General features: G+C 49.2%; 4 protein-coding genes across 6 annotated transcripts; 2 read left to right on the forward strand and 2 right to left on the reverse strand.

Moving 5' to 3' along the window:
• Positions 1-11,490: 11,490 nt before the first annotated feature.
• On the forward strand, positions 11,491-16,086 carry LOC311160673 (myosin-7B-like; the record flags this gene model as incomplete). The annotated part of the gene is given in 7 exon segments (XM_084217683.1): positions 11,491-11,589; positions 12,315-12,356; positions 12,358-12,469; positions 13,512-13,615; positions 15,269-15,412; positions 15,507-15,663; positions 15,753-16,086. Coding segments are annotated over 7 exon segments (690 nt in total). The 3' UTR covers positions 15,785-16,086.
• A 129-nt stretch (positions 16,087-16,215) lies between these two features.
• LOC311160669 (myosin heavy chain, skeletal muscle, adult-like) lies at positions 16,216-44,278 on the forward strand. 2 transcript variants are annotated; one of them, XM_084217679.1, is made up of 37 exons: positions 16,216-16,622; positions 17,690-17,713; positions 19,397-19,489; positions 20,187-20,250; positions 20,351-20,449; positions 21,417-21,520; positions 22,339-22,477; positions 24,107-24,225; positions 24,989-25,138; positions 25,748-25,918; positions 26,570-26,749; positions 26,835-26,967; positions 27,470-27,546; positions 29,111-29,198; positions 29,643-29,760; positions 30,617-30,740; positions 31,079-31,215; positions 31,619-31,874; positions 32,367-32,609; positions 32,984-33,160; positions 33,507-33,652; positions 34,194-34,284; positions 36,357-36,746; positions 37,759-37,885; positions 38,527-38,645; positions 38,830-39,026; positions 39,875-40,224; positions 40,663-40,787; positions 41,049-41,164; positions 41,274-41,466; positions 41,544-41,747; positions 41,854-41,979; positions 42,087-42,257; positions 42,537-42,641; positions 43,032-43,127; positions 43,278-43,415; positions 44,106-44,278. In XM_084217679.1, the coding sequence occupies exons 1-37, from the start codon at positions 16,368-16,370 to the stop codon at positions 44,121-44,123; spliced, it is 5,463 nt and encodes a 1,820-aa protein (XP_084073805.1). In that variant the 5' UTR covers positions 16,216-16,367; the 3' UTR covers positions 44,124-44,278. The 2 variants fall into 2 exon arrangements, with proteins under 2 accessions (XP_084073805.1, XP_084073806.1); XM_084217680.1 differs by lacking the exon at positions 44,106-44,278 and adding an exon at positions 43,610-44,046.
• Positions 44,279-46,410: 2,132 nt separating this feature from the next.
• On the reverse strand, positions 46,411-80,313 carry TRPC4AP (transient receptor potential cation channel subfamily C member 4 associated protein). Its single transcript, XM_084217681.1, has 19 exons — positions 80,144-80,313; positions 69,385-69,513; positions 69,011-69,127; positions 66,411-66,468; positions 65,390-65,445; positions 63,729-63,857; positions 62,438-62,639; positions 60,753-60,941; positions 59,584-59,726; positions 55,238-55,369; positions 54,504-54,562; positions 52,406-52,507; positions 51,011-51,094; positions 50,595-50,685; positions 49,927-50,067; positions 48,679-48,787; positions 47,951-48,063; positions 47,510-47,716; positions 46,411-46,559 (listed from the first exon to the last, which is right to left on the reverse strand). Exons 1-19 carry the CDS (start codon positions 80,279-80,281, stop codon positions 46,422-46,424), a joined length of 2,337 nt encoding a protein of 778 aa, XP_084073807.1. The 5' UTR covers positions 80,282-80,313; the 3' UTR covers positions 46,411-46,421.
• Positions 80,314-81,392: 1,079 nt separating this feature from the next.
• On the reverse strand, positions 81,393-90,971 carry LOC311160950 (ER degradation-enhancing alpha-mannosidase-like protein 2). 2 transcript variants are annotated; one of them, XM_084218144.1, is made up of 11 exons: positions 90,801-90,971; positions 90,623-90,733; positions 90,506-90,545; positions 90,061-90,166; positions 88,890-89,015; positions 87,579-87,790; positions 86,268-86,409; positions 85,870-85,994; positions 85,073-85,217; positions 84,058-84,179; positions 81,393-83,162 (listed from the first exon to the last, which is right to left on the reverse strand). In XM_084218144.1, exons 1-11 carry the CDS (start codon positions 90,896-90,898, stop codon positions 82,674-82,676), a joined length of 1,716 nt encoding a protein of 571 aa, XP_084074270.1. In that variant the 5' UTR covers positions 90,899-90,971; the 3' UTR covers positions 81,393-82,673. The 2 variants fall into 2 exon arrangements, with proteins under 2 accessions (XP_084074270.1, XP_084074271.1); XM_084218145.1 differs by lacking the exon at positions 90,623-90,733.
• Positions 90,972-140,673: the final 49,702 nt, after the last annotated feature.

A 140,673-nucleotide genomic window follows, 5' to 3' on the forward strand; every position in this document is an offset into this window, starting at 1 on the left:
TCCCAGAGTGTGAAGGGGCTCAGGGAAGCGGGAAGGAACTCCTCCTCAGGAGCTGTGGTGACAGGACAAGGGGGAATGGGATCAAACTGAAAGATTTAGATTTGATGATGGAAGGAAATTGTTTGCTGTGAGAGTTGGGCTCTGGCACCGGCTATGCAGAGGCTGTGGATGCCCCATCCCTGGGAACATTCAAGGCCAGGTTCCATGGGCCCTGAGCAACCTGGGCTGGTAGGAGGTTGCTCAGGTTGGAATGAGATGACCTTTAGGGTCCTTCTAAGTGTAATCATTCAAGGATTTGATCATTTTACAATCCCTATCCACCAGTGTGGAGCAGCCCTGGAATTCTGGTGATACCACACCTCCCAGAGTGTTCCAGCTGGCACTGCCAGCCAGGAGCTGGAAATGAGCACAGCACACCCTTCACCTGCTACCAGTGCTCACTTGTCACCTGCTTCCCGACATGCCCATCAGTTCTGAGCTGTTCCTGCTCTCTGGATTTTCCCTGCTGTCTGGACTGAAGCACCAATCCCAGCAGGATGTGCAGGGCACTCCCTGACTGCCCAGGCAGGCTGGAGCAAAGTGGTGCTGGTGTGGAACAGAGGACCCCACTGTGAGGTTTGGCTTCCTGCTGCAGCCTGACAGATGAAGGAGATGGAAGTAGATATGGTGGTAGATAATGAAGAAATGATAGGTGGATGTTGAAGAGTTTGTTGAGGAGCTGCAGGTTGATATGGAGGAAGAAATGGAGGACATGGAAGTTGATGAGGAAGATGAGGAAGGGCCCGTGGTCCTGGGTTGAATAGGGAGCCCCAGCAGCAGCACAGGCAGGTGCTGGCCATGCCCTGCCCACAGGCAGGGTGGGTCCCCTGCTGCCAGGCTGGGGCTCAGGGACACGGTGCCCAGGGGGCTCTGGCTTGTGGTGGCACAAGCACCACCCGGCCTGCCCTGTGCTTGCTTTGGGCCACACAGCCCCGGCCCAGCGCCTGGGGCCCGGCTCCCACCCAGCTGGGCTCGGGGCTGGCAGCAGAGTCCCACTGTGCCAGCGTGTGCCAGCCTGGGGGCACAGGGAACTGCCCTCAGGGCCGGGCTGGAATGGCCCCGTGCTGCTTCCCTCTCTTCCAGAACTGACAGAGATGCTGGCTGTGGAAATCTTTGTTTTGTACATATGTTTTATAGACTCTTCTTTGATAGTTTCCTGTAAATATGTTATGAATATTATTATTTCATAGAGCCTTCTGTAAATATGTTTCGAAGGTTGTTATTTCATTGGGCCTTATGTAAATACATTTTGAAGATTGTTATTTCTTAGACCCGTCTGTAGATACATTATATAGATTGTTGTTATAATGATTCTTATAATGTAAATAAGTTTATTGTTTTTACTGTCTTCTGTAAATACATTGTCCTTATTTGTCACAGCTCTCTTTGCATTTGCTTTGGGCACAAGCAGTGTTTGCAGAGTTGTGATATCCACTTTCTCTGGGTTCCTGGGGCTGGAGGTCCCTGGGCGTGCTGGCACGGACACCCAGGGGCTGGGGGTCCCACTGATGCTGCTGCTGGAACTGGGCACTGCTCGTGTTCCTGGACTGCAGCAGAGCAGTGTCCCCAAGAGCAGAGCTGTCACCAGCAGAGAGGGGCCTCTGACAGCAGCAGCCCCTGCAGCGATGCCACCAAAGCAGGCAGGAGACATTTGGCCACCCTTCCTGCTGGAACCACAGGGACTTCTGGGCCGACCCAGCATCAGGCCACAGAGATACAAAATCCACATTCACGCTCTAAAGGTGATGACAGCCTTGAGAATTGCTGGAGCCAGGATCTGGGGAGCAGCTTTTGCAGCTGCAGGGGCCGATGTTAAAGGTTTGGAGCCCCCAAAAGCTCCGGCCTTTGCTTCCCCACCGGCTTTGTGCCCGGATTGTTCAAGAGAAAAAAGCCAAGCAAGGGCCCCTGTGCCCCACTTGGGTGAGGCCTGGAGGGGCCAGCGCTGGCCGTGCTGGGCAGGGCCGGGGGCTCTGGGCCCTACGGGTGCCGGTGCCCGCGGTGGCTGCAGGGTCGCTGTGGGAGCGCTGGGTGCTGGCACCGAGCCCCGGCGGGTTCGCTGTGGCAGGGCAGGGCTGGGGCTCCCGCAGCAGCCGAGAGCGCTCCGCACCGAGCCGGTGGCCCAGCAGTGCCCGAACTCGGCCCCTTCCCGGGCAGCTTTCCCCAGGAGCTCCCCCGGGGCAGGCAGGAGCTCCCCGGCAGCCTCTGCCCGGAGCCGCACCGGGGACAGCCCCGGGGGCTCGGCTCGGCTCGGCCCCGCTGGAGGCTCCGGGGGATCCCCGGGGACTCGGTTCTGTCCCGCTGGAGGCTCCGGGGGATCCCCGGGGGCTCGGCCGGCCTCGCTGGAGGCTCCGGGGCAGCTCCGGGGACTCGGCCCCGCTGGAGGTTCCGGGGGATCCCCGGGGACTCGGCCCCGCTGGAGGCTCCGGAGGATCCCCGGGGGCTCGGCCGGCCCCGCTGGAGGCTCCGGGGGATCCCCGGGGGCTCGGCCCCGCTGGAGGCTCCGCGGCTGCCGCAGCCCTGCCAGCCCTGCCCGCCCGCTGCGCTGCCGCTGCCCTCCCTGCAGCCCCGCTCAGCCCTCGCTGCAGGGAGCAGAGCCCGGGCCGCGCACCCGGCGCCCTCCTGCCTCGGCTGCTCCGCTCCACGGCCCCTGCCCCGGCCCGTCCTGCCCGCTCCGCCTGCGGATCCGCAGCCGGGCCGGCCCCGCACCTCCGGCTGCTCCAGCACCAAACCCCTGCTGCTGCCGCTGCTCCGCTCCCACCCCGCCGGGGCACTCGGCCCGCAGCTTCCACAGGGTTTGCAGTTTCGTTAGTAAGACTTTACAAATACCCTGTGCCCCACCGTGAGAGAGAGAGTAAAGCAGGACCCTCATTGACTCAGCTCAGTTCCTGACAGCCTTTGGAATTGTGTTACAAGTGGTTGAAACCATTGATGGCTGGTGAGGAGATGTGTGTGTGATGCTTGAGTGTAACCAACAGAACCAGCCTGACATCTGCATCTTTGGACTTCAGCTTTTACTAGTGCAGCTTTGGGAGTGGGATGAGTAAATTCATGTATGATGCTTAGATCCTGCAGTTACAAAACTGAGAGATTTTAGATTATTTAATTGACTCTAGAGTGCTGCCATTGGATACTTTTTTTTTCCTGTCTTCTCTACCAGCAGGGATTAGCTCAGACATTTCCTGCTGTGAGGGAGGTGTCTGGTCTCTAATCCAATCTCCTGCTCCAGTAGGATCATCCGTAGAACAAGAACTGGGCAGCCATGGCTTTATTAACCACACCTTGAGAATCTCCCAGGATGGAGACATCCCCATCCCCTGGGTGACCCTGTCCCAGAACTATAGGATGTGTCACTTGCCTGCCTATGAGTCCTTTCCTCACTTGACCCCTGACTTGCTGGTGACCTTGGGCCAGGGACTTTAACCTTTGCATCAGTGTACCAAGATGGCTGTGAGGCAGCAGCAAAAGCAGCACCAAGTCTGTCACTGCACTAGTGCCAAACCCCACAGCACCATTGCTAAGCCCCACCAAAAGCCCTTTGCCCCAAACTTGTCTATACAGGAGGGTTCCTGACCCACCTAACCTGCAGAGAGGCTGTGGATGGGTTAAGGACAGCACCCTGGGGCAGCAAGGGAAAATCTCAGGAGGGCACTTTGAAGTGGGATGCACTAAGAGGAGGATGAGAAGGCGGCCCTGACCCTGGGATGTGCCTCCAGCAAACTGGACAGCGGCTGTTGTTACATTTGCCTTTGGTCACCCTCCACAGAGAGTTCATTACTGTTGGACAGGCTGGGACATTACTGGCTCTTTATCCTGCTACCTGTGCCAGGAGCTGTCCAGGTCATTTTGAGCCTTTTAGCTCTGTTCTTTGGGATCTGTCACCAAAATGAAGCTCTGTAGTTACAGCTCTCCTGGGAGGTTGGAGCAGAGCCATGAAGATGCTCCAAGGGCAGGAGCCCCTTTGCTCTGGAGCCGGCTGGGAGAGCTGGGGGTAGAAGAGGAGAGGAGAAGGCTCTGGGGAGACCTCAGAGTCCCTTCCTGTGCCTAAAGGCGCTCCAAGAGTGCTGGAGAGGGACTTTGGGCAAGGGATGGAGTGACAAAACCAGAGGAAAGGGCTTCCTGCTGCTAGAGGGCAGAGTTGGATGGGATATTGAGAAGAAATTCTACTCTGTGAGGGTGGACAGGCCCTGGCACAGGGTGCTCCATCCCTGGAAGTGTTCCAGGCCAGATGGGACAGGGCTTGGAGCAACCTGGTCTAGTGGAAGGGACATAGGCATGGATATGGAAGTGACAGGGATATGGAATGAGGTGAACTTTAAGGTCCCTCCCAGTCCAAACCATTGTGTGATTCTATAAACACCCACCCTGTTTGTTTTCTGGGCACAGAGTCCTACTCTTTCTTTTTCCTCTTTGCTGCCCCATCCATCTGTAACTGTGGATTCACACCTTAATTAACACAGATCCAGGCTGTGAAATTGGCAGCTGGAAATCCAGTCTGATCTCACTGGAAAACTGTCCTGGGCCAGGATCCAGCTCAGACCCCACCAGACATGAGGAACAAATTTTAATAAGGGTGCAGAAATACAAAGTTTTCTCAAACAGAAGCATTTCCCTTCTCAGTCCTCACTTTAGGGTCCTGCATCTCCCCTACCTGATGTTTGCTCTGAGAAAGGGCATAAAAAGCTTCAGTTTCTAAGCAAAACATTGCAAAAATAGTCCCAATTCATTGCAAAAAGCTGGGGAAAAAAGCTCTGCCCTTTCCTTGTGAGTTCCTGGAATGAATGTACCCTCATCAGAATAGAAGAAGTATTTTATAGAGATCTGTGACTTGCATTTTCTGTCTCGTTTTCCCAATTGACTCTGGAGAATGAGATTTTTTCAGAGTAATCCAGTAGCCCGGGGAGGATTTGTACATGCAGATTGCTCATAATCTCTGCTACAGGGTCAGAGAGCTGCGATGCAGCTCAGAGGAGGTTGAATCATAAAAAAATATGGCAGACATGGTAAGTATTTGGCATGTTCCATGCAACAAAAGATGAACAACAGCAACTGGGCCATTATCTTTATTTGCTAAAAATAGAGTCCCGCAAAGTTTAAAGAAAAGCATTTTATATTTGTAAACCTCTCCTCTCCCTGTTAAAGAGCCTTCAAAGATGGGCTTTGTGGCTTTGGGCTGTCGCATCCCCTTTCAAAGGCTGCGCTGCGCTCAGACAATTGAAACTCGAGACAACCTCGGCCACAGCGGGGTGGGGGCAATGCATAGCTGTGCCATGACCCTGCTGTCCTCCCTCAGCCGAGCCTGACACGACAGAGGCAGCTCTGCAGCAGGTACATCCCCGGGCAGCCGCATCCCGCCCCGCGATGCCCATGGCACATCCCAGCTCCCCCGGCCGTGCCCGAGGGCACCGGCAGAGCCATCAGAGAGGCAGCAGCTCGCTTGCGCACAGCAGTGCCGAGCTTTGCACGGGCATTTGATACCCTGCAGCTGCCGGTGGGTGCAGAGCTGGGCGCTGGCTGCCCCTCCATGCCTCCAAGGAGCTGCTCATCCCTCGCACACTCACTTCCCTGGTACCCTGTAATGAGGAAAAAAAATCCAAAGCCCCTTTGGGTTCCCCTTTGCATTACCAGCAGCAAAGAAACCAATTTAGCCCAGTCTGAGGTTTTGGGCAGCTCTGAGTTACCTCAGGATATTTGGGCATCAGTGCAGAAACCAGTGCTTGCAATAGGGCAGCCCCAAAGGCACGGCAGGAGGAGATGATGTGATGCCCAGCACCAGACCCTAAAGACAGAACAATAGGGCTATTTTCATGGAAGAGAGTTCAAAAGTCTCCTTGGGGAGCCAAACCTCTTGTTGGCCCATCATCCACAAGAAAAACAAGACACTCTTGAACCCTGGCTTCCCTGCGGTATAAGCACCAGCTTCAGCCAGGGCGTGACAGAAATCTGGTGTCTCTAAGGCTGTATTTCCATGCAAAACGCTGTGGTAAAGCCAGCAATCCTCCTCTCCCCCACGTGGGGCTATTGTTTGAAGTGCAGAACAATTGAAGGGTGCTCTCATGGGCTAAAGATAGAACGGCAGCTGGTGCTGTCCCTTTCCCTGTAACTGAGAATAAAACAATGCCCAAGTATTGTCTGCATTGCTGGAGCGGTGACATTGGATTCTCTGCCAAGGGAGCATCTAAAAGATCAATGAAACCCGGGTTTATTTATAAATGGGTAGTGTCATTTCTTCCCCAAAGTAATTTCACTTCCTTGGCTTTTCCACCAGACCCTTCTGTGCCGTGAAGTGGTTGTGGGTGAGGTATAAATAGCCCGAGCCTGGCTGCCAGAGGGGCAGCAGAACCAGGGGTGGCAAACAGACCTGCTGTGCCAGGCTGCACCTTTGCTCCCCTGAGCTGTGCCCAAGCCTCCACAGCACCAGGGTGGAGACCAGCCACGGTGAGAATCCCCTTCTGCCAGCAGGGAGCAGCCCCAGTGCAGGGACCCAGCAGCTGGTCCTGGGCCCAGGTCCCCACCACCAGCAGCCCTTACTGCCTCGGGGAGCTTCTGTAATATCCAGAGTTGGAAGGGACACACTGGGTTCATCAAAGCCCTGCCCAGACCCCCCAACAGCCCCACCCTGGGCACCCCTGGCAGCGCTGTCCCAACGCTCCTGGAGCTCCGGCAGCCTCGGGGCCGGGACCATTCCCTGGGGAGCCTGGGCAGTGCCAGCACCCTCTGGGGAAGAACCTTCCCTGATCTCCAGCCTGAGCCTCCCTGGCACAGCTCCAGCCATTCCCTGGGTCCTGTTCCTGGTCAGAGAGCAGAGATCAGAGCCTGTCCCCTCACTGCCCCTCAGGAGGGACTTAGAGACTTCTAGGGAGGGTTATTTCACTTATCAGCCACCAAGAAGGTGGGAGCACAGACTCTGTGTGTTTATGTCCAGCTCAGCTGCTGTGCTGGGGTGCTCAGGAAAACCCAGAGCCCAAAAGCCATAGGACAGAGCCTTGTTTAGTGACAGGGGATAGTTCATAGGGGAAAGCTGCTGTCTGCAGTCCAGACTAGAGACTGGATACCTGCAACCAGACATTTGCTGCAGTTTTGACACAGAAAAGCCCATCTTGACTGATGTGCCATAGTGAGGTGAGTTCTCCTGTCATGATGTGAGGACATGCAGGAATATTGCTCCCTCCTGGGTCTTGAGAAAGGTCCGAGCTGAGCAGATCCCATAAGGAGCTCCCATGCCTGTTGCCACTCCACTTTGAACAATTGTCCCCTGCCATGAGATGGACTGAGCTCAATCTTGTGTGAGGGTTGATGACCCAGAGTACTGGGGAGGCTTCCCATGGAGAGAGGGAGAAGGTGCAAGAGGGATGGAGATAGCAGGGGGCTGGGATGGGATTGCCCCAGGAACTGGTTGTGTGGGCTTGGTCTGTATGTGCAGGACAACACCCACCCAACCTCCTCCAAAAATCTCCCAAACCTGCTCCAGATTTCACAGCAGGTGAAAACTGGTGCAAAACCAGAGCAGCTGGGGCACTGCAGGGCCAGACCATGCCCACAGTGTCAGAACTGCAGCCCAGCTCTGGTTCTGATCAGTCTCTGCCCCTCCCTTGCAGCCTCCAAGGCAGCTGCTGGTCATGATTTCCAAAGGCTGCCGTGTTCCAGGGTCTGTCCTGGCAGGCCAGCTGCAATTAAAGTGCTATTAAGTATTCAGATGAACAGGGCAAGGTTCTCTTTACTCTTTTGAAGTGCATTGCCAAAACCTCTCTGGAGGGTCACACATTACTGTAATTTTGCAGTGTTCAGTACAACCTTCATTCCTACAAGATACCTTATCATGGCAATCCCCAGAAGAAAACCCCCAGAACCTCAAAGCTGGAAAATTCAAGGCCGACAAACAAAACCCCTCCAATTTTCCCAGTCTCCAGACCTCACTCTCTCCATGCCTGTGTGTTACCTTGCTTGCTAACTCGATGCAATAATTTCTCATGCCATGTCTCTTCCAGGTATTTTCTCATTCCTGATATTCATTTTGGAGGCTCCCTGTGTGGAGGCAGCCACCAACATGCCTGTGCTGCCCAGGGCAAGGTGGGAGCCACTGCAGGAGGGTGCTCATGGCAGCAGCAGCTTTGTGTGTGTGTTCATGGAGGGCTAGAGAGGCAGCACTGCCTGCCAAAGGATGGCTCCAGCACTGTCCCCAGGGAGGGACATCCAGGCAGCACCATGGTGGGAAGAGCTGTGAGATGAGGGGATCCAGTGCTAACCCCATCCTAAACCCCACAGGAGCACCTAACCTTTGGTGCTGCCCCCATCTCCTGCTCACTTTGAGGGGGCTGTGCTGGGCTGGTGGCTGCTGTCTCTGTCACCCTGGTGGGACAGGGCTGGGGGGGGGGGCTCAGGGCTTTGCCTTGCAGGGGGCCTTGCATGGGTAGGCTGAGCTGGAGGGATGTGACCAGTCTGGCAGCACTGTCCTGTCACCTCCTGCCTCAGTGCAAGCAGACATTCCCACTCCATGGAAATATGCCTGAAATAGCCCCTCTGCAGATTGTCTTTATCTAATCAGCTGCCTTTGCACCCCCCTCCAGTGCATTTCAGGGAGCTGATAGTGGGGATATGTTAAGTGTGGAAACCTCTAGTGAGCTGCCTGACAGGGAGAGTAATTCTCCTTCCTGCCACTTATCAGAGCCTGCTAATGGGAAACATTCCTCCTGAGGGTCAGGGAGCAGCCAGAGGATTTCTCTGGAGAGGGTGGCTGAGCCCCTGGCACCCTCCTGGCTCTCCAGGGCTGGGCAGGAGTTGGTCTGACCACAAAACGTTCACTGAAGGGGCAGCTCTGCTGTCTGGTGCTGGTGGTGCCCTGTCCCATGGGGAGAGGCTTGACCAGCCCTCAGGGGCTTGGCTGAGGAGCCCCTTCCTTTTCCATCTTATCGTGGGGAACCAACACCAAGCACAGAGCCCAGGGGAAGAGCAGAGGTGTCTCAGTGGTCAGAGGAGATGATCTCACTGCTGAGGGTGGCTGTGCAGGGCTGGGGAGTCATTTGGGCACACTGTTCACTCTAGAGCCACCTAGAGAAAGCTGCCCTCTGCTCAGGCTGAAGCCATGAGCTCCTTGTTGTGCCCATGGGATTTTGTGGGAGGTCCATAGGATCCTACTGCCCTGTCTCACCTGCCTGAGCAGGGCACAGCTCAGGCCTTGCCAGCCATACAAGGATGAGCTTCCCACCGTCCAGAAAAACCACATCACAAACACCAGCGCCAAAACCACCCAAACCTGGCAGAAGAACCCTTCAGCAGCTGCTGGAGTGACCAATTCACATTTCCCCTTCTACAGATCTGCTTGGCCTTTGATGGACCCTGCTGGAACCTCTTCAAAGAGGGAGAGGAACCAGGGCGAACAGAAGGAACTGCAGGAGGAATCTCCGAAAATAAAATCGCTTTAAAGATAAGGCAGGGGAGGGGGTGAGCAGAGTGTGGGGCGAGTACATGCCCTGAGAAGAATGTGTGAGGCTGGGCCAGCTGGTGGGGCTGGGCCAAGGGCTCATCCCACTGCCGGGGTGCTTGTGGCAAAGGTACTTGGCACAGGACCCACCAAAGCCTCAGGTCCCTCCAGGGAGTGGGTGGAAACCTGACTCTGAGCCCAGGACAGAGAGGCAGATGACCACCAGGGTAACCTCAGAGGGCTCTGTGGTCCCCCAGAGCCTGTGGCTCTTCAGGTTGCTGGAACTCTGCCATCTTGGCAAGATTGAGCATGCCATGATCAAGAGGGACCTCAGGACTCGTGTCCCCATGGTCTCACCTGGGGGGTTGCAGCAGATGCGTTGGTGGAGTCCAGCTCTGCACCAGCTGCTCATAAATCCAGATGAGGACCTGCACTCCTGAACACTAACCTGCTGAGGAGTGCCCACATGGGACATGGGGATGGGGCCCTGCACCCCATTTCATCCTGATGTACCCAAAGGCCCTGTTCATGCTACAGATTCCCCTCCATGGGAGCATTATTCCCCTCCATGGGATCATTTCAGTTCTTGGGGGAGTCTGGCACCATGCAAAGCACTGACATTACTGCCAGTGAAGGCAACATCAACCATCCCTGAGCCCAGCCATCCTCCCTCTGGGGCTCAGTCCACAGGGGATGGCTCTGCAGTCCTCCTCTGGGTTTGGAGGTTTCCTCAAGCTGTTGTTTCATGTCCTTACTTGCTATACTATTGTAACTTTTTCTACCTGCAGATTGTACAGCTGTAGCTGATTCTCTGTTCTTTCTGTTTCTAAAGCCTGCTTTTCCAGTTTTCTGAAAATCTTACCTTTACTATTTCCCACATTCCTTCACCCCCTGAATCTCTCAGACATCTCTCCAAAGCAGGGTGGGAGGGCAGGGATCTTTCTGTTGGGGGTGCAGAGAGGATGGCACTGGGAACCCAGACTGGGGGGTGCAGCAGCAAACCTGTGTGCTGGATGGAAAGACTGACTGTGGCTGGGGCTTGCATTCAGGGCAGGTGCTGGGGCTGCAAAAATCTCTCTGCAGCCTCAGCTGTGTGCCCAGGCTGAAGCCACATGCCCAAAGCAGCCTCTGGTGCTGCTATTCTGGCAGTGACCGAGCCTGTGCCACATCCAGCCTGGGCACAGCACTGCACAGCTGATCCTTAACCACTCCCTGCCTCAGTTTCCCCCACTGTCAGGAGGCTGTAGCAGCCCCAAGTTACTCTGGGGTGTGAGAGGTGCTGAATGGGGAATATCAAACCCTGCAGCCACGGGCCCTGGTTCTCCAGGGTAGAAACCTCAGTGCACTTTGGATGCCAGCAGCTAAGTGGCTTTTCCTTGAGCTGGCACAGCCCCAGGGTGTCCTGTTCCCATCTTGGGCAGCCCATGGTTGTGCTGCCAGGATGGAGGTGTGCTCCAGGCTGTGATCACCGTGCTGTACACAGCACCTTTGGGTTCTGTCTGGGTAAAATGGTGTGCAGGAAACCCAGCAACCTCTCTGTTGAAAGATTATGAACTTGGTCTAGCCACAAAACCAGCTCCCATGGCAAGGTGGGGAGTTCAGAGAGCAGAACCTGGAGGATCAAGCCTCAGAGTCCTTCCTCCTCCAGACAATCTGTCTGGGAGAAGCTAGACAAGAGCTGAGGGAGAAGTTGGGATGTTCCAGCTGGAAAAGGCAGCAGCCACACACATCCCACCAAGCAGCAGCTCTCCTGGCATGGTGGGAGGCAGGAGCAACAGGACCCAGTGCTCAGGTGCAGGAGGAACTGGCAGAGCTCTCATTCCTCAGCTCCCCCCTGGAGCAGGCAGAGCAGGCTGGGAGAGCTGTGCTGCCTTCCCAAGCTGCAGTGTCTCACTCTGCCTTTGTACTCGCCTGACAATACAGGAATAAAAATAACCAGGCTGCATTTGCAGAGAGATAAAAGTGAAGTTTGCCTTTTGTGTCTGTCCGGGCAGTGGGACAGCAGCACCAATGGAGCTGTGTGGACATGACACATGGGAATTTCTGACATATCTTTTCCCACTCTGACCTTGACAGACACAATAAAAAGGGGCTTTGCAGCATGCACAGAGCCACTCAGTCCTAGCACCAAGGTCAGTAATACAGAGCATGTCTGTGTGCACGCGTGTCCCCTGTACTAACCCGCTTCACCCCTGCAGGGTGGCTGATCCCAGAGGACAGAGGCTGGCTCTGCTGGCACGGGGGAGGGTGGGACAGACCTGGATCATGAGCATTTTTGCAGAGAACCGTACGTTTTGCCAAGTTGTGGCTCCATCCGTGATGGCTGCGCCGTTCCAGAGCTCTGCAGGGTGGCACTGCATTAGATGGATATTAAGAAGCACAGTCATAAAGTGCTTTTCCAAGCAGCTGCCACAGCAGCCTTCTAGAAGGGTCTTCCCAGGGATAATACATCCAGCCTTGCTTTTATCTTGCTGCAGTATTGCTCAGCAGAACAGCCCTGGGTCTCTGTGCGGGGCACCAGGGCTCTAGCGGCTCTGTAGAGCTGGGATGGGTTTTAGCTGAGCTTATCAAGGAAAGGGCTGTTATTGACAATCTCACCTAAAGTGGGAATGTGGATTTTGACACCAAAGTGATTCCGGCTCACACAGCTGGGGTTTCCAGTGGGGGGATGACAGCAGAAGGGAAAGTATCAGTAATTGTCTCATTAATATAATTTTTATCAGCTAGCATTGTTGTTGCTGTCTTCTCTCACTCCCTAAAATCAAAAGCTTATTTGGTGACCGTGTCATTCGTGGTTCTCAGCCCAGCAGTGGGCACTGTCCCCATGCACTGACCCCTTGTCTTTCCCTCCTTTCAGCGCTCAGGTGTCTTTGACTCTTCCTTTGCTGCTGCCAAGTCTCCCTCAGATGGACAAGATGTCTCTGCTGGACATGAGCGAGTTTGGGGAGGCTGCTCCGTACCTCCGGAAAAGCTACACGGAGCAGCTGAAGCTTCAGACCATCCCGTTCGACGGTAAGAGAGAGCCCAGGGCTGCCGAGCCCAGCCCGGGTGTGTCCCTCAGCCCAGCCCAGCCCGGGTGTGTCCCCGAGCCAGCCCGGGTGTGTCCCCGAGCCCAGCCCAGCCCGGGTGTGTCCCCGAGCCCAGCCCGGGTGTGTCCCCGAGCCCACCCCAGCCCGGGTGTGTCCCCGAGCCCACCCCAGCCCGGGTGTGTCCCTGAGCCCAGCCCAGCCCGGGTGTGTCCCCAAGCCCACCCCAGCCCGGGTGTGTCCCCGAGCCCAGCCCGGGTGTGTCCCTGAGCCCAGCCCAGCCCGGGTGTGTCCCCAAGCCCACCCCAGCCCGGGTGTGTCCCTGAGCCCAGCCCAGGTGTATCCCTGAGCCCAGCCCAGGTGTGTCCCCAAGCCTGTCCCTCTGCTGTGGTTCTCTCAGGAGTCCTCCCTGCCCATCTCCCTGTGCTGCTCCTCCAGGCATCACAGGCTCTGCAGAATTCCTTCCCCCAGCACCCTGGAGGGCTGGAAGATCTTACAAGTGAGAAAAGCAGGTTTTTGACTTTCCCCTGGTTTGCTGAGGTGTGGGTGGAGGTGATCTTTCATCTCCCCTGGCCTTGAGGGGCAGGAGGACTGGGGAACTGTTGTCAAAGGCTTCTGCAGCTCTTTCATTTTAAAGGTGTCCTCTCTGTCCCAGCCACCCTGCTCTTCCATGGCTTGCCATGCTCAGGATCCAGGGCCCACCTTGCTCCTTGCAGTTTGGCAGAAGAGAAGAGTTTTGCTTCCTCACACTGTCCCCTTCTCATGACAGTGTGAGTTCAGGCACACATGAAACAGCAGATTTCTGTCAGGGTAGAAGCTGACCCCATCAAAATAAAAAGCTGCCAAACATGAAGAGGGCAAAGAAATCCCATCTGCTATGACCAAGAACACAGGAAGGAATAATCACTGTCCTTCCACATTATCAAAATGCATTTATGTGACTTTCAGTTGACAATTTCACGTAGTCTCCTACATTTCAACCTGTATTATGTCTTCCCTTCCCTTCCCTTTCCCCATGTCCCCTCCAGGAAAGAAGCGAGCTTGGATCCCAGATGAGAAAGAAGCCTATATCGAAGTGGAAATAAAAGAAAGCTCTGGTGGCAAAGTCACTGTGGAAACCAAAGATAAGGAAGTAAGCAAATACCTTTCCTTTTCCAAGGGAGAGCAAGTGTGTGTGGAGGGGGATACGTGTGACAGGATCACGTCTGAAGCCATGAGCTCTTGCTGATAACCCTGATCAGTCGTGCCCTGGGGGGACACACACGGCAGTGTCAGCACACGTAGGCCAGTTCCTTGCCAAGAGTGGCACCAGTTCAGCATCTCCCACCGAGGGGTTGCTGTCACAGCCCTGTGGGTGTCCTGAGGGACACATCGAGGGCATGGTGGGGCTGGCCCAGCACAGCTCCTGGATGGGGGAGCACCCCCAGCCCAGCCCTTTGAGATGCTGAACCAGTGCCCGGCTCATCCCGGAGCCTGAAACAACAGGTAAGGGGCCAGCTGGCCAATTCCTGCTCCTTTTAGCCCAGATTTGCAGTGGGGTGAGCTGTTGGGAGGACAGGCTGTGACGGGCAGAGAGGCTCCAGTTTTCCACGGCAAAGCAAGCAAGGACCAGCTGGTATTTGTCAAGATAATATCCAGTGCAATTAGCTGCAAATGAGCTCAATTAATATTCCTTTCTTTACTATGGAAGTCTCATGACCCTGCAACTTCACTGGTGTGAAACTGGGAAAAAGAACAAGGACCTCACCAGGCAGTAGATGATAGACTTTATTACTTCTATTTCTTCTCTAGTCAGAATAGTACTAAGAATGGTTTGTTCCTGCTAAATGTGAAAAAGGAGATATGTAATTGTCTTTGAAAAGTGTCAAAGCTTTGAAAATATTTTTGTCTGAATTTTGGAAAGCAAGTAAAGAGGTTTTCCCTCTCCAAAGTAAAATTTTTCATAGAGGAGTTATAAATTTTAGAAGTTTCTTCTGATATTTAGAACACCTTCCAATTCTGAGAACAGAGCAGTTTCCAAACCCTCTTTTGCTGTTGCCTCTTGAAACTGTCTTTTTAATGATTTGTCATGGATTTACAAAATCAGAAACTGTATCAGCTTTCCCTGGATAAGCATTTCCAGCAGAAAGTTTTGAGACATAAAGCCCTCCCTTATCCTTCTGTGTACCCTCCTGCTTTTAACACCTGGCGCCTTTTAACACCACCCGCTTCATCTACACCCATAAAAAAGATAAACCTCCGAAAGATTTCATTTAGTCTTTATTAACAAGACCATTTGCTAAATCCAGCTTCTCCATCCAGGCCAGATATGTAACGTGATATTTTCCCCGTGCTTGGTCTCATGGGATTAAATAAATCCAGTTTTAAGTGATGGAGTACAGGCTTCAGCTGTTTGCCCAAATAACCAGGGATGCCTTTGGAGCAAAAGACAGTGCTGGCATGGGTTTTTAGGCTGGGAAGGAGAACATAGGATGGGGGTGTCAAGCATATTTTGGGGGAATTTCTTGGACCTCTCTGTCAGGCTCAGCTAGAGCCCCTCTCTCTGAGGAGGGAACAAGCTGGGTGTGCTTGTCCCAGCTGGGCTTTGTGGCTGGATGCTGCTGGGGCTGCCCTGGGCCTGTCACCCCAGAACATTGGGCAGCCCTGCCAGGATGACAGCAGGCACAGGGACCAAGGCTGTGCCCAGCACGGCACTGGCAGGGTGTCCTCCCAGCTGGCAGGTTTTGGGGCAGAGGGTGCTCGGTGAGAGCTGGGGTCCCTCTGACCTGTCCCCCTCCTCTGACAGACGCGGGTGGTGAAGGAGGACGAGGTGCAGCCCATGAACCCCCCCAAGTTTGACATGATTGAGGACATGGCCATGCTGACACACCTCAACGAGGCCTCTGTGCTTTACAACCTGAAGCGCCGCTACTCCCACTGGATGATCTATGTAAGCCCATGGCACCCGTGGGGCGGGGTGAGGTGGGGAGGTGAGGGGGCATTGGGACACCCCCATCCCTCATCTACCAGTTTTCCCTCTGCAGACCTACTCGGGGCTCTTCTGTGTCACCATCAACCCCTACAAGTGGCTGCCGGTGTACACGGCGCCCGTGGTGGCAGCCTACAAGGGCAAGCGGCGCTCGGAGGCACCGCCGCACATCTACTCCATCGCCGACAACGCCTACAACGACATGCTCCGCAGTAAGCCCTGCTTTGGGGACCCCATCCCGGGGAGCCCGGGCTCCTGGGACGCGGCAGCGCTGCCCTAACGCCGGCTCCTTCTCTTGCAGACCGTGAAAACCAGTCCATGCTCATCACGTAAGTGCCCCTGCATCTCCTCGCCCTGCCCAGCCCCGCAGTGAGCAGAGACCCCCCGTGCTGTGCTCCCTGCACGGGCACCCTGTGCCCAGAGCAGCCCCCCCGGCAGTGTCCCCTCCCCTGCCGGCAGCTGTCACCCTTCCCGCCCAGGCTGCCGCCGCCACCGTGCCAGGTGACAAAGCCCCGCGCGGGCCGGGCTCCCCCGCACCCCGACAGCTGCGGGAGCTGCCGCGGGGCGCCCCGAGCACCGGCACCCTCCGGGGAGCCGGGGGAAAGCAGAGATGGAGGCCAAGGCCGGAGCGAGATGGTGGCCGGAGGGGCGGCGGCGGGGGAGAAGGGTGATGTGGGAGGGTGGAGGCCAGGTTGATTTCAAGTGACATCTAGATAAGGGCTATATAAAGGACTCTAAAGGACCCTTCGCCGCTGCCAGGAGCCACGGACATTTTTAGCCTCGGCCATGGCCTAATTAGGAAAGGCAGGGGCTGCGGAGAGATGCTTGGCGAGTGTCCGGTGGCGGCCCCGCTGCCCGCTCCCCCCGGCTCTTTGTGCTCTGGGATTACAATGGCACAGCAGCACTAACTATAGGGATGAGCTCAGCCCCCCGCAGCCCGCAGCGGGCACCCTGCACCCCGGCACCGTGCCGCTGCCATCCCCGCCGTGCCCCAGCAAAGCCGGGCGTGCTGAGAGCTCCCGGCCGGAGCGGGGCTGATCCCGGACAGCTGCAGCCCCCGGGCAGGGCTGGGCCCGCAGCTGAGCCCGGCTGGGGCACACGGACAGCCCGGAGCTGGTGGCGCTCCGAGGGCAAGCCCCGAATGCAAGCACGTACCCTCGCGGGCTGGGGGGTGAGGGAGAGCTGCAGCCTCGCCATCCTCCGAGGCTTTGATGGTTGTGCCTGTTCTTTGCCTCATGCCCTTATCTGTGTATTTCTGTTGCTCTAAGCGGAGAATCTGGTGCTGGTAAGACTGTAAACACCAAGCGGGTCATTCAGTACTTTGCCATTGTCGCAGCCTTGGGCGACACACCGGGCAAGAAATTAGTAAGATCTTCTTTTCAAACAAGTTCTTGTTGTTTTCTTCCTTTCTTTCTTTCTTTTTTTTTTTTGTTTTTTAATTTTTTTTTTTTTCCCGCCTTCCCCTTTCTTCTTACTTTTTCTTCCCCAACTTTTTGCGTTTGGAAACGTGTTTTGGTCTGACCCACCCAGGGCTTGGCTTTTCCCTGACTTTTGAACAAGCAAGGCTTGAAATTATTCTGCTCAAGGGGAAATGGAATTTTTTCTTTTTTTTTTTTAATGTGGCTGCTCAAACCGTGCAGCCTGGAAGAGGTGCTTTAGTTGTTCTCTTTCTCTTTCAACACCCCAGTGATCCTCTTAAGGAACATTAAAGGGATGAAGTAAACCTTCCATTTCCCACCTTGCCTCTTTTAAGCCTTGCTTTTCAGCATTTTCTCCTTTTTTTTCCCTCCTTTTGTTGATTTTGACCCTTTTCTACCTTGTGCTTTTCTTGCTCTTGTTTTGAATCTTGCTTTTCTTTGGTGCTGGTTATTTTTGAGCTGCCCTTGCAATTGCTTATTTCTTCTGGATACTTTGAGGCTCCAGCCTGCTTTCCCCTCAAGGAAGCAAACTGGCTGCTTTAGGTATCAGACAAGCAATACTTCAGCATTATTTTCTTTCCTCTTCTTCAAGTTTGAATTTAACTGTTCTTGCTTTTTGATGCATTTCTTTATTTTCTTGAGCTAATCTATTTAACAACTTTTTGGCCTCTCCTATAAAGTTTAATCCTCCAAGTTATTTTTTTCTCTTGGACTTTTTTTTGGCACTAAATGGTCATGCCCTGCTTTTCTGACCATGCTTCTTGTGGTTCTTGCCTGGCTTTCCTGGATTTCTAAAGATAATTTTCTCTCCTTTCTCTAGGCAGCTCTTGCCACTAAAACTGGGGTAAGTGTTGTGGGCTCTTTAATGCTGAGGACAGAGTTCTGCTGCACCACAGATCTGTGATGGGGTGATGTGTGGGGCCTCCTCCTTAAGCCTGGGAGCAGCACCTGGGCACTGCTTAGTTCTCCTCTTGGCTTTGTGTCTGCCTCCTTCCCACAGCTGGAAGCTTTGCTGTTTCATCTCTTTCTGCCTTTCTGACTCCAGCCTCTCCTTCAAGGGATAATTACTCTGGATAGAAACATTCATTTCTGTCCAGTGTTTGTCTAGGAGTAGTGTGGGCTCCTCCAAAGGTGAGGTGAAGCCTTCACACCCTGAAGATCCTCCTCAGCCTCAAAGCCCAGCTGGGGGTCTTGGTGCTGAGGGGCAGGAGCTGCCCCTCTGCCACAGGCAGCCCAGTGCTCTGGCTGCACACCAATGCCCTGCTGGTGCCCAGACTTGCCACCCTCTGCCAAGCCCTGGCACTGCCCAGCACTGCAGGCAGCTGATGTCCTTGCCTGGGGGACATTTCTGAGGTGTTTGCTCCAAGAAACCCAGCAAAGGTTCAGCCCCTGGGGCTCCCAACCCCCCAAGGGCTCAGTCACACATCCTTGGTTACTCTGAGCCTTTAGCTGGTGCACACCCTTGCCTGGGGATGTTTGTCACCACACAAGTGACCACTGGGACAAACAGGGTGAGACAGCTCGGGGCTGAACCTCTGGGTCTTGGGGCTGCCCAGGCCAGGCTGCATTTCGAGATAAGAGCTCAAGGGGTACTCAGGTGTGTTGGTAACTGTGTGATGCACAGCTGCTCCCTGTCTCCTTTGCCCTTCACACACCTGGAGCTGCAGAGGTGGGGAGCAGTTGTGGTTCCAGCATTGGAAAGAGAGAGTGGCTCTGGGTGGGCAGCCCAGAGCTGGTGCTCCCCACCTGAGGAAAGCCCTGTGGATTGGAATGTGTCAGAGTATGGGCAAAGCTCTCATAAAAAGTCCTGCAGGTGTTTGTGCCACCAAACTCTGTAGCAGGTGTCAAACCCCACCATGTTCCATATGGTGCAGCAGTCTCTTGCAGACTGGAGCAGTTTCTTTCTCCTTTCCTCAAATCCTTCTCCTGCTTTACCTGCATTATGCAGAGGCTGTGTCTTAATCTTTGAGCAGAGAAACACACGTGGAATAACAAGGTTAAGAGAGGATTCATCTTAGGGCTTGCTCAGGAGAGCCCCAGTAGATCATGCCAGTAGATCATTCCCAGCAGATCATGCCAGCTGGCACTTGTGGTGTATTCCCATCACACTGGGACCCTGCAATGCATGTTGTTGGTGGAGGGACCTTGTTTCACAATGTGCTGTTGGTGTGAGCTGTCCTAGACTTTGGTTTGTGGAAGAGGAAATGCTTGACATCAGAGAGCCTGAAATGATTCAGCTTGTTGTGACAACATGAGCTTGTCCTTGGTTTGCATAGTGTAGCTCCTAAGAAAGGGGGCAAGGACTGCTGTGTGCAGAGGGGACAGCAGCCTGGGGCTCCAGTTAGGGTGAGGAGAAGGCCACAGAGGGCCCTGCTGCAAACCCAGCTGTGCTCATAAACGGAGATGCCTCGGGAGCAGCAGGTCCCACGGACAGCTGAGTGCAGCAAGCAGCCCCTGGCCCTGCTCCCTGCTCTTGGTGACAGATCCCCTCTGGCTGTGTGACACACCCTTTGGTTTTGTTCTCCAGGGTACCCTCGAGGATCAAATCATCGAGGCTAACCCAGCCATGGAGGCTTTTGGCAATGCCAAAACCATAAGGAACGACAACTCCTCGCGTTTTGTGAGTGCCTCAGCGGGGCAGGGAGCTGTGGCTGCTGGGGTGGGCTGCATGCACAGTGGGTGCCCTGGGAGCCACAGGCACATGGCAGGCAGCTGGATCTGCTTCCCAGTGGCACTGGATTGCCAGAGCCACGTGTTTCTGGTTTTTCAGTGCAGCAAATGGTGGCCAGCATGAATGACCCTGGTGTCACAGCCTGTGGCTGGAGAGACATCCCTGGCAGGACCAAAGCTGAGAGGGACAGTGAGCACAGCCTGGAGTGCTCTGGGACAGAGAAGTGTGTCCCTTCCAGAAAGCAGCACTGTTTTTGCTAAGCCCAGCCTGGCTCTGCTGTGGCTGCAGAGCTGCTGTGCCTGGAGGGGAGGGAGGCACTGCTGGGAGGACCCTGAGCCCAGCACGGAGCAGGGGCTGCAGGCAGGCTCTGTGTCACAGAATGGTCCGTGGTAAGAATAGACCTGAGGACAGGGGTTTATCTGCTGTCAGTGAAATTTCTGCCTGCCTGGTATTTAAACCCTTGGGCAATGCTCTTTGAGCTTCTTCACATTACAAAGCAGAGAACTTCACCCCTTTACAGAGTTCAGTAAGTTGCCTGGCATCAGCAGAAGCTCAAGAAGTGGGAAATTAATTCAGTTTCTAGGGGTTGTTCAGAGCTGTAGCTCTGTAGGCAAGCCCAGCACTTACCTCCTGTGGGTGTTTTCAGGGCAAGTTCATCCGGATCCACTTTGGTCCCTCAGGGAAATTGGCCTCTGCAGACATTGACATCTGTGAGTAGCTGCCCTGGGGAGGGAATTCATCCCACCATTTGTGCTCAGTTCTGGGAAGGGACAAGCCCTGTTCTGATCCCTCTGCCCTACTTCATTCTAGATCTTCTGGAAAAATCCAGAGTGATTTTCCAGCAACCCAAAGAACGGAGCTACCACATCTTCTACCAGATCCTGTCTGGGAAGAAACCAGAGCTGCAAGGTAAGGCAGCCAAAGCTGCAGGACAGCCCTTAGAGCAGGGTGGCCTGAAAACAGCCCCAGAGAGCTCTGTTGTCAGCTTTGGGGTCCACAGGAATGAGCAGACCCAGCTCACCGTGCAGGTTCTGCCCTTCAATACTTTGCTAGCTGTGTAGGATCACGGGATTGATGGGATTCAGGGTGGGAGGGATTTCAAGAGGTCATCTAGCCCAGCCTCCATTGTCCTCACAGCCTGAGAAGCCAGACTAAAGCCCTTTCTGCCACTGTGTAGGAGCAGAGGTCACCCAGGGTCTATCTGCAAGGTGGGAATGTGCTTTGCAAAGCTGCCTTGCACAGTCCTCGTGGGGTGGTGGGTACAGCACTGACCTCAGTGTGTGTGCAGGCTGCACATTTACTCATTTTGGGATAGAGGGAAGTGTTTTGCAGCCTCCTCAGCAGGTGAGATGATCTGTTCCAGGTGAGCTTGGACACAGCTGCCCAGCTCTGTCTGGGCACTGCTGTAGATGTGATCCCCAGGACAGCTCCACCTGATCTGAGTTTGTGCTGGGGCAGCTCTGAGCAGCCTCCTGGTGCCACATCCCGCTCAGGAAGCCTTTCCCCATGCAGAAGGATGGCTGGCACAGCCCCTGGGGTGGTCAGCCCTTGGCAGAGGGCTCCTGAGCTTGGTGCTGAACAGCACCTTATTAGGCAGGTCTGAGGGAGCAGTAATCTTATCTGGAGTCACAAGGGCATGGTGGCCACTTCTAAATCAGTCTGCAGCCAGGCCATATCCCAAGATAGCAAGCAGGAGACAAGCACAGAAGAGGTGGACCCATGTGTGAACCTGCCTGTGCTGGAAGAGGCTGTTGTTCCTCCGCCAGCTGGTGAGGCTGGGGAAGCCTTCCTGCTCCATCTGTGTGCAGGGCTGTCCCTCTGCCCAGGGATGTCCCTGCCAGGCTGGCCTCACCCTCTGCATGTCACCCCCCTGCAGATATGCTGCTGCTGTCCCTCAACCCCTACGACTACCACTTCTGCTCCCAGGGGGTGACAACGGTGGACAACCTGGATGACGGCGAGGAGCTCATGGCCACAGATGTATGTGCACAGCCCTGGCCATGGGGAGGGCACAGCCTTCCTCTGGGCAGCTCTGGGGCTGTGCCCTGGCTTCCTGTGTGTTCCTCTTTAAATCAGTTGGGAATTCCCTCTGGTTCATTGGTGATTGTTGTGAGCCTAAAGGAAGGGCAGAGTGACTCTGATCTGCACCAACAGCCTCATCCAGGCAGGGAAGGGAGAGTCATTCCCTGCATCAGGAAGGGCCTGTGGCACATGAGCACTTCCCATAGTGCCCATGAGAAGGAAGATCCCAGAATCATTAAATTTGGAAAAGACCCCCAAGACCATAGAGTCCAACCTGTGATTTATCCCCACCCTGATACCCAGCCCAGAGCACTGAGTGCCATGTCCAGCCCTTCCTTGGACACCTCCAGGGATGGGGACTCCAGCACTGCCCTGGGCAGCCCCTGCCAGTGCCTGACAACTCTTTCTGTGAGGAAATTCCTCCTGATGTCCAACCAGAACCTCCCCTGGCACAGCTTGAGGTTGTTCCCTCCCATCCTGTCGCTGTTCCCTGGAGCAGAGCCCAACCCTCACCTGGCTGCCCCCTCCTGTCAGGGAGCTGTAGAGATCAGTCAGGTCTCCTCGTGCTAGGCCAGTCCTTTGGCTTTCAAATGGGTCTTGTGGGAGCTGGAGCCACATTCAAACCCCATGGGCAGGATTCCTTCCTTGCCCACCAGAGAGGGCACCCTGCCTAGTCCCAGGACAGGGAGAGTACCTTAGGAGACAGTGGGAGAAGAACCAACCCTCCCCTCAGCGTGGTGAATTTGTTCTATCTCGACTGCTTTGTGTCTCCTCAGCACGCCATGGACATCCTGGGCTTCAGCAGCGATGAGAAATACGGCTCCTATAAAATAGTGGGGGCCATCATGCACTTTGGGAACATGAAATTCAAGCAAAAGCAGCGGGAAGAGCAGGCAGAGGCTGATGGCACTGAAAGTGAGTGGGGCTCTGTGCTGCAGTGGAGGAGCAGCAGGGGTAGGACGGTCAGGACAGACGGACACGAGAGCTCTCTAAAGCCAGGTCAGGAACTTGGGGTTTATTGCAAAGGGCCTGGGTGCAGGGACCTGCTGGGAGCTGCCAGGCACAGCTGAGAGCAGCCCCAAAGAGGGAGAGAGAGGTAAAGAGAGTGGGAAAGAGGATGAGAGAGCAAGGAAGAGTGAAGAGAGCGAGGTTCCCGTTGCAATGCCATAAATCTTCTTCTGTGCTGAATATTCTAATTCTCACCAACCAGTCTAGTACAAGATACAAATCCTACAGCATTTACATACAGCCTATAAGAATCATCACATCACCATACTGTGTTACATTTTAAACCCTAAAAACTCCTCTCTGGGCCCCTTCTGCCAAGCCAGTGGGGTCTGCTCTGCCCCTTGGAGCTGTCTGCAAGCAGAGGGGGTTGTCTGATCAAAAGGGGATTGCCTTCAGCTGGCCACACCATTGTTTTCCAGTTGTTCAGTAACTGAGGGATCTCAGAGCTTGCTTTCATTTCAATCTCACTTAGAGTTTCCATATTCTCAAAATCTTTTGCCAGGCAATCATATTTATAGGGCTTTCCTGTTTCATCTTCCCCAACACTCCGGAGCTGCCCAGGCTGGGATAACTCCCCCTGCCTGGCCTGTGGAGGTCCCCTGATCCCTCACTGACTTAGGCCCTGCTGGGGTGCACCAAGGGCTTGGCCTTGAGCAGGAATATTTGGGACAGTCTCTCTGCAAGGTGGTCTCATCTGCATCCGACTTGTCTCAGCAGCATCACAGGGTGTCACAGCCCTGCTGGGCTTCATCTTGTGCAGTCTCCTCCTGCTCTTCACCTCCTGCACTTCGCTGGACAGCATTCCAGCCAGGCTGGGAGCAGAACTTGCTCAGCTTACAGCTTCCTGAAGAGCTGTTAGAGTAGGACACAATCACTGTCTAAAACTTTTCCTGGTTTGTTGCTCAGCAAAATCCAATGCAATGCACAGATCTAAGAACAGTCAGGCTGCAGAGCAAACCTGAAGGGAGAGGGGGAGCTCTAGCACGTACTTGGAAGGTTTCAGCAGGGATCCAGCAGAAATGATTACCTGGATCAGTCTTTGTCACGTTAACGTTCATGAAGGAACAGTTTTCTGTGCCTCAGGAGTGGCAGCACAGGCTTAGCTGCTACCTGGTAATTAATGAAGGTTTTGATATGGCAGTGATTTCCCTGCAGAGGTGATTTGCTAGCTACAATCTGCTATTAGGAGTTTATGAAAGACAATCACCTCTCTTCTAGTCAATTCAAATTTGCTGCGTGGAAATTCAAACCTCCACTGGCAATGCATAGAGAATCCCAGATCAGTAAGGCTAAAACCTTATAAGCACTGATAAGGTGCAGCAGGCCTCCAAACAGTAACTTCTCAGTCAGGAGGTTCAAAGTTTAAAGCATCATAGACTATTCAAGATGGAAAATCACAACAGGCACTGGAGGAAGTAGAAAAAACAGTGTGGTTAGCACTGATCATCATAGGAGCAGGTCGTTTTTTATTTTGGTCCCTTTTTCCCTTCCCAGACCCTCCTTGAGGGCTCTTCATGTCTTTGTGCTGCTTTCCAGGTGCTGACAAAGCTGCCTATCTCATGGGAATCAGCTCAGCTGACCTCATCAAGGGGCTGCTCCATCCTCGTGTGAAAGTGGGCAATGAGTACGTGACCAAAGGTCAGAACGTGGAGCAGGTGAGTGACAGGACAGCAGGACATGTGTCCCCTCGTCACACTGGGCTGCCACTGGTGCTTCAGTTCACTGTCTTGCGTGTAGGAGGAGAGTCCAGAGCAGCAGGAGAAGGTGAATCCACAGTTTTTAGCTTTTAAGAGCAGGGGAAATGGGTGGCAGAGCTGGCTGGTAGCTTTGCACATGAGCCAAGGCTGGAGTTCCAGTCTGGTGTCTTTGAAATGTGGGTTGGATCCTGGCCAGAGCAGGTCCAGGTTCTGTGGATCTGCTTCAGAGACAGTCACACTCCTGTGAAGAGTTCAGCCCTGAAAACCAGAAAACTCTGGATATCTAAACACCCATCTGATTTGATCTTGTAGAGGACTCAAATGGACCAAACATGTGTCTTGTCAGATTCCAGCCACACCCCAGCTGGGAGCTCAGACCTGGCCTGAATAGTGCAAGCCAGTCCTTGAGCACAGTTCAGGAGGACCTCAGCTGCTGGTGTCCTATCCAAAGTGGGCTGTAGGCTCTGGCCAGGCACAAGGCTTCTGAAAATGTCACTTTAAACTGAATTTATATCCTAAAACCCTGGAGGCAAGATAGGCCAGGTAGGCAGGAACACACTTGTGAGGAATACAAAACTAATTTTGGAGCTTGTGCTGTAACCACGAACCCCTTGGATGTGTCTGTCCATCCTTTGTGTGCCAGGAGGAGCTCTCTGTCAGCCTGTGGCTCCTGCAGGAGCAGGGAGAAGCTCACTGTGTGCTCTGGGCTTTGCCTTGGCAGGTGCTGTACGCTGTGGGGGCCCTGGCTAAAGCCACCTACGACCGCATGTTCAAGTGGCTGGTGACCCGCATCAACAGGACCCTGGACACCAAGCTGGCCAGGCAGTTCTTCATCGGGGTGCTGGACATTGCAGGCTTTGAGATCTTTGATGTGAGTTCTGCAGGCTCCTGCAGTGGGTTCAGGGAGTGTTGTAGGGGCAGCTCAGTCCCCTGGGGTTTGAGCTCTAGCTCCTCTAAGAAGGTGCTGGCCTTGATGAGAAAAGGGGCTCTTGTCTGGATTGATGTATCTGGAGCAAGCAGGCAGCTCTCAAGGAATGATTTAACCTTGCTGGCTACCTGCTGTGGTAGCCACACAGCTGGGCCTGGCAGGGATCACCCTTCACAGCCAGGCAAAACACAAGAGTGAATCCCTTCCTGTCACTACAGGACATGAATTAACACGACGTGCACACACAGCTCTCCCAAGGTAAAAAGAGCACTTTTAATTTCTGACTGCAACATTTATAGATTTCCAAAAGTGATAGTGGATTGGAAGGTGAAAGTGCCACCTCTCCAATGACACTGGACAAACCAACAGTCCATCAAATTTCTCCTCCTCCATAAAAGAAAGCAAAACATTAAGTTATTTACAGAAAGCATGTGAGAAAGTTCGTTACAAGAATGTAAACATCAGAAGGCTTAGAAAATCTTAAAAAAATCAGAGCACCACCTTCCCTTCTGGAGCTCCTTCTTCTGACTCAGATCTGTTTTGTTCTTGCAGTTCAACAGCTTCGAGCAGCTGTGCATCAACTTCACCAACGAGAAACTGCAACAGTTCTTCAACCACCACATGTTTGTCCTGGAGCAGGAGGAATACAAGAAGGAAGGCATTGAGTGGGTCTTCATTGACTTTGGCCTGGACCTGCAGGCCTGCATTGACCTGATTGAGAAGGTAGAGTGTGAGATGGTTTGTTGCAAAGGCTGCAACAGAGGGTGCTCTGCTACCAAAATTTAATTATTCCCTCCCTGGTCAGTGGCTAGTGTCCAACATTTTTTTTCCCCACACTTACAGCTCTGAGCCTCCAGCCCCTTTGAGACCTTTTCCACACAAATTTTGACTTTATGATAACATGGAAATTCTATTTCTACCCACTGGCGAGCCACAAAACCTGGTGCAGCCTTTTCTTCCAGAGAGCAATCATCTCTTCCCCTTTTTTCCTACTTACTTGCAGCCCATCAGTGCCTCTTGAGCATTCACTGATTCAGAGCAGCTTGTAGAAAATATTTCCACCATTGCATGAAGGATACTCTTTTTTTATATATTTTTTGGAAAAGAGCAATCCTGGAGAGGATCCCTCCTTCTTAGCCATCTGTTGGACCAGGGCAAACTCCCATGTCTTGCAGGCCTGGCCAGTCCCACATGGAGTCAGGTGCAGCCTGGAATATGCCAGTGACAGCTTGGCCCTCTGGCCAGTGTCTTGCACCTGGACCAGGATGGGATCTCCCAGGTCAAGCCCCTGCTCAGCGGCACAGATCATCCCTGTTTTGGGATGGGACGTGGCAACACTGAGCTCAGTCCTCTTTATCCCCCCTCTTCCTGCAGCCCATGGGAATCCTGTCCATCCTGGAAGAGGAGTGCATGTTCCCCAAAGCCTCTGACATGACCTTCAAGTCCAAGCTCTACGACAACCACATCGGGAAGTCGCCCAACTTCCAGAAGCCGCGGCCGGACAAGAAGCGCAAGTACGAGGCGCACTTTGAGGTGGTGCACTACGCTGGTGTGGTACGTCCCTGGCAGCTCCTCCCAGCCCCCACACCTTCCCCTGGGCAGGGACAGGGCTGGCCTGACCTTCCCTGTCCTGGGACAGGTGCCATACAACATCGTGGGGTGGCTGGACAAGAACAAGGACCCCCTGAACGAGACGGTGGTGTCCGTCTTCCAGAAATCCCAGAACAAGCTCCTGGCCTCCCTCTATGAGAACTATGTGGGCTCTGCTTCAGGTGAGGAACCCCCTCACCCTGTTTTTTACCTCAGCCCCTCTCCCTCTCCCTCTCCCTCTCCCTCTCCCTCTCCCTCTCCCTCTCCCTCTCCCTCTCCCTCTTCTCTCCTCCATGCCCAGCTTTTGGTGCAGCATCCCTGTCCCTGGCAGCCCAGGCAAAGGGAAATCCACACTGATCCCTAAAATCCTTCCTGGCCTGAGTAGGTGGGGGCTGGTTTAAGAGCTGTTGTAGGGTTGTTGTGGTGGCCCTGTGATTTTGGGAGTGTGAAGGGGTGTCTTGCTACCAAGGAGCTGAGGAACAACACCCAGAGCTGGGTGCTGTGGGAGATGGCTGCTGGGTGTTTTTGGTGGTCAGGGCCTTTGTTTTGCAGCAGGTCACAACCACCTCTGCTTTAGAGACAGCAAGGGCTATGGGAATTTTAGGGGTGTTTGGGGTGCCCCTGAGTCCTTCAAGGCAGGCAGATGTTTTGCTAATGTAACTAATCAATATTTCCACCCAACAGAGGAACCTCACAAGCCAGGGACCAAGGAGAAACGTAAGAAGGCAGCTTCTTTCCAAACAGTGTCACAGCTGCACAAGGTGAGAGCCAGCTCCTCATCCAGGGCCATGAGGGAAACGCGCTGAGGGTCCCACCAGCAGTCCCACTTCCCTGCCAAGACTCTTGGTTGCTTGCATTTCCTGGGGCCTGAAGGACCATGAGAGTTCCTGAAGGACCATGAGAGTTCCTGAAGGACCACCAGAGCTCCTGAAGGACCACCACTAGAGCAAAGCCCCCAACTCCCTCTGCTCCCTGGCCAAGGGGGCTGTGCCTGGCAGAGTCCCAGCCCTGTCCCCGTGCTCCCAGGGCGGGACACGAGGCTCCAGGCTGGCAGAGCTCCCTTCCCCTGGAGCTGGGCTCGTGCTGCTCCTGCCCTCGTGATGCTTGCAGCAGCTCCTCCACCTCTGAGAGAGCGGCAGTTAAGACTTGTAGTGATGTTTAGATAATTAATTCCATGAACATCACTTTAAGTCTGTGCTACTTCTCTCCTCGTTCCTGTCAGCTGGAAGGACAGAAGACAATGGAGGAGGATCTTGCAGGTCTCTGAGCAGGCAGCTCCATGTGCTGGGAGGTGACCTGGCCCATTTGACAGCTCAGGATGTCACACAGCTCTGGGCTTGTCCAGCCCAGAGCTCAACCAGAGCAGCACAGAGGGCTGTGTCCTGCCATGACAGCCTTGTGGTGACAGAACAAAGGTCACAGCCCTGAGGCTGCCAGAGCTCCAGGAGAGTTTGGACAACACTCCCAGGCATAGGGTGACGTGTCTGTGCAGGGCCAGGAGCTGGACTGGATGATCCCTGTGTGTTCCTTCCAACTGAGGATATTTTGTGATTCTTTGCCAAGGTGCTTACAGAAGGCAGCTCTGTGGCAGAGCCCCTGTTGAGGGAAAAATGTGACTTTCTTCCTTCTGAACAAGTCACAGGCCTTGGGGAAAGGTGTCTGTGGTGAGGAGTTGCCCCATGGTGATGTGGAGCTGTGGGAAGGTGTTCTCTTCCGTGAGCCAGTCCTAGACAGGCTGAGCCTGTACAAGCAGGGGAAGGCAGCTGGAAAGATCAAGGGTAGAGTTGCCTTGGAGAGAAAAGGAGGTGCAGTCTGGCTCAGCAGGCCCTCTGCCATGGCCAAAAAAAGGGGTGAAGCACTGTGGAGGTGCAGGGAAATCCTGCATATCCTAACATTCTCTGTCTGCAGCCAGTGTGTACACAGCACTGGGCCTGCAGGGTGCTGAGCACAGAGCTCTGTAGCAGGAATATGCTCAGCCCTGTGTCCCTGGCTCTCCCCTGCAGCACAACTTTCCCTACAAATACTTGGGAAGCATCTGGCACAGCAAACTTCTGTAGCACAGCAAAACCTGCCAGTGCCATTTGGCCTGTCTGCCAGCCCAGCCCCCTCTGCCATGGGGACAGTCCCCCACCCTGGCAGGAGGCACTGACCCTGCCCCAGGCGGGGATGTCCCCTACCAGGATAGCAGGAGGAAATTCCCTTTCTCCTGCCATAAGGGTCTCTCAGGGTCTGCTCCCTCCCTACCTGTGGGGGAAAGGAGCTGGAGAGACAGAGAAGCATTGCAGGGAAGCAGAGCTGTCCCCTCACCCTGTGTCTGCCCTGCAGGAGAATCTCAACAAGCTGATGACCAACCTGCGCTCCACCCAGCCCCACTTCGTGCGCTGCATCATCCCCAACGAGACAAAGACCCCAGGTATGGGACAGCTCAGGCAGTGCCCTGGGGGACAGCCACATCTGGGAACTGGCAGGCATTCTTGCACCCACCCTCTCCCCAACCCTTTTCATGCTGCCACTGAGCCCTGACCCCATCTCAGTGCTGAAACTCTTGTAACCAGATCAGTCTCCTCTGCTGGGGAGAATGAGCTGTGCCTGGCTCCCATTTTGAGCGTGCAGCCTGGCACTTGGCATGGATGTACACCCAAAATGGGATGCATAGCAGGCATTGATGAGTCTTCCAGGCTGAGTTCCACTATCCAAGGCCCAGTCTGCAGCACTGGTGCCCAGCACACACCTGCAGGACAGGCTAACACCTGCGTTCAAACCATGGGATGTTCCCAGCGTTCAGACCCAGCCTGCAGCTCTATTTTCTCTGTCTTCTTGGGCTGAGCATGTGCTCTGTGTGTGTCCTGCCCCACAGGAGCCATGGATTCCTTCCTGGTGCTGCACCAGCTGCGCTGTAATGGAGTCCTGGAAGGGATCCGCATCTGCCGCAAGGGCTTCCCCAACAGGATCCTCTACGCAGACTTCAAGCAGCGGTAACGCCCTCTTCTTCCTCACCCAGCACGTGTTTCGAAGGCAGACAGACTTGTCCTGGCTCTGACCTGCTCCCCAGCTTGTGCAGAGCTGCTCTGAACCCCCACATGCCCCCAGTGCCTATCCAGTTTGGGATAGCTCTGCTGCTGGCTCTGGGGTGCGAGGCATGGAGGGGTTGGGATGGGGTCTGAGTGTTTGAGGTGCTGGTGCAGGGGGAAGGTGGCAAGGCTCATGTCACTCTTGTGCTGAAAACGACACAGGAACAGGCAGGAGGCAGTATTGTAGAAAGAGCAAAGAAGGTTTTATTCAAGAGAATGGCTTTTTTTTTGTAGAGTGATGCAATAGATTTTATTTGATTGGGTAACTAATAAAAACATCTTCACACACTGTTTTTGAGAAGAACAGACAAAGTAGAAAAACGCCACCTGCAGATTGTTTGTACTGAACAAGTTATCACATCTTTACAACGTCCTAAAAATTCTCACAAGCCACTGTGACAAACGCTTGCTATTTCTCTCTCTCTGTCCCATGGCATCCACAGGCTCAGGCTTCTCTGATCCTGGCTCAGATTTCTCTCTGCCCTAGGGATGGATCCTCAGGGTTCTCACCTTAGGGTCCCATCCATGCTGCCTAGTGAGGGCAGTGTCCTCCTGGCACAATCTCCTTGATGTTCAGGGACTAAATTCTGCCAGGCTTCCCTAGTGCCTGCAATCCTGTGCCCTGGAGCAGCTGGTTCACACCCAGCTCCAGACTGTGGTGCAGCCCCATGGCTCCAGTGGGCACTGGCATGCCTGGGGCTCTGGGGTGCTGCTGGTGCTGCAGTCCTCTTGCATGGCCTCCCTCTGCTTTGCCCCCCAGCTACCGTATCCTCAATCCAGCAGCCATTCCAGAAGACAAGTTTGTGGACAGCAGGAAGGCCACAGAGAAGCTGCTGAGCTCCCTGGAACTGGACCGTGCACAGTACAAGTTTGGTCACACCAAGGTGGGAGATCCTTGGGAGGGAGAAATTTCCCCTGCTGTTACTCTCCATGCCCGTCTGTGCCTGGCCACAGCCCTGCTGTAGCCCTGCACCCTGCAGGGTCTGTGTGGCCCTTGATGGGATTCAGGAGGGCAGAGGAAGGTGCAGGCTGGGAAGAGAAAGAACAGCTCTGAGCAGGTCACTGCTGCCTGACCTCGTCCCACCCAAACATCATCTTGTCCCTGCTGGGGAGCACGGTGTGCTCAGGGCGGGTCTGGTTCCCTGTGCCATGTGTGGGGCCACCTCCATGTTTCCCTGAGCCCTCTGTCCTTCTGCTGATGACTCCACTCTCTTGCCCACAGGTGTTTTTCAAGGCTGGTTTGCTGGGCTTGCTGGAGGAGATGCGAGATGAACGCCTGGCCAAGGTCCTGACAATGCTCCAGGCCAGGATCCGTGGGTACCTCATGCGTGTGGAGTATCAGAAGATCATCAGCAGGAGGTAGATGGGGGGAAAAAGGCAGAACTTTGTGTCTCCTTGTCTCTTCTGCATGGGTCCATGGGTTTGACCCATGGGGTTTGCCCGTGTCTGGCAGTGATTGGTCCTGAGGGATGGAGACAAACCTGGAAAAGGTTTGGCATGGCCCTGGTAGGGAGGATCTAGGTGTGGGGAGCCTCTGGTTTGTACTGAAAGATTCAGAGGGAGGCAGAGTGAGGAGAGCTGAGATCCAGGCCACCCCACCCATCCCAGCAGGGCCAGTACAGTGTGCAGACAGTGTCCCATTCATTCACCATTCTGCCATTTGTCCAGCTGGTGGAGAATGGAGCTGTATCCAGGCCTGCAGAAGCCAGGATGGGACATGGGAAATGTCCACCCCTGAGGATGCTGTGCTTGTATTCCCCAGGGAAGCCCTCTACACCATCCAGTGGAATATCCGTGCCTTCAATGCTGTCAAGAACTGGTCCTGGATGAAGCTGTTCTTCAAGATCAAGCCTTTACTCAAGTCTGCTCAGACTGAGAAGGAGATGTCCAACCTGAAGGAGGAATTCCAGAAGCTGAAGGAGGCTCTGGAGAAGTCTGAGGCTAAGAGGAAGGAGCTGGAAGAGAAGCAAGTCTCCATGATCCAGGAGAAGAACGACCTGGCTCTCCAGCTGCAGGCAGTGAGTGCATCACCCTCTCTCTGTGGGTGTTAAGACAGTGCAGGATCCATGGGTAGAAGAAGGAGCAGAATATCCTAGAACCCTCCTTCAGCCTCTTGCAGTTCTGAAGCTCCCTCATTGCCACAATCTGTCTGAAACACAAGCTAAGACTGCAGACCTGAAGTACCATCACATCCTGGGGCTGTCCCAGGGATTTGTGATCCCCTGGCTCTAGGAAGGGTGCTCTCCTCACAGGGGAGTGGGAGGGGATGGCAATGTTTGCTTGCCAAATTTTGTGCTGTTTTTTTTGTCCTTCCTCTGGAAAGATTGAGCTGCTCTTTGGCCCTGGTTAGTGTGAGTGGTTGAACCCTGATGACGGGCAGTGACTGGAGCTGTATTTTTTGTACACTTGAGCTTGCTCTGCCCCTTCCACAAGGAGAAGGCCAGGACAGCAGGGCTGAGAGCAAAGTCCTGGGGCAGAGACTGAACACTGCTCTCCTGTGCCTCTCCCAGGAGCAAGACAACCTGGCAGATGCAGAGGAGCGCTGTGACCTGCTCATCAAGTCCAAGATCCAGCTGGAGGCCAAGGTGAAGGAGCTGCTGGAGCGTGTGGAGGATGAGGAGGAGATGAGCTCGGAGCTCACTGCCAAGAAACGCAAGCTGGAGGATGAGTGTGCAGAGCTGAAGAAGGACATTGATGACCTGGAGATCACACTGGCCAAGGTGGAGAAGGAGAAACACGCCACGGAGAACAAGGTAACCAAGCTCCCTGCAGGGTCCAGCCTCAGTGCCTGAGGGGACACCAGGAAACTTCTGGGATAAGGCTGCTGGTGTGGGGAAACTGGGGCAGGGCAGAGGAAAAGTGGAATGTGAGAGGGAAAAACCCTCTGTGTCCTGCCTCATTACTCAGAGGGCTGTGGGCAAATGGTTCTGTGCTGTGGCAAGTGATCTGAGGCATGGAAAACCCACCTGGTGGGGCCAGCCTGGCCAAGGGGACAGGGGCTGGCTGCTGGTGGGGAGCAGAGCTGGTGTTGTCCATGGATAGACTCCTGCCTTGCAAGGGTCAGGCTGCTGGAGTAGCTTTGCACCTCCCTCTGAGGTGCTCTCTACTTTTGTCTTCACTGATGCAGGTTAAAAACCTGATTGAGGAGATGGGTGGTCTGGATGAGATCATTGCCAAGCTGACAAAGGAGAAGAAAGCCCTGCAGGAGGCCCATCAGCAGGCCCTGGATGACCTGCAGGCTGAGGAAGACAAGGTCAACACACTGACCAAAGCCAAGGTCAAACTGGAGCAGCAAGTGGATGATGTGAGTCACAGGCCACTGAGAATAAAGCAAGAGAGGTTTGAGTCACATCTCCAGGAGAGCCCAAAGGCTGTCCCTGAGTGGGATCTGGAGTGTGGGATGTTACCAGATCCCCCTTTAATATGGCCAGTTGATGAATAATCCCATTGACAACTACCCCTGAAACAAGAGGTGGTGTAGAGCATCTCATGGAGAGCAGTCCTGGGCTGAGGGAGTGGGACTGGAGACCAGCAGGGAAACACCTCTGGCCCCCAGGGGATTGCTGAAGTTCCCACAGCAGTGGACATGGGTGAGGATGGGGTTACAGAAGGTCCTTTCCCTCCCTACCCCACCTCTCTTCGTTCTCCAGCTGGAAAGCTCTCTTGAGCAAGAAAAGAAGGTTCGCATGGACCTGGAGAGAGCAAAGAGGAAGCTTGAAGGAGACCTGAAGCTGTCACAAGAGTCTGTAATGGATCTGGAGAATGACAAACAGCAGCTGGATGAGAAGCTCAAGAAGTGAGTGTGTGACACGTGCCTGGGCTCTGGGCTTGCTCTGCTCCCCTAAATCCAGCAGATGTGTGGTCTCTGCAGGGGCAGCTGGGCTGTGGCTCTGGGCACTGCTGTGTGACCAGTCCAGGCACAGTGAGGGCTTGGTTTTCCTGGGCACTTTGCAGAGAGGCTGAGGAGCTTGTGACAGGCTCATAGAGCAGGGGTCATAGACCTTCCTTTGTCCATGGGGCTGGAGAGGAGGGACCTGCCTGGCAGGATCCAACGCACTGCTGGGGCCTCAGCTGCAAGTGCAGACTTCAGTCATGTCCCATTTTCACTGGGGAACTGGAGAACACCTTGGGACCTCAGAGGGAAACCCTCAGAGCCAGCTGTCTGCCAATTTGGCTACTTGAACCCTTCCATGAGCTGCTGCTTATCCCTGCAATCCCTTTCCATTGTGGGCTTGTTCATCCTCTGGCCTTGGGTGTAAGAGTGCAGGGAAATTTAGGAGCCAGAAGGACCTGTCAGGACAGTGTCTGATCAGAGGCTCTGTCTTTTGTCTGTACAGGAAAGACTTTGAGATGAGTCAGCTGAACTCAAGGATTGAAGATGGGCAAGTGATGGAGGCCCAGCTGCAGAAGAAGATCAAGGAGGTCCAGGTATGGTGAGAAGAACTGTTCTTACATCCTGGGAGTCCAAAATTTCCATCAGATGTGATGTGTAGGGGAATCTGCATGAGCCAGTTCCTCTCTGAGCACAGGGGCATCTCCCTGGGAAAAGCTGGGATGGGTAGCAGGAGCCAAGTCCTCTGCCAAAACGTGGTGGGTTGAAAATTAAAGAACAAGCTATTGAGGTGAACACTATCACCAGCCTGAGGAACAGCTTCCAGGATGTAGTTCTCTGTCCAAAATAAAACCTTTAATCTGGTAATGAAACTCTGAAAATCCATATCTGGGCTTCTTCCTATCAGAGACAGGTCCCCACAATCATGGAAGTTCCTGTGAAAAGAAGCTAATGCCAGCTGGATCCTGATGGCAGGGACAGAGGAGAGCTGGAGCTCCAAACATGCTACCAAGGAGCACCTGCCTCCCAAAACAGCCCAAGACTGGTGGTTTTTTTGCCTCCCATCATGCTGCTCCACTGTGGAGAGCAGAGATGCTGTATAGGAACGTGGAGTGACAAAACTATCCTTTGTCTCCTAAAAAAGGAAAAAAGCCCAAAGGTTTCTCTCCTCATTTAGGTAAAAAGACACCTCATAGTCCCACCTCATAGGACTTCACCTCAAATTTAAGGATAGCCAATTGGAGAGAAGCCAAAAAGTCTTGCCTAAGCAATTTACTAGAAAAAGAAGAGAACAAAGAAACTAATTGGTTTTGTGAGGTGTTTTACCAGGAACAAGAACCCCTTGCACCTGGCTCAGTTTTTCTCTGTAAAGAGCTTTGTTATTTTGCCTTTTATTAAACCTTTTTGTTTCCAACACTGCCACAGAAGCCATCCTGCTGATTTTATGCCTTCCAAGGTAGCTGAGCTATCTTGGGTGTGATATAAATCTCCAAGAGCTTACAAGACCTGGCTCAAGGAGACCATATATCAATGCTGGAGCTTCACCCAGTGTGGTATTCACATGCCCTGTGAACAGAGAGAAGCTGTGAGACAAGCAGAGAAGAAGGAAAACAATTCTTATCTCACTTGCTGTACCTGTGTTGTGCTAAAGTAGAATGCAATATGGAGATTGTTTACCCAAAGTGAGGATGTTTTGTTCCCTTGGCCTGCCAGGGCCAATGAGTGTGTGTGTGTGTCAGGATGGTCACAGGATGTCTTGGCTTGGAAAGGCAGGTGCCTGCTAAGGAAGGCAGGAGCCTCCCCTGAAATGGAGAATGCAAACCTTCCCCACCCCTCCGAATTAGTATGAATTTTAAATTAAGGGGCTCTCAGGCAGAAATATGGGAGCAGGAAATAACAGTTCTTTAATAGGGAAGGGAAAAAAATAAAAAGATAAAATAAAACAATGCAATACACTAGAACAACACTGACAGAGTCAGAACACAACCTGACACCCTGTGGGTCAGGGTGCTGGCAGCAGTCCAGTTGGAAAAGGGGCTGCAGCCCTCCTGGAGTGTCAGGGGTGGTTCTGTTGGAGCAGAGGGGGTCCTGTAGAAAAGGGGTGTATTCTTCCTCTGCAATCTGTGGAAGAAGAGGCAGCTGCTGTTCCTCTGGGAATCCAGTGGAGAAGAGCTGTGCTGGTGTTCCAGAATCTCGAGATTATATCTGGGTAGGAATGCTTGACTCCTCCCTCTGGGCTCACATCTCCCAGTGGGATGCTGTAGTTCTTATCAGCCATGCAGGAACATTCAATGGCCTGTTATCAGCAGATGTCCCCTCCTGAGGGAGGGGTGATTGTGATCACTCAGAGAGAGATAAGGAGCATTGCCCACTTGACACCAGACAACTGCCATACAGATGGCAATAGAATACATCTTGCCTTGCAATCTGGAACACCGGACAGTCAGGAGAGAATCAGAGCTGGGTGCAGTTCTGTGCAGTTGTGAGCAAGAGTGAGTGCATGGCAGATTCAGTTCAGAAGAAATGTTCATAGTATAGTATAATAAAGTAATTGATTAGCCTTCTGATGATGGAGTCAGATGCATCATTCTCCCTCCCCTCCATCAGAGTCACCATTGATTTACAATAACCCAGAGCTTGGAGCACCTGCCCTTTTCTGTGTGTGCAGGCACGTGTGGAGGAGCTGGAGGAGGAGCTGGAGGCCGAGCGAGCCGCCAGGGCCAAGGTGGAGAAGCAGCGGGCGGAGGTGTCGCGGGAGCTGGAGGAGCTGAGCGAGCGGCTGGAGGAGGCGGGTGGCAGCACGGCCACGCAGCTGGAGCTCAGCAAGAAGAGGGAGGCCGAGTTCCTGAAGCTGCGGCGCGACCTGGAGGAGGCGACCCTGCAGCACGAGGCCACGGCGGCGGCGCTGCGCAAGAAGCACGCGGACAGCGCGGCCGAGCTGGGCGAGCGCATCGACGGCCTGCAGCGCGTCAAGCAGAAACTGGAGAAGGAGAAGAGCGAGATGAAGATGGAGATCGATGACCTCTCCTCCAACATCGAGTACATCACCAAGAGCAAGGTGGGTGTCCGTGTGAAAAACGCCAATCAGTCGGTTTTAAAATTTTTAAAGTTTAATAGTAATAAAATGGTTATAAAAATAGCAGTGTAATTAGAGTAATAAAAGTTTTGGACAGTTTGGATTAAGACAATACAAGACACTAGAAACAGGGTTATGGATGCCCAGGTACCTCTTTCTGGGCAACATAAGCCCAAAAAAGGACACCCATTAACAGAGGATTAAGCCTTAAAAGCAACAGCCTGTTGCATATTCATACACCTCATCCATGATGCATCAATTCCATTCAAACACAGGATTCTGTCTGGTCACTGTCAGCTTCTTCCTCTTAATCCTGATGGCATCTATCTTCAGGGACTGAGGAGGCAGGAAGAAGTTAGTTTCTCCTGTTAATGGGGCAATAAATTCTCTTCTCTGAAAGATTCAGGTGTCCTGTGGCTGCTATCTCAGTGTGAGTCCTATCTTTAGAAAAAAAGTGTCTTACACAGCATAGTTTCTATTATAACCTTATGTTATAACCTAAAACTATATTTAACACACAACTAAAAAAAGTAATACAGCATAACTTTCTAATATAACACATATAATATTCATTTTAATAGTTGCAAAAAGCCAATAATAAAATACACATTTTTCACAGTCCTGGTTCTCCACGGGGCTGGTCGATCTCTCCTGTGGACATCAGTGCAACTGGTGCAGCGTGAGCAGCACAGCCATGTCCGTGGGGTGGTGTCTCTTTGCCATGGCCAAGTCCCTGTTTGATCCATAGCTTGTCCCTATGTCACTACAGGATGCTTCACTTGGCCTTATCAAGGCTGGAGGCTCTGGGAAGACATTTCCTGGGCAGCTTGACTGCAGAGAGCCGCTGTTATCTTGGCAGCGAGCTCTGGCAGGCTCCTGCTCTCTGCCTTGTGTGCCCATAGGATCCACCTGGCAGGGCAGAGTATCCCAGGGTAGGAGAGCGGTGCTCTGTGGCCAGAGCTGGGCTCATCCAGGCTGTGCTTGGTGCCTGCAGGCCAACGCTGAGAAGCTGTGCCGCACCTACGAGGACCAGCTGAACGAGGCCAAGGCCAGAGTGGACGAGCTGCAGCGGCAGCTGACGGACGTGAACGCCCAGCGGGGCCGGCTGCAGACCGAGAACGGTGCGTGGGCACAAACCAGGGGCACCTGGCTGTTGTCATCAGATTTCAAAAGTCTCATACCTTCTGGGTGATTTCTCATGGGCAGCTCCTTACAGCACTGACTCCTTCTTCTTCACAGCACAGCCAACAAACCCCATCTCTCTTCTCAACACAGCCAACAAACCCCAACTCTCTTCTCAACACAACCAACAAACCCCATCTCTCTCCTCAACCAGCTAACCCACTCTTTTGTAACACTCTTCTTATTGGACACAGCTGTGGCCTGTTAAGGGCAGGCCTGTTCCTAATCTTTGGTGATTAGTACAGCTGTAACTCCTCAGGTGTGAGATTACCTTCTGCACTCTATTTTCTTACATTCTATCTCTCCACACCCAACTGCCTCAGGAGTGCTCTGACCCTGGGTGTGAGTGGGGTTCAGCCAGGCAGGCTGCCCTCCTCCTCCCATAGAGGGAAAAACTAGTTGTGCCTCAGGAGGGATTTCTCGCTGGCATCTTTTGCCTTTAACTGCTTGCACCTCTGCCCATGTCCTTGGTGGGGACAGCTGGGACAGCTGGAGGCCACAGGCTCTGGGGGAGTGTGGGACAATGCAGATTGCAGCCCTACAGCCCTAAAATAGCTGTTTTGGCTTTGTTTGAACCCAGGGGAGCTTAGCCGGCTGCTGGAGGAGAAGGAGTCCTTCATCAACCAGCTGAGCCGTGGCAAGGTCTCGTTCACACAGGGCATTGAGGAACTCAAGAGGCAGCTGGAGGAAGAGACCAAGGTGAGGTTTCAGGGCATGGCTGGTCTCTGAGTGACTCTGTGGCAGTGCCCCAGACCCTTTGGGGAGGTGGGACATACCCTCCACACAGGGCAGCTCTTCACCTGGGAAGAACAGAAGTTCCCTGCTGCTGCTCCTGGTGCCATGGCCAGTGTCCTGGAGCCAGCTGCTGCTCTCTCTTCCTCAGGGCAAGAATGCCCTGGCCCATGCCCTGCAAGCCTCCCGGCACGACTGTGACCTGCTGCGGGAGCAGTACGAGGAGGAGGTGGAGGCCAAGAGCGAGCTCCAGAGGAACTTGTCCAAAGCCAACGCTGAGGTGGCCCAGTGGAGAACCAAGTACGAGACTGATGCCATCCAGAGGACTGAGGAGCTGGAGGAAGCCAAGTAAGTCCCATGGCACAAGTTGGTTCCTTGTAGGTGGCAACTTTCTGTTCAGCAGTGGGGCTCTCCCAGGCCTGGGGTGACACAGCATGCTCCTGCCTATTGAAAAATTAGGGCACCCCCGATGAAGGAAGAGAAAATTATGTCAGCTGACAGTCCCGACACACACACACACACACACACACACACACATGTGTGGTGTTAATGTAGTCCCCAGGACGAGGTGAGAGATGAGAATCTGACTCCATGTTCTCAGAAGGCTGATTTATTATGATATGATATATCATATCATATTATGCTATACTAAAACTATACTAAAGAAAGAGAAAGGATACATCAGAAGGCTTAACAAGAATGGATAATAAAAACTTATCACTCTTCAGAGCCTCGACACAGCTGGACCATGATTGGTCATTAAATTAAAACAATTCACATATTTGGTTAAACAACCTCCAGACCACATTCCAGAGGAGCAAAACATGGGGAAACTGAGGCTTCATCTTGCTGGGAGAAGAAATCCTGAGGAAGGGATTTTTCAGAAAATATGACAGTGACACACATGGATTTAATTGGTCAGTGAATTAAAACACACTAGAATCTAATTACTAATTCTCTTCAGGTAAACAATCTTTCACAATTCATTCTCCTTGTGAACAACACAGGCGGAGCAAATGAGATGAGAGTTGTTTTTCTTTTCTCTGAGGTTCAGAGAGTATGAATCTCAGAATTTCTTTGGGCAGTCGTGCCTTACATTTCTCTGTGAGGAGAATGTGGCGACTCCTGCCTGGGTCGGCGGCTGCGGGGCGGGGTGGCAGCGGGGCAGGGAGCGCTCACCCCGGTGCCGTGGGCAGGAAGAAGTTGGCCACGCGGCTGCAGGAGGCAGAGGAGGCCGTGGAGGCTGCCCACGCCAAGTGCTCCTCGCTGGAGAAGACCAAGCACCGTCTGCAGACCGAGATCGAGGACCTCTCGGTGGAGCTGGAGCGCGCCAACGCGGCCTGCGCTGCCCTGGACAAGAAGCAGCGCAACTTCGACCGGGTCCTGGCTGAGTGGAGGCAGAAGCACGAGGAGAGCCAGGTGGAGCTGGAGGCGTCGCAGAAGGAGTCGCGCAGCCTGAGCACCGAGCTCTTCAAGCTCAAGAATGCCTACGAGGAGTCCCTGGACAACCTGGAGACCCTTAAGAGGGAGAACAAGAACCTGCAGGGTAGGACTGGGCTCTGGCACTCCCCTGGGGCTCTGCCCAGGCTCCTGCCCTGTCCTCAGACATGTGGGACTGGGTCCCTTGTTGCCCAGGGGAGGCCTTGCTGCTCAGCCCATCCCCTGCAGGGATGGCAGCGTGTGTCCTGCCCCCATGCTGGGCACACTGTGGGAGGACTGGCAGAGACGCTTGGCTCCTGTTCCCAAATGGTGCTGCCAAGTGCCGTGTTGCTGCCTTGGGGGTGTTGCTGTTGGACAAACAGATCTCCCCAGGTCCTTAATGTCTCCTCTATGCTCTCTCCCAGACTGCAGAAATGTTCCCAAGCACAGCTCTTTGAGTGTCTGAGGGACACCAGCTGAGCCTGGGCAGTGGGGTGGGGACATCCCTTGCACAGGGCTGGTTCCACAAACTCCTTCCTGACCAAACTCCTTCTGTCCCCGGCAGAGGAAATTGCTGATTTGACTGACCAGATCAGTCTGGGAGGCAAAACCATCCATGAACTGGAGAAGGTGAAGAAAGTGCTGGAGAGCGAGAAGAGTGATATCCAGGCAGCTCTAGAGGAGGCTGAGGTGAGTCCTTGTTTCCCATATGTTCCTGCTGCCCCCAGCAGCCACTGGCCCACCCTGCAGCTCTGGTTGTATGGAGTGACAGTCCTGAGCCAGGCTGTGACCCCTGGGAGTCCCATTCATTGGGGTCCCACAACCACTGCAGCTAGCTCCACCTGCTCTGCCCCCCATAGCAATGGGCTGGGGGACAAAGCCTGGGATGGTGGGTGGCCAGGGGTAGCCCCCTTCCCAGGAACCACCTTCCCATGGCTGAGCTGTCTCTAGGGAGCCCTGGAGCACGAGGAGAGCAAGACCCTGCGCATCCAGCTGGAGCTGAACCAGATCAAGGCTGAGATGGACAGGAAGCTGGCGGAGAAGGACGAGGAGTTTGAGAACCTGAGGTGTGTGGGGTGAGGGGACAGGCTGGGACGGGGCTGCAGGGCTGGATTGTGACCCTGGCAGGGCTGGGTGTCCCCAGAGGACGTGGCTGATGCGTGGCCTCTCCTGCAGGCGCAACCACCAGCGCGCCATGGACTCCATGCAGGCCTCGCTGGACGCGGAGGCCCGGGCCAAGAACGAGGCCGTGCGGCTGAGGAAGAAGATGGAGGGGGACCTGAACGAGATGGAGATCCAGCTGAACCACGCCAACCGCCAGGCTGCCGAGTTCCAGAAGCTGGGCCGCCAGCTCCAGGCCCAGATCAAGGTTGGGACAGACTCGGTGCCGTCCCTGCTGCCAGCCCGGCTCCTGGCTGTCCCCGCTGAGCCCACGCTGCCCCACAGGACCTGCAGATCGAGCTGGATGACACCCAGCGCCACAATGATGACCTGAAGGAGCAGGTGGGCGCCCTGGAGCGCCGCAGCAACCTGCTGCTGGCAGAGGTGGAGGAGCTGCGGGCAGCGCTGGAGCAGGCCGAGAGGAGCAGGAAGCTGGCAGAGCAGGAGCTGCTGGAGACCACCGAGAGGGTCACCCTGCTGCACTCCCAGGTGAGGCACTGCCAACTCCCCTGTCTGCACTGGTGGGAGAGCCAGGAGTCTGTCCAGCTGTGGTGAGCAACCAGTTCTGGTCACACTGAACCTGCTCTGTGTGCAGAACATGGGGCTGATCAACCAGAAGAAGAAGCTGGAGGCAGATGTCTCCCAGCTGAGCGGCGAGGTGGAGGATGCGGTGCAGGAGTGTCGCAACGCCGAGGAGAAGGCAAAGAAGGCCATCACAGATGTAAGAGGGGGTGGGAACTGCTGCGTGGGTCTCACACCTCCACTGAGCCCTGGTCTGGCAGGGCTGCCTGGCCTTGAGGTGATGTCCCCCTGCTCCTGGCCTCGCAGGCTGCCATGATGGCAGAGGAGCTGAAGAAGGAGCAGGACACGAGCGCACACCTGGAGCGCATGAAGAAGAACATGGAGCAGACCATCAAGGACCTGCAGATGCGCCTGGACGAGGCAGAGCAGATTGCTCTCAAGGGGGGCAAGAAGCAGATCCAGAAGCTGGAGGCCAGGGTAAGACAGTAGGGGCAGATCCCTGTCTGTGTTCTTCAGGAGCCAACTCCTGGGGCTGCCCCAGTCCTGTGGCACCAGACTCTGCCCCATCCCTCTGAGGACTGGTGGTGCCTCTGGGGGACCAGGGGACAGTCCCCAAGGCCCTGCCAGGTTGGGCTCTGCTCATGATGGTTTTAGCCTCTACTGTGGCTTCTCTGAGCTGGGAAAGTGGTTTGGCTTTAGCTGGGCTGGTGCTGGTGCATGGGAGCCAGGTACTGAGCCAGTCTGTGCCCCCTGCAGGTGCGGGAGCTGGAGGGAGAGCTGGATGGGGAGCAGAAGAAGATGGCAGAGGCCCAGAAGGGCATTCGCAAGTACGAGCGCAGGATCAAGGAGCTGAGCTACCAGGTAGAGCAGCTCTGGACACAGGTCCAGCCCTGGTCCAGCAGCACCTGGCACACCTGTCTTTGCTTGGCCTCATGTTACCCCAGAACCCATCCACAAAGCCCAGCCCAGCCTGGGCTGCTCCTGGGCTCTGTGTGGGGAATGACAACAACTGCACGAGCTTCTCCTTGTCACAACATCCTCTCCCTGCTCTGGGTCCTTCTGGCAATTCCCAGCACCTCCTGAGCTGGATGATGGGACACAAGGGGGGACCAAGGGATGGGTGCTGTGACACGGGGCTGGGTTGGCAGGGCGGGTTGGTGCTGTGTTTGTGACCTGGCACCACTGGGACTCTGATAAAGGTGGAGGTGAGGGGCTGCTGGGGTCTGGCTGAGGGAGCTGGGGCACTTGCAGGCTGAGGAAGACCGGAAGAACCTGGCTCGGATGCAGGACCTGATTGACAAGCTGCAGAGCAAGGTCAAGAGCTACAAGCGCCAGTTTGAGGAGGCGGTAAGTGCCCATCACTGCTCTGGGACATGGGACAGGGCTGTCCCCCCCTGGGACGGCCTCCATGGCTGCCAGGGGCCACGACAGCACCGTGGGGAGCTCGGAGCTGTCCTGTGTGCCCCATGTACCCTCCCCTCCTCTCTCCCTCCCCAGGAGCAGCAGGCCAACTCCAACCTGGTGAAGTACCGCAAGGTGCAGCACGAGCTGGACGACGCCGAGGAACGCGCCGACATCGCCGAGAGCCAGATCAACAAACTGCGTGCCCGCAGCAGGGACGTGGTCATCTCCAAGGTGGGCACCCCTGGGTGGGAGCGTGGGGAGGTGGGCACGGCTCCTGCCAGCCCCAGAGCCAGGGGAGTGACCACAGGTACAGTCACAACCTGCTGTGGCACTGCTGCCTCACCTCCCGCTGCTGCTGGGGCTGAAGGGTGCTCCGTGCCTCTGGATCCCTCCTCTCACCAAAGCCCTCTGGGGATTTTTTCCAGCATTAGGAGCCTGGCTGCCCTGCCCTGTCCTGTCCCAGCTGCTGCTGTAGGTTGGAGGCAAGTGGCTGCAACAGTCACTGTCAGCTTTGCACTGCATGAATAAATGTAGATCTGCCAGAACTGGCTCTGTTCTGTGTCACCAGGGCCTTGGCCTCTGCCCCTGGGGTCTTGGGGAGCATCTTCACAGGGAGACACAGGCAGGAGAGAAGCTCAGTCCTCTCTCTCCCAGCTCTATGGCCCTGGCTTGGGATGGGTTTTGGGAAAAGAGCCCTTTCCTCATACCTCCCCACCAGAACAGAGCTCTAACTGCAGGGGACCAGAGCTGAGGCATGAGGCACAACAGACCTCAGCCACTACTCCTGAGAAAATAAAGCCCCTTAATACAGCCCTGGAGGGGGTTATGGCTTTGGCAAAGGCACTGGAAAGAAAGACACCTCCACTCATTTCTTTAAAATAGATTTCTTTAATAGTTTCCATTTAATATGTTTATTTGCAGTTAGCAAATCGGCATTAATCAGGGCAGCACGAACCTCAGCACTCCACGGGGACAGTGCACACTTCCAGAGGTATTTGTTAGTGCCAGGGGTCCCACCTCCCTCCCATCCCAGCCTGGAGCCCGTTGGCACCTCCATGGGTCTGGTCCCTCTCACCATGAGATTGTTGTGGCATCTGGCATGGACAGACATCCCAAAGAATGTGGCCCCCACTGGGATTTGCCTGTGACCCTCTGTGCACTGGGGCAGAGCCTTTTCCCTGGAGCCCACCCCTGGAGGAGCTGCCAGGGGATTCTTCCCTGTGCCCTTCTCTGCCCAGTCAGCCCAAAAGCAAAGCCCAGCCTGTGCTCCCAGGCCTGGGAGGACCCCCAGAGATGGTTGGACTCAGCTCAGCTTCCCCCAGGCTCATGGGCAAGGTCAGAGGCAGCTGGGCCCCAAACTGTCTTTAAAACACAGAGGGGAGTGAGACTGCAGGGTTACAGCAGCAATCAGTGGATGCACCAATTAACTACACTGTGGAAAAGGCATCCCTTAACTTAAAAGCCTTTTAATTTGAAGCATTTATTTTAAGTGTACATCTATTACAGTTAAGAAAGAAGCAAAGATACACCAAAAACACTAATACCCAAGAACAAAAAAAGTACAGATGAGAAAGAAATGAGCTGAGGGGAGAGAGGGGTAGGGTGGGGGTGACCTGGTGAGGAACAGGGGGCAAGAAGCTCCCCAGGGTACCCTCAACAGAGCAGGGTGCAGCTCCCAGGAAGGGACACCAGGAATCCCAGGAGCTCCTGCAAGGCTCCAGCTCTATGCACAAGCACAGCAGCTCTGACCGTGAGCCCACAGCAGGACACTGAGTTGTGGGAGAAGAGAAAGGAGAAGGGAGATGCTCAGAGACAAGTCCTACTCCTGGGGCTGGAGCCTCCTTCACTCCTCCAGCTCAAGGAGCCTCAGGGTGGGTTTCATGCTGCTGGCAACGACGAGACAAAAGGCTGCAGCTCTGGGACATCCTCACCCCTCTGGAGCCTGGACAGAGCCGAAGTCATCTCGTCAAATAAATTAGAAAATGTTAAAAAAATTCAGATGGTGTGTTTCAAAACTGATTTCTTTTAGCTGTAGCTGCAAGACATGTTTCTGACTTAAATGTAGTGGCTTAAGTGTAGAGTATCTCATTCCTGGGTATTGGAATGTGTTGGAGCAACATGGTGTTGGTAAGCAGGCAGGGCACATGCAGGTTTGGCAATCAAGACTGCCAAAACCCCATTCCCCCTTTCCAACATATCCTACAAAGTTACTTTCAACCAGGAGTGTTTATTCCCAGCATTTAACACATTCTGATTAAAACAGATCCAGGAAAAAACGGACATCTCCAGTAAATATTGCACTTTCAAGATTAATGTGTGTTGATATTAAGGGCTGAAAGCAGAGACTGACATAAGACTTCCAGGCATAGCAGGTTAACATCAAGAGCAATGGTCCTGAAAAGGATTTTAAAACCAGATTAGTTACCCAAGAAGGGACAAGCCGCAAGTTTAAAAAATTAGTACATTTTAATGCTAGTGCTCCGTGAAAAAGCCAACCCCTGTTGCAATTCCACCACTGCTGAAATGTCTCTGTTCTCCAGCACTGCGAAACGCCTCCAGATGGGAAGGATCTGCAGGAAGGACAGCAGGAGCAGAGGTTCTCTCCTAATGCACAGATAGATTTAGTACCAAGTGATCCAAAAGGCGATGGTAAAGAGGTGACTGGAGCTGGGGCTCTCAGGAATTAAAAGCACACACGCACACACACTCATGCTCTAACCAACCCCACAGCCCTGATTCCAAAGCCCGGTGGAAGAGTTAACACCTGCAGGGAGTCCTCGTGGTGGCTCTGCACGTGGCTGGCGGTGGGGTCCTGCTCAGATGGGCTCCTTGGACCTCACACTTGGAGGGCAATTGCTGTGCTTTTCGACTTGCTTGTCCTGGCAGCCCTGAGAGAGCCACACCTCAACCGGCACATGCAGAGAAGAGAACCCTCACGCCAGCAAAACCCCTTCTGCCAGCCCCGCCGGACTGGCAGAGAGGAAAAAAAAAAAATAATACAGGCTGGTTTGTGCAGGTGATTATTTTTATCCCAGAACAACTGGAAGATACATCCCTGAATGTGTTGCCCAGAGAGCTGTCCGAGTCTCAGAGGTCAGAGCTGGGGGCCGGCAGGGGTGGGGGTGGGACGACGCTCCGCAGCTCCGAGCTGCACACACACACTACACAGCGTATCCCTGAAAATCCCCGGGCTGCGAGGGACCCTCCGAGCTGCCCATCAGAAGCTGGAGGCGGGAATTACTCCTCGGAGAAGTCTCTGTCAATGTCCATGTACGCCTCGTCGATGTAGCTGACTATGGCACAGGGGGATGTCCGGTCCGGACTGAGCAGTATCGAAACAGTCTCTTTCCAGTAGGTAAAACTAATACAGGAGCTCTGTGGGCACAGACAAGAGGGGGGTCAGTGGAGGCCACAGCACAGAACACCTCCCAGAGCTGAAAATCACTTCCTGTTCAGCCTGAGCTGCCCAGCCCCACAGTGTGACCAACACTTTGGATTCCTCCCTCTGCCCTCCCTCCCTGAGGCCCAGCAGAAGGGCTGGGTGTTGAACAACTACACCCTCTACACTCTCCAGATACAGACAAGGACTCCCAGTGCCTCTGGCAGCTGCTAAGAGCAGCACAGGGTGACTCCAGCCTGCCTGGGCCAGTATACCCATAATCTATTGAAATAATAATAATCCAAACTTGTCCTCTGCTGTCCAGTCCAAACACAAACTGGGACCCTATGGTGCCACAGATAAGCCAATGCTGGAAGTAGCTTCTGCTCCTGAGAGCACAAAAACCAACACACTCCCTGCTCACGCCCCTCCTGCATTATTTCCATCAAAAGGGAAAAAAAAAGCCAAAAGGCCACCCCAGCAGCCCAACACCAGACCACATGTCCCCTACATAACTGGATAGCTGTTATTTCTACCCACCAGTGACCCAGGACAAACCAGCTCTGGCACAGAAACCTGCAGGCTGCTCCCCTGGTTTCCAGCAGATACATCAGATATTCTTCCTGCACTGTTTGCAACACCAGGAAGAGGGAACAGTCTGGCTACGGTGCTAACTACTCTGGGAAATGCATTCTGGCTTGCCTTCCCCTCCCTGGCCATGCTGCCAGCCCTGCCTCTCCACCCCACTCAGCACTGCCAAAACCAAGACCTCAGGCTCTGTTTCCAGGGAAGCCCAGCACCTGCCTTGTGGCAGCCTGACTGAGGTGTGAAAAGCACCCCAGAGTTACACTGGGGGCAGAACTTCCTCCCTTCTTTCCCTTCCCAACATCCCATTTTTGCCAGGGGACTGGCAGAGAGGTGTTGCCATGCTAAGAGGGTCACATACATTTTCTAAGCAGGTGCTGTCTTTATCCTTGTTGAGGTAATGCTGCTGCCAGAATCGCAGGAGACTGTGGAAGTTGTTCAGGATGAAGCCAGGGTATTTTTCTGTGTATTCCATCTGTTGCAAGGTGCGCAGATAAAAAGGGAGCTTTTCTTTCCTTCGGGCCAGCATTAGGATAACTAAACTTGTGTTCAAACAACTGACATTTTCCTGGAAGTAAAAATGACACAACAAAAAAAATCTAAATGTCAAGATAGCTGTTGTACACATGTTCCTATAGATCAAGCCTGTGGAAAGCACACAGTGGAAGTGTTCCTGCACACAGCAAGAAAAAAGGGACATGGATGTCCTCCAGGGAAACCAGGCTCTTCCCTGCTCCCAGCCCTGCTCACCACTCCAGTCCCAGTAAGGCAAGTGCAAGGTCCCTCCCTGGCAGCCCTTTACCTGTGTAAGTGTCTGTACATGGATAATATTGATGAGACGGAAGAGAAAGGACATTCTCATGGACATCTGGGACATGTAGGACAAGAGGCGGCACTCGGACAGGACCTCTGCAACTGCAGCAAGAGGAGAAACACAATCACCAGGTGTTAGAGGAGCTTCTTTGAGCCAGGTCTGATAAGCTCTTGGAGGTCTATAACACAGCCAAGATAGCTCAGCTACCTTTGGGGGCATAAAAACCAGTAGGATGGCTTCTGTGGCAGTGTTGGAAACAAAAAGGTTTAATAAAAGGCAAAATAACAGAGAAAAATCAAGCTAGGTGCAGGAGGTCTTTGCTCCAGGTAAAACACCTCACAAAAGCAATTAGTTTCTTTGTTCACTTCTCTTTCTAGTAAATTGCCCAGGTGAGACTTTCTGGCTCCTGTCCAATTAGCTATCCTTAAGTATGAGGTGAAGTCTCCATGGCCTATGAGGTGCCTTTTTCACCTAACTGAGGAGAGGAACTTCTGGGCTTATTTCTTTTCTGAGGGGACAAAGGATAGTTTTGTCACTCTGTCAACAGGAGGCACACTCCTATATCTAGGTGCTGGAGGTTCAAGCACCAGGACAGTAAGAACTGGTGCTCAAACTTTCCATGTGGCATTTCCATGCCTAACCCCAAAGCCCAGATTTAAAATAACCATTATGAGCACTGAACACCCCCCAGTCCCACCCCACTGCTTCCTGCTCACCTTTAGCATCAGACTGATTCTCAAAGCGGTCCAGGGACAGCGTGATGCAGCGAACCAGCATGTTTGAGTCCACCAGAGAGCTGTTGATCTGATTTAAAAATATCTGGAACTGAACAGAAACACTTTTTAGCGTTGAATTTAAAAGTTTTAAATATATTAATACTTAGGGTCATTACCTTTTTGTTATCTCTAACAAGGTAAGAGGAGACATTGCTCCCAGCCCTGCCTCGCCCCACCCAAGGCAACACTGGCACTGAGGGCTGACAAAAGGATCACTTAAAACCACTGTGGAATGAAAAATGCCATCCTGGCATCCCTAAAATCTCTTCTGAAGCTATGTCAATCCAATGAAAGTGAGATTTCATACACTTATTGTTTTGAAAGGGGGAATTCCTGCAGCTCCATATTTTCCTACACTGATTTTGTACAAGCAGACAATGCTAGGGAGGAATACAGTGAGGGAATCACACAGAATGAGAGCTAAACCCACTCAGAGATCAACAAACAGGAAGCATAGAGGAAATATAAAGACATTCTCTAGAATGTTTGAGTTCATTTACTAGAGAAAAAAACCCAAAATAAATACAGCTTTCTTTTAAATACATTTATACATCCCTTCTCCCAGGTCTACCAGACCTAACAGCAGAGAGAAAAATTACAGCAACAAAAGCAAGAGTTTAAGGCCATTCAGAACCTGATATTAAATGTCCAAGGTGCACAAGAGCATGCAACCACTTTGTATAGAGCTGTCCATTGATGTGCAGCTCAATTTTATAGTTAATTACATAAGCCATGGCTTCTTAAAATGTTTCTAAGTTCAAATAACACCAAATATCTACTGCCTACTGTCTGTTTGTAGTATCAAGTATTTTAAGCATTATTCATGAAGGAATTCCCACTGCAAGTTCCAGTAAAATATTTTCTGGAGCAGTCTCAATGTCCACAACTATTACTTAACCTCAAATCTGGCACCTGCACAGGAAATGCTCTGGTGCCCTTGAGCCTGACCTTAGGCCTGCCTGATCATGGAACAGGGCAATGTTTGCTGACCAGCTCAGCACTCACTGTCTCAGGACAAGCTGGAGCACTGCTGAAAACACAGGGACTTTGGCAACTCACCCCTTAAGGTTTATTGTGCCCCAAGCTCTAAAACCACACCAAACCCAAATGAATCCAAGTTCTAGTGCTATGTTTGGCTATAACAAGGTGTAATTTGAGCCAAAGGAGGCAGATCTTACAAATATTTACCTTCTCATCTGTGTTGATGTATTTGTTGAACCTCTTGAATGCATCAATATTGAATTTCATCAGCTCTCCCAGAAGGTCAAAGTAACTCTGAAGCACATCCCGTGACTTGCACTCACTATCAACAATGCAGTAGAGAATATGCTGGCAGGGGAGGAAAACATGTTATTGCCACAGCTTAGTCCAAGCCAGCAGCACAACACAGACTGTGATTTAATCAGTATTTAAAGCATTTATCTGCAAGTTCTTGGGTGACTGAATGCCACAACACCAACTAAAGAAAACAATTCAGATGAGTCTCCTGTTAAAAGGAGTTCCCAGTGATGCAGGTTATACAAATGGTCACATCTGGCTGTCACAAGCAGAATTTACAGGTATTTTTTGAAGTGTTCCCAGTATTTGTCACAGTTACACAGGAATAAGAGACAGTTTTTTCATTTTTTATTATTGTTTCATCTATTGTGATTCCTCCAGTAAACTGTGATCCTGACTTATCTCCCTGAGTGTTTATTCCCCCACTACTGCAAGGGGGCAGCTTGAGTGGCCTTCATTTCCCCACTGAGTTTTAAACCCAGCATAATATTTAACACTACATTTTTATCCACTTTTGGTTCACTGCAGATAAATCCTTCTTGATTGCTATGGAGGATGCCTGACCTAAACTCACTTACCTCCAGGAGCCCTCTCTTGAGGAGGAACATCTGGTCTGCATAGGATGTGGTGCCTCGCAGAAAACTTTCAACCGCCCTTGCTTGCCAAAACCTGAGAAAGAGAAGAAAGGAGGTGTTGGTTTTGGGGCAAGGGAAGTACTTGATCACAACTGCAATTTAAATCCAGTTTCCTGATCTGTTTCAATCCACTCTAAAGCTGGATTCCTGCAGACTGGAGTTCTGCAGGATCAACAGCTGTTGATCCTGCAGAAAATCGCTGGCTGTGATTTCTTCACACCTGCCCTGCCACCACAGCACAACAAAGCCAGACCTTTCCACAGCTTATTCTCCAACCTTCTCAGCTGCTCTAAGCTGGACAAAATCAAGGCTACATCCCAGGGGTCTCAAGCAGCTCATAAGAGGCAAAGTGAACCCACCTGAAGGAGGATTCTGCTGGCTCCTTTTTCATGACCTGAAGCAGTCTGGTCAACAAACCTCTCTTCCCATCACAGACAAGGCTCCTGCAGCAGGTGAGAAAAGACAGCTGAGTGGAAGGGCTGGGCAAGCCCTGAGCACTGAATGCAGTCACTGCTCCAGAGCTTTTGATGATCAAAACCTCAGTATTGAAGTACACAGTACAAATATTGTGCTAGTTCTACCAGCAGAGGAGTTCTCATTGCCCTCGGTAAATATCTGCAAAACCTGCAACATGACTTCCAAATAGGTCCAAAGGAAAAACTTTCTCTCCAAATTTTAATAATTTCAGAAATACCAATTCACACCTTGTGTTAATCAAGAAAAAAATACTATATCTGAGCTTAGGCATGAAAGAAATCCTTTTTTTTTTCCCTCAAAAAATGTAAAGAAAGTCTAAATTCCATTTAGGAGGCAGAGCAGAGAAGGGAAAGCTGTGTGCTACATTAGGTTGTACAACTGCAATTTTATTTGTATTAAACAGCACCTTCAGTGGAGCATCCACCTGCATTAAATTCATTCAGAAGTAATGCCTTGATCTCTAATATCAAGAAAAGCAGCATGAAAACTAAATGCTAAGGGTGAAATAAAAAGTTCTTCCCCATTAGACACAGTATTATGATAATAACTGTAATCTAAAAATCCTCTTAGTGATTCCCTTTTGGAGTGAAGTAAATCTGCTCTGTGCAGACCAAGTCCCTGCTGATACCCTGGGAGTACTCTGACAAAATAAATTCTGCAAACAACCTTCCATCTGCTGAGCTTTACACATCAGAATCATGTATTAAAGAGATTATTAGATCAAAACAGTCCATCTAACAGATACTCAAATGCAACAGAAGAGATTCTGTAAGTGGTTTAACATGTTAATCTAATTTAGCTTATTCCAGTTATTAGCTGCTGTTAAAATACTCTCAGCAGACACTTGGATGTGTTCATGCAGCCTGGAAATGGACATTTATGTGTGCACACACTGCTCCTGAATGCCAGAACTAAGATTTTACAGCAAGAGCAATTAAATGATTTGAATTTACTTTCCAGGTCTGTCTGCAATGCCCAACCTGAGGAAAGTCAGACAGGCAGACCCAGCTATCACAGTGAAGTCTGAGCCATGAACTCAACCCCCTTTTTTAGGGGTTTTAAAGTTGCTTTTGTTTTTAAAGCACCTTATTCTGAGCACAAGCACACCTGAGATTTGCTAATGACCATCAACATCCCATAAGCCTGGACACCTCCCACTGAAAAGAGTCACTGAAATGAAAGTGTGGTGGACAGACAGAACAGCTCATGTCAATCTTACACTGGAAGTGCTTCCCAAACTCTTAAATTGTGACCAACACCTCAGTCCCCTCTCTCACCTGTCAGTGTTGACCACTGCATCCACTTCAGGGATGTTGGCTTTATGGGAGATTGCACTCAGTTCATTCAGCTCCTGGCTGTTCAAAAGGAGATACTTGTTCCTAAAGTAAGACAGTGGGGGAGGAGGGGAGAAAAGCAGGATGAATTCAAGAGGCAAAAATGTAATTTCATGAAAAGCAGAGGCTCAGGACTACAAAGGCTGCAGGACTGGGCAATTTGCTTTCTCCTGGCTGCTCTTCACAGCATTCCCACTCTGCTCCCTGTACCAGGCCAGCTGCAGTTTGGGAAAACCTCCTCCAAAATTTTCCAAATGCCACTTCTAACACTGACCAGCTTTGAGATGATGGTTCTTTGCTGACTTGTTTGGGATCTTGGGTTTGTAAATAATTTCTTCTGGATAAGGCTCATTAAAAAAAAAAAAATCTAAGCAACATTCTGCTGAATTTCAGACCAAAATTAGTATGAAATAGCAAACTTTTTCACAGTTTTGTGAAGTTTTCTCCACCCTACAGTGATAGCTCTTTTTAAGTAATAAATCTCTTTCTAAGTAAGAAAGCAGAAATTGCAAAAAAGGACTCAGTCATCCTAGTATTTTATTATCTGAACAAACTTTACCCTGGAAACATTTTAAAACATCATGAAAAGTAAAGATCCAAATAAAAATGGATATAGATCCCAGGAATGTACATAAATTCTTTATCAAATACTGAACTTTTCATAATGAAAATAAATTATTTTGTCTGCAAAGTGAACTAACTGCAGAATAAATCTGACAGAGCAGAAATGTAGAGCAGGGGCTCCCTTTGCCCAATGGCAGTGTGCTCCCTGAGAGTCTTTCTGCTTCCAAGTGATCAAAATCAGACAGCAAAGATTCCTTTCCAGGAAAGCTCAGGGGGCAGAGGATGCAGTGATGAGTGTGAGGTTCCTTCTTGTTTCCAACACTCTCCTCAGGTTAGTGCTCATTGAGGCTCTTGTGTAAAGCTGCTTTTGATGTGGACTGAACATGTTTCTGCAATGAGAACAGAGCCCTTCTCTCCCTGCAATAAACAGCTCTGCAAGTCTGGTTTGGACACAATTTCACCGAATGAACATCAGCATACAAGTACTTTGCTCTCATCTTGTCCTCAGTTAACTCAGCTTATCTGTGATTTCATAGAAAGTTCATGTAATTATTTAAACCCCCCAACAGATTCCACACATTCCACTTGCTCCAATGCTACAGCTGGGAGCTGTTTTCTGCTCAAACAGGCCTGAGATCTTTGTAGCAGCCACTTAAGTAGTAACATCACCTCTAAGAGATTTTATTGGAAAACCTGGAGCGATTCCCAGGCAAACAATACAATGTCTTGGATGAAGGATTTACAATAGGTCAGCATTCCCTCTCTGTCCATGTCCAGCAGCTCTGCATTCTCAAAGCTAATACTCCACAATCAAAAAGGCTGATATTTGAAATCTATCCCACAGGACTAAAATCCTGCACAAAAATACCAGCCTGGCTCTAGGAATGAGCAGCACCTCAAGTGCAACATGCCTCTAACACAGGAGTTTGTAAGGAAGTGGACACCATCTCCCAGGACTGAATAAGAGCAACACTGATGGAATGCAGGATGCAATTCCACAAGTCTCAAACACCTCTGTACCAGCAGCACAGCATTAAATATTAAATAACCCCAAGCAAACTGTACCACCCCTCCAATTATTGCAGCACACCCAAGTTTTCCTAAGGATTTATTTTGATGGCAGACAAGAGATTTCTTTGTATTTCCATGGCTCACTGTCAGCTCTCAGTAGAAGGCAAAAAAGAAGAAAGCTGCCTCCTTATTCCTTCAGCCAGAAAGTGTTAACTCATCCTGTACATGTTTCAGCTCATCTCAACACAAGACAAAATGGGCTGGGTTTAACCACACCAGACATATTCAGACCTGCCCACCACAGAGCAAATTCTTAGGCTGTTACAGCAAGAGCTGAAAGGAACATGAAGTTTAGGGACAGCACAACATTCCCTTCACATGGAGCCTGCCCTGTGCCCAGGACACCTGGAAGCACAGCCAGGCAAACAGCACCAAGCCACAACCCACCACAGCTTCTCATACTCACTCATGGTGGTCACTGAAGCTCTGAAGAAGCCTCAAGAATTGTATCTTTAAAGTAATGTCCTAAAAGGAGACAAGAAAGGTAAAAAAACATCACTGCTTTAGTATTTTTGGCTATCATCAGTTACCAAGCAGGCATGAAACAGCTGAATGGAAAACCTTTCCAAATTAAACCCCTTTGAACAGCAGAATTGCACAAATGGAGAAGCTGCACCTCCCAAAACAGAAGTGGAGATTGCCTCCAAGTCTATGCACCTAACAGGTTATAATTCCTTTTCACTGCAAAGGCAAAAAAGCTTAGAATTGTACTGACCAATTCAGAATGTCTAGGTTTGGAAAAAAAAAAAAAAAAAAGAGTCCAACACAAACCCAACCTCCTAAACCTGGCTGTGGCACAATTTGTACTCTGTGCCTCTCACAGGTATCATTTCTTTGAATTTCAGTTGTCTTCTACCTGTGGCCTCCAGGGTCCAGAATTTACTCCTTTCTCAGTTCCCAAAATAGACATGTTCCTTCAAATGAACAAACAAACCAGGAGAGAAGGGAGAGACTAAACTGGCCCTGCTGCATTGCTAACATGAGCCAAGGATAGACTTCAATGAAATCAATAATCCCCCAAAATCTGAGTGCTACAACATCTCAAGTCACTGATTATACAAACACCCAGACACTCAGCACAGCTCCTCAGAATTGTGTGCCAGGATGAAAACCAACTCCAGAACTGCAGAGGTTCCTCACCGGGCTGCAATCACAGTTCTGGTTGTGTCCGTGCAGAACCAGGGCTGAGGCTGAGTGCTTCCTCCAGATGAGTTTGTCAAACAGGTTATTGAGGCCAGGAATGAGTCTGAACTCTGCTATCATTTTATGAACCTGGGGAACAAGAGAGGTACAAACATGTCTGCTCCAGTCTAAACACAGATTTAATGTAGTCTGCAAACAGATGGGCACAGCGATGTCATCCTCTGACAAAAGGATGCGAATTCTTGTCTCAAACAGCAAGTGTTTGTGTTAACCACAGTGCAGCAGTTTCCATTTGTGGATGTGGATAGAAAACATCCACACTGGATATCATTGGATAGAAAAGAAGTTTAAACCAAGCATTTATTTTGGGATAAAGCTCTTCACCAGCGCTTCAATTAACCACTGTGTCTCTGGAAGCAGCTTTGGGCATCAGAACATCACTTCCAGCACACTGAAAATGTATCTACACCAAACAGCTGAGCTGGGGATATTCTGCAGCCACTCAATCCCCTGAGTGTCCTTTCCCTTTGCAGACACACAGCTGCTGCTCAGGCAGGCCTCTGATGACAAAAAAACCCCATCAATATTGGTTTTGTTCACCAAAACACCTGAGCAGGAGTCCTGAGCAGAGACCAGCAGTAACACAAACACACCACACTGCTCCTTCAGGTTAAAGAAAAGCTGAACTTCAGAGAAAAAAAAAGTCAAATTGCTCATTTATCAGTCTGCCTGGTACATCTTTTTTATCCACATAAAAAAGCTAATAATTTTGGTGTGAACAGCTGTTTAATACCTTCAGTCCAAGCTGGGATACTTTTGGTGTAAGGAATTTAGAAGATGAGGACTAAGGGGAATAGAAAGTGGGATTCTTATTAGCTGTAGGCCTAATACAACCATTATTCCTTGAGAAGTGGTTACAAATGAAAACCACATGACTGGAATGTACAACATTCTGCAAAAAATTAAGTGCCGATGTAATGGACATGTTCTTTAAAATTAGCAAACAAAATCACTTAAAAATACCCCAGGTTGTCCCAATATCCAGAACTGTAACCAGCAGCACTTCAAGCAGATCAATCTGCTTTGTTCTATTTACTCAAACACCTGAATGAATCAAAACATCTGAAGCTGATGTTGTTTTACACAGTTTGGTTCTAGTTTGCAGCACAGCTGATTGCTTTTTGAACTCCTCTTGGCTGCAGCCACCAGCTGTCCCACCTTTATGGAAATCACATTCCTGTTGCTGGACAACTCAAATAAACACCTGAGGAGCACCCAGCTCCTTCCCACCCACCCACACTGCCCTGACAGACTGCTGAGCCTGGAGTCCTCTGGTGCTTCATTATTTTGAAACACTCTTAGACACTGTGGTTTAGTCACAGAAACAGCTCTGAGGAATCTCTCTGAACAAAGTGCTCCCTGTAGTGCCCCTGGCCCTCCATGGCACAGGCACAACAGGAGGGAGCCAAGAGCCTGAGCTGCCTGCAAGAGTCTCAACCCTCACTAAAGGAACAGCTCTCTACACTCAGTTTTAACTCCTCATCTGCTCCTTTCCAAATGATTCAGATTTCAAATCTGTGCAGTTTAGTTTGCTCAGCCTGAATGCTCACCTGACCAAGCTCTTCAGTCATGTCACCGCCTCTGCAACACTCTCCCAGAGCCCAAACTCATTACAATTACTCTGCCTGAGGATGCCAAGACAATCCCTGCTCTATATTCAGCTTTCAAGCTACTTTGGCTTTTTCCTGCTGCCATCCAGCTTCACAGGAATTGCTCTGTTCTTTCTCAACACTAAGACTGTCTCTGCTAAGCTGAGCTTCTGTGTGTGCAGTGTGGCTCCCTACAGCAGGAGCAAGGAAATCAGCTGATGGCTCTTCACCACCACACAGACATGCAGGACAGCCTAGAAAAATATATAAGGAGAGTAATTTAGGGTGTGACCATAATGAGAAGGCAGCAAAGGCCCAGATCTGCAGAGAAACACCATTTATTCTCAAGGGTGAGATCATCTCCAACACGGCAACAGGAGGAGCCAAGTCACTGCTACCACAGTTATCAATTTATGCAAATTAACCAGCAATCAAGTTTGAACCAAGCATTCAGAGATTCATCTGGGGACAGGTTGAGTTTGGGAGGCTGCACTCTGCTTTAAGCAAATGCCAGACCATTATGTCAATAATTACGGCAGACTGAAGCAGGTTTGTGATGCCCTTAATAAAATTCTATGCAAAATGCATCCAATCTAAAACCAGCAGGTCCTTTGGCTGCTCAGACTGGTATCACAGATCCTGTGCTTTTATTCCTTCCCAGAAAAAAGAGACCAAAAAAGCAGCTGAAATGCTTGTCTGAGGATGCTGTTGGACACTGCTGTGCCTGCATTCCAGAGCTTCCCATGGAGAACAGCTCAGCTCCAGTCCTTCCTGTGCCTGGCTCTGAGGAAGGGCAGGGGATTCACATCTGCCACACAAGTCTTATGCAGATTAAGGAATGAAGGATGTAATGTGTTTTAAAGGCAGAGGATTTCACAAATCAAAACAAAACCAAAGCAAAAAAAAAACCAAAGCAAAACAAAATAAAGGACAACGCCCCCCCCAAACCAACTCTCCCAAAAACAAACAAACAAAAAACAAAACCCTAAAACAAACAAACAAAAAAAGCCCCTGGCTCTGGACAAGTGTTTGGGAATGCAGTAACTCAAATCCTTCAAGAAATCAACTCCAGTCCTGAGTGAGGACTGGAATCCCCATCCTGGGAAGAAGTGAACTGCAGGCTACCTTTATCCTTAGTTTCCCCATCGGCATGGGGGCAGAAATAGCAGATGAAGGGTAAGAGTTGTGTTCCCAGGAAATTAAAACATAAATTCATCTTCAAAGCTAGCTGCTTCAGCTAGCTTTGCCTTGTCACATTTGACAGAACAGATGAGAAGTGACCCAGGGAGGGAAGGAATCCAGCACTTCCAGCTCCCTCCCTCCAGCAGCATGAGTGCAGGCTGCAGCAATTTCTGCAGAATCTATAACCCTGCATTCTTGTGGGGAGCTCAGGCAGGGATGAATTATCTGCCTTGATACAAGAGAAAAGAAAAAATCCTTCTAATAGATCCATGTTCTGCTAGTTTCAGTTATGTTTTGGGCCTTGTTTACATTTTATTTCATGCCTAACAGAAACAGCACTTCTAAAAGGAATGACAACATCATTCAGAGTTGTTTATTGTAGTGACTGTGGTTTCTGCAAGAATTACTGGTTCTCTCTGCTTCCTCTTATGCAGAATCTGCTTCTTTTAATGCCAAGTGTCTGCTTAGAATCACAAAATACCAGGATGGCTTGGCATGGAAGGGATGCTAAAGCCCTGCCATGGGCAGGGACACCTTCCAGCAGAGCAGGCTGCTCCAAGCCCCAGCCTTGAACACTTCCACGGAGGGGAGGTCCCCAAGCTCTGCTGTAGGTTTGGAGGGAACAGGTGAGTTATGTTTGGGACTGAGCTACAATTGCACCTGTATTCAGATTAAGAGATTCAGGAGATTGCCCTGGGGGGTGTTTGTGACTGATACCCTGGGAGGTTACTACCACAGAACAAAATACTCCAGATAAATGTTCCCCAACCCCTGCCCACAACACAGCCTCTCCTGCCTAACACAACAGCCTTTCAATAAGCCACACCAGCTTGGCCCTCCCATGCCCAGGACATCTGAATGCCCCCACTATGACAAGCTCTGCTGAGCTGAGCAGACTGCCAATGCTGGAAACCTGTCAAAACCTCACCAAGGATTGCTTTGCTTTTCCCTTCACAACCTGCTTTTGACCCATTTAAATCAAACCACAGCCAAGCTGCAGTGACTGGTTCTTCATAACCTGTGTGAGGCAGGGAACAATTTTTTTTTTCCATTTTAAAAGGAAGAAAGGCAAAGGAACAGATGAGTGGGATTGGCAGGCAGTGACCAGTGCAGATAGCACTGAAATGCACCTTCCCAGCTGGGAGTTTAACACTTTGCCAAGTCATGGCAATATGCTGCAAAAATCATCCAAAGCATTTCCAAAAGTGAAAGCAGCCAAAGAAGGGTAAGGCTTGAAGGGGCTCCATCCAAACCTGGATGCTGCAGCTCCTGCAGCATCCAGGTTTTCACACATTTGCTGCATCCCTCCAGCACCAGAGCAGTGTGTGAGCAGCCCTGCCCCAGCTGTTCCCAGTGCAATGCTGTCTGGTTTCTGGGCAGGGCTGCCAGGATGGACTGCCCAGCTTTGTACCTTGAGCTTTGCCCTGGCATTTCTGTGTCTATGACCTCACTCATGAGCACTCAGGTTTAAAGAGACACCAACTGTGAGTGTGGGCATCCACTAGGGCTCACCTGATTCCTCTGCCTGCCCATGAGCAGCACACAGAGAACATACAGCACCTCCAGCTTGTACATGATCTCGTGCATGATCTTCATGGACTGGGGCAGCTGTGTTCTTGTGGAGGTGTTGGCCAGTCCACTCTCATCTGAAGACTCTGAAAAAGATGGCAAAGATGTGAGACTGGGGCAGCTTCAACAGGAAAGGATTTGTTACAGTTGTTACTTTTAGACTGAACACTGCAGATGCAGGAGCAGCACACATCTGCTGGAATTTTCTTCTTAACTAAAAATAGTAATGCACAGCAAAAAACCAATTTGAATTACATGCTCGAGAAAAAAAATAGCTGAAAATTTAGAGGAGAAAAAAACCAGATTTTTAAATTCTTTTCCCATAACAAACTAAATGGCAGCATCTCCTTAAAATAAGCAGGCTCACCTAAATGAATTAATAGATTACTGCACCAGGGCATGGCAGAAAGGTAATAAAAGTAGATGGGAGATTATTAGAAGCACTTACTATTAAATCTATTTTCATTTCATACCTCAGTACCAGTATTCTTAGGCCACAGTTAAATAAAGTCAGAGAGAATTACCCTGCTAAGAAACAGGAATATGAAGTACTTTGAGTTCTACCAGACAAACATTGCATTTTGTCATACCAAAGAGTGAAGGAACAAACCACACACATGCTCCAAAGCATTTTCCTAAGGTTGTATTAACACTTCCACTGCAACAATTATTTTTTCCCAATTAACTTATTTAATTTAGCTGGAACCACCTTTCCTTTTTAAAGAAGAGGACACTTGTTTGGTATGAAGCATTTGAACCCAAAGTCATGAGCCAAAGTTTTAGAGTAAAATGCTGGTGAAGCCACTCACCTCAGGAGGGTTATTTTAATCACTCCAGAGGAAGTTAGGGCTGAGGATGCACAGCCCTTCAGGGTTAGCTAGGCATGCAAAGGGCACACACTGCTCTCTCCTTTGGCTTATTTTAATTCAGTAAAAAAATCAGCATTACATGAGAACAAAACAGCAGTCAGACCTAAATGCTGATATGTGAATCCTCCATGGGAGGAAAGTGGAATCAGCACCAGATGACAGGAAAAGCAACACGTGGCAAGCCCTGAGCAAGGTTAAGACATGCCTCAGCTGCTGGTGGGTGGAGGGATGCAAGCAAGGTACCTGTACTGCTCTGCTCTGCCTCTTCATTTGCCACTCTCATCAGTGCATCCAGCACCAGGGCATTGTCCAGCCAGGTGTACCACTCCTCCAGCTCCTGCAGGAAGCTGGAAGTCCCTGTTGTTTCAGACACCTTCCTTGTGGCCAGTTTGCACAACCGCTCGATGAAGCCTGGAATATTCAGAAGTGTAGCTGAAAAAAAATAAAAGAAAGAATTTTATTACAGTGCAAGATCACCACAAGGTACCAGCACATTTACTTCAGGAATACAGAAGTGTATGGTTAAAAAGATCTGGTTAAAAAGATCTGAAGATGGAAGAACTCAGCACACTCTTCTGTTAGGGACTGGAAAAGAGCATCCATACCCCAGCAACAATTCAGGGCTGCTCTCCAGTCTTATCAAGGAACTGATCTGACTGAAAACTAAGCTGGCAGAAATAAAGCAGCAGCCTTTGGAAGGGGCAGCTCCACCTCTCCCTTCCTCCTTCATGTTCCCTCCCGTGGTGCTGTAGTGACTGAACTGGCTCCCTGCAGCACTGGGGAGGAAATCTGACAGCTTTTCAAGTAAAAGGTTCCCGAATTAGCTCTTCATGGAGCAAAACAGGTGGAGAACACTCTACAGCAGTCCCAGGTGTGAGGGTTTTAACTGTGGAGATGCACCTTCAGGAAGAGCAGTGCAAGGACAGAAGTCACTGCTCTGCAAAATGTTTGGGGAGGTGCATTTTGCCTTCAAGAACAACTTAATTACAGGACCTGTTTATTAAAGATACATGGCTAAAGCTTCACTTCCCACTACTGGGGGCAAGGAGAAAAGGACAAAGAATTTGGCCATGAACATTACATGAAAGCAATGCATCTCTGAAAGAATAAGCTCCCTGATGAAGTTTTTTCAATAGAATATACTGTACAGCCTTAGAATCAGTCTCTGATTGTGCCCATAAAAAATGATTAGCTAAACATTTGCTTGGCATGGACCTATGCAAATATCTGCTTCAGAAGCACAAAAGCTTTTTCAGCACAGCAAGAGCTGAAAACAGCAGATACAACATCTGATAGTACTTTAACTTTTTCAATTCCTACTTATCCTTCTAGGCAAGACTTCTGCACCTGAGAAGTACTCAGCACAATAAGGAAAGGTGCACTGTGCCCAAAGTTAAGGCTGAGATCAGCCCCACAGATTTCCAAGGCTGGTTTGGTAACACTGGGCAACACAATTAATATTAAACACACTTCTCTTTTTGATAAAGACAAGACATCCTGTTCAGGACAACATCAGATAAAATCAGAGAAGGCACTGCTCCAACAGCAACCACACTGCAGGCAGCTTTAGTTCAGGAGTTCATATTCTATGGAGGACACAGAATTATTGAGAGCTGCTAATGGGAAGTCCATGGATGTGGCTAAGGCACAGAAAACATATCCAATTATTTTAATTCTCTCAGAGAATGCTGAAATGACAGAAATTAATTCACCTAATTAGCAACACCACATGAAACCAAAAGCTACAAAGTTTCACTAACAGGAAACATTCTTTTCAGGAAACAATCTGAGGGGAGTGAATCAAGAAAAATGCTTTGTAAGACACAACACTTTCATTATCTTTCAGAAACATAACACTGTGTGACATTGAGAAGAGGTAAACTTTATACATTGCTGAAATTATTCTGATTTCACAACACAACAATTACCTTGATTAATTTCAGCTCGGGAAGGGCCCAAGTTTTTTTTCTGCTGGGCATTTTTGGCCAGAAGTGTGTGCTTGTCATCACTGCCTGTGTCAAGCTCCGAGATGGTGACAGCCAGGATCCTGCAGAAGTTGGCCAGCTGCTGCTGGTCAAAGCTGGACACCAGGCTGGCCAGGTTGGGAATATCATCCAGCTGGATCATTTCCTGGAGGAGGCAACAGCAGCTCAGTCACATGGGATGGTCAGTGAACACAAGCAGATCCTCCCTGGGGAGCTCTCTGGGTTATTCCAGTGTTAGCAGTCTGAAAACAGCTGGGATTTACAACAGCTGTCAGGCTTAGCAATTTCAAAAGTACAGATATCCATATTTTAAATACTATTTTTGTATTTACAAAAAAAATTGGGGGCCTTTTTTTAATTAAAAAATCCACAAAACCACAACCTGATTTAATACACTAATTATGTTTAGGTATTAGAAGTTTCCATTTTGTTTTCCAATCCCGTCTTTTCTTTGAAACTCAGATAAGAACTTCTAAATTATTTCTCAGTCTTTACATCAGAAGTTCTTTTTAATAAAAAAATGTTAGAAAGAGCTTTCAAACAAAAAAAAAATTGTTCAGATAAACTAAGCTTGTTTCCTATTTCAGGAAGTACATCAACCTCAATCTTACTCTAAATAATAAAGTATTAGGTTACAGACTCCTGGCCTTCTCCACAAAACATACAGAGATTCTTTCCAATCAAGGTTTTCCCAAGGTTACACCTAGAGTATTTTACTTGCATCACATCAGGGCACTGAGCTGCAATTGATGCTGGAAAATAAGTTCAATAACCAGGTTTGTACAGAAGATTTAAGTGCCCCGTGTCCCCATCCTACAACTTCTCAGCCAGACAAACACCCAGGAATACAGAGGAAACCTCCCAGATGTGAGGAAGACAAGTGAAGTATGTCAAATACAATCAGCAGCCCAGGATGAAAATTGAATTTATATGAGGTTCATTTTCTTTGTTTGTAATATGGGTTATTCTTTAATGACTCAGACCATGGAGACACAGCTACCACCATTCTCTGAACTGGGTAAAAGCACTACAAGTATGACATCAGAGGATTTGGCTTCTTTATGAGAAGTGACTGAAGTTAATTACCACTGTGAACAGGCAGGTTTCAAATAAGCTACAAGAAGTGAGAATGACAGCTTTGAAAACTACCTTCAGCAACTCTTCAAAGAAACAGCTCTCTTTCCTCCACTGGGCTGAAAAGCCATACAATGATATTAAGAAAGCAGTAACTAACCTTTTTAACTCCCAGGATATCTTCAATGAGCGTTGCAGTTTGTAGGAATGTCTTTTTGTTTGTCATCAGTGTAAACAGGAACAACACAAAGTCATTTCTCTCTGCCAGCCGCCTTGTGACTCCTTCCGTCTGGAAACGAGCACACAGAGGCCCAGTGAGAGCCCACCCCGAGCAGCACATGGCACAGCACAGGCAGCACAGCCCTAGAGATGATGTGGTGCTGAGCCAGCTGCTTCTGAAACCAGGGAATGTCCTGTTTGTGGCAAGCAAAACCATCTCCAGTCCTGGTTTGGAGTCAATGTGGCACTGGCAACAACGCCGGGATGAGAGGCTTCACCTCAAGGCAGCTGTTTCCTTGTGTGAATCTGCAGCCAGCCCTGCCTGCCTGGGCACACACCACAGGGGCTGGGCTCTGCTTTGCATACAAACTGTGACCAGCTCCATGCCATGGTGTGCACACACAGCAGCTCCTAAACCCTCAGCACCGCTGTCCGAGCAACCCGGATCGAGCACTGGCCTAAAGAACGGGGTGATGAACCCTGAAGTCAGACTGAGGCATGGAAAGCCAAGTTTAAGAGTTTAAGGCTGCCTTTCATGCTCTGAGCTCTGCTGAGAGCACAGCCAGGCTTTCCTGGAACTCACAGCTACATCCTCACTGCTTGCAAAGCTGTGTTTTATCCATGAGACACATTCCCAGTGCTCACAGAACCAGACTGGCAAAGATAATTCCCCAATATTTACAGATAAGCATAAAAACAGCTAATATTGCCCACAGACCATTTCTGTGATCCTGGACACTTCTCCTCCAATCCCTGCAGTAATACCAAAGTGAATTAAAACAGAGCAGCTAGTCTAGAAATTACAAACTTTTTTTTTAGCTTATCATGCTATTCTCAGTTTGCAAAAGTTGCATTACCTGCAGTTAAAAAAATAAATCATCCAAGCCAAGGAAAAAAGTGTTCCCTCTCTCTCCTGTCCCATGTGTACACAGATCCTTATCAGTGAGACATGATCTAGTAAGACTCAAACTCTGGAGATTAGACTGATGATTTTGGAAGAGCTCCAAGGAACTAACTGGCTCTTTTTTCAATTTTTGTTAAACAATGTTCCCTAGGCTCTGGCATAATGAGGTGTGTGATGAAGTAAACAATCCTGAGGATGTTCCCTGCATACATAATCTGAGGCCTTTGTTTTTAGCTTCAGGATTTAATGACAAGGTATTTCCAGAGGCCTTTAACCCAGCACCTTCCTTTGCACTGATCTGCCATGACTGGACTGGACTGAACTTCAGCATATGGAGTTGCAGGATCAAATTCAAAACCCTTTGCCAGCTCCAATTCTGAACAAGACCAGCCGTAGCTGGGCTTAACAGGCATCCATGCCCAGCTTCAGATTTTAAGCTGCAACATTAACAAAGGCTGGCACAGCTTTCCTATGGAAACACAGAGGCAGAAAGATCCAAACAAGGGAACTTAAGCTTGACAATGCAGGTCAGAAAACAAATTATTTGAGCAACACATCAAAATACAGAGTGATGCTGTATTTAACTGAAGGAATTTTAATGTAAAGCTTCAGAGGAAGTTTAAGTTACACTTAAAAGAATCTGTTTATTGTCTTATGAAGTAGCACATGTAAAAAGTGCTCAGAAGAGTCATACTTACACATATACAGGTGTTGTACAGTATGCTTAAACAGTCCTTGATGAGGTCATCACTTACTGCAAAGGAGAGAGCAGACAGTCAGCAGCCATTCCCTGCAAGGAACACCCCTGGCATGGGAGGGACATGGAGAACTGTGGGATGGGTGACAACTTCAGGCTGCCAGCTCAGAGCATACATGCAAATGCCTTATGGCATAGAAGCCACAAGAAACACTCTACACCCGATCTGTTCACATGTTAAAATTTTTTTGTATGGGGAAAAAATGTCAGTTCATGCACTTTTCTCCACTGGAAACTCATGCTTGTTTTCTCAGTGCCTGGACTTCATAGAAAAACTTCCCATCTGCTTTGCCACAGCATTTTAATATTTAAAATATGTTTTCAGTACAGACCTTCAATTGCCTAAAGCTCCAGTTGAAGTCACTTCACCTTTGAAGTTCCCTGGTTAGCAGGCACAGGGTGCACCTCGACATTCCCTTCCCTCAGCAGGGGTCAGGGAAGCAGCAGAATCCCAAACAGGGGAAATGAAAACACTGCAGCCAAGCTGCTCCAGCAGGAAAGTTGAGCTGAAGTCACTGCACCCCTTGTCCTTACAGCAATGTGGAAATGAGCAGTCATGTAACAAAAAGCGTGCTGTTTTCCTGAGCTACTCATCTTACAATCTCTGCAGCTCCCATTACACAAACAATGTTTTGTGGCTTATTATTAATAATTTTTCACTGTAGCTGTAGCCACAGGAACAAGAAGAGTTTCCAGTGATTGCAGATTTAGTGCTTTGAGTCAAGTGTGTTGTGCTGAGTGCGTGAAGCTCCGGAACTGTGCCAGAAACAGGTGACTCTCAAAAATCCCAGCACGAATCAGTACCAGGGAGAACAAAGAAACAGTGATTCACTCCTAAATGAATCAACAGGAAATTGCTGGGATGGAAAGAGAATAACAGAAAAATAAAACAATTTATGTCTGAAGCAGAAACACCAGGCAAAACTGGGGAAAAGAAACAGATAAACCATCTATTTACTTACTTTTCTGCTTCTTTTTCTGTGTAATAAGAGTTGGTCTCATGAGAATTTCTACTAAAAGCTGTAAAAATAAGATAAGGAATTAAGGGAATGATCACTGAGATAAAAATAACCAATTAATTTCCCAATGACAAACCCAAACCTGTTTCTGCTGAAGTCACAGAGATGAATAATGAAGGCTCTACAATCAAACCCCCACTGGTGTCAAAATCATATTGACAAATTATAGTTGCATTTACCCTAAACAGTAAGAGCTGTACAAAATAATCTCCCACTAGCAAGCTTTAAAAGAATTTGAGCTTGCAAGGAATGTAATTTCACATGCCTCCAGATAACATCAAGGATGGTGATCACACATCTCTTAAAATAAGGAATCTTTAGCAATAATCTGCAAAGAGATGCAAATTTTGCAAAGGCTTTCCCTAAACCTTGCTGTGCTTCAAAAACATTTCATGTCCAGACAGAATTCAGCAGCTCCAGATTTTATCACAGCACCAAAAAGTCACTGCTTGTATACCTGTATATATATTTACATCTATATTTCTATTTAAAGAATGCAACAATCAGCTTTCCAAAGACTGTGGTTCTGACTGATGCAGAATTGATCTTTAGTTGCTCTAGTCTGTACCTCTGGTTTGGCTTAAAATATTTGAAAAAAAAGCACTTCATTTAAAAATGAAAGTTGGCAAACAGAAGGAGCTGATGACTTCTGCAAGAACTACTGCAAACCCTGCTGGTTTTAAAATTCAGTTTAAAATTGTTGACAGCAATGCAGGTATCACCCAGTAATAAATATCAGTGCCAACTCACAAGATTATTTAAGAGTTTACAACTTGATCTATTTGTCCCATCTTCTTTTAATGAACTATTGATCCAAACACAGAGGAAACCACCTTGACATCACTGGAGGCTACATTAAAAGCCCCAACAAATAAATAAATAAATAGGCTTTTAAGGGGAATAGACATATTTAGCAACATTTGTAGTAGTAGCTGTAGCATTAATAGGGTAGAGAAAAATGATTGCAGTAATACAGATCTCATATTAATGGCTTGTGTTTTAGGAGAATGCACATCTTAAAGTTTGAGGTTTATGGGTTTATGCTTTAAATCTTGGGTTTTCTGCCTCTCACCAGAGGCAGAAGGAGCAGAAAGGGAATGATGAGATTGTGTTTCTTGGGATGGGGTTACATTCAGGTATAAAATCCATGAGGCTTGTGTATTTGCACTCCCAGGTCTTTATTTTACATGGATTCATATAAAGGGAGGAGCCACTAATATGGTTTTGTTCTTCCTCAGTGTAAAGGCTGTCAAATCCTAAAATATTTTAACTCTCACAAATTGTAGCCTAGAGAGTACACTGCAAACTGAGTGTCCTTCAAAGTTACTCATGTTCCACAGCTCAAAATATTGCAACATGAATCAGCATGTGGCACACACAGCACCAGCAGATCAAACTTCTTCCCTTTCAAATCCTAGAGCAGGATTTTTGAAAACACTCAGCACTGGCTTCCATCATTGCCTTTAATCACATTAAACCCAACTCTATCAGCCAAATCTCTGACTACAGCACCAGGTAATTACAGTGGATCTGATATTTACCATCTCCTGCCCAAGGGAGATGCCAACCAAGCCCCAACCAACCAAACCAAAAACTTGTCCCCAGTACACAGAGATTCTGTGCATTATGTTAAAATCATCTATACAGAAGTACCACTATTTCCCTTTAAAAACAAGGGAAATTTAAAACACTTTCATAGTGTTCTCATTTGCTTGGGTAGCTAAAGGCTTTTGCTCTCAACTGACAGTGCTCATTTCAAAATATAAACAGCAGCTTTAAGTAAAAGCAAGCCTTTACTTGTGTAAGAAATAAAACAACAAAAATGTTATTTCTGTTACAAAGACAAAATAACAAAAAATAAATGTGACAAAAAATAAATAGTAAAATCTGTTTAGTTAAACTGAATAAAAAGAGAGTATCAATTAGGTCACTGGAAAATACAAATAATACATTTCTAATGAAAGCCAAGCCAGAGTCGGGCACCATAAAATGGAGCAAATGGGTATTTGTGCAATGTAGAATTAAAGCAAATAAACAAAATGATAAATTGCCAGAATGTCCACAGAAACCTTCCAATTCTGCTTAAAAACTTTGCCAGAGATGAAGCAATAAACACAGACAACCTGGTTAAGACAGAGCCCTGGTGTGCTTAAACTGCCACAGGTCCCCCAGTGTTAAGTGAAATTCTCACTGCTCCAATGCCAATTGTGTTATTGTATCTCACAACCAGGAATCATTTGAAACTGTCTTCATTCAGAACTAAAGGTCTAATCTTTTTTAAGGTAAAAAAAGCCTGACTAAAGAAACAGCCAAGTATTCTGTATCATATAAGAACAAAACACCTCACTTTGCATGTAATACCTTGAAAAATACACCCTTTTCCTATTTTGATTAACAGAAAGTGGCACAATTCTAATGCTTGACATTAAATTGGTAAAGTCATTCTGTAGCTTGCATCTAGAAGCTTCAAAGACCTCACTGAAGAGATTTTTCAGTGGGATGATTATCATGCAGATCTTCTGATACTGAAAAAACACACTTACATCAACTCCCCCAAACAAATCAAATGTGTATGTGTTTGGGAAACTGGACTCTTGAGCAGCTTTTCTGTCTTCTGTGACATAAACCATGGCTTCCATCGAGAGAAGTGGAGAAATTTCCTGCAGGTAGGAGAAAAATAAAGAGATGGTTCAAAAAGAAAACTGTTCATCACTATAAACACAATTATCTTCCACTATCTGTGTGATCTCACTGACTAATCATCACCTGCACCCCCAGCTTTTACTTACCAGCCAATTTCTGACAGATACCATCATGCAGACAGTTTAAGAAATTAATACAGGATGATCACAGTAGACTTTAAAGAAAACCACAACAAAATTATCTCAGGCTTTAGGAAGAAGGGTGCAGGCAGTACCTTTAGGATGCTTTGGCACTGGGAGAAGTCGCTGTTTGGGTGGCTGTGCTCATACAGCTTCTGCAACAGCAAAGGGATCCCATTCCATTTTGCCTGTTTATCTCTCTCCTTCAACAAGGCCTCTGTGATCTGCAATGAAGGAAGAATGTGATTCCCATGTGTCCAAAGCTTCATAACCAGGAACATAATTTATCACCTTCCTGGAGAAAGAGCTCACAAAATCCAGCACCTCTTTCCACGCAGCAATTAATCCAGGACAGGTAGCTGCAGAATTTTACAGATGCAAAGTATCTTAAGCAGCACAGAGCTTAAAGCAGATGTCATTTAGAGTACAGAATCTCATTCTGTATTTTTGTATTGATTGTGTATTTTAAAATGGCAACACATTAGTCTCTAAACAATTCCATTAGCAGAGCTCCAATTGACAGGTCAGTGAAGGAGGAAATGGGTGCCCTGACACTATCTCAAATTACACTGGTCTGAGGTGTAGAATGGTGAGGATGGGAAGGCTTCACTACTTGATGCATCCAGCAATGTCCCTGAAGTCATGGGTCACAGCAATGACCCAAACCACAAAGGTTTACAAGCAGGAACATATCAAAGAGAGAAAATTCCCTCTGTAGTCTTGGGCTGGCTGTAAATGGAGATCACCAACTAAATCAGCAGAACAACAATGCTGGCATTATTCTGAGACAGTCTGCAACCACAAAAAAAAGAACACTTGGCATTTGCTACTATAGCTGTCCAAATTTTTGTCAATGTTCCTCCTTTTTCCCTAAAGTAAAAAAAAAATAAAAATAATATTCATCACTGTGTATAACACCTAAAAAAAAAAAGTAGCAGCACAAGACTAAAATATTCTGCTTAAAATCCACAAAAGATGCTTTGAAGTCTGGATACTTCCAGGTTAATGCCAGGAAATCTGTCAAGGAGGAGCTTAGAAAATTCAACTAAAATCCACCATCCAGTCAATGCTGACCAAACTTTTAACTCCTTTCCTCTCTGATACTTCAGAGATGCCTACACCAACCCCAACACAGGGACTTCTCCTTGTACACAGGAGAAGGCAAAGCAGAAAACAATTCCAGCAGGGTTTTTGCCTGGGTTTACAAATGTTTTATGTGCCCTCTAAATAAAAGCAACAAAATAAAAAAAACCCCAATCCTCTGGTCAGCACCTCAAGGCAAACCTTAGAAAACAAAATACCCTGAGCTGGGAGGGACCCCCAGGATCCCCCAGGGCAGCCCCAGCCCTGCCCAGACCCCCCAACAGCCCCACCCTGGGTACCCCTGGCAGCGCTGTCCCAACGCTCCTGGAGCTCCGGCAGCCTCGGGGCCGGGACCATTCCCTGGGGAGCCTGGGCAGTGCCAGCACCTCTGGGGAAGAACCTTCCCTGATCTCCAGCCTGAGCCTCCCCTGGCACATTTGGGGGTTGGCTCTTACTCCCAGGCCTAAAGCCCTAAGCTGCTCTCATTCTGCACCTTTCTGTGGTTAAGTGACATTTCCCTCCCAGCTGCTTAAATCTCACTTCTTATTCTTTCAGCCAAGACATGGTTCTCAGACACAGCTCAGTGCACAATTCCAAAGGGCCATTCAATTCCTGATTAGACAATTATATGCAAATATACTCCAACTCCTGGCAGAATTTAACCCTTTGCTCTCTGGTTATACAGGAAGAGCAGAAAACTGATTCAAGCTGAGAACTCAGCCTGGCAATGCAGCTAATGTGGGTCCTCACCCTCTTTGCAAGATTCCCAAGTACTGAGGACTCTTTTCCTGATGAAATGTCTCAATTTTTAGGTAAATAAGAACTTCAAGGGTCTTTAAGCACCAGGTTTTCTTGCTACAAGCAGTGATTGAAGCAGCATGAGCAGACCTGGGACATAAAATTCTCTCCAGTTTTAAATTTTTCCCTGCTTTCTGAATCAGAGGAATCAACCAGTACTGCTGGAGAATGACACAATTTCCTTCTGAGCAGGAGAAATAGCAGAGGACCAAACCAGAAAGCCAAAATCATCATCTTCTCATCATCTGGTCTCTAGGTCAGCTCCTTGGAAGTCACAGATTCCATTTCCCCTTGAGAAACCAAGCACAGAGTGAGCCAAAGGAGCTCTACCACTGCTCCATCCCAGGTGTGGGAGGAGAACAAACCCACAGGCAGTGGGAGGAACAGGATTAATTGCTGGGCAAAGTGCACAGAACACACAGCAAAATGCCAGGGAAAGAGTCCAACTCTCCAGCTCCAGCTGATGTGGAAGATACCAGAGGCAGGGATGACGTGCACAGGCTGCCATCAGAGGTTCCAGCAGCACAAAGCAGAATTCAGCATTTAAATGCTCTCAGGAAAGACCAAAAGCCTTTAATTAACATTAAAACCTTGTGCTGGGTTTAACACCACACTGTTAATCACATGTATGCTTCTTGGTTTGGGGCAGGATCCATCTGAGCCATCTCCACTCCCATTTCTGTACTAGCAGGACTTCCTCTCCCTGCCCCAGGCTCTGAGAGGCAGCCACAGGAAACTTTCAGAACTGAAATTTTGAAAGAGTGAAGCAAATGTTTCCTTGCTCTCATCATCTTTTATCTGCTTTCAAAAGAAAAAAAAATAAAAAAAGGTTTTCTTTCTCTTGATTTATCACATCTTTGGTTTCACTGCAAGCTCTGGCTTGTAGTCCCTGCTCTGTATTTGAGGCTACCCTGGCTCTGGATATTTCCATTGTGGCCGGGTGGTATTTGCCAATGCAAAGATTTTTGGATTCTGGGAAGGGATTAAAATTCAATCAGACTTTGTGGAGCTGTCTTTCTTCACAGCCATTTTGGTTAAAAACTGCATCTCCTGTTTTCCATAACAGCAGCTAGTCAATGCTTTTCATATAAAAGCAAAAATGGTTTTCTTTTTTGGGAATTCTACTGAATAGTCATCAAAATCAGCACTGGGTCTTTTGGGGCTCCTTTCCTCTATGGAATTTTTTGATCTCGTTCAAGCACAAAAAGTGCTTGACCTTCTTCATTCACTGAAAAGCTCTGGATAAAACACCTGAAATCTTGCAACAAAACTTGAGAAATTAGGTATCATCTAGCAAGAAGTAGAGGCTGTAGCAGCCCACCTGGAAGAGGTATCCATGAAAAGCCAGGATCTCCCCAAGTCCTGGCAGCTGGGTTTGGAATTGTCACGCCTTACAGGTGTTAGGACACAACAGAATAAGGATCACTTCTGGGAAAACAAGAGCAGCAGCATACAAACTTCTGTGAGAGCCAGGTACAGCAAACCAAACTGGTACAAACACCAGGACTGCACAGAGACACTTCCCAGATTGCTGCAACACATCCCAGTTCTGGCTCACAGAGACACCCGAGGACAGCACACTGGGGCTCTCTGGAGTGGTTCTGTTCCAGGTTGATCCCTGAAAACACAGTGGCACACACCAGCTCATCCAGAGCTCCCAAGCTGTGTCCCAGTTCAAAGCTTTCTGTACAATCCTGCTTTTACACCTGTGGTTTCCTGAATGCTGCTCCCCAGCCAGGTGATCACCACCTTACCAGGACCATCCATGTCCCCCTGCTCCAGCCGTGCCATGAAGCCATGGCATTTGCTGGAAGGGCATTCAGAGACCTTGGAGAGGATTTAAATGCAGAGATAAAAAATGTGTCATCATCCCACCCATGCCTGCCAGACTGAGTGGTTTTCTCTTTAAAGACTCCTAAGGCACTGGAGCTCAGGATTTCCCAGGAGATTACTCCAAACACTGATAACTACCATAGGAACACTTTCCAACTACACAGTTTAAGTAACTTCTGTGCATCATTTTCCTTGACAGTATACAAAGGGCTGAAAAAAGACACTGCACCCAACTGTTAAGTATTTAGTTTCAATTTCTTTCTAATCCTACTGTCTTAAATCCTTTCAAAAATGATAAGAATAAGAAGCACAGAATGTCCCATCTTGGAAGGGATCACACAAGGACCGTCAAGCCCAGCTCCAGCCCTGCACAGAAATCCCAACAGCCCCACCCTGGGCACCCCTGGCAGCGCTGTCCCAACGCTCCTGGAGCCCTGGCAGCCTCGGGGCCGGGACCATTCCCTGGGGAGCCTGGGCACCCTCTGGGGGAAGAACCTTTTCCTAATATCTAACCTAAACCACCCCTGATGGCATCGATTTGCATGATAGTGAATAAATAATTATAAATAATACCTGCATCTTCATGAAGTTATACATTAATATTTGCCTAAATCCATCCCTTGATAAGTCTAGTCCCCCTTTTACTTGTCCCCTCCACTTTGCTCATCCTCCAGGCACAGGAACAGCTCTTCCCCCCAGCTCTGTGCCCATGCCCTGGCAAGTGCTCAGCTTTGTCAAAACATTTCTTACTACCCTAAGATCTCTTGGAGCTAAAGTTGCACCCAAATCCTTCCCCTTCTAGAGAGGATTTTCCTTCCCACCTCTGTTCCCATACTGTGACAATTCTCCTTGCCCTACAAAGCAAACCTCTGATTTTCCTGAGCTTGCCTCCACCCCTGTGCTGAGCTGTGGTCAGTGACACCTCTCTGTGTCTTCCCAAAACTGCTGACCACCAGCAGTGGTGACAGCAGCAGAAATACCAGGAGCTAATCCTCCCTTTGCTTTCCAGGGCAGGGCAAACAGTCTCCTGATAAAATTGTGTCTCTATTTCACACTTTACCCTTCAAACATTACGCTGTCTTGCTGAGTGCTGGCTACAGGAGGGCGTTTGCTGTCATCTTTCAGAAAGCAAAACCAGTGACTCAGGTGTCCAGGCATCCTTCATAGCACTGAAGGGATCCTGCTGTGACAAACTTCACAGCTATGACACATCACTTACAAGGTTTTTTAATTCAATTTCTCATTGCAACCATACATGAACACTGGAAGTGCTTTTAAAAAAAGCAGAATTTCCATTCTTGGGATTTTCCATGACCACTTCTGAAGTATCTATTTAAATGTCTTGAAAGTTTAAACGGAAACAGGCACAAGATTATGGATCTTGACAAAGAGATTCAAGCGTGTGGTCACCATGTATTCTTAATAAAATTGAAGCCTTTGCATATCCTTTCCTTCAAGCCTTTAAAGCTGCACCTTTAAAAAAAAACCAGGAAACTAAAATTTGTGCAATTAAATGTTTAATTTTCCTCTGAACAGTAATAACTTAGGAAGTGATCTCTGACAGACTGCCAGGAGAATGGTTATTCAGGATTTTGGGGAGTGCCCCACAATTCCAGCTCTGTATTGCATTTTCCTTTCCAGCTGCTAACAGCAATCCATCAGCCTGGCTAAGCTGTCTCTTTCCTCACACAACTTTTCCCACAAAAGCCTGTAACCAAGGCAAATGACCCTGCAAGTTTTGGTTTTAACACAACAGCTTTGCAGGAACACAGCTGCTGGCCCATGGAGCAATTTTGGAAAGCATTCCAAGGGAGAAGCTGAGCACTGCAGCCCTGCAGCTCCAGGGCAGAACAGTGGCCAGTCACAGCTGAGCTCTGATCAAACACAGGGCAGAGCCCCACAGATATTAATCCTGAAAGGAAACTCTGCTGGGAGAAGTCTAAGGAAGAGCACTTATGTTCAGCCGCTCTCCAGCTCCTTGATTCTTCAAGTGCAGATCAGGATTCCCTTAGCTAGATTCCCTGTTTCTCCATCCTCCCCAGCCCTGCATGGGGCCCTCCATCCCTTCTCCTGCCAACCCAAAAGCCAGGCATGAACCCAGGGACACATTGTCCTAGGATAAAACATGCCAGAGCTTCCAGCCAGGCCTAACCATTCCCACAGCTCCCATACTACAGCTCTGCTCACCAGAACTGGAGGAAGAGCTGGTCTACCAAGACAAGGAACAGGTCTCCTGAATCTCCAATCCCCACAGAACTTTCCAGAGCAGGACAATTCCAACACAGACCTTTAACACCAGCAGCTCTCCAAACCCACTAAAGGATCTACCAGATCAGAAGAGAGCTACTAATATTTGCTTTGCTGACCTTAGTCTCAGAGAAAAGTACATCAACTAAGACCTATAATTATATTAAAATTATATTAACTTCTCAGTTATTACTTTTCCTTGGAACTTCCTGAGTTTCTTCTTTATTTCATTTGGAAAGAAAACAAAATCTGTAGGGCTATCTAAGAAAAAGCAGAGGGATAAGGAGTATCACATCTACATTCCTCTCCTCACTCATCTTCAGCCACACAAAAAAAATCAGGCACCAACACAGCTTAAGTCCAACACAGCCACTTTTTGAGCATTTCTAGTACATGACAGAGCTCTGGTCCTGTTACATAACAAAAGCATGTCCAGGCTTTCCAACACTCCCTCACTGTCCTCCCCTGAAGAGGCCTAAGCCTGCTAACACCCACACAATTAGAGCTACTCAAGTGGATTATGTTCACGTGAATGTTGTTTTGTTGGCGCTCTTGTAAGGAGGAAACAAAAAACTGACTCAAAACCAAAATCTCTTCTCAGGGTTAGGAAGCTACTCCTGCTGATAACCTGCAATGGCAGGAGGTGAAATCTGGATGTCTGAGGGAGAAAATGCTTTCCCTTCCACGGAGTTTTTTTTAGAGTGGATAGGGACAGTCCTGCTAAGGGAAGTGTCTGCTCCTAAGGATAGCAAAGCATGAAATACAGCTGGAAAAAATGGACTCCTTTTTTCCATTCTGATTGTTTCAGCTAAGCCCTGGCAATCCTATGAGGGTGAGAGCAGTGCTGACACCCAGCTCTTGGGACTACAGCAAGAGCACATTAGTTTGCCAACAAATCCCTGGTTAGTCCATTATTACACTGCTCTGTCCACAGGGATTCCCAGAGCTGCACCTAAATAACTTCTGGTTTCATGCCATATCCATGCTGTTCACAGCTGCCTTGCAGCAGATGAAGTGTGCACCTTCTTGCTAAGCAGATATGAGCTTGATCAGCTGAGTCAGAGTATTCTTGGCTTTCAAGGAACAACAGCATGAACATGTCCCAGAGCCTGTGATCCATAGCACAGCTGTGCCCCAAGAAGGACAACACACCAGGCCCCTCACAACCAATATTCCTCCTTCTTAGAAATGTGTCACTTCTGGAAAGCTCTTCTGCCACTGGTTCACCAGCACCTGCAAAGCCCCTTGCACTGTCTGTGTGTCAGGGCAGGGCAAATCCTGATCCAAGGTTATGCAATCTGATACCAACATTGAGGCTTGTGTGCAGGGCAGCAGCTGATGCCAGCAATATGGATAAAAAGGAAACAAGAACAAATAATGGCAGTATCTACTGAAATCTGCTTTAGCTAATCAACTTCTTATCACAGAATCATTTAGATTGGAAAAGACCTCCAAGACCAAGAGTCCAACCTGTGACTGATCCCCACCCTATCACCCAGCCCAGAGTGCCATGTCCCATTGTTTCTTGGAATCTCCAGGGATGCTGATTCCATCTCCCTGGGCAGGCCCTGACAATGCCTGAACTATCCTTTTCCAGGAAGAAATTCCTCCTGTTGTCCAAGCTGAACCTCCCCTGGCTCAGCCTGAGGCTGTTCCCTCTTCTCCTGTCCCTGTTCCCTGAAGCAGAGCCCCACCCTCACCTGGCTCCCCCCTCTAGTCAGGACTTGTGCAGAGCCAGAAGTTCCCTCTGAGCCTCCTTTTCTTCAGGCTGAGCCCTTTTCCAGCTCCCTCAGCCACACCTCATATGATTCTCCAGCTCTGTTCCCCTTCTCTGAATAATTTATTACTAATAATACAGCAAGACACCAACTGGCAAGGAAGCCAAGGGCTCTGGGTAGGTGAGCACAGCAGGAACACACAGGGATCCAGATTTCAGAGCCTCAGCTGACCTCAAAACTGCCAGATATTCAGGGGGCTGTTGCTGTCAAAAATGCTTCTATGTCCCTGTACGATCAGAGCAATGAACCTTTAGATGCAGGCCTCAACAGTGATCCTTCCCAGCTCACAGCTAAGCCTCTACTTTCCTCATACAAAAATGGATCTTGAGATCACCTAAGAATAGCACACAAAGCTTTGTTCAGGGCTAAATGCCACTGCTGCCCATGGCAGGCACCCCAGCATGGAACTGTGCTCCTCAGTCTCCCTGAATTTAACATCTTGAGAAGGGCTTCCCCTCCCTACAGGACACCAGCAGTGCAGTCCAGCAAGCACATGACCCAAAACTTCCTTCCAAAACACAGCTAGGAAGTGCTTCAAGGACACTCTCATGACTTGCTCTACACCCCAACGCAGCAACCTGACCTGCTCTCAGGCTCTACAGGAACAAATCAGTTGAGAAATGTAAGCAAGGGCTCCCACGCTGCCACTGAGGAGTCAACTGCAGGAAAACTGGGAATGTTTTGATAAAAAATAGAAGTTAAAAAAAAAAAGAAAGCAGCCAAAACTGCCTTGTACTTCTCTAAAAGTTACATCAAAGTGTTTTATATTTAGATTGCCTACAAAGAAAAAACTGATTCCAGGTAAAAGTGAAGAGACACAGAATTCATAAAGTTCAAAATCATTCAGGGAGTTGTTATTCCCCCTGCCTGAGCTTAAGTGAATCACAGAATGGTTTGGATTGGGAGGGACCTTAAAGCTCAACCAGTACCACCCCTGCCATGGCAGGGACACCCTCCACTGTCCCAGGTGCCCCCAGCCCTGTCCAGCCTGGCCTTGGGCACTGCCAGGGATCCAGGGGCAGCCCCAGCTGCTCTGGGCACCCTGTGCCAGGGCCTGCCCACCCTCACAGGGAAGGATTTCTTCCCAATATCCTGTCTAACCCTGCCCTCTGGCAGTGGGAAGCCATTTACCCTTGTCCTGTCGCTCCATGCTCTTACACAAAATGATTTTAAATACCCTCCTATAGCATTTAAGAAGTGTGGGAGCTCTGTGTGTCCAAGCTTTAACTCTCAGGGCAGCACAAGGATGCCAAAATTTTTCAAGCAAAACCAAACCAAACCCCAGAAAACAAAAACCCCACCTCAATTTTGGGCATTATAAGGAGGATGCAACCAGCAGAGTTTTCCTTGATTGCTATAAAAGCTTAGAAGCTCAAAATGAAAACAGCAGCACTGCATTTTTCAAGGAAACTAAAGCCCAAAGGTGGAAGCACCATCCTACAGAAAACAGAGGTGCATAAGGTTGGTCCAGGTGAACCTGACTGAAATTGCAGTGGCTGAGGAAATGCATGAAAGAAAGAATGCAGAGGTGGACAGGTAAGGCAGTGAGACAAAGTCTGTCCACTCCTAAAACAATCCCAAGGAGAAGACTCAGTACAGAAGAGTCAGGTTTATATTGATGCAAATTGCTGGCACTTCTTAAGGATTAACCAAACTAGCATCTGAGGAAGCAGCAAAATAAAGACAAAATAGCTGTAAAAAAATACCTGCTCTTTTACCTCTCTGCTACAGAATGAGGCACGGGCATTCATGATGAACATGATGCCTCAGGATTTGAGCTTTTCTATTTTTTATATATTTATAACCCTGCAGTTCTTTAGTGCACAGCTCTAAACCCCACACACAGTGGGAGCTGCTGCTTTCCCATTTTGGGCAGACACAACAATTCCTCTCCAGGCCTGGCTATCAAGGACACCTCACTGCCTCAGGGCCAGAGATGGGAACAGAAGTGACTTGGGGGGAGCAAACCCGGGGTAAATGACTTCATTACCTGAAACTGTAATTGCAGGATTAACCCCCAATATGCAAATGGACCAAACTTATAAAAGTGTGAAACCTGTGACCTGTGGTCCATTTTATGGGTGGAACTTGGGGGGGTTTTCTGCCTGAAATGTACCTGAAGGTCCTTCAATAAATATATTTGCTTTTTATTCCCTTAATTCTGTCTGGCCTCTGTTTTTAGGTAGTCCCAAAAAGGCATCAAATAAATCTTCTCTTAATAATTGTTCAGAATCCTTGTTTATCAAGAAAACCGCTGTTGTCTGCACTACTAAATTAGAGAAATGCCATTTTTTATTCCATCTGACCTCTTTTAAGATACTTCAGCTCAATAAATCAGCACCTGAATGCAAGTTCTGTATCTCACGTTTCATTTTCCAAGTCTTTGCACCATTTTGCATTTAAGCTGCAAGAAAAATGCCAATTATTCTCCGTTAAAATAAATTAATAGTCAATGATCCTTGAGCAGCTTTTCCAAAAAAGCCAGTACCAGCACACGACAGGCACAGGCCCGGGGTAAGGAACTGATTTCATTCCTTGGTATTTCCCAGCATCATCAACTGGGAAAGATGACAAATAAGAAACAGACCTGAAGCAGTTTCTCATAAAACCACCTGCGTTAGAGAGCTAAAATGTCTCCTAAGCCCTAAAACCACGAGGCTGCCTTTGTCCAGGAAATACGTTTAAATTTCGATGCTGCATTGTTACAGTCCCAGGCAGAGCTTCCTTTCTTTGCAGGGAAGGCCACACCGACCGAAGAGGCGGAGAACGGCTGGGCAAACGCCTGTGCCGCTCCTCGGTGCTCCCCGAGCCCGGCTGAGGCCGGCACGGCGGCGCACGGAGCCCGAAGGCACCGGGGCACCCTTGTGTGTGCGAGGGGCAAAGCCCGAGCACCTCCGGGGAGCTCCGGAGCGCCCAGCCCGGCCTGGGAGCGGCCGTTCCTCCCGAGCAGGCCCCGCCGGGCCAGCGGGGCTCTCCCCGGCCGCGCAGCTCCGCCACAGGCCCGGCCGGGAGGCACTGCATCCCCGACCCCGAACCCCACAGGCCCTCCAGGCCCCGCGGCCTCCCCGCTTCGCCCGCCCGGCCCAGGTCCCACGGGCGGCCCGCAGCGCGTTACCTGAGCCCCGCGGGTCAGCCCGCGGCCGCTGAGCTGCCCTTGCCGCAGCTGTGCCAAGATGTTGGTGGTCGCGGCGCGGGCTCCGCCGGTGCCCATGCCGGAGCCGGGCCCTGTGCCGGCCCCCGCCACGGCCGCCATGGCCTCCGCGCTGGGGACACAAACAGCGAGCCCTCCCCTCGGCCCGCTCCGCCGAGTGCGCAGCCGCGGGACGCGCCAACATGGCGGCCGGAAGGGGCGCCCGCCGTGTGGGAGGGAGCGGTGGGAGCTGCGGCCTCTCCGCGCTGCTGCTGGCCCGGCTCTGCCTCCCGCCCCTTTTCCGTCCCCATGCCTTTATGGCCTCTACTATGCTTTCATTTCCCTCAGCAAGGCCCAGCCACACCGTTTTCCGTTTAAGGAAAAGCTCACCGAGGACTCCGATCACAGTTCGGTTTTGTTAAAATAAAGGCTTTGAGAGATGGAACAACACTGGAACAAGGAACAGTTGAGGGTGTTCTGTGTTGTTCTGAGTCACCCAGAGCACAGCACTAATCTGAGATTAGCTCAGTTGGTCATAATACCAAAGTTTCAGTTCCTGCCTGGGTCACTGACTTGGAGCTGGACTCGATCATCTGTCTGGGTGCGTTCCTGCTCGGACAAACCTGGGAATCTCATCGAGATCCATCCAACTACCCACAGCAGCCATGCACAGATGAGTTCTCCCAGCTCCAACCATGCTGAGGAACAACCTCATCTCCCCAGCCTACAGCTCCTTGGTTCTGCTGCTGGAAGTTCCTGGATGAAGGTAGCAAAATGCCCTGGTCAGGAGGGCACTAATGACTTGGAGATCTGCCCTGCGCCATTATTTACCTCACAGCTTGGACAATGCTGGGGTTCAGGACCTGACCCAGCACTGAGCAAAGCTGTGGGAGAAAGCCTGGGGTTTGTTTTCTGCAGATTAAACAATGAAGAGTGTGTGAGATATGAAGAGCTGGAAAATAAAAAGATAACCAATGGTGACAACAAGGAGCCACTAACAAGAGCTTCATCACTGTCCAACAATGCCTGGTTTTGGGTGCTCCTCTCTTAGAAGGGCTGCAAAGGCTTTGTCAATGCAGAATTCCTGCACTGTCCCAGCTGCCATGGGAAAGAAGGACACAACCAAAAGCTCTGTAGCTCACCAGTCCTTTCAATATGCCTGTCCAGCACTGCAAGTGTCTCTTACCATAACTCATTCACAACTGCAACAGGATTTCTACCCCGAAGGATAAAATGCAAATTTTATTTAACTTTACAGCATTAGTACAGGTCAAAACAACAACAAAAATTACTTTCTCAAGGCAACCACACAGCAGCACAGAGTGGGCACTGGTCCAGCTGTATTTCCCTGCTCACGGGGATTTATTTCTCCTGTACCTCTAGCCCACTCAAATAATTGTAGCTTGCTCCAGACTCCTCACTTTCCAGCAGGCTTGAAGAAACTCCATCACTTTTCTGCCCTGCTTTTGTTTTCCTTTAGAAAGAAAATCTCTCAGTCACACTGATTCCTCCTTTCCTGGTCACTGCACACAGCTGTTGCAAAGACACCAATAATGTATTTAAAGGTCTGGACGTGCCAGTCAGCTGAACCCTGAGAGGTTCATGAACATCTGTTCACATCATCCTACCACACCAAGGCACAGCTGCAGTTTCAGGCTGGGCTCAGCCCCCTTCCACCCCAGCCCTGTGCATGGCTTGTGTTCAGCTCAGCTGGAGCACCCTGGGGCTGGCTGCACTACTGAGGTACAGTGAAATACGTGGGGACTAAAGGGAAGTTAGAAAGAGGAAGGAAATGGGGAAATAAGAGATAAGCTAGCTACACTGTGGAATCAAACAAGCATTTCCTAGTCCACCTCCAGCTCAGTTTTTTGTCCAGACATTACCTGGACATTAATAAAGTGGTTTTCAGGCAGGAGGTACTGACCCACACTGATCTGAAACAGAAGGACTGAGCACTTTCCCATGTTCCAAGTGCTCCTCTTCCCCCACACCATCCTTCATGCCCAATAAAACTGCACCTTCAACTCAAAATAAATAGGTTTTCTCCACTGGGCAGCAATTTTTCAACATGAACTACATGTTTATAAAGTGACCAGAAATAAAAGATGGAGCACAGAGTTGCAGTGAAGCTACAGTAATTCCTGCTTTTCCCCTTATGACAAGAAACTCAGGCTCCTTTTTATAGAACAAACTATGCTAGTATCTTTCTGTAAGCCTGCAAAACTCACAAAATGCAACAAAAAAGGTACATTTAACACGTAGACCTTTTTTTTTCTGGACACCTGTTTGATATTCAGGCAACCAACTGCTTTGAGATCAGCAGCTCAACAGCATTAACAGCTGGTATCTGAGTCATGGCTTAGAAAGGAGAAGTAGCAGAATTTAATGGGAAGTTGTTTCACTTCATAATAGAATTCACATTGTGAGTTACCACACTTTCCATTATGAAATTATAAAAATATATTCCCAGAATCTGAAACGAATTCAATAATTTAAACTGATGATGCAAAGAGGATCAGGTGTTATCTAGGAAGACCTGTCCCAGTACTGCAAGCTTGGAGTTAAAAGATTGACTGGGGCAGCTCAGGAGGGAGTGTGAGCTTTTCTTAGAGTTTCTCTTCTCTCCAGCCTTCTCTGAAGAGGCATCTTCGGAGTCTTTTGCATTTTCCCCTTCACCATGATCAGCTCTTTTTAAAGTGAATTTCTTGCTTTTCTTCTGTGAGTAAAATTCCCTCATCAAGTCTTCCACCTCCCACTGCTCTTCTTTGCGCTTCCTACAGCAGTGCAGGGCAGCAGGGTCGATGGGATGAGCTTCAGTGTTGAAGATGTACCCTCCAGCATTCAGGACACACTCCCCATAGGGTGTGACCACCACATCAAAGTCTGAGCCATCATTGTGGATGAAGTTGTCTGGGTCAAACAGCAGGTACAGGTATTTGATTGTTTCAGCCAAGAAGAAGGATTCCATGCGGTTATCCAGCCTGTGGTCCCTCAAGTCTTTGATCTACAAGAGAACAAACAGAGTGGGTTACAGTTACATCAAGTTCACTAAGTTATGGATTTAGGGAGAAAAATAAAACCAACTTAGAATTCATTTCAGTTAAACAGCACAGTATGACACCAACTCACCCTGTATCTTATCACAGAATGGCTTGGGTTGGAAGAGACCTTAAAGCTCATCCCATTCCATCCCCTGCCATGGGCAGGGACATCTTCCACTAGCCCAGGTTGCTCCAAGCCCCATCCAAGCTAGCCTTGGACACTTCCAGGGATCCAGGGGCAGCCAGAGCTTCTTTGGGCACCCTGTGCCCAAAGGGAACAATTTCTTCCTAACATTTAAACTCACCTGCAGCTCTGTCTGGGCAAGGAGAAAAGATTCCCATCATTTCCCCAATGAAGAAAAAAAAAAAAAATCCTAAGGCTTTTACCTACTTACTCCCAATATTTTTAAGGAGTTTTTTGTAAAATAGAGCTTGATAGCGTGTTTTAAATCCTCTATTAAATAACTGCATAGAAATCACACACTGCACTTCTTGTGTGTTTGACCAGATTTTCAAGACATAATGGGAAAGCAGGAGGAGCCTGCACAAGAGTCCTCCTGCTCAGCTGCAACACCTACTAGAAATGTAGAAGCTTCTGGTGCTTTGCCATGTTTTGGGCTCTGGGGCAACAGCCCACAATAGAATTTGGCTCACTGTGAGGAAGGTACAACCAGAAACATGACCAGCAATTACCAGAGCAGCTTCACAGAGAAATACAAGGGATTTGTGGAAAACAAAGTCATGTTTTGCCCAAAATGATTGCTTGAAATCAATGACAAACATCACTCATGAGAACACCTTCTAAAAGTTGATTTTTAGCAGCCCTTCAGGTGCCATGGCAGATGATTTAGCACTCACAGTTGCAAAGCCACAGTCCACCTTGCTGATTTTCTCTATGGACTCCACAGCATCTCTCCCCAGCTCCAGCAGTGTGGGGTCTCTCGTGGCACGGTACAGATACATCGCGCTCTCAATCAGCTCTGCAAAACACCCAAACATTGCCAGCACAACGATTATCAAACCATCCACACAGCAATGAACTAATTTTCCTTGAACTAATTTAAAAATACTTCAGCATAATCAGGTGAACAGCCTGGCTTGCCTGGCTCCAAGCACAGATTTTCCTTTTCCTAAGGATGTGCTACAAAGAAATTCCCTCTAAGCAGCCTGCAGCAGCTCAGGTAAGAGTGACTAATGCTCCCTCCGACATTCAGCAAGTGGGAGAGATGCAGGAGACAAAAAGATTAATACTCAGCTGTCAAAGTTAAAAAAAATGCTTCTGGAAAGGATTACAAACAAGAAATTCAATCCTCAAAATAGAGTTTTTAAACAATAGAGTGGAAATACTCTATACAGACAACATAAGCACCATCTGTGTTTACTTACTAAAGGAACAGGTCTTTATACTTAAACACCTTTGATGGTTAGGGAGGATGGGTATTTTTGGTAGATTTCTCCAATGTGGATGTCACCTGAACACTCCTAGATGCAGAACTGGAACAGCCCATTCATACTCACTTTCACTTCCTAAATTTAAAGGACATAAGTAGTCCCTTTAACATTTCACATGACTGAAGCACCCCATGCCAGACAATCTAACACTTAAACATGTCAAATCCCACACTGTGAACAAAATTCATTACCAGGCCACCTTTCTACAGTAAGGCTATGGTTTGCTTCCTGTTTCCTTCCTGTCTTTGTGAGTGGGGGAAAACAAAATGTGCAGCTTTAACTCTGGAAATCCCAGCTCAAATCCTGGCAGGAACTGAGTCAGAACAAAACTGGGGAGGAAACTGTGGTGTTGCTAACATTTGATCTCCCAACCTAAGAGCTAAAGCAGGAGTTCATGTCCCTTTAATTTCAGCTTTTTTACCAGGCCTGAGTGGATATCCTTCCCTCTTGTCCACTGTGTATCCCTGGGGAATGTTGTAGAACTCGGGCAGGCCCCCAAACTGCTTCCAGACCGTGTAATAGTTGAGGAAGGTGCGCATGGCATTATCCACATCCCCAATGAGGCTCTGGAGACAGGAAACAGCAAAGAAACATGGGAGTGAAAAAACCAGCAGAGGAATTGATGCAATAGCACTGCTCTAGCTAAAATACCCAGTGACAGAAATGGGTGTTTCAGCAGGTCTGAGTGGGGTAACTGATACTGGGCATGATGCCTTAAAAGCAGGTAAGACTGAAAATGCTGCATATCTGGTGGATCACATTCCCACAACTGAAATAATATGAAGACTGATTTTTTCCTTCAGTCAAATATTTAGTCAATCACAGCATCCAATCTCTTAGTTAGGGAAACAAAGTCTCAATCCGAACAAGAAGACTGATGAGAAAGCAAAGCTCTTAATAGGAAAATATTCACACAAATGAAATATTGGTGGAGTGATAGAAAAAAAGTTTCTTTTTCCTCACATTCCCATTTGGATTATGGGACCTCTGTCAGTGGAGTTTGCTACCACAGGAGTGCCCTCCCATCATGCTGAATGGAAGACTGTAGATAGAATCAATATTTTCTTCAACATCACCTTCCGTAGGCTCAGGCCATTGCAGATCTCACCAGAGAACAAACCAAACTTTTAAACCTGCACAGATGAGGGTTTTTTCTTGAAGACCAACCCCTGACAGATGAACAGAATCACCAGCTGCTGCTGGTATGACAGGTCCTACCTGCAAGCCTGGCCAGTAGGCCTCCAGGGACTGGAACACAGGCATGGACACTGTTCCTTTGTACATCTGAACCCACAGGTACCAGTCATCAAACTTGGTGTAATTCTTGATAGCTTTGTTATATTCTGTAAAAAAACAGATGGGTAGGTAAGCCATCTGTAAAAAAAGGAAAAAAAAAGAAAAAAGAAAAGCTTATTTTTAAGAATGAGAGAAGCCCCTTTTTCCCTTGAGCCATGTTCAATGACTTCTCAGGGTGCTCACTTTGGCAACTCTGTTATCAGACTGTTCAAAAGAATTACAGCAATGCCTTCAGAACAGTCTTGGATGCGCCCCATTAGATTCTTCATCTCCTCCTGCCACAGGTGCTGGGCCCCTTCCCACAGAAAACACAGACTCACCTAGAAACATGGACATGAGCTCCTTGTCCTGCAGGAGGATGGCTCCTTTAACCAGGTACTCAAAGTAGGAGTCCACCCCTGCCCCAATCCCAGCGTCCTGGGCCACCCACTTGGCAGTGATCACATCAATGTGGTTCCCCACCTGGAAGGGGTGAAGGACAAGGAGAGAGGGACTTAAAGTGACACAAGAAATCCTGATCCTCTTTTCAGACCATCAGTTTCAGATATACAATGTCCATTCCAACCAGCATTTTCTCCATTACAGGACACATTTATCAGCATCAGAGAAATACAAACTGTAGGGAATACAACTGTTATGCTTATGTGCAAACTGTAGAAAATACAATTTTCATGCTGGTAATGTATTTTATATATCTAATAAACATTTTATGCTTCCAATATCAATGCTTCACTGGCCAAATCAACACATTATAATGCTACTGTAAAAATGCACCATTTCAACATGAAATGTCTGGTCCTAATTCTGATCTTACAAATGAGTAGAGAAGGATGGAGAGGTGCAGATACAGAGGCCAAGAAATGTCAAAGGCACAAGAGCTGCCATGTTAATATTTAAATATATGCTGGCACTCTTCAGCCTGTGAACAAACCCAGCTGATGGAGAATTAAATACACAATCATGTCTTTCTTAGCAAATGTGAAAAAAAAGCCAGCAATGATCAAGGATTTGGGGTATAAATCAAAAATAAACAAATCCCAAAGCAAACAAAGGGAAACATTTCTTCATACAGCCTGTAGATAATTTGTGGCAATGAACACAGGGTATAAATAAAACTGCTGCAGTTCACATATGCAACACCAACACTTCAGAGAGGTTAAAAAAGCAGCAATAGAAAAGAGCAGGAGACAGTGAACACAGAGATAATACTCCCAGCTCTGGGTATTCCTGAACCCCAGAGCTGTACAGGCTGGTAATATCTCAGTGCACTTTACTCTTGTTCTCTTCCCTAGGCCTTTGTCCCACCAGAATTCAGACAGACCTTCCATTTAATCTGCTCCAGCTGCTGTCACAAGAGCTGCAGCACCCAGCAGGAGGCATTTGTCTCCCAGCCACATCTGGTGTGGGCCAGAACAATGGGATAATGTTGGGCTGCTGCAGCAAAGCAGGGATGTGGATGCTGCAGGTGTTCAGCAACAATGGCAAACACGAGCCTTCAGCACAGTTAGGAGCACTGTGGTTATTTATCCAACCCTATCTCCTCTGTGTTGATGCTTTTTCACGCCTAGAATTGCATCCACAAGGCTACAGAAAAGGCAGCCCAGCACATCCCAAGTCCATTCCTCACTCACCAGCCCAATATCCGAGCGATTTTTCCACAGTGCCTTCAAAGCCTTCCTGGCAACGTCCTCAAACACTGGGTCACCAGTGAGGTGGCTTAAGGTGGCAAACTCCACTATAAAGGTGCCAATTCCAGCAGTACAGGTGACTGGGGTCTCCCCAGGGTTTACTCCATGCAGCAGGTTCACTGTGCCATAGGGCATGCCAGTTGGGGTCTGGAAAGCTGAAACACAGGATTTTGGGGTCATAGAAGTGCTCAGTGCTGTGTTTAACAAACTCTCAAGCAAACATGTGCCTCACATCCCCAGTGCACGTGGGCAGGAAGTGGGGCTGGAGTAACTGCAGAGAACAAAATGAGAACTTGAGTGTGATCCTGGGAGGGTCAGAGAGGGTATGCCAAGGTATGCACTGTCACCATGATGTTTTCTGAAACATCCCTTCACCAGGATTTCTTCTCCTGGGAAGCTGAGAAGCCTCAGAAAAGAATGAAAACAGTAATTATCTGATTGTTTGGGAATGTGGTATGGAGAGCATTTACCAAGAGGTGCATCTTTGATTGATTCCATGTGAATTGTTTTTAATTAGTGACCAATCACTATCAGCTGTGCCAGACTCTGAGGAGTCAGTCACATGCTTTCATGATCATTCTTGTTAAGCCTTCTGATGTTTCCTTTCTCTTTCTTTAGTATAGCTTTAGTATATAATTCATTGTAATATCATATCATAAAATAATAAATCAGCCTTTTGAGAACGTGGAGTCAAATTCTCATCTCCCACCTCGTCCTGGGGACATCACAACACCACAGTACACACAGTCCTGGGAAGGTCCTGGGCATCTCTTCCACCTTGCCAGAGCAGCAGATTGCATCCCCACCTTTTTTACAGCACAAGCAAGGTGGTCACTGAACATACTGGCCAGCAAAGTGCAAATGGTGAGGCTGTGATCACCCCATGGGTGCACACAAGGGAACAGTGCCATGCCACAAGGGCACACAGCCCAGCTGCAGCCCACAAAGAGCACATGAGGCAGCATCTTCTTGTCTTTACAAGCTGCTGTCTCTCAGCCTTTATTTATTATTTATATTAAATATATTTCCCCTCAACAAGCAAGAAGCACACTGATGTGTTAAGCACACACAGCACTTGGCATGCACACGTACAACAACAATTTCCTTACAAATTAAACCTGGAGCACTGAGCTTGGAGCTCAGGGACCACAGGACTGGTTTTTGAGCTGGCTCATCCAGCAGTGCATCTCCCACCACAGGCAGCAGGCAGCTCCTGATCCCCAGAACAGTGACACACAGCAGACAGGGGCTCACCTGGCAGCAGTTTGCGAGCTGCTTCCTCAGCCATCCTCAAGAGAGGTCCTGAGCACGGCCAGCCTGCTTCTACTTCAATCCCAGCCTTCCTGGAGAGCAGGTGAGCAGAGAGGAGCCCTCCCACCACTGCAAGGACACAGCAGAATCCATTACACCATGTGGGGAGGAATGACTTTAGAGAAGAGTGATTTGGTTCTTGCTGCTTGTTTGCAGGGCAGCAGAAATGTGTGGAGTGATAGGACAAGGGTTAATGGCTTTAAACTGCCAGAGGGCAGGGATGGATGGGATATTGAGAAGGAATTGTTCCCTGTGAGGGTGCTGAGGCCCTGGCACAGGGTGCCCAGAGTAGCTGGAGCTGCCCCTGGATCCCTGGAAGTGTCCAAGGCCAGACTGGACAGTACTTCAGGCAACCTGGGACAGTGAAAGGTGTCCCTGCCACGGCAGGGGGTGGGATGGATGATCTTTAAGGTTCTTTCCCACCCAAACCACTCTCAGGTTCTATGATATATTTCTTTTTTCTAGGAAGAGGCCAAAATTTCCATGTGACAGCAGCTGTGAGTTATTATCTACATTTAGCTATCAATTATATAGCTAATACAGCTATATTAGCTAATATTAGTTATTTCACAGGCTTATCTATAGTCACATAACAACCACAGAGAAATTACACTGCTGCAAAAATTGGCACAGCAATATTTGGCAGGACAAACAACAAAAGCATAACAAACAGTTTTAAAAAACACTGTTTATTAAGAAACACTGTGTTATTTGGCTAGATGGCACTGAAGCAGTCAAGCATTCAAGATGCAAGACTCCAAAAGCCTTTTTGATTTTGAAAAAAAAAAAAAAAAAGAATAATGCCAGAAATTGACAATCTCTCCTCCAAAACAGCATACAAAAGACAACAGGATAAAATCTGTATGCTTGCAGTGAAAAATATATTTATTCCAAAACTGAAAACCTCACACCAGAATACTGAAAGTGCCACATCGACTTCCGCTTCTGTTGAGACAGGAAGCAAAAAGGGATGTGCAAAGACTGAAAGGAAGTGACATTTGTTTGGGGTTTTTCTCTCTGTTTATGGGTCCTCTTACTCTGCATCCCAAATTCCCTATGACACCTCCTGTGAGATTTATACAGGAAGGAAACCCAACACAAACCCCCACCTCACCTCGAATGTTTGTTTCAAAGACAGATGCATTGACATCGATATCGAAGTCCACCCCCTCCTGCAGCACGTTGACAACTCGCTGGAACTCAGAAACATTTCCCAAGATCTGCAGGGAAACAGAGGATCAGGCATAGAGCTCATGGAAAAACAAAGAGCAGCTCAATATTTGGGGCTGATTTTAGTTGGTTTTACTATTTTGTTGAAACAAGTTTCAACTTATTTCAAAAAGTTTTTGCCCCACACTTTAGATCTTTATTCTGGAGGGTGTCAGGAAAGGGGTACTCTGGAGGGTGTCAGCACTCCCAGGGGTGATGCAAAGGGAAATGGAAAGTTCTCAGGTCAATGAATAACTGACTTTTGGCACCACCACATAAAATCCAGGTGTACAGGTGGCACACAGAGGCCTTGAGCAGGCTGCGGGCACTCAGGGCTGGCTCCTACTCACCAGCAGCGTGTCCAGAGCATCGATCAGTGTCAGGGAGAAGCTGCGGAGGAGAGAAGCGAGGTGAGATCCGGCGGAGGGGACGGCCCATCCCCACCCCGCCCCGGGACCAGCCCTTACCTGCCCCAGGTGTCCTGCCCATCGCACGTCAGCGGCCGCAGCTCGTCGTAAGGGAAGGCGCTCTCCAGGTAGTGCTCGTAGGCGTGGTAGAACATGGCCCGCACCCGCTCCCTGCGGCACAAGCAGGCGCGCTCAGCCCCGGCCCGGCTGGGCCCCGCACCGCCCGCTCCGTACTCACCGATAGGAAGCCACGTCCAGCCCGCGGGCGGCCGCACCACTGCCCGCAGGGAGCCGCAGCGCCAAGAGGCACAGCAGCGGCCCGAGGAAACGCCGCATGGCCACGGCCCTAACCGGGGACCGCGTCCCTCACCGAGCCCCTCACCGGGACCCGCTCCCTTCCGAGCGCCCTCACGGCCGCCGCAGCCCGGGCCCCGCCCCTCCTCCCTCTGCAGCTAATGGGAGCGACCTTCGCCTCGCCCGGCCCCGCCCTACCTCTCCTTCCAGCCAATGGAAGAGGTCTCCGTCTCTCCTGGCCCCGCCCCACCGCGCCCTCCAGCCAATGGGAGAGGCGGGCGCTGGGCGCACGCGCCGGCGGAAGCGCTTCGCGCGGCGGGGCCGCATCCGGGGCGGTGCGGAGGGAGCCGGGATGCTCCGGTGGGTTTTGGGGTGTCGCTGCCGCCCTGGCCGGGCTGTGGGGCCCTCACTGGGGGAATTATCACCGCGACTGCTCGCAGAGAAGCGGGAGGTTCCTGCGGTACCTCTCCGGAGCTGGAACTCGCCGTTGTGTTGTCAGGAAGGAGCTGAGCGGGCAGGGCAGGGCAGCGCTTTAGGTGCTGCTGTCCAGCCCCAAAATAAAGATAACGAGCGCTGTGATGCACCCATAGAAATTAGGTGGTGGCACCGGGAAGGGGCTGGTCCCCGTGGTGCCTGGCACCGCTGCTGGAAATGGCCGGGATGTGCGTGAGGAGTTGCGTGAGGCAGCTGGGGCACTGCTGGCCTGTAGGCATCTCCTGACAAACCTTACTCATGCTGTTTCTGCCGAAATTCAAACCCAGCTCCGCGTGAGGATTGTGTGGTGCAGCAGGACCTGCTTTGGTTGATGCTTTTTTGTTGATGCTTTGGGCCTGATGTTTGAAGAGATTGTCCTTGAATCTCCAGCTAGGATAGGATTGTTTGTGAAAAGATCCCAGTAACATTAATGTAAAGCTCAAAGCTGCACACCAAAACAGAACAGAAAAACTTATATCCTAAGGTATCAATTTATCCCCATCCCATTCCTATAGGATTTTTTTGTCTTCACCACCCTGTGAAAAGATCCCAGTAACACTTAATGCAAAGCTAAAAGCTGCACACCAAAACAGAACAGAAAAACTTAAAACCCAGGGTATCAAGAGGGGTTGGCTGTTTCTATTTAGGAAAATAACACAGTTTATCCCTCTGCTCCCAGCCTGGGGCCATCCCACTAGGTGTCAGTGCACGCCCAGGTACCAGCACAATAGCCCAGACAAAAAGCCACCGAGTAATTTTCAACATACTGTTCATTTAATGCAGCTCTAATTTGGGTTTCTGGGTCCATTTGTCATAAAATATCTGCTTGCTGATGCCATGGCTCAAGGCTGTGGGAGTATCTTGCTGTATTCCAGGGAGAATCAAACAATCAGAGCTGATTTCACTAAAAGCTGTCACAATACATTACTGGAATGCTTTTTATTAAAGTTCACTTTCCAGACTCAGATTTAACAATGTTCTAGAGCACTGCTGTTTGCTGTATGCTGGATCAGTAATTTCCCTATCAAAGCCAGTTACTCAAATCTCAAAGTTGACTGCAATCTTTTTGGATCAGATGTGAGAAAAGCAGGACTGGACAGAGCCAGAACCGTGCAGTGTGCCCATCCTGGCATCAGAGGGAGGTGGGAATGCTCTCCACAGAGGGGTTGGGCTCGGGAGGCAACATTCCAGGTGCTAATTGCACTAATTAAACACCAAAAGAGAGGGTGAACAGAGGGTGGTGTAAGTGGGACTGAATCCAGGGACTGATGGGCAAGAAACCAACGGCTGACAGAGCCAGCTGGATCAAAGTAGTCGGGAAAAACTTGAAAAAGCTGGGTTTGGTGCAGTGGTCATCACCCACCTTACTGTTTCTTTAGGCAGCCAAGCACCCTGTGGGTGGATCTGGGGGTAGATGGGGCTGTCTCCTCCCAGGCACCTCCTGAGAGCCACAGGCTGATCACAAACCCCAAAAGAGAGGGGCTGAGGGAGGTCTGTGGGAAGCCAGGGGGGCTGGAGGGGACAGACTGTGCTCAGTGTGTCACACAGCCCCATGGTGTTGGAGGAACAGCAGCTTCCATGGCATGGAAATCACCTGTGTGCTCGTTAATTAACAGAGCTGGTGGGCTGGAGATTATTTGGAGGGAGGCATGTCTTTCACTGTGGTATATTCTGGGAGATATTAGTGTGGTTTGCACATAATATCATAAAAGTTACATGGCCTGGGCTGCAATAAATCAAAGATGCAGGGATTGCTGCTTCCAAATGGGCAGAGCACGTTGCTAAAATATTTAGCCTACATCAGAGTTAAGTGCTGCTTCAGGTGCCCCATTCCAGGCTTTCTGTCTTTATGGAAAGGCTGCTGGCAAAATCATCTGAACTTTGGTTTGGATATGGGAGAGGCTGCAATTACAGGGGTGTTTAACACTGGTTTATGGCCTCTTTAGGCTGAGGACATGTTTACTACTTGCTATAACCATAAGTGGTGCTGTTGCCCTGCTTGCAATTTTGATGCCTATTAAGATGGAAACTGTATGTAAATCAGGATCCCTCGTTATTATTTATATTTCATGGTGGGATGTAGGAGCTTGTCTGCCATGAGAAGAACTGTAAACAGGAGGTTTATGAGCACTGAACACTGTTGCTAAGGTGGTTCTCTTGAAATAATTTTCCTTTGCAGCAGAACATCAATTCTTAATTTTAGTAGCACACGTAGCAGGATGGAAATGATGATTGATTTTTCTCCAAGTGCTGTGGGCTGCTTAAGTTGAGATTTCACTATAAAAGACTAGACATTTCCAATTGCTTTTTATAAGTTCAGAATTGATTTTATTTGTTTAGCGCCTGACTAACATAATAAAGGAGAAAAATATAGTTGGACAGAAAACACAGCAAAGTGATGGGCTGCCTGGTTTCTGGCCTTCCTTTAGGTGATGGGATTTTAAGCCATGCTCCTGCTCTGGGTCTCTCCCAAACTGGGTCATACAGAAGTTTTTGCACTGTGTTCACAAAGAACTGTGGCTCTGTGTAGACTTTGAATGTTTTATTCAAATCTGGCTTGCTGTTGGGGTCTTTACAAGTGAGAAAACAAAAATAAAACTGAGTTAGCATTAGTGTGTCTTGGTTTTTAATATGGGGACTTGTGGCACCCACATTACCTGACATCACTAAGGTCCAAAAGTGCCCCATTTGCATGAATTTCTTTCTTTCTTTCTTCATTTTCTTTATCCAAGACAGGATTTTCCCATGAGGAATGTCACTTTGATGTTTTTTTAACCCAGCAGATTTGGAGGTGTTCAGGTGAGTGGTGCCTGTAGGCAGAGAGGGGACAGGCAGAATTTCTGTGACATAAATCCATCATGTCCCCACAGCCAAGGGACAAGTCCCCAGGGGAGAGGTGAGGGCCTGTCTGCCCTCAGCTCCTTGCACCAAGATGCTCAGGAGGGTCTGCACAGGCTCCTACTGCATAATTTGCTTTTCTTGGTGGGCTTGCAAAGAAAAAAAATGGACAAGAAGGGTTATTTAGCCTGACACATAGTGGGAAAGGGGTGGGAAGTTTGGTTAGTGGCTCCAGCTCGGCCAGAATTTGGACTTTGAAGTTCAAAATGGTTGTTGTGTTGGGGAGAATCGCTCACCTTTCACATGAGCAATAGAAGGGCTGAGCTTGGATAGAAGGGCTGAGTGTGATAAGAAGGGCTGAGCTTGGCTAGAAAGGCTGAGTTTGATAAGAAGGGCTGAGTTTACAGCTGGAGAGAAGAAATGAGAAGAAATTCCCATGGCTCTCTGGAAACACAGGTGGCAGAGACATTTTATTCCCTGCTTTATGGTCATGTAAAACAAATTCACTGCAACTTGTCAGTGAGCAAGGACCTCCTGCTGCTAGGTACAGGGCAGGGCAGGGGTGGGTTTGTTTCTCTGCTGCAGACAAGGGCTGTGTGCAGGAGTGTCTGACTCCACACTGTATTGTATTTGCTGGGAATGTCCCAACAAAGGCAGGAATGATGCATCTGACTCCATGTTCTCAGAAGGCCAATTTATTACTTTATGATACTGTATTATATTAAAGAACACTATACTGTACTGAAGAATACAGAAAGGATACTTACTGAATGCTACAAATATAATAATGAAAACTGGTGACGCTCTCCAGAGCCCTGACACAGCTTGGCCCTGACTGGCCAAAGAGTGAAAACAACTCCCAGCAGAACCCAATGGAACAATCACCTGTGGGTGAACAATCTCCAAACACATTCCACACGTGAGCACAACACAGGAGAAGCAAATGAGATAAGAATTGTTTTCCTTTTCATTCAGTAAGTATCCTTTCTGTTTTCTTTAGTACAGTATAGTGTTCTTTAATATAATCTAGTATCATAAAGTAATAAATTATCCTTCTGAGAACATGGAGTCAGGTTCATCATCCCTGCCTTCATCAGGCCACCCTGCAAATACAATGGGTTTGCCTTTTAAAACAACCCCAAACCACTTGGAGCCCTGGCACAGGCTGCCCAGAGCAGCTGTGGCTGCCTCATCCCTGGAAGTGTCCAAGGCCAGGTTGGAGCATCTTGGGATAGTGGAAGATGAACTTTAAGGTCAGTTCCAACCCAAACCATCCTAGGATTCCATGATTACAGCTGCTACACAGTGTATGTCACAAATTAAGGCATTTGGGTGACAACCCTGCTGGCTGCCTCTGTCCCCAGACTGATTTTGTGACAGGGGTGAAGAGTGAGCTCCTCCCTGCTAGTGCTGTTTCCGTCTGCCTGGGGTCATAATCTGGAAAACCCTGAAAGACATTGTTCTCTGTGAAAATTCCTTTGATATTTGACCATTGCCAATTCTGTGATGTAGAAATTTCCATGAAAACAGCACAAATGATCTCTGGAAATGGTCATTAATGGACTGCCCTATGGGGTTTGGGAAGGCGGGGGTTTGGAGGAAGGCAGAGCAGAGGGAAGCCCCAGCCCAGCTGGTTTTGGTGACATTTCCCATGGGGACACTTGCTCAGCTGGGCTGGCTCACAGAGCTCTGCATAGGAGCCAGAGGCACCTGAGGAGCACCAGTGCCTGGTCCTGGCAGGACTTGGGTGGGATCCATGGGCTGGCCATGCCTCACTCCTCCCTGCAAGAGGTGTGATGATCTGGGCAATGACATACAGCCCAAATGCAGCCCAGGGTCTGTGCCCTCTCTGTCCTTCATCAATTGGCTGTGACACAATTCCCAGCTGGGTTTTCTGCAATGAACACCTGCTTTTTTTTCCATGCTGTTGGCACTCAGTGCCTTCAAAACTTCCCTCCCCCTTTCTGCACTCACACACTGAATAACCTCCTCCTGGTGAGGTCCTGGCCTCCTTTCCTGGGGATCTTCATAATGGCATTTTCAGTGTCTCATCCATGTTTGATGAGAAGCATTCCAGCAGCAAGCTGATATCCTTAAAAGCTTCACTCTGCAGGTGAGGAGGTGGCTCCTGACCTTGTCCTTCCTGCCACTCATTCCCACAGAGCTGTTCTTCCCTCCTGTGGTGTGGAAGGAGATGGGAGGGATCTCCTCCCCTCCCAGAAAAAAGCCCATTCTGCTGCTGGCTGCAAGCACAGCAATGACCACAGTGCTGCAGCAGACACAGCTGCCACCACAAAAATAATTTTAAAGAAAATCTGTGTGTCTTTACTTGTAAGTGTTCTAGTAGTGTCTGTGTCATGAGAGGACAGTTTTCATGGAGGTCTGCTGCTGCTGTCTGAACACTCAAATGTCAGTGGGCTGGAAGGCTCTTTGTTCTCTTATTTGAAGATGATATTTCTTTCTATGATATTTATTTTTTTTCTCTGCTAATGTTCTTTAGGGCCTCGAAGGCGAGTGCTGGCTCATTTTCATGCCAGACAAAATGTGTGTTTTGAAGCATCTGTCACCTCTCCAGCTGTGGGGCCTCACTCTGAGGCAGTGAGGTGACATGGTGGCAGTGGATTCCAGAGGACAGGCTCCCAGATGGGGAAATGACAGGCTGGCAGTGCAAAACTCCCTGCAGTGACCTCCCTAAAACAAGTTCCTGTTGATCAGTGTGGCAGGAGAGCTCCTGAGGGTTGCTGCCCACCCTGGGAGCAGAACAAAGCCAACTCCTGAACCCATCTCTTTTTGGTTTTTTACTGGTGTGCAAAGAAGAAAGCAGCAGTGATGCAAAGGGACTTAGCCACCAACCATGGCACCATTATCTGCAGCTCAGAGTGGGTAGAGGATGCCATGGACAGTCCCACAGGATCTTCTCCTTGGTCTCTCCAACAGTGTTTTGAGGATAAAACGCATTGATAATTTGAATCTAATTTATCACTGATCAGCTGTAGCCTCACAAGTCCCCATTCCAACCTATGTCACACCTGCCTTTCCAAGCCAAACATCTCAGGGCTGTGGCTTGTGCATCTCAACTTTTCAGTTGTGATTTCTCGTAAATTGGATGAACACCAACAGGGAAATAACAATAACAAGGTACCACCCTACCACAGCCATGCTCTGCAGCTTTGGGACCAAGTTTGATAGGATGCTTGCCAAGTCTGAGTTGAATTTTGCTCATTTTGAGACCTGGTTGGGCTCATTTCCTGTATTTTCTACTTTCTTGTTTTTTGTTTGTGTTTTTTGATGGGGTTTTTTGTTGGGTTTTTTTTTTTTGTGGTGTAACACAACTCAGTGAAGGTTAACAAAAGTTTATAGGACTGTGCTTGGGTGTTTTAAAGGCATCTTGGAGAACATCTTCATGTGTCATTTACTCAAAAATATATGAATCAAGTGAAATGGAGTTAAAATTCAGATGATGCTTATCTATGTTTTAATCTATTTTGTGGGTAATACCTTGTACCAGCACACACTTTCTGAATTTTTGCACATGTATACAGCTGAAAGAGTTGCTTTCATAGCTGAAAGGGGAAAATATGACCTTTCAGAAATTGTGGAACTTCCCTCTGCTCTCTGAAAATAGAAAAAAAAAAATCCAATGAAAAACACTCTGAGAGATTTATTTTGCAGATTATGGAGAAATCTTTTAACCTGCAGTCAAGGAAAGCTCAATGTGTCCTCTGCAAGGGTCCTCACTAGTCTGTGCAGCAGAAGATAAATGATCCCTGTGTTAGGTTTGAGGGCCCAGCAGGACACAGTGATCAGGATATGGGCTGCAAAATTACAAGGTTCTAAAACTTTTGAGCTCTGCCTCTTTTCCTCCTTGTTTCAGAGACTTAAAGGGTCCAAGATCATTTCAAACTTCATTTTTCTTAGTGACAGCTGAGATCTTTAACTGGATGGCATCATCTGGGCTGAGATAGAGTCACAGAATTATGGACTATCTTAAGCTGGGAAGGACCTACAGGATCATCCAGTCCAGCTGAACCCCAAAAACCCCACCCTGGGCATCCCTGGCAGTGCTCTCCAAATGCTCCTGGAGCTCTGGCAGCCCCGGGGCTGTGCCCATTCCTTGGGGAGCCTGGGCAGTTCCAGCACCTCTGGGGAGGAACCTTTCCCTGATCTCCACCCTAATCACACAACTTCATGCCAGTCCCTTGGACCTGTCACTGGGTTCAGGAAACAAAACCAAACTCCTGGGAGTCACTGGTGCTTGGCCAAAGCAGTGGAGGTTCATGGTACATCGGTGACTCCTCCAGGAGTCAAATATTCTTGAAATTTTGAACAACGTTGGCACGGCACCAGAGCATCATGGACACGAGTGCCTGCGCTGCCTGGTGTGGGGCCTGTGGGTGGATGTGGAGCACCAGCAGCCCAGTCTGAGGTCTGCCCTGTCCCACGGGATTGATCCCCTCACAGGTGCTGCAGCTGGGGCTCTTTGGGCTCTGCTGGTGTCACCTGAAGGGCGCAGTTTGCCCCAGAAGCAGCCGTGCTGCCAGCAGAGGAGCAGCGGGTGCTGCGGGGTGAGCGGCCAGCTCATCTCACAACTGCTGTCGCTGCTGTGGGGATGGGAAACGCCAGCACTGCCACCAAGATCAGAGGTGCCTGTGCTCCTGGGGAGGGTGAGGAGCAGCCACCCCGCTCTGCAGGCTGCCTGTGGGTACAAACACGTTCCCGCTGCGCTGCGGTGGAAACCTGCCTTGCTCAAGTTTCTCATGAGAAGCAAGACTCATCCTTCCCAGCCAGGCTGGCTCTTGCCTTCTCACCTGTGCTGGCTTCTGTTCCAGACTCACTTGGGAGCTGATGTTTCCCACATCCCCTGGGGGACTCACTCCCATCCACCCCTGATGAAGTGAGAGTCACGCACAGTCCCCCAGTCCCCACTCCCCAGCTGTATAACTAAGGAAGGTAAATGCTCATTTGTTGGCTCCTGCCTGCATTTTTCCCCACCTCAGGAGCAGGGATGGATGTGCAGCCAGAGTAGGACATGGAACACCATGTGTCTCCTGGCTGGGATGCTGGTGCAGGCCCTTCTCCATAAGAACAGCCATGCAGTGCCTCTGCCTGAGTGATTTGGAGGCTGCTGACCTATCTAGTGAGTGTCCAGGTGGGGAACCCCCACAGCCCAGCCAAGAGAAGGGCTTCTCCATAGCTCCATGAAGACTTTTTCCCTTCCAGTCTTTGTCTTGAGTCTTGGAATCACAGAATGGTTTGGGTTGGAAGGGACATTAAAGCCCATCCCATCCCACCCCTGCCATGGCAGGGACACCTTCCACTGTCCCAGGGTGCTCCAAGCTCTGTCCAACCTGGCCTGGGACACTGTCAGGGATCCAGGGGCAGCCCCAGCTTCTCTGGGCACCCTGTGCCAGGGCCTAAGCACCCTCACAGAGAAGGATTTCTTCCTGAAATCCCATCTAGCCCTGCCCTCTGGCAGTGGGAAGCTATCACCCCTTGTGCTCTCCAGCACAAGACCTTTTCCTGCACTGCTGCAGCCTGACTGGGAAATGCAGTCATACATCAAAGCCAGCAAATAGGGAATTAGAAATGTGGTTTAAAAAAGGCTCCTGAGGAAACAAAGCTTCCAAATCTTGTATAAATCCTCTTGTCCAGGTTGGCAGCAGCATGTGAGCTTTGGATCCTTTGACCACCATTTTTAAGGAGTAAAACATAAGATGTATTACAAAATCATCATGAGGTAGTGGCCCTTTCTTTGGGAAGGCTTAGCAAGAGTTTGGAGCCTGGGAACAGATGGCCATTTTGCTGTGGGGATAATGTGCCCTAAATCTGGCTGTACCACACACATTTGGAGAAATCTCATCTAGCAAACACCCCAAATGGAAGTCAGGGGTTGTTTTGCATCTCCCATCTACAGCAAGGCTGGGAAATGGATTCCCCTGCATGCACCTTGGCTCATTCCCAGGTACTGGGGGAGCTGGGCTGCAGTGAGGAAGAGGAAAGAGGAAGGTATAAGACAAAGATCACAAACCACTTCCCATCACTGGGAGTGTCCAAGGCCAGGTTGGACGGGGCTGGGAGCAGCCTGGGATAGTGAAAGGTGTCCCTGCTCATGGCAGAGGGTTGGAATAAGGTGGTGCCTTCCAACCCCAACCATTCTGTGATTCTTGTGAGGAGCTGGGGCTGGGCAGCTGGGAAATCACCTGGTGCAGGGAGCTGCGGTTGGGGTGGGAGCAGGGTTGGGTGAGACCCACAGCTTCCTTGGCAGAGCTCTGTAAAGTTTCCATCCCTGCTAATAAATCACATGAGCGTGATGATAATGACAAAGGAAATAATTACTTCTTAAGAAACTCATCTCCTCGCACCCCAGGGCCCTTGTGAGGAGCAGAGAGGAGTTTGCAAGTCCGGAGCGTGGGAGGGAGTCTGCCAGAACTCGGGCCCTGTGTGCCAGGTGTGAGTGCAGGGGAGCTGCAGCAGCCAGGCCTGCGAGCTGCAGGTTCAGCAAGGTCATTCAGGTGTCACCTGAGATTGGCAAAAACCTGTGAGCCAAACCCTGCAAGGTGCTAAGGCAGCTCGTGGTTTTGTGGATAATTCCAAATCACCCTCAGGTCAGCCTGTGACAACCTGCTGAGCACCCAGAATCAGCAGAGTTTGACCATGAACACCTTTGCTAAGCCCTTAGTGGGACAGCAGCTTCAGAGAGCTGATCTGTGCCTGGCTGCTGTGTAAGCAATGACTTTGCTTCCTATGTGTCTATCTCAGCCCACCATTAGCATTTAAAATCATCCCTTACCGATAGGAAACAAAATACAGATTTGAAAAAAAAAAAATCTATCCTGGTGATGGGCTTTGTTTTGCATTTCTTTGTGACAAAAGTGATTATACTGCTAAATCACAGCTGCTTTTCTCATAAAAAAGACAAAGCATCTTTCAATCCCTCCATCATTTCAAGAGCTGCAGAAAGCTCTAGGTAAATGGGAGTGATTTGATCTATCTTGGCTTTATCACTGCATCTCCTACACCCACAGGCTCCCAGGCAGGGTGTATTTGCTGTCTCATGGCCTAAAAGCTTCCCGTGTTACTCATAACTTAAACACCGAGAGAGAGATAAGGGATTGGGTTTGGTTTGTTTCCTTTCAGAAGAAATGAACATTAATAAATATCTCATTACCAGAAAGTGTCATAGTGAAAGTACAGCGCTTTCTCCCATTCCATAGTTGGCTCTTTAATTTTCACAGTGGTTAAAGAGCAGCATGAAAACCCTGAAAAATGATCCCAGTCACACTCAGCTGAGTTTTCAATAACTGCTGGATCAGATAGGGCCGAGCTGCTATCGTGGGAGATGATCAGATATGGGGCAGCAACTGCTGCAGACTTTGCTCGGCACAAATTATTCCCTCCTAATGTCCACTGAAAGGTGAAAATCTGCTGTAGCAGCACCCATGATCTCCAGTATTTCAGAAAACTCCTCAGGCCCTGGGGCTGGTGGCCAGGAGCCCTGGTGCTGCTGTGAGCCATTTCCCATTACATTTCCTGTCACACCCATTGCTCCAGTGAGAGTTGCTGGAGAGGGTCTGGGTGTCCTCCAGCAGATTGTTTCAAGGAGAGGTGGATGTTGGTGTCCCAAAAGCGTGGGCTGGCTGTGGAGGTGGCCAAAGGATCTGCTGCACTGGAGGGCAGTGGTGGAGCCCAGGCTGATCTTGGCCAGCAGGTTCATGGTTGTCTCCAAGGTGGGAGTGAAGATGCCTCTACTGTGAAGGATGGCTGGAAAGGACGCCAAGAAATGTGGCCCAGGAATCATGGAATGAGAATATCCTGAGTTGGAAGGAACCCACACAGATCATCAAGTCCAACTCAATGAATGTCCAGCTCCAAATGAAGCTCTAAGAGGTAGAAAGGGAGGAGAGAAAGGAGCTTCAAGCTGGGGTGAGATGGAGCAGTGGGAAAGGAGCTGTGGGTCAGGATTGCCCCCAGGCTGAGGATGGTGAAGACTGAAGAAACTGTCTGCTGATCCCTCAGTTATGCTTGGGGCACGAGTGTCTCTGCATCCATTCCCTGGAGTGGAGAATGGAGAATGGAATCATTGCCAAAATCACCCATGGAGCCTCAAAAATGGCAGCACAGCCTGTCCTGGCTAACCCCAACAAATCTACAGCTGGTTGGAAAAAGCAGAGAGCTGCCATGGAGTGAGTGCTTCTGTGCACTGCTCCCCATCAGGGGAGATCCCTGCCCCCAAATCCCACCAGCAGCTCTGTGCTGGTTCTGGTTCTGGCGGTGGGAGTGATTCAGTGCCTGGGTTTGCAAATGCTTTGGGGCAAATCGTGTCTTCCAGCAGCACAAGGACAGGGAAATGAATAATAACACACAGCCAGGAGTGGGGAGTGGAGAGGGAAGCTTGGAAAATGGGTGAGAGAGCAGGAAAAGGTGAGAAAGCAGAGAAGTCCAACTCCTGAAACTGGTAGAAGGGAAAGATCTCATGGCTTTTGGGCCAGTCTTCAGACAAGAGTCCAGATTTTAGAACATGTAGGGTTGGAAATACTGTGGTTTACTTGCTACAAATGATTTACAAGGCCCTTCAGTGGGAAATAAATTTCACAGAACAATGCCTCCAGGGAAAATAATATGTGTTTGGATGGGTGATTCATCATTCTGCATTAAGCCCATAAGCTCAGCTGACATCAAGGTATAGCTGATAATCTCTTATCTAAATAATTTCCCCTTGAAATCCTCCATCTGTGCAGCTTTGTGCTGCTGATGGGAGGATAAACTGCTGGGCCAAAACTTCTGCTGGGAAAACTGGCCTTGTAGTGGCATGGTCAAGATGGGGAGATGCTGAATCCTGCCCAGAAGACCCCACACCATGCTGGGTTGTGTGGAAGGCACCAATGGTCCCAGGCAGCTCCAGAGAGGTGGTGGAAGTAGGAGAGGAGGGCTGCTCTGCTTTATTTAAATGTGGGTCCCTTTAAACCTTCTGAGAATGTCCCACCTGGTCTTATCTTGGCTCCTGACCAGAAGAAGTACCAGAAGAAGGCTAAGAGCAGAGCTTTCATCTACCCTGGCCAACCTGGAATTGCCTTCATGCTGAGGCATTTCACCAGAGTTCTTCAAATCTCTTCCTTGCTGCTCCCAGTTTGGGTCATGGATGAGCTCAGACCCCAGTGCTGAGCTCCCAGAAGTTCTTCCACCAGTGTGATACTGAAAACATAAAGAAACCCCAATCCTTCCACACCCTCCCTCAAACCCCATTTTTTTGCCTTCCTCTCAGCATCCCCTTTCTCCCTGCTGTTGCAGGCACAGGTGTTTCTCCATCACGGGGCTCCAGGGGCTTTTTTTGGTGTGGATGTGTAGACCATCATCACTGCATGCTGTGTCTTGGGGCAGGACAGCTCCATGGGACGGGGGTAGAGCTTGGGATGTTTGATGTGGGTCTGCACGTGGGTCCTACAGCACCTTCCCATCCTTGTTTTCCCAGCTGTGCAGCAAACCAGGCTCACCCGTGGGGAATTGTGACCAACCTGCCACTGAGGCCTGCTGGTGGCACCTGGTGTGCCAGGCTGATGGGAGGCCTGTGCTGCTGAATTCACCAAATTAGTCACTAATTATAGCAGCCACCCACAGTGTCCCCAGCAGCCGAGGATCTGCGAAGGTCACGAACCCCGTGATTCAGCCGGGAATCCCGTGTCGCTCTGTGAAATAACAGGAAATACAATACCAATAACAGGGCCCAGCGAGGCGGCAGCCATGGCTGATCGTGCTGATAGCGCCTCTCCCTGCCCTGGAAACGGGCTGGGATGGCACCCAGAGGGGTCAATGCCCCGCAGCTGCCTCTCTCCTGGATCCAGAACCTGGGTTTGCCTCCTTTTCTGGCTGGCAGGGAGAGCTGAGCCCCATGGCAGCTGCCCCACAGCTCCCAGTGCAACTCTGGAGCAGTGCAGCTCCCAGTGCAGCTCCCAGTGCAGCTCCTTGAGAGGTGGAGAGGACTTGTGCAGGAAACATGCAGCCCAAATGACACCCCCAGAACTGGAGAGGAGGAGGAGGAGGAGAAGGAGACTGAATGCATGGTGCCCATCCCTCTGCCTCACACACACAGGGGGTGTCCCACAGCCCCATCCACCCTGAGGAGCTCCAGGATGGAGGGCTGGAAGCAGCTTCCCGTGGTGCTGGTGGCTGGGTTCTCTCCACTGGCACAGTAAATGCCCTGCAGCTGCCTCTCTCCTGGATTCAGGAGCTGGATTTGCCTCCTCTCCTGGCTGGCAAGGAGAGCTGAGCCCTTCAGCAGCTGCCCCACAGCTCCCAGTGCAACTCTGGAGCAGTGCAGCTCCCAGTGCAGCTCCCTGAGAGATGGAGAGGACTTGTGCAGGAAACATGCAGCCCAAATTACACCCCCAGAACTGGAGAGGAGGAGGAGGAGGAGAAGGAGACTGAATGCATGGTGCCCATCCCTCTGCCTCACACACATGGGGTGTCCCACAGCCCCATCTACCCTGGAGCAGCTCCAGGATGGAGGGCTGGGAGCAGCTTCCCCTGGTGCTGGTGGCTGGGTTCTCTCCACTGGCACAGTAAATGCTCTGCAGCTGACTCTGTCCTGGATTCAGTTGCTAGATTTGCCTCCTTTTCTGGCTGGCAGGGAGAGCTGAGCCCCATGGCAGCTGCCCCACAGCTCCCAGTGCAACTCTGCCAGTCTTGAGAGGTGGAGAGGACTTGTGCAGGAAACATGCAGCCCAAATGACACCCCCAGAACTGGAAAGGAGAAGGAGAAGGAGGAGAAGGAGAAGGAGAAGGAGAAGGAGAAGGAGAAGGAGAAGGAGGAGAAGGAGAAGGAGAAGGAGAAGGAGGAGAAGGAGAAGGAGAAGGAGAAGGAGAAGGAGAAGGAGAAGGAGAAGGAGAAGGAGAAGGAGAAGGAGAAGGAGAAGGAGAAGGAGAAGGAGAAGGAGAAGGAGAAGGAGAAGGAGAAGGAGAAGGAGGAGGAGAAGGAGGAGGAGGAGGAGAAGGAGAAGGAGAAGGAGAAGGAGAAGGAGAAGGAGAAGGAGAAGGAGAAGGAGAAGGAGGAGACTGAATGCATGGTGCCCATCCCTCTGCCTCACACACATGGGGTGTCCCACAGCCCCATCCACCCTGGAGCAGCTCCAGGATGGAGAGCTGGGAGCAGCTTCCCGTGGTGCTGGTGGCTGGGTTCTCTCCACTGGCACAGTCTGCAGTGAACAGAATCACTGGAGCCTTTCAGATGTGGGGGTTTTGTTTTCCTCCTGTTTCTCCACGGGGGAAGCTGCAAGCAGAGCTCTCCTCCAGGAGTTCTGGGGTGTCTGGAGGAAGGGGCTCACAGCCCAGGAGCACATCCCACTGTCTGCATGGCCTGGTAGGGAGCAGGGATGGGTCTTCTTCCCTGCAGCAGCTCTAGCACAGGTGGTGGGCACAAAAGCTGTGTCTGGCCCTGTTTTGGGCAGGTTTTTCTGCCCCTAAGCCACCTCATGGACCTCATCACCCACACCCATGGAGCTGCTCAGCCCTGACTCTTTCCATCTCTGTGAGCTGCTCACCTTCTTCCAGCTTCTCCCACCTCCTCCTGGCACCCTCAAGCTGTTGCCTCCCTCATTTTTCCTTCTCTGACTCCTCAAAGCCCATCTCAGCTCCCTCCATGCTCCCTGCCCCTAGCCCAGCCTCCGTGGCTGCAGGATTATCTCTCCATCAATGTGCAGTTCAGCAAACCCAGAGTATTTTGGAAGAGCTGAAGGGATCTGTGAATTTGCTTTGAATATAGCAATGTGTTTTGGCTAAAGGGAACAAGAGAACATTTTGAAAATGTCAAAATATTTTGTTTAGGCATTTTTTGAACAAAATGTTTCACTTGGTAGTTGACAAAAAAAGAAAAGAGATGGAAAAAAAATCAGTTCAAAATCTCCAAAACAAAATCTTCCCACTTTTATTTTGAGATGGCACCTGCCTGGGAGAACACAAACTACAAAGGCACAAAAACCATTTCCAATGGTAAATAATGTCCTGGCACCCAAGGGAGTTTCTTCAGTGCAAGTCAAAATGTTTCAAAGGGAGTCAAAACACTCCCTGATTTTATTTTTTCCCTATTTCACTTAGGTGGGGGGGAAAAAAAACCTGTCCTTGCTGGGCCTGGATCAAGAACTCGTGTTCATTTTTATGTTGGCTACTAAGCAGAAATATTTACAGCAACAACTTGATAGGTCAGGTCTGCTTCTTGTGCTAAAGAGGGAATTCATGCTGGGATCAGGTTGTCCTGGTGATCCTTCCTCTCTGCCCCTCTACTTTGGCTTCTTATCCTGTAGGATGAAGGGTCCAGAGGAAGTCTTTTTTCTCCATGTTTGTCAAAGTTTTTTTCAACCCCTGCCCCTGCCTTGTAGATTCTGGAGCTGTTACAAAAGGAGCTTGCAATTCATTTGTGTTTTTCAGAGCCTTTCTTATTTCACAGAATCCCAGGCTGGTTTGGGTTGGAAGGGACATAAAAACTCATCCTGCAGTGGGCAGGAACATCTTTATCTGGACCAGGTTGCTCAGAACCACATCCAACCTGACCTTGAATGTTCCCAGGGATGGATCATCCACAGCTTCTCTGAGCAGCCAGGTACATTTCCTGATGGCCCTCTCTGTCTGGCCTTGTCCCCCTGTCCTCTCCTCCCCAGTGGTGGGATAAAAGTCTGGGGTCATGATCCAGCTCCCCCTGCCCAGCACTGGGGCATTGAGCTCCTGATGAAAACAACACACATCCCATTTTTTGCCTGCTTTTCCATGTGCTCCAGCCATGCCAGCTGCATGTCTGTCTTCCTGTGAGCCCTCCACAGCTTTTACAGCTGATGAGTAATTTCAAGTAAACTTGCCCAAGGACTTGAAGGTGGGAAATTCCTACCAGGACTCAAACTGGGAGCAGGGAGAACCAAGTGAGAATGGGTGATCTTGTGGTGTTTTGCCTCATGGTGGCACCTCCAAGGCTTGGGTGACTCTTCTGGTCCTTCTAACCATGAGCTGCAATATGAAATGCACCATTGAAACAAAACTATTGAAAGACAAGTGTTTTTGGTTAAACAAACATGAGGAGAGGCTGAGGGAGCTGGGAAAGGGGCTCAGCCTGGAGAAAAGGAGGCTCAGAGGGGACCTTGTGGCTCTGCACAACTCCTGACAGGAAGGGACAGCCAGGTGAAGGTTGGGCTCTGCTCCCAGGTGTGCCATTCACATTCTCTGAAAAATCCCCTCACCCAGGGTTTTTCTCCTGGGAAGCTGAGAAGCCTCAGAGAAAAGGAAAACAATTCTGATCTCATTTGCTTCTCCTGTGCTGTGCTCACGTGTGGAATGTGTTTGGAGATTGTTCACCCACAGGTGATTGTTCCATTGGGTTCTGCTGGGAGTTGTTTTCACTCTTTGCCCACTCAGGGCCAAGCTGTGTCAGGACTCTGGAGAGAGTCACCAGTTTTCATTATTATCTTTGTAGCATTCAGTAAGTATCCTTTCTGTATTCTTTAGTACAGTATAGTGTTCTTTAATATAATACAGTATCATAAAGTAATGAATTATCCTTCTGAGAACATGGAGTCAGATTCATCATTCCTCCCTGCCTCAGGTCCCTGCAAATACAATACCCAGGGAACAAGGGATTGGGTGAGAGGAAACAGCCTTCAACTAGGAGAGGTTTGCATTAGAGATCAGGACAAATTTCTGCACAGAAAGGGTTGCAAGCGCTGGAACAGGCTGCTCTGGGCAGTGGTGGAGTCCCCATCCCTGCAGGGCTTCAAAAGCCCTGTGGATGTGGCCCTTGGGGACATGGGTTGGTGGTGGCCTTGGCAGTGCTGGGGGAATGGTTGGACTGGATGATCTCAGAGGCCTTTCCAACCTAAATGATTCCATGATTCTCTGTCAATCCAATTCCTCCAGTAAATCCCACAGCCCTCCTTGCACAGTGCCCTGGTGGGCTGGTGGGAAGGAGACCTTTGAGCTGAGCAACATCTGAATTTGCCAGTGCATATTTACACTGTGAGAATTACCAACATTTTGATCAACATTTATTAGTCATCAGATAATAGACACCCACCAATTTTTATCTGCTGTCTCTTGTGGGCTTTTAGGAGGTTTGCAGCAGTTTTGCAGATCACTGTCTGGTGTATCACCTGGGACCAATATTTTTCTTATAGCTGAAGCTCCTGAAGCTCCACTTCTGCCAAAAATTCATGTGTACAGGTAGAAAAAGTTCTTCCAGTGGGGCTTGGTGAATGTTTTTGTACAAAACTCTCAGGTGGGGAAATTTTCAGTTCATCTGAAGTGCAGCTAGTTTGTGAACCATGCATGACAAAGATTCAGTTTTCTGCATCACCTTTGTGTCCTGGTTTTTGCAGGGAAAAGCACAAAGTGATGTGGATTTAGTTTAAAAAAAAGACAACCAGAGGAAACCCAAAGGATCCATAAGTGTGAGAAACGTTAATGTATGTATACCTCTAAGCAACATTCAGAATTCTCTTCTCTTCTCTTCTCTTCTCTTCTCTTCTCTTCTCTTCTCTTCTCTTCTCTTCTCTTCTCTTCTCTTCTCTTCTCTTCTCTTCTCTTCTCTTCTCTTCTCTTCTCTTCTCTTCTCTTCTCTTCTCTTCTCTCCCTCTCCCTCTCCCTCTCCCTCTCCATCTCCATCTCCATCTCCATCTCCATCTCCATCTCCATCTCCATCTCCATCTCCATTAACATCCATCAGCAGAGAGATCTCTGCAGGCTGCACTAGAAGACCTTTAGTGGTCCCTTTTAAACCAAATTATCCTTCCAGCCCCGAGATGGGGCTGTGTCAGCTGCTGGGCAGTCAGATTCCCCAGGACTGGATCTCAGGAGTTTCTTCCTCCCCAGTGAGCCTCAGGGGCAGCTTCCCCCGCTCCCCCCACCTGAGAGCAGCAGGAGGTTCTTCAGGCAGGGTGGGATCTGGCTGTGCTCCCTTCAGATCTGCCAGTGAACCAAGCAAATCTACTCATGTACTACTGATTTCAGCAGAAACAAATCCAGGCCTCTGATTTTCCCCTGGAGCCCAGCCCAGGAAGTCCTTGCTCCTCAGACTCCCACTTTTGGGATCTGCTTGGTCAGACACCTCTGATGGACCAAATGGTCCCACCTGCCTTTTGTGCCCAGACCAACTTTTCTCCCTCCCACATTTTCACAGAGGAGCTCTTTTTCCTCTCAAAGTCTCAAGATGATTTCCCCCCGCTGTTTTATCACTTTTCTTTCTGGATTCCAGCCCATTTGGGCCCAGAAGGAGCCATCAGTCAATGTGTAGTGTCCATGGATCCCCCAAAGCACCACCCAGCCCCAGAGCTCTGCTGGATTTTAATTCCATGGCTCAACTTTGCTTCACAGGGAGCTGGTTTGGTTCTGCCAGAAAGGGACAATACAGAAACTCATGGAGTTTGAGATGAGAGTGAATTCAAGTGCAAGGCAGCACTGGGGTTAGGCATGACATCCACAGAATAACAGCTCATGTAGATGTGTGTATATATCAAAACATGGACAAATAGATATTTATTTGTGAGTATAGAAATACAAGGAAAAACCAGACATATATGTGTATATATATAAAGCATGAACAGACATATACAACAGCATATATTATATTATATTATATTATATTATATTATATTATATTATATTATATTATATTATATTATATTAATTATATTATATTATATTGTATTATATTATACTATATTGTATTATATTGTATTATATTATACTATATTGTTTTATATTGTATTATATTATACTATATTGTATTATATTATATTATATTATATTACATTATATATTATATTATATTATATTATATTATATTATATTATATTATATTATATTATATTATATTATATTATATTATATTATATTATATTATATTATATTATATTATATTATATTATATTATATTATATTATATTATATTATATTATATTATATTATATTATATTATATTATATTATATTATATTATATTATATTATATTATATTATATTATATTATATTATATTATATTATATTATATTATATTATATTATATATACATAACTGATATAATCTGTGCTGTCTCCGTTGCTGTGACAGCTTCGGAGTTGCCATCACACAGGATTTGCCTGTGCCCACTAGAGGCCAGTGTGCGCCTTGAATTCAGATGCCAGCGCACTAATTAATCCCCAGCCATCGGCAGGACCGCGTTTCCTGCGGGATGAAGCCCTGTTGCACAGGGGATGGTGGCCAGGGCAGGGCAGGGCAGGGCAGGTGGCTGTCCCCGCAGGGATGGGTAAACTCTTCCAGCTGTGAGCCCTGTGTGATCCTGGAAAAGCCTGGGAAATCCAGCTGTGCTGCCATGGCTCGAGCATGGGACCTGCTCAGATCCTTTCTGCAGCCCTGCAGAGCCAGCAGGCACATCCACTGGGGTCCCTGGGGACAAGGGGGACGCTGTGGTGGCAGAGCAGGACCCACGGCTTGCTGTGCCTGTGCCACTGCCAGCTGGACAGCAGGCTGGAGCTGGGCAATAAACCCACCCTGGCTGCACACAGCGAGGTGTGCATGGCCCTGTGTGCAAACCCAGGGCTCTGGGGATATTCCCCTGACCCCCAGGGCAGCAATGACTCTGACCCTCATTCATGGAGAAAGTTTCCCAGACTTCAGGATAGACTGGAACCCACAAAAGTGTGCAATAGATTTTAGAGAGCAGTGTGGGTGTGTCACTGGATGAGAAATTGAGGGTTTGGGATTTTTAGTGTGCTGTGGATGGCAGCAAGATGGAGGGCACAGGGTGTCATCCTGGGTTCCTTCTTCATGCTGCTTCTTCCTCCTTCTCCATGGGTTTGGGTGGCATTTTGTAATTGGGCAGAAAAGTCAGCACTGCAGGCTCCTTGGGATCAGTTATTGGGTTAAAAGGGAAATAATCCAGGTGTCAGTTCTTAATTGGATAATTAACTTTATAAGACCTTGTACCAAGAGCTTGTTGGCCATTTTTGTGGTGCTTTTCCAGTTCCTGAGCCTGGTGTGGACAGCGTGCAAAACTTTAGATAAGACAATAATAAACAAGAACCTGCAGACCAAAAAAATCCAGTGCATCTCTCTTTCCTGACCCAGAACCACCCCAGGAGGGTCTCCCCCAACAGAGGAGCCCCCAGGAGGGCCCAGCCTGAGGCTCAGAGATCAGGAAACAACAACTGGAACCCCAACAGCCCTGAACAGGGAAACCAGCTCCTGAGGAAAAAGGGAAGCCCACTGCACGCTTGGTTGAACTGAAGATGGAGTGTTTCATGTTGTTTCACACAAGTTTTCACCTCAGTGTGGGCAGCAGCAGCAGCAAATTGAGGCTCCATTCTCCAGACGAGGTCGTTCTGACGCGATAACAGCAGAGCCTTTGGTTATTGTCAAAGTGAAACATGGGGGAAACTGGGATGTCCAGGAGTACAACTTCATGTTCTGTTAGAAACACAAACCCAAATGCTCAGTCTTAAGTTCCTTTACTCTTCCCCCCCCACCCCAAAGAGCACAAACAAAGCAAAGAAACAAAAATAAGGTGATGTTTTCCCCAGAATTCTTCCAAAATGTATTCTTTCTGCTTCTTGCACTCCCATTCACAACTTGGATGAGCTGAGATTTGCTTCAGCATGACCTGGCTGATGTTAAAGTCCCAGGAATGACCCCAAGGATTGGGATGGGGGGGTCTGTCTCAGTGGTCAGAGGCAGACACCAAAAAAGCAAGAATGGAACAAGTGTACATCATATCTCATGTCGACTCTCTTTCTGGCCTCAGGTCAGGGGAGTTCTTCTGCTTGCTTAAAAATGGGCATTTTCCCCCTGCCCCATGCCCCAGAGCAGAGAAGACCAAAGATTTGGTGCTGCTCAGTGCCAGCACCCTGAGACAGGATGCCCCTGAGGGACAGGGATCGGAGGAACTGCCAAAAAACAAAACAAAATGAAATTATTGCTTTTTACAGATAATCCACGTGAGCAAAAGCCTCCAGGGGAGGATTTGGGGTCACTGTGTCAGGGCCAGAGCAAGTGGGGAGCAGCCCTGAGGAGAAAAAAACACCCTTAGACCCTGTTTGCTGTCACTCCCATACCCCAAAGCACAGCCTGAGGTTTAGAGGGGTCTGATGGAGGGTGGGGATGCTGGGGCTGCACCCATTCCCCAGCCAGGAGTGTCTCAAAGGAGTGCAGCCACCCAGGGGTTAAGCAGGATCCTCTCTCCATGCACAGCTTTCCTGCCAGCCTGCTGAAATCCACTAACAGAATTAGCACTGGAAATTTGTGCACTGTGCTATGTAGGGGGAAGGAAAAAAAAAATAAAAGGAAAGAAAAGCACAAAATATATTTAATCTCGCATTTCAAAATTGCATTTGACATCTAAGTTAAATAAAATGTTCCTGAGGTCATTAAAAATCAGAAATAGTACAAGATTTGGGTTTACCATAGTTTCAGAATGAATCAGGTTTCTGAACTTGTTTTAATCTCTGTATAATTGCTTTTCTGTATACGGTAACCTTTAGAAAATGAGTTTAATAATTAGTCATCTCAAACTAGTTAAGGACAACATCCTGCCCTCAGTTCAGTTTTATTTTCAACAAAAAAACCAATGCCAAAGTAAATTCTTTACTATGGTTGGAAACATAGATTCAGGCTGCATGTTCAGCAGGTGAAACAGCTTGCATTAAGTTTGAAAGTTCAGCAATTCCCATCCTGATGGCTTTTCACTCTCCCTCTCCAAGAAAAATGGGAAGAGAAGAGGAAAATATGAAGAAGCAGCATCAGCCATGGCTGGTCCCTTGGCTCTGCCCCTCCTGGGTACAGAGCCCCAGCACAGAGCAAGGAGAGAGGATTTTACAGGATGGTAAAAGGACCTCATGGCTGGATGCTTTTCCCAGGATGGCAGGCCTGGGCAGATTCCAGGAAGTTTCCAGCTCCTTTGGGCCCATTGCTGGTGCCTGTCTGGACATCACCACATCTGGGTCATGCTCAGGGCCCTTCTCCTGCTCTCACCACATCTCCCCCTTTCCCTCAGCACTTTCCTCACTTCCATCAAAGTCTCATCCCTTCCTCTCTCCCCATCCCACTTCAGACCACCATGCAGGTGTGGATCTGTTTTTCATTTCCCAGTGCCCACAGCCTGTCCTCCCTGCTGGGTCCATCTCCTCCAGCTGGTGCCCCACAGAGCTGCCCTTGCCCTCAGGAGACAGAGCTGTATCCCAGCACTGCCACCCATCAGCTGTCCTCCTCCTCCTCCCTCTCCATTTCTGGCAGTCTGCTGCAAATCTGGACCACAGGTTTCCCTCACTAGCCTCCTGCAGACTCTCTTTCTCCATCACACTGGAAAAGGCACTGCAAATACATTCCTCTCCATTATCTTCTGCTTAATTTAGTTTAAATTTCTAAAGGTGTGGACCTGCCACCATTTCCCTGGAGGGATTGCTCCAGAACCTGATAGATCTCACTTTGGGAAATCACTCAAGCTTCCTGCTGCCCACCTTGTATTCCCATTTCATCTCATGATGACAAAGCCTCTGGCTGGTTTGGTAGGAGCTCCTGGTTTGCTGACCAGGTCCTTCCTGCTACAGCCAGTGGTTTCCATGGTGCACAGGCTGATGGCAAGTGCTCCTGGCTTGGAGTGACCCTGCTGGCCACCCTGTTCCCCCTGGAGGGACAATGCTGCCGTCCTGTTCACTGTGTCTGCAGAAGGGCTTAGCCCACCCTGGGTGCCCCAGGCTCCTGATGCAGCTCCCAGCCCTGGAGTGCTCCCTGAAGCCAGTGCAAAGCTCCCCCCAGGGGTGGGCTGAAGCTGTAATCCCACAAATGTGCTAATATTTGGATCAGGAGCACTCAGTGCTTAAATGTCTCTCGCAGACGGCTGAGAGTGTGTTTTGCTAAAGCAAACTGCAATTACATTTAGTGTCTTCAATTTAGCTTGACATGCTGCCTCTAGAATGAAGAGATGTGTTGTGTTCCGGGCCCTGCAGCACAGGCAGTGTCTCTGACCCTCTCTTGTCTCCTCTGGAGCCCCCCAGACCCTCTCCTGGGCTGCCTGGCCACAACTGAGCTGAGGGCAGCAGGGAGAGCTGGTGCACAGCTGTTTCTGTCACAGCAGGGACCATTGGCCAGCACTGACCAAGGAAATGAAACCAGAGCCTGTGTGGGGACCACAGCAAACCCAGGTGGGAGCAGTCACCTCAGTGCAGGAACCAGGGCAAGCAGCTCACCAGAATGCAGAGACAGCTCCAGGCTGGAGCAGTGGGATGAGGGAGCTTTCCCCAAGCTGAGAGCCCACTGAGGATTGGATTTGCTTTTCACTGTCTTCATGGAATAAAGGTCTAATTAACACATCCTCTCTCTTGTCCATGCAGAGGTGAGGGTCTCCTCCCTCTTCTCAGGGGAGAGCAACAGACTGCAGACAAGATGATGAACCCATTCCACTTTTGCTGCCTTCAGAAAGTTGGTTTTGGCTCAGAAATGTTAGAAGAGCTGATAACTCCTGGTAAAAGTAGCAGGCAAGTTCCCTGCCCAGTCCCACACACCCATACTCACAGTTGTTCCCCTCTCCTGTTGCAGTTCTCAGCTTTCCCAGTGCAGGAGGCCACCAAGTTTCTCATCAGTCCACTGTTACACTGGACTTTGGAAATAGCCATGCCCGAAGTAAAGGTCCCCTTGGGCTGGTGGCAAGGAGCAGAGTCCTTAATGGACCAGTGAATATGTCCTCACCCTGTCAGTCCAGCTTACTTGCAGGAATATTTCTACTGCCAAAGTTTTCTATGATATTTTTTCAAACCACTCATAGCTTAGGCCAGTTTTTGACCACCCTCCTACCCCATGATCCTCATACACAGCACCCACCACACGTGGGCTGCAGGTGTTCTGCAGATCCTGGGCCTCCCATTCATATATTCTCACTGGAAGATAAAAACCCCCAGGGGTTTGTGAATAAAGTGCCTTAAGACAGAAATCTAAGGTGCCTCAGAGTGTCAAGAGGGAGTGGGTCTCCCATGGGCCCCATTGCACCCATGAGGAATTCTCAGCTATCCCATTTCTGTGGTAGAACATATCTGGGCTTAGATATCCAGTCTGTCCCCGGGTTTCTGGAGCTCCAGGGCTCCTCCAGAGCTGCAGTGGTATCTGTTTGTACAGACCTCAAAGACAGAGCAGCTCTGGGTTTTTACAGGAAATCCAAGCAGTGGGAATGCCAGTACCTGGAAGAGCTGATGGCTGGCAGCAGGAGTTTTCTGGGCTGCTCGGTGTGAAACATGTTTTCAGGTCCAGGGTGAGTGTTGAACATGAGGAAGAACAAAAGCACTCCAGGAAAAGAGGCAAACACCTCCCCAGCAGGGCAGCACTGGAGCGGGGCTGGATCTGGATCACACAAGCCCTGCTGCTGCAGAGAGCGTTGGGAAGGGGAGATAACTCAGTGATCTCTGTCCAACATGGGCTTCCCACAAATCAGGGATGGAAGCACTCACTGCTTGGTGCCCATGGTGCTCTGGTACTTGCTCATGTCCTAAGGCTGCACCTGCTCCTCTTCTGCAGGTCTGGTGGCACAACTGTGACGGTGCTCAGAGGGGTCCCAGGATGAGGGAAGAGATGAGAAGGTTGACTCCATGTTCAGAAGGCTGATTTGTTATTTTATGATATATATTATATTAAAAGCTATACTAAAAGAATAAAGAAAGGATTTCATCAGGAGGCTGGCTAAGAATAGAAAAGGAATGAATAACAAAGGTTCAGAGTGACCGAGACAGTCTGGACAGCTGGACTGTGATTGCCCATTAATTGGAAACAACCACATGAGACCAATCCCAGATCCACCTGTTGCATCCCACAGCAGCAGACAATCATTGCTCACATTTTGTTCCTGAGGCCTTTCAGCTTCTCAGGAGGAAAAAACCTAAGGAAAGGATTTTTCATAAAATATCATGGCTACAGCACAACCACTGCCTGAAAGCACCACATCTCCCTGGGGCTGTCAGACATCCTGCTGCCACAGCCCCCTTCCATCTCATTCCAGTGTTTTACATCATTCTGCTCAGCAAGCCTCAAGGGTACCTGGATGTGGAGGATCCAGCTGTCCCACCTGGTGGCAGAATCACCGTGGGCTTGGATGGCCTGTGTGACTGGTGGGGAAGGAGGTGTGGGAGGTGGGAGGGTGAGGCTTGTGAGAGACAACTGCTCACTTTGAAAATTTAAAGAGGTTTATTAAACCTTGACAAAAATACAACAAAGGACTCCATAAGGAAAAAGCTGCAGCTCTGGGAACTGCCCAGTTCATCTTCAAGGTGGAGCTCAGGCTCTGATACCCCTGGGGGCTGCACCAGCCAGCCCTGGCCCCTCCAAGCTCTGTCAGCCAGCTCTGCTTTGCCATTTCTCAGTGCAGACTGCTTTCCTGTCACTGGATTGGAGTCAGGTGTTTCCCTGCTCACCCCCTGAGCACCCCTGAGCTTTTCCATTCCCACCTGCACCATGCAAGGGGCACATGTGCACCCCTTCTTTTTACCTGTCCTGGACAGCCCCAGCTGTGTGATGGCAGCAGTACAGGGGGGAAAGGGAACTGTGGGGAGAACAGAGCACATCTAAACTACAACAAAATTAACTATGCATCATTAAAGCCTTTCTTAATATTCACACAATAGTTATCCCCTAATTGCCAGAGCCAATATCTCATTATCTATCTATAACAGGCAGGAATGGCACTGTCCTTGGCCTGTTGTCACTCTGTCATGTCTAAATAAATGCCGACAAGCTCCAAGCTCAGAGGAATTCACCAAAGTCAGCATCTAAAGAAGGAAACACTGGACTTGGGAAACTTGTCTGTGGTGTGTGTGTGGAAGCAACGTCAGCACAAGAAGGTCCCTTCCCCCTCCCTTCCTTGTTTGCTTTCACTTCACTCCTGAACAAATGAAGACAACAGCTGTGTTATTTAACAGTGTGTGTTTTACTACCAACGAAGAATGAGCCTTTAAAACAGGCAAAATGCTCTGTGCCCTTCCAGGGAAATGTGGAATTGCAGGTTTGGCCAGGATGACCCAAACAGTAAAAGTGCAGCTGGAGTATTAAAACCAGAGTTGGTGGCAAGGATGGTTGGGTTTGGCTGGACTCACTGGAATGGTGATCAAAAGGACAATTATGCTGCTTTAGGAGCTGAGCCATTTGCCACATATTACTGTAATGGCAAACCTTAAAGATTGCTGGATATTCAAAGACAGGGTCCAACATTAAAAAAAAATTAAAATCTTAAAAATTTAAAAATTAAAAAATTTAAAAGTTGCTACTGTTTTTCCAAAGGTCACTCAGATACCATAACCATCACTTCCCAATGATAAAAACCTTGGATGGCATCCAGGAGCAGAGGTTATCTGGTGCTGAGCAAAGGAAATGAGCACAGCTCTGGGGGCCAAATCTGAGCTGACCTGGAAACAGCCACCATGGGTACCAGAAGGGATGAAACCACCTCAGTGCACAACTCCACACGTGCTCAGCCAACATATTTCCCCTGTTCTCAGCTGACTGCTGGCATTTCCCTCTTAGAGCTGCCTTGACCCTAAAGCTAGCATAGGCAAACGTTGAGTCTGGGGAAAAGAAGACTGAGTTGAATATTCATGCTGCAGTTGTGAGGAAAGTTGTGTGGAGAATTACTCTGACATGAATGACACAACACATCCAACATCTTGTCTGAAGCAGCTCAGCAAGGAAGCTTGAGCGTGCAAGGCATTTTGAAACCTAAATGGGAACGTTTGCTCAGGTGGCAGTCAAAGGAGAGCTGATGCATCTTTGGGGTTAGTTTGATGCAAATGGACACTTGAGAAGAAATGTGATGGTTGGTTAGCCAAAGGCGGTGGTAATGTGTGCTAAAAAGGCCATTGTATTGATTGAAACCCATCTAGAAAACATCAGGCTGATGTAAAACATGAGTAATCAGCACAAGCTAAAGGCTATTTCATGGAGCACACCAGCATGTGTTTGTGAGCACCCTTCATTAATAAATCAATGGAATGTTCCTGCTGGCAGAGGGTTCAGAGCAGCTCTGGGGAAGCTGCTGCAGGAGGTGGCTCTGTCCCAGGCTGTGCCTCCAAAGGGCTGCCAGGGTGCTCAAGGACACCGAGGGAGAGCGACCACTGCTCATGGAGGAGGTGGTGCTGGGACAAGATGCCTCAGGAAGGGATCTGCCTGCAGCATCAGGGGTTGCTCAGGACCAGCAGCCAGTTCCTGGGCTGGGCTGGAAAAGCCCTGCACCCCACCAGTGTGAAGGAAGTTGGATTTCACAGAGCACATCCCTCACTCTTGTCCTCTATCCGTTGCAGAGGAGATCTGGAGTGGCTCTTAGAGATGCCTCCAATCCACATATAGTCAGAGATGCTGCAGGTGATGGGAGCCAGAAATGTAGAAGATTCTGGCAGAAGCTGCAGGTCAGAGTGAGCTGTGATGTGGCCCTTAAAAAGCCATGTTTTCTGATAAATGGCTGAATTTTCTCTGCTGCTGGTTACCTGATGGACTCAGACATTTCTGTCTGTGGGACCACATCCTGGGGACCAAGTCCCTGACTCCTGAAGGACAGGTCCCCTTCCTGTCTCTCATTCTGGGACCACACAAACCCCTTGGGGTGCCTCACAACAGAGCTGACAAGGTGGATCTGTCCTGAGTCACGTGTGGGGTGCAGAACCCCTGTGCTTATGCACACCCCATGGGAAATATTTTTCATAAGGCAGCACCCCCGCTGCAGCTTCTCTGCATTTTTGTGATCCTGGAGCTTAAATTTTGCTCTCCCCCAGCCTTCAGAACTGACCTGGAGTTCTGACTTCCCCCATGGCCTCTTTCTCACTACATGATTTGTGTAAAATCCAGCATCACTGTGCAGAGCTAGTTTTGGAAGGACATGAATGAGTGATTGGTCCAACTTCTTCCCCAGGGCATGGGGCACCAATTCATGGATCTTTTCCTCTCAGAGCTGGAAGCAGGGCCAGACAATGTCAGAAATAAAGGTGTTTTCTGGCTGCCCCCCCTCCCCAGCACCCACCACACGCAGAACAAGGCACCTCTCAAGCACTTTTCCAAGCTGCTGAAGAGCTCCTGTCCTGGCAGCGTTTTTAGCTACCATATCCTTCCACTCCTGGCCTTCTCAGCCTGTAAATGTGAGCTAAAATATGCACTGGTGTGAACTGCAGATGCAGATTCCTGCTCCCAGCCTGCATCTCCTGGCTGCTCCGAGGCTGGGAGCAGTCTGTACTGTGGCTCAGGAGAGAGATTTTGGTGCAAGAGCGACCTAAATGGCTTTGGGATGCTGGGAATATTGCCGGCTCCGTGCTGTAGGCTTCTCGAGCTTCCCCCCTCCTGATCCTAATGCGGGCTGATGGCCCTGTCACCAGCAGGGGCTGTGACAGCAGCTGACTCTGACGTGGCCGTGGGGTGTCACCGTGCCTGGGTGTGTGCTGGGGCAGGGGTGTCACTGCTGCCTGTGACAGTGATGCTGCGGGATGCGGGGTCACCGCAGCGAGATGGCCGTGGGCTCTGAGGGCTCCTGGGCAGGGACAGGAGGGCTGGGATGGCTCCTGGGCAAGGACAGGCAGCAGGGACAGCTCCTGGGCAGGGACAGGCAGCAGGCACAGGAGGGATGGGGTGGCTCTGACACTGATGCAGGAGTTGTGTGGCAGCACCGCAGTGCCAAGCGCGTCCGTCACCCGTGGTGGGGGAAGCAATGCAGGTAATGGGGTCTGGGGTTGGAAGGAGCAGCCTCCTCCATCCCAGAATCACAAAATGGTTTGGGAGGGACCTTAAAGCCCATCTCCTTACAGCCCATCTTCTTACAGCCCATCTCCTTACAGCCCATCTCCTTATAGCCCATCTCCTTACAGCCCATCTCCTTACAGCCCAACTCATTCCACCCCCCTGCCATGGGCAGGGACACCTTCCACCAGAGCAGGATGCTCAGAGCTCCATCCTCCCTGGCCTCTTATGGCTGTGGTCTCCCTGGGTTTGCAATGCAAAGTTGACTTTCTTAAGGACCCTAGAAATCAATGTGGAAATCAGTGCATAAATCCCAAATTCACTGTGGAGCTCATGGCTTCACACCTCTGTGGTGAGCAAAGCTTCCATGTGTTTGAGCAGCACATGGAAGCACAGAATGGCCTGAGTTGGAATGGACCTTGAAGATCATCTCATTCCAAACTCTGTTTTTCTGACATTTCAGAAATAGAATATTTTTGTGGGGCATTTTTGGGGAAAAACTTGCTGTTCAGTTGCACACATAATGCTTCTTGCAAAGACCACCAAAAACAAGATACTAAAAAATGAAGCAACCTATTCTTGGCCCTTTCCCTCCTTCCACAATCAATTCATGCAGGAAAATTGAGGTTTTACTTCAAGAACTATGCATTTTTAATGGATTTTATTTACATAATTTTTCTGTCTAATAAGATGGGTTTTAAATGCATTAACTGCAGCATAGTTCTCTCAGACCTTTGGAGAAAAGAAACTACAATAAAGATTCTTGTCTTCTAATATTCTGGGTTTTAGGCAAAAAATTATACTATGAGATAGGAATGCTTAAAAAAACCATAGTTTCACTGAACAAGAAAATTCAGTTAGAAAAGAAAAAAAAAAAACTGTATTGGAAAACATCTATTTGCCCACAAAATAATGTAAAAATAATGAGTCTATATTCCTCTTTGATGTGTGTGGCACATGCTCCTTTAAGGAGAAATTCTGTATTTCAGAGATAGTGTGCATATCGTGGAATGAAACGGTTGTTATGGCAACAACTCTCAAAAGCAAGTACTTAACTGAGAAATGTGTTCCACACAGCCATAGAAAAATGAAAACATGAAAACAGAGACAGGAAGAATGGACAAACAGAAGCAGTATGAGATGGCAAAGCCATTTCTGATTTTCAGGCGCGCAGAGAAGCAGCACTGAACCAGCTTTGGGGAATTTTTATTTTAATTTAAAGCCTAAGTTTAAAGCTGCATCCGTTCCTGGAAGGTTTAATATGTCTTTTATTTGATGTTGGTGATCCAATAATTAAGAAGTGCCATATCATATTAGCCCACTCTTGTTGCTGTGGACCAAAGAAGGAGATGGTGTTTATTTGCTGCTGTGCTCAAACACACCCCCAGCCCAGGGCACAGGGAGCCAGCTCTCCAGGGAATCTGCACCTCCAGGATCCCTGGCACGGCTGGATGCACTCTCCTGTGGCTCAGAGCCGTGTCTTTGGGACCTGGAGGTCAGAGGAGGGTCCTGACCATCTTCTCTCAACCACCTCTGGTACCTGAAGGAGCCTGCAAGAAAGATGGAGAAAGTATTCACACGAGCCTGGAGTGCCAGGACGAGGAGGAATGGCTTCAAACTGGCGGGGAGAACATTTAGATTAGAGATGAGGATGAAATTCCTCCCTGTGAGGGTGGGCAGGCCCTGGCACAGGGTGCCCAGAGCAGCTGTGGCTGCCCCTGGATCCCTGGCAGTGTCCAAGGCCAGGCTGGACAGGGCTGGGAGCCACCTGGGACAGTGGAAGGTGCCCATGGCAGGGGTGGAATGGGATGGGCTTTAAGGTCCTTCCATCCCAAACCATTCCATGATTCCCGGATTCTCTGACCTCCAGCCTGGCTGAGCTCCAGTCCCCAGGCTGGTCCGTGCAGCCCCAGCCACCTCCCAAAGCCCTGTGGGACAGAGGGATAGAGTGGCACTGGTGTCTTCTCCCCCCACAGCCACATCATCTGGACACCAGACCTCTTCCCATCCTACAGAGAAAACCCCTCTGCCCTTCCTCTTCCTGGGGGAATGGCATTCCTGACCCCAATCCTCTCGTGGGGTCAGCAAGGACAAGCCAGGCAGAGGTTGTTGTGGCCAGGCCGTGTTTTGTGTTGGGATCCATTTCCACATTTCTAGTCTGGCAACCCAGACTTCAGCACTGGCAATAACTTCTAACTTCATCATCTCCCCCGTTTCATAAGATTTCTGCATGGAGACCCCCAGGCAGGCCCTGAGCAGCTCCTTTTGGTCTGCCCTCCTGGCTGGTAACTTCATTCTGCACAGCTGGACCCACATCCCCTTTGTAACTCCAGTAACTCTTTCCATGGAGATTCTGGGAAGAATCTCTGTTGAAAGACTGATTTCCCATCAGGCTCTATGTGCAATATTTTGTTTAAACCTAGACAGATTAGCTCCTCTGCTCCTCTCTATTTTCCTATTAAAATGATATTAAATTAGTTTTATGTGCTCTGCTTTTGATAAAACCTCCCTGATTTTTTTTCCATCTCATTTAGTATTTGCCTCCATGTCCTCAGAGCTCCATGTCTCAGGAAAATTTTCTAAGGTGAATGAAAGGGTCTGAAACCAGAAAGTGAAGCAGCAAAGTAAAAAATAAATTATTTTAAAAAGTCAAATATTTGACATAACCCAAACTGATCGTCCCAATTTCTTAAATTGCTCTATTCCATACTGGTATGGGAGTGCCTGCAGAGGCAACAGGGCCATGGAAACTGGCTCAGGGGCAGAGTGAGAGGTGCTGGAGGTTTCACTCTGCAGTCAGGGTGGGCTCGAGGCATCCCCAGGTGTGTGCTGCAGCTCAGCTGCCTTCCCTCCACATCCATATCCATCCTTATTTTCCCAGCATGACAGCCTCTTCCTGGCAGGAAACAAACGTGCTGGAAGCCTGAGTTCACCTGAGTGAGTGGTGGGGTGGCTCTGCCCAGCCTGGCTCTGGCTTTGCCAGGCCCAGCTGGGTGTGGGACTGTTGTGTTCACAGGGATCCCCGTGGCAGGGAGGAATGATGAATCTGACTCATGTTCTCAGAAGGATAATTTATTACTTTATACTGTATTATATTAAAGAATGCTATACTATACTATACTAAAGAATACAGAAAGGTTACTTACAGAATGCTACAAAGATAATAATGAAAACTGGTGACTCTCTCCAGAGCCCTGACACAGCCTGGCCCTGAGTGGCCAAAGAGTGAAAACAACTCCCAGCAGAACCCAATGGAACAATCACCTGTGGGTGAACAATCTCCAAACACATTCCACAGGTGAGCACAACACAGGAGAAGCAAATGAGATCAGAATTGTTTTCCTTTTCTCTGAGGCTTCTCAGCTTCCCAGGAGAAAAATCCTGGGTGAAGGGATTTTTCCAGAGAATGTGAATGGCACATGGGATGGTCTGGGATGGGATCCTGCTCAGGCTGTGCCTGGATCCTGTGCTGTGCCTGCCCACACTGAGGCACTCAGAGCTGTCACTGCTGGGTGTCACCCCCTGTTTAGCAGTGCCAGGTGTTCCTGCAGCTGCTCACACCTCATGAGATCCTCCTCCAGGAGGACAAACAGCAAAAAGCCTGGGACAGGTGGGGATGGCACCTGCCTGCAGCACTCCTACCCCTCACTGACCTCCTCCAACCAAAGTCCTGAGGGTGCTGGTGATCCTCATATCCACATCTAGGGCAGGTCATCACACCCAAGCTCTCTCAGTATGAGCCCTTTCCTGTGAGCTGTGGCTCCCTCTCACAGTGGGGAGAGGAGGTGTCTCCAGAGCCCTGGAATCCCAAGACTGTGCCTGAGCCAGGAGGCTGACACCCCTCCAGAGCATCCATGCCTCTCCAGTGACTTTTCTGGAGCTCCCTGCAACCCCCAAACTTCATTTGGGAGACAGCTACAGAGTGGCTGGGTGGGGATTTAGCCAGCCTTGTGTGTGACGAGCGAAGGGAAGGATTTCTCAATCTAACCCAGGGCTGCCGAATCCTCCTTGGCACATAAGTCACTTACACGTCCCAGAGGCAAAGCAAGAATTTGTAAATGAAAACTTTTTCAAATAAATCTTTTGTAGGATTTACAAACCTTCTGATCGGATTTGTAACTCCAGACACAGATTTGTATACTTGCTGAGAGATGTGAAGGATTTAAAAATCCATCTCTTGACTTGTGAAACAATCCAACGTTTTAGAAACCAGGTAGCTAAAGCTAAGACTAAAAGCACACAGCACTTGGGCCTGAAAGTTTAGTGACAGGATTTATGCATTAGAACAGGGAGATAATGTAACTCAGGTGTATTAAATCCTGATTTATTAACAAACTCAGAAGTAATAGCTTTGCAAATAACTCCCAAGACATTTAAAAGCGCTTAACCCTTGGAGTACTTGCATTTGTCAGGCTGCCATCTCTGGGAATGTCAAGAAATATGTCTAAATATATCAGGGGAAATTCAGCTGCCCTGCAGACAAGCCCTGCAGCCTCTCTCACGGGTGTTGCTTCTTCCACAGGAGCCAGGAGTGACTCCTGAGGGTGTGGGAAGGGCTTTCTGCAGGGGCTGCAGACACTCCTGTCATGTGTCTGGAGGGCTCTTTGGTCTCACTGTGCTCACACACTTGTCACTTCTGCCTGCCATGTCCCAGTGCCACCTGCCTGCCATGTCACAGCCCTGTCACAGCCTTCTGCTGCCACGTCCCAGTGCCACCACAGCCTCTCTGCCTTTGGGGGGTGAGGGTTGGGCTCAGGAGCCTCTGTTGGGGAGGGCATTTTGGGGGCTGAGGTGTTGGGGAAAGGGCTGGGAGCACTCAGGGATCAGGATGAGCTGTTTCCATCACTGAGAGCTCTGTGAAAAAAGACTTCTGGGGAGGTCTCATGCATTGTCTCTGTCCTCTCCAGCAGCCTCAGGCTTTTCTGAGCTACCTCCTATCCAGGCTACCCAGCTTTGAGCTCCTTGGTGGGTGGAGATAGGGAACCTCTAGTTTGAGATCATGAGGAAGGGTTTCATCCAGCTGTTCCAGCTGTGTGCTCTTGTATCTCTAAATCCCTTGGGTTCAGCAATGCCCAGAAGCTGGTTTCTTCCTGTTCACAAGCAATTCAGCAGCAATTTCACCTTTGACAAACCTGTTGGAAGACAAAGCTTTCCCCTGCAGGACCACCTCTTCTCCATTCACACTTATCCCAAACACAGCAGAGTAAAGTGGCATTCCCAGAGCAGTTGTAATTTTTAGATAGACAAACCATAATTACCTGAAGGAGTCTGTCAGAGCTGCTAATTCCCCTTTCCCCTTCTCTCTGTGCCCCATTAACTTTTGTTTAGCATAAATGAGCTCTCAGAGCAGTGGCACTGCCCAGGGAACAGCGTGGTTCAGGATTGCCCTGGGCACTTGGCAGGCTCCAAACCCTCGGGCAGGGAGAGAAGCCCAGGGTGTTTGCAGCTGGTGAAAGAACTCAATGTTGTTTGTGTCCAAACTTGCCTGGAAGCAAAATGACCATTCACAACAGCTTGCTCTGTTAGTGGTGTAAAGTGCACTAGAAAATGATTGTGAAAATAATAACTACTTCTTGATGAGAGAGCCAAGAGCAGCAGCAAGGGCCGGAGCACTGCATGCAGGAGGAGCTGGAAGGGAAAAGGCACTTGACACCCTCATGGGTTCAGCTTGCACGAACAATTAGACAGCTTTAAAACTTCTCTCTTATTCCTCTGCTGAGCTGTTCTCTCTTTTTTCTGCTTGGCTTTTTCACAAATGGCTGCTCATTGTTTTTGAGATGTTTTTCTACCCCGCTCTGATCAGGACTGGTTCCACACATTGTGGGAGCACCCAGGATCCAGCCACTGAGGATGTGTGGGTGAAGCTCTCCTCCTGCTGAGGGACATGGGCCACTGCCCCAACCCAGTCACTGCAGCAGCTCCAAGGGTCTCTCCCTGACATCTCCACTTGTTTTATTCAGCTGGAGAAGAGGACACTGAGGTCAGATCCCAGCACGGTCTGCAGCTCCTCTTGAGGGGCAGCGCCAGTCTCTGCTCTGTGACAGGGACGGGACCCAGGGCATGGCTGGAGCTGTGCCAGGGAGGTTCAGGCTGCAGATCAGGGAAGGTTCTTCCCCAGAGGTGCTGGCACTGCCCAGGCTCCCCAGGGAATGGTCCCGGCCCCGAGGCTGCCGGAGCTCCAGGAGCGTTGGGACAGCGCTGCCAGGGGTGCCCAGGGTGGGGCTGTTGGGGGGTCTGGGCAGGGACAGGAGCTGGACTCAATGATCCATTCCAACTCAGGACAATCTATAATTCCTAGTTTTTACAAATATATTTAAGATTTGAGGTCCTTTAGGGATGAAGTATCTGCTGTGCTTCCCTTTATGCGTTTAGCTTCTGAATTTTTTACTTTAGACACTGAGAGGTTTCAGTTTCTCTCCTGAGTTGTCCCAGGTTTATGGCAGACCAAAGCCCTGATTCAATAAAACATTCAATCACCCACTGTACTTTAATCCATACTCAAGTCCAACTTTAGTCAGGAAAGCTCTTAAGCATGAGATAAAATTCCAAGTGTTTTCAACTATTTGGTAAATTTTGAGTGCAGGGCTGGGCTCTGTTGTCCTGCCAAAATGCTCAGCAGAGCTCTCACTGAAGGCAGGGCTGGGATTGAGGTCTCTCTGTGGGAGTAATATTTGTGGTGCTGGGCCAGAATGAAGTTCCCAGGGGCTTCTGATGCCTTACAGTGAGAGAAGAAAGAGTCTGTCCATCCATCCATGGATCCATGGATCCACGGATCCATCCATCCATCCATCCATCCATCCATCATCCATCCATCCATCCATCCATCCATCCATCCATCCATCCATCCATCCATCCATCCATCCCTTCATCCATCCATCCATCCCTCCATCCATCCATCCATCCATCCATCCATCCATCCATCCATCCATCCATCATCCATCCATCCATCATCCATCCATCCCTCCATCCATCCCTCCATCCATCCATCATCCATCCATCCATCCATCATCCATCCATCCATCCATCCATCCATCCATCCATCCATCCATCCATCCCTCCATCCATCCATCCATCCATCCATCCATCCCTCCATCCATCCCTCCATCCATCCCTCCATCCATCCATCCATCCATCCATCCATCCATCCATCCATCCATCCATCCCTCCATCCATCCATCCATCCATCCATCCATCCATCCATTCATTTTAGGACACTCTCTGTCATCTGTCTGGGACTCTCATAGGTCTGAGCAGCATGGGACAGGCAGGGAAGAAGAAAAGCAGGTGAAAGCAGGTGACAATGGCACTTAACTGATTTAACCCAGAGCAGCCAAGGAGATTTTGGGTCATTCAGGTGCCCCCTGCTCCATCAGGAACTCTGCAAACTCTTGGATGAACACAGCAGCTTCAGCACTGCCTCTGCTCCATCATCCTTCTAATGATTTTAGTGACCAGAAGGGAAAGGGTTAAACTCCAAATTATTAGTACAAGAAGATTGTTCATTACTATAAGATGTCTGTGTATCGTTAAATTTCAGTTCAGCTTTAATTAGACAATTTTTTTTTATATGAATGTCTTTGTTGTGTCAATTAGTTGATTGACTATCATCTGGTTTCTGGGTTAGTGAAACCTGATCCGTTGTGAATGAATTTGTTTATCAGGGAAAAAGGACCAGGGGATGGAAAAAAATTCAATTAAATGTTGATGTGTGGAGTGACAAGCAGTATTCGATAGGGCTTTTAGTTTAATTGCTTGTATTTCATTAAGAGATGTATTTATCAAGAGAATTCTTCATTTTCAGAAGATCTTGGATGTCTTCTTGTTCACTTCTGCCTTTTTAGGTACTCTTGTAGTATTCAAAAAACACAGAGGACTATTTTTTTTTTTTTTAATTAGAAAAAGTACTTTATTGTGACATATCCTGATGCTGTTACATCACTTCTGTGTGGTGACAGCCCTTTGATGACACCCACATGCAAATTGCAGGGCACAGGGTGTGCCCCTACATCATCTGACAGATGTCACCAAAGATCCACCTCTCCCTTTGCTGCTCCATGGCCTGTGGCCACTGTGAAAACAGTGTGTAAATCCCCAAAGTTTGTGTGAGGAGCAAACCATCCAGCTCCAAGCCCTGGGAACATTTGGAAAGGTTGCTTGAAATCCTTTAAAAGCTGCAAATCCCTTTGGGAGGAATGGTTTTCACTTGTGTTGTATTTGGATTGCAGCTCGTCGCTTGTGGTTGACAAATGAAAATGAAATGAGCTTTGGGAGGGTCTGGCAGGAGCTGTCCAAAGACACAGTGGTTGTAACTCCAGGGCTTGTTGAGGGTCCTTCTTTTGGATCATTATTGTTGGTTATTGGCTGATTGGTTTTGTTTGTGTGCTTTTTTTAACCCAGGGCATCCCTGGGTAGGTACAGCCACCCTGGAATAACATGATGAGAAACTGGTTTATTTCTATAACAAACTTTCTGTTTGTTTCTAATCCAGTTTTTCTAAAACCTGTGAGTAGATAAGCCTGCAGCTGGGATTATTTGGGAGATGGCAACAGGATTCCAACAAAGCTTCCAGAAGGTTCAATAGTTATTTTTTTGGATGTCCAGGGTCAGGGAGCAGAGTGTGGTGATGGGGGCTCACCTGGAGGGTGGTGGTGCCCCATTAGTGTGGGGCCTCCAGCATCACTCCAAGGGGGATTGGGATATCAGAGCTCAGTTTTGGATGTGTATTGGAAATATATTCCTTGGGAAAAGGAGTCTCTTCTAGCCTGGCTGTAGGAAAATACCCAGCCAGGGGATCAATTTGTTGGGTATTCAAGAAACCCTCAGTGCTCTGGTGTGGGTGACAAGGTGAGGATCCATCACAGCCTGGACTCGATGATCTTGGAGGTGTTTTCCAACCTGAAAGATTCCATGGCTCTTTGTGGAGGAGAACTGGAGCAGAGGAGCCCCTGTGACACCCAGCCCTGCCCTCTACCTGTGCAGGAAACTCTGCAGTGCATCACTGGGGCAAGGGGGTCAATCTGCCCCTCGGAACTGATTGAATTCCTGGCCCTTGAGAGATTTGCTTTTCAGATATTGAGGCTTGGGAGCAGGGAGTTTCTCTCCATGGATTTGCTCAGTGCCCAGCAGAAATCCTGGCAGGGCCTCTGGGAGTGTCTGTATAATAAGTAGCTCTAATGAGTGCTAATTACACCCAGCACATGGGTGAGGAAGCTCTTTCCTGAAACCCATCAATGGAGTTCAGCATCTTCTGCCTTGCCTGTACTCTGTGCTCCTGTTTGCTTGGGATTACAGCCAGGACACAGCCTGTCCTCAGAATAAAGTCATTATTTCTCCTATCCTCTGGTGAGAATTCACATTCAAAGAGTCCAGGTAAGATGTTGGGAAGCAGCTCATGAAGCAACTGGCAATTATATTCTCCCTAAACATTTTGTCTGTGATATTACACCAGCATCATGGCAGTGACTGTGAAGCTGAGACTTCTACAGGAGCAAACTCTCAGGTTTTTGTGGTTGAGATGACTCCTGAGGTATCAGAAAGTCTCTTTTTTCCCAGCCCCCATGACCAAAGAAGAAGTCGAGATTCTTCAGCTCTGGGTTTCAAAGTTGTTTATTTTCTTTCATCCATTCCATTCTTTCTCTGACCTGCTGAGCTCTGTCCAGCAGGTCGGGTTGTGGCACAGTCCCTGCCCTTGGGGTGGTGTTGGCTTTTTATACTAAGAACTACCTGTACTTTATTTACAATAATCTCCCAATACCCATCACCTGTGTTAGACAGTCTGTCTCTACTCTAAACCAATCCAGAAGTGCCACCATCACCCAGAAGATGGAGGACAAGAAGGAGAAGGACAGGACACGCCCAGATTCCTCCATCTTGCCTCTGGAACCCCCATTCTAAATCCCCAAAATTCCACCTTTTCACCCTGTGACAAATTCACTGTCATTCTACTCAAACCCTTGTGGCTTGTAACTCCTCACACAGAGTTGGGAATTGTTTCCATGGGCTAAAATCAAAGGCACAGGTGTCTGTGACTCCGTGCCAAGGTCTCTGAGCCCCTGCCAGGGTCTGGAATCTCCCAGGGCAGCCAGAGGAATCTCCTGGGTCCCAACACAAACCATGCAGAGATCCTCCAGGTTGTTCCCTCTGGGGGCAAACTATCACTGTACAAATGGAAAGACTCAAGATTTGGGCAGAGCAGTGTTGATATGGTTGAAGAGTCTCTGTTTTATCCAAACCTACTGAAGGAGGATAAAAAAATTAAAAAGAAAAGGGTAAAAAGAAATGAGAAATACCAAAGCAGCCTTCTCAAGAAGGCTTCATGCAGAAGCAGCAGCAGAAGGTGAAGGGTGCTGAGGCCCTGGCACAGGGTGCCCAGAGCAGCTGTGGCTGCCCCTGGATCCCTGGCAGTGCCCAAGGCCAGGCTGGACAGGGCTGGGAGGAGCCTGGGACAGTGGGAGGTGTCCCTGCCATGGCAGTGGAATGAGCTGGGCTTTAAGGTTCCTCCAACCCAGATGATTCTGGGACTCTCAGATTCCTGTTCTGCAGAGCCCATGAGCTGTTCCTGGCAGTGAGCCTGTGAAGAGGACTGCCAGGAGATGCTGCAGGGAGCCAGCTCAGCGTGCCCAGCAGCTCCAGCCCTCAGCCACCAGCGTTTTGTTCTCATCCCTGAGCAGCTGTGGAAGTTGTGCCTATCAGTAAATCTCCCTCCTCCCAACAGCAGCGTGTTCCCTCTGATAAGGGCGCTGTGTAATGGCAATTATGTTTTCATTTGTTGTGAGAAAACTTAATGCTCAGAGTGGCAGAAATGTTATTCATCCCCTGTTAATTATGAGCTACTTACTGCAGGGAATCATGCAAAAACAAAAAAGTGTAATCAAATGCAATAAAGGGAAGCAACTTGTGCTCTCGCCTTCATGCTGGCTGGAATTAGTGCCTGCCCTCAATTATCACCAATAATGCAGCATGGCCCCGTGGGTGACCTTGCCTGGGGCTCTGCAGCACTGCTGGGGACACGGGGGTCAGGGCAGAGGGGTGGCCAGGTCCTTGGGACCAGGATCCTCAGGGCAGCAAACCCATGGGAGTGGTTTGGGTGGTCTCTGCCTGGTTTTAATTTCCCTGGACAGAGGGGAGCTGGTGGATCCTCATCCTGCTGAGCTGCCTGAGCTCTCCTTGTCGCTCTGGTGAGCCAGGGAGTGTCTCCATTGCAATGCTGAGTTACACCAGAAGTCAATGAGACACAAAAGCTGCCTTGGGAGGAGTGAGGATGAAACATTTATTTGTACAAAACCATTTATTGGAGATGGCAGGAAGCAGACTAGTGAAGAGGCAGGGCTGGGATGCTCCTTCCCGGAGGGAGCTGTGGATGGACAGTGCACACTCTGCCCCTGCAGCCACAACAGCACCTACCCCAGCCTGGGGAACACCCTCCCACGGGCACAAATCTGCCCTGTGGGTGAGAAAAGAAGGAAATAACCATGGTGGGATCTGCACAGCAGCTCAGCCACTGATGAGGATTGTCACAAATGCATCTCTGAGCATTGTGAGCTCAGCAGCCTGGCATAATGTAGGAAGCACTTTCATTCCCAAAGACAGGGTTTTTTTTTTTTTCCCCTAGAAAGTAATAAATAGCAACTGTAACTTCTTTGAGGCAAATTTCACTGCAGATCTGTGCCATATCTACTGAGAAACTTCCTCCTGAGTGCATCCATTAAGGATATAACAGGAGGAATATTACCTGTGTTTGCATCCCCTGTAAGTACCTCTGCATTGAGACTTTACTTTTCACCTGAAATCTCTGCCTGGTGTCACAAGACTTGGATTTTGTGGGGTTCAGTGCTACCCCTTTGCCTTTATCACACAAATATTCTGTCTGAATTGCTCAGACCAGAGGAGGGGCTCACCCAAACCCCCACCAATACATTCAAGCCTTGAAATGGACACAGATGCAAATATTATTCAGAATTTGAATAACAACTCTTGATTACTCGAATCTTTCTAGGAATGACCAGGAACAAAAAAAATATAGGGGAAAAAAAAAGTGAGATTCATCTCAGCCCTCAGCTGTGAATTTTCTGCTCAGCTCTGCTGCTGATACTGAGAGAGCAGATGCTTCCTTACTCTGCAGAAACACAGTGTGTGAAACAGTATTTTAACAGCTTTATCTGATATTTTATATCTCACTGTCAAACATAGCAATGATTCCACTTCTATTTGGGTAAGTAATCTGAAAAGAAGGCAGCAATAATCTCTCAGGAGAGCCAGGCACGGGACTAATTACTCCAGCTAGAGATTTGTAAAGACACATTTTCAGTGCTGGGATTTTATCATTCCACAGGGTAATTAAAAGACAACCCTGTCAAAAGAAGTTTTGCAGTCTTAAGTATTCTTTTTTCCTCTGTGAAGAATAACCCTTTGCAGGCTCAGCACTGGCATGGCTTCATTTCTCAGGGGTGACTGAGGGGTACCTGCCCACCTGCCAGCTCAGTGTCACTCTTGGTGGCTGTTTCTGTGTCACAGCATCACAGAATGGCTTGGGGCAGAAGAGACCTTAAAGATCATCTCATTCCACCCCCTTCCAGTGGTCCAGGTTGCTCCAAGCCCTGTCCAACCTGGCCTTGGACATGGAGTGTTGGGCAGGAGGGACACTTGGTCAGATTGTCAAATGCTCCAAGTTGGAGCTGTGCATCAGTGACCAGCCAGAGGAAGAATCCCTGCTTGGAATTTGTTTCTTCAGTGAAGCACTTGCTGAAATCAGAACAAATCCAACTGAAAGAGGGGAAATTTAATTAGATATGCAGAAGGAATCGTTCCCTGTGAGGGTGGTGAGGCTCTGGCACAGGGTGCCCAGAGAAGCTGTGGATCCCTGGAAGTGTCCAAGGCCAGGCTGGTTGGGGCTGGCTCAGTGGAAGCAGCAATGATCAAAGCAGGGGTACAAAATGGGTGCAAAGCAGAGGAACAAAACAGGGTTACAAAAGCTGATGGGCTTTTGCAGAGAGGGTTTAGACCCAGCTTGGCAGATCCTTGGAGGCACAAGTGACATTCAGGGCAAACTCTTTGGTTTCTTGGGGTACCTCAGATCTCTGGTCTAAGAGTTGGAGTTCTTAACACCCACAGCCTCCTCCAAGGCTGGGGCTGGGTTTTCCAAAAGCTGTCACTGAGCCATTGACTCTTCTGGACAGCTTGGATGATTTGAAAATCCAAGTGTGGCATTGGCTGCAGGTTCCCTTGGCTGGCACAGCACAGTGTGGCAATGACATGGAATGCTCCATGCAGGTGAGAGCACAAGGAGCACGTCTGCACTGCCTCACCCATGGGATTCAGGCCAGCTGGAGACCTCTTTCTCCTGCCTGTTGTCCCATGCAGCCCCTTTCTGCACCTTCCTCCTGGAATCTCCCTGCTTTTATTTATTTATTTATTTATTTATTTATTTATTTATTTATTTATTTATTTTTCAGTCCAATAAAGGATTTGGAAGTTAAGGAGTTAACTCCTAGAGAAACAAAAATCTTCAGAGCTGATTTTAGTGTCCTTGGGTGGAAAAGGAAACCAGTGGCCAAAGTCTGAGTGAGAGCAAAGGTACCTGCACCTTGCCAGCTTTTTTTGTCTCCTCTCTGCTCGTGCCTTTTGATGCAGGTGGGGACCAGGGATATGGCAGCCCAGTGACACTGATGTGACACATGTAAAGAGAAGGAATTGGTGTAAAATGCAGTGTATCACCAAATCAGCATCACCCAACTGCCTGTTCCTTGGCACCCTGCCCACTTCCCTCTTGATCCAGGCATTGTTTAATTGCCTAATGGTTATACTGAATTTATTTCTTTTTAATTTGCTGTGAGCATGGAAAAATGGAAATTCAGCATTAGGAGATCACTTAGCAAAGCAGTCCTTTTCAGAGAGACTGACTCCTCATGGTTTTCTTCTCTGAAGAAGGAATCTGTGAAGATTTCAGGGTCCAGCTGTGCCAAATCCTGGCAGATGGCAGCTAAAGCCCTGTGGCAAGAGTGGTGGATCTGGTGTGCATCACCCAGCTTGATTTTCCCTGCCAGCAGCAGCAGCAGCCTTTGCTCAGGATCCTCTCTTCCCTGCGTGGATCATTCCTCTGCTGGAGGCTTCTTGGAGATCCAGCAGTGGGAAAACCTGAGTGTCAAAGAGCTGCTGGGGCTCTGCAGGTGAGTGCCTGGCCAGGAACTGGTTGAATTGGTAAAAACTGTAAAAAAAGCCTAAAGGAATATGCAATCTCTCCAGCTGAGTCCAGCTCTCATGGAATAAGAGTCTCTGACCATGGAAATGCACCTGGGGAGGGCAGGTCAGCCCTCTTCATGTCCCAGCACTCTCCAGGTTTCCAGGCCAATTTTAGGAGCGGAGAAAGTGGAGACTCCACATTCCCATGGGCAGGTCAGACCCTCTGGAGCAAGAGTAAAACAGCAAATTTAGATGAGTTTCCCATTTTCTCCATCCCTGTCAGGCAATGGGGCCCGGCTGCAAACATTAATCGATTCAGCCATTTACTGGTTTTATTTTTTTCCCAAATCCCTATTTAGAAACTTTCTCATATTTCTATGAGGACAATTCCCTATCACCCTCTTTATCTGGTAGGGAGTGCTCTGATCAACAGGAACTCTATGATAGAAACAGCCTAATTAAGCAAAATTAACATTTCATCATCCAATACTAACATTTAATTCTATATTCATGCAGCCTGCTTTAAATATCCTCCCTGTGCATCCCTTCCTGGAAGTCTCTCATGCTCTGCCAGCTCCACTCTGTTTTTACCCATAAGGAATTGAGCTCGTACCTGTGACAGGTGCAGAGTGTGTTGGATCTTTTGATCATCACACAAACCACTCATCCTGATGTCCTTTAATCTAAGCAATGCAAAGAAAATCCTGTGCACTCTCTTTATGCTCCTTCCATCTCCCCGAGTTTAAACAGGAGGCTCCGCAGCTCCAGATCAATGCACCTAAATTGTTTGTCTTTAACTCAGGTGGGTTTAAAGGAAAGCTGCTCAGCCCAGCTGTCTGCAGGTGCACAGGATGGGAAGGGCTCTGTGCTGTTTAGTGATGGGGGAATTTGAGTTACCTTTGAAACTTGGTTTGGTTTTTTACAGCAGTCAAGTAATTAAACAGGAGAGAAAAGCTTACTGCTACATCCTTCCCGTCTTCCTTGTTGAAATTCAGAGTGAAATCCTTTTATTTATCAATTATTAAGAATTTCTATAATTCACAAATGTGGTTTGGATTATTTTCATTTCTCCATCTGGGAATTACCCCTGAATAATTGGTGTGAAATAGCCAATATTCCCATCTTGCTCTTGGTTCTCATGGGTGGGGTGAGCCATCTCTGTGTCCCTGCCTCTTCCCTGGCTGGTTCTGCTTCCCAGCCAGTCAGACTGGAATATTGGGGTGGAAGATCCCACTTTGTGGTGAAACACAGCTCTGCTTTTGGTGAGGTGCTCACTCCCACTTGCTCCCTCCATTAAGTAACAGACCATGGTGGGAAAAGAAGAGGAAAAGGGCAGTGGAGGATCTGGGGCTGGACATGGTGCTCACACAGCTTGGACAGGTTCTGCAGCTTAAATCCTAACCAGCATTGTTTGCTCTTGGGTGCTTTTCTGCAGCCTGAAGCTCATTGGCTCCAAAAAAGCATGAATGGACCCCAAAAAAGAGTTGTACCATGAGGGAACTCCATGGAATCTTCCTATTTCAGCTGCCCAAAGAGGTGTGAGGAGAGTCTAGGAGATCACCCCTGCTGAAAATGCAACCTGCTGTATTACCTTATAGATAAAAGTTCATTTCAAATATAAATATTCTGCCATGAGTGGGGAGAAACTTCAAATATAAAAAAAAGTTCAAATATAAAAAAAGTTCAAATGTTAAAAAAAAGTTCAGTTCAAATATAAATATTCTGCCATGAGTGGGGAGAAACACCGTGGGGCTCTGAATTCTTTATTTAGAAAAAGCAGGTTCTGTTCCCTTTAATGCTGCCATCAGGACGTTACAAACCAAAAAAAAAAAAAAAAATAAAAAAAACCAACCAAACCCCAAACACAAAGTTCCCTCCATGCTATGCAAAATACCCCAGAAAGCTTTTTTCCATTACAGTGGTCACAGGCCATTTTGCTCTTCACTGGTGACAGGGGACCATTAGAACACAATCCCTGATGCCTGCATATCGTAATGAAAATCATATTTCTTCCTGAACTGCTACATCAATTGTCTTTTTAGTAACCTGGGAAGTGCAGCTCTATGCAAACCAGGGAATGGTCCTTCACTCTTAATCTGTTCCCCTGCAAGATAAGTGATAACTTCTTAATGTAACTTTCCAGTCTGGTAAATAAGAAGTAGCTACAACTTGATCCTGTGGTTTAAATAGAATCGTCTTCCTGAGACTGAGTAGCTGCTTTCCATCCTCCCCTGGGCAGGAAAACTGATTTTGATAAAATCAGAGCATTCCTCTCTGTCTTTCTCCCTCTCCTTCCCTGGCACCTGCCTGAAAATCTGCAGGCAGGCCCATTTGCATTTCTGAAATCGTGTGCTGTGGGAACTGGGCCTAAAAAAATAAATGTATTGGTGGCAAGCACTGCATGGTGCAGGGATGGAGTGAGGGGCTTGGGACTGGCATGGGGGAGAAGGGGCAGGGATGGAGTGGAGACAGGATGGGACCCCAGTGCCATCCCTGCCTCCTGCCCTGGTGCCACTGTGGAATGCAGGGCAGCCCCAGTGTCTGGGAAGGATTGGCATCTGACTCCATGATTCAGAATGCTGAACATTGCTTTAATAAGTTATACTATATTACACTAATACTATATTAAAACTATATGAAAGAGACACTAAAAGGATACTAAAGAAAAACCTGTGACTGTCTGCAGACAGTCAGGACACAGCTGGGACCTAATAGGCCAATTAATATAAACAACCATCAACAGAAACCAATTAAGAACTCACTCTCAGTAAACAATCTCCATAACACATTCCACACGTGCAAAAACAACAGGAGCAGAGAATGGACATAAGAATTGTTTTCTCTTCTTCTCTCTGTGCTTCTCCAGGAAAAATCCCGGGGAACTTGTGCTTGCTGCTCTCTGTGAAAAGGGCTGAGGCCACATGCCACCACTCTGTCACTTCTGTACCTGTGACCTGCCAGCCAAACTCTGTGTGACACCCTGGGGCCACCAAGGCACTGGCTGCCACTGCTCCTGGGGCATCTGGTGCACCCCAAAATGGGAGGTGGGCACTGGGATAGGGCTGGGGGGGGTCCCTGGGAGGGCAGTTAGGGTTTGGGATGGGCAGCAGGCACATCCTGACCCTCCTTGGAGACATCCCACCACCACTCTTGGCACAAATTGCAGGCTCCAGCGCTGCCTTTCCCTTGTGTGGTACAAATGATTCAACCAGCAGCAGGGAATTTGGAACCCCAGGGTCATAAAGCCTGGAAAAGACCTCCAACACCATCAAGCCCAACCACTGACCCAACACTGCCAAGCCCACCACTCACCCAAGTCCCATACCCACCTGATTTCTGAGCACTTGCAGGGACAATGACTCCACCACTTCCCTGGTAGCCTGTCCTGGGGAATTCCTGATGCTGGCAGATATTTGGGTGTGCTGCATGGAAGTGACCCCCAGTTCAATCCCTGCAGCATCTCCTGGGGGTTAGGGACACCCACCCAGCTGAATGACAAAACCTGATTTTCCTCCTGGAGGTTTGAATTTTTGGTATTTCTACTCAGTGTACTGCTCCCAGCCTGCAATTTTAAAAACACAAAGATTTGGCTCCAGGCAACAAGCCCTCAGGAGCTGCCAGCCCTTCCCTGGGCAGAGGAATTGTGCCAGCACCAAACACCCACCTGGCTGCCCCTTGCCACTTGCAGGCAGCTCCCAGAGGGCCCCCATGCCTTTAAATCCCTTTTCCAGGCATCCCAACCAGGAAAAGAGAGGATGAACCCTGGCTGCAGCTTGGTGAGACAGAAGCACACTGCTCTCTTCCCTTTGTGCACCTTGAGGGACAAATAATTCAATCTGCTGGTGGATTGGCAAAGACTTTAATGAAAACACTATTTATTTGTTGTTGTCTGATACATCAGCAGAGACAAGGCGAGAAGCTGAGTAATAACAGGTCTGGAAGGGGCAGAGCAGAGCAGAGCATGCCACCAGCATAGCAATGTTCCAAAAATGTACGATTTCGGTTTCTGGTTTAATTAGAATTTATTTTAAGTGGGTTCATATCAACTAATGAAACAACTGTCACTGATGAACTGCTGCTGGGCAGGTTCAAGTAGATTTTCATCTCTAGCCAGCAGCTCAGGCAGCTCGTGGAGGCTGAGGGAAGTCTGTTAGAGACAGACATCCATTTCAAATTGCCCATCTGAGGGAGGATTGATGCAGAGGGGAAACCATTAGAGAATTGCCATGGGGTAACTTATCCAAGCCCAGGGCTCCCCTCAAAAGCAAGTGCTGTTGTGGGCAGTTTGCAGTGCTACCTGCTGGGAGGGGAGGGGTTCTCATCAGAGCATCCTGGCCCAAAAGTTCATGATGTGTGTGGGGAAGAGTTCTGGCAAACAGATGTGAACCCCCAGGCTCCCCACAGCTGCTTTTGCAGGCAATCCAGGGAAATTCACCTCAGGGAGAACTGAAAATGCCATTCTGCTCATGGGCAAACTGAGGCACAGAAAAGCCACGGAAATTCCTTGGGCTTAACGGGTCTGTGGGACAGCACAGGAATAAACTTGGTTTTCTTGAGGATTGCTCCTGCAGTCCAACACCTGTGTTAGCCTTCTCCCTTCCAGAGCCCCAGCCCCTCAGTCCAGGTTAATCAGGAGCAGCTGGATGCTCCTGTGCTTTGGGAAGGCTCTGGCTGGGGTTTATTTGCAGACCTGTGTGAGCAGTGCCCTGGTGGGCTGGGGACATTCCCCAGGCCAGGAGTGACCTGGGTGGGAAATCACAGGGACAAGAGTCCCAGTCATTGCTGATCACTCACATTGCTGTTTCCATTCACATGTCACAGAGGCTTGGGGTGGAACTGTCCATCAGACCTCTGGAGTTGTTTCTCCCAGGGGGTGAGGGCTCCCCTGAGCTGCTCCTCGGTGTCCTGAGAGGATGTTGATGCCAGACCTGGCTCCTGGAGGCAGCTTGCCAGCGGTGGGTGCCAAAACCAGAGCTGGCCTGCAGGATGGATGCTGGGAGAGCAGTGCCCAGCTTCCCTGGGGTTTGCACAGAGCAGCTGTGCTGGAGGGAAAGCACAGCAGAGACCCAGACACCTCTGAAGCAAACAGGAGCCTGTGAGACAGCAGGAGTCACTGGGATGGACAGGGAGAGAAAATGGAGAAAATCACTGTAAGGAAAGATAATTATCTATTTACGGCCATTATAACAAAACTTTAATTATTACATGGACAATTATTTTTTTTTTTCTGATCACTCTGGTCCTGTTTCCCATCTCCTTTCCCTGCAGGTGCCAGGTGATGGAGGCATGGGCTTTGTCCCAGGGAAACCCTGGGGCTGTCACACAGCAGCTCCTGCTGCACATCCCGACAGAATCAGGGCAGGAAGGGAAATCATCCAAAGGATGTTTGACACAGTAGAATTTGTTTTTACCTCTTTCCTTTAGAAAGTAAAGCAAAACAAGTTAGGAAATTACATGCATGCTTTTGGAATGAGACAGTAGCTCAGGGTCATCTGTGTTTATTTCCAACATTTCATCTTATTTCCGTGGACACTTTCTCAAAACAAGGCTTTTGGGTTTTTCCTTTTCCAGACCAAGTTCTGAAAGGTAAGTTTAGGTCTGACCTGTCACAAACAACCCAAAATCACACTGCAAACACATTCCTGCCACTGTCACTCCCCCCCTGTCCATTGGCACCAAGACTTTTCTTTTATTGTGTGCTCTCCTGGAAAAAAAAAAGGATGCAAACACAGCCTGCATTACTCAGGACCATGCTGATGACCCCCACATTTAGATGACACTGTCCCTTATTGTGATCAAATCAAGCATTGACATGGCAACAGCAGCTCAGCTGGGGTCCCAAAGTCCCAAAGCAATGCTGGGGACCAGGGCTGGCATCCCCCTCCCTGCATCCCAAAACTGTGCTAGGAACAGAGCTGGCATCGTCCTTCATCCCAAAACTGCTGGGGACCAGGGCTGGCATCCCCCTCCCTTCTTCCCAAAACTGCTGGGAACAGAGCTGGAATCCTCCTTCCTTCAATCCCAAAACTGCTGGGGACCAGGGCTGGCATCCCCCTCCCTTCTTCCCAAAACTGCTGGGAACAGAGCTGGCATCCTCCTTCCTTCAATCCCAAAACTGCTGGGAACCAGGGCTGGCATCCCCCTCCCTTCTTCCCAAAACTGCTGGGAACAGAGCTGGCATCCTCCTTCCTTCAATCCCAAAATTGCTGGGGACCAGGGCTGGCATCCTCCTTCCTTCATCCCAAAACTGCTGGGAACCAGGGCTGGCATCCCCTCCCTGCATCCCAAAACTGCTGGGGACCAGGATATTCTCCTTCCTTCATCCCAAAACTGCTGGGAACAGAGCTGGCATCCTCCTTCCTTCATCCCAAAACTGCTGGGGACCAGGACATCCTCATTCCTTCATCCCAAAACTGCTGGGGACCAGGGCTGGAAGCCTCTTCCCTGTATCCCAAAACTGTGCTGGGAACAGAGCTGGCATCCCCTCCCTGCATCCCAAAACTTCTGAGGATCAGGGCTGGCATCCCCTCCCTGCACCAGCCCCAGGATGTGATGGAGGTGCTCTCCTAAGCCACCCCCCTGGGAGCCACCAGCCCAGCCCACTCCTCCTCCAA

This window comes from Fringilla coelebs, assembly GCF_963513975.1.
Source record: "Fringilla coelebs genome assembly, chromosome: 18".
Classification (NCBI taxonomy): Eukaryota; Metazoa; Chordata; class Aves; order Passeriformes; family Fringillidae; genus Fringilla; species Fringilla coelebs.

Excerpts from the sequence above, each read along its gene's own strand:
- LOC311160950 (XM_084218144.1), bottom strand. The coding sequence starts at position 90,898 with ATGCGGCGTTTCCTCGGGCCGCTGCTGTGCCTCTTGGCGCTGCGGCTC. Across the intron at positions 90,734-90,800 it reads CTGGACGTGGCTTCCTATCG|GGAGCGGGTGCGGGCCATGT; the intron begins GTGAGTACGGAG and ends CTTGTGCCGCAG. Across the intron at positions 89,016-90,060 it reads CTTTGAAACAAACATTCGAG|TGGTGGGAGGGCTCCTCTCT; the intron begins GTGAGGTGGGGG and ends GTGTCCTTGCAG.
- TRPC4AP (XM_084217681.1), bottom strand. The coding sequence starts at position 80,281 with ATGGCGGCCGTGGCGGGGGCCGGCACAGGGCCCGGCTCCGGCATGGGC. Across the intron at positions 65,446-66,410 it reads ACAGAAAAAGAAGCAGAAAA|TAAGTGATGACCTCATCAAG; the intron begins GTAAGTAAATAG and ends TCTCCTTTGCAG. Across the intron at positions 55,370-59,583 it reads TGGGCAGGCAGAGGAATCAG|GTTCATAAAATGATAGCAGA; the intron begins GTGAGCCCTAGT and ends CTTGTTCCCCAG.
- LOC311160669 (XM_084217679.1), top strand. The coding sequence starts at position 16,368 with ATGAGCTCAGCCCCCCGCAGCCCGCAGCGGGCACCCTGCACCCCGGCA. Across the intron at positions 25,139-25,747 it reads CAGGCTTTGAGATCTTTGAT|TTCAACAGCTTCGAGCAGCT; the intron begins GTGAGTTCTGCA and ends TTGTTCTTGCAG. Across the intron at positions 39,027-39,874 it reads GAGGAGCTGGAGGAAGCCAA|GAAGAAGTTGGCCACGCGGC; the intron begins GTAAGTCCCATG and ends TGCCGTGGGCAG.